Source organism: Pseudorasbora parva, chromosome 20, assembly GCF_024679245.1.
Source record: "Pseudorasbora parva isolate DD20220531a chromosome 20, ASM2467924v1, whole genome shotgun sequence".
Lineage (NCBI taxonomy): Eukaryota > Metazoa > Chordata > Actinopteri > Cypriniformes > Gobionidae > Pseudorasbora > Pseudorasbora parva.
Genome location: NC_090191.1, coordinates 21,584,974 through 21,729,152, shown reverse-complemented (window position 1 = coordinate 21,729,152; position 144,179 = coordinate 21,584,974). Strand labels below are relative to the sequence as shown.

At 41.1% G+C, this 144,179-nt stretch overlaps 2 protein-coding genes across 8 annotated transcripts; one reads left to right on the top strand and one right to left on the bottom strand.

The window, feature by feature from the left end:
• Positions 1-16,277: 16,277 nt before the first annotated feature.
• Positions 16,278-37,879, bottom strand: rbm17 (RNA binding motif protein 17). Of its 5 annotated transcripts, none has more exons than XM_067428143.1 (14): positions 37,768-37,879; positions 37,260-37,408; positions 36,418-36,534; positions 35,913-36,079; positions 35,660-35,725; positions 32,855-32,970; positions 32,639-32,689; positions 28,666-28,792; positions 28,203-28,354; positions 27,919-27,978; positions 25,450-25,526; positions 23,469-23,567; positions 23,302-23,374; positions 16,278-16,855 (listed from the first exon to the last, which is right to left on the bottom strand). In XM_067428143.1, the coding sequence occupies exons 1-14, from the start codon at positions 37,850-37,852 to the stop codon at positions 16,752-16,754; spliced, it is 1,443 nt and encodes a 480-aa protein (XP_067284244.1). In that variant the 5' UTR covers positions 37,853-37,879; the 3' UTR covers positions 16,278-16,751. The 5 variants fall into 5 exon arrangements, with proteins under 5 accessions (XP_067284244.1, XP_067284245.1, XP_067284247.1 ...); XM_067428144.1 differs by having other exon boundaries at positions 27,919-27,972; XM_067428146.1 differs by lacking the exon at positions 27,919-27,978.
• A 3,020-nt stretch (positions 37,880-40,899) lies between these two features.
• il15ra (interleukin 15 receptor subunit alpha) lies at positions 40,900-126,067 on the top strand. Of its 3 annotated transcripts, none has more exons than XM_067428187.1 (5): positions 40,900-41,315; positions 95,649-95,837; positions 98,629-98,649; positions 98,974-99,072; positions 125,600-126,067. In XM_067428187.1, the coding sequence occupies exons 1-5, from the start codon at positions 41,249-41,251 to the stop codon at positions 125,794-125,796; spliced, it is 573 nt and encodes a 190-aa protein (XP_067284288.1). In that variant the 5' UTR covers positions 40,900-41,248; the 3' UTR covers positions 125,797-126,067. The 3 variants fall into 3 exon arrangements, with proteins under 3 accessions (XP_067284288.1, XP_067284285.1, XP_067284284.1); XM_067428184.1 differs by lacking the exon at positions 125,600-126,067 and adding an exon at positions 99,159-100,473 and having other exon boundaries at positions 98,977-99,072; XM_067428183.1 differs by lacking the exon at positions 125,600-126,067 and adding an exon at positions 99,159-100,472 and having other exon boundaries at positions 40,901-41,315.
• The last annotated feature ends 18,112 nt before the right edge of the window (positions 126,068-144,179 follow it).

Below are 144,179 nucleotides of genomic sequence, written 5' to 3'. Positions count from 1 at the left end.
AGTAGGCTAGTTCGTTTGCATTGTTTCTTACGTGTGGCAGCGCATTAGCACTTACCGACGAATATTTCAGAAGACATTGTTTAAGCTTGTCGGGAAACAATGCTCTATTTAATCCATTCTCTTCTCTCAGAGAAATGCGACACCTGAAGAAAGTTAAACATATCACGTGAGAACATGGTTTTTCCTCAAGCCCCATGTCTCTTTTTCGTGATTCCATGTATCAGTTTCCCACTCTTTCAAGCCTTTGTTTTGTTTGGCTTTGGCTGCTGTGCTGACCCAGTTCTGGCTGCATGCAACCCAAATGTATTATTTTTTGTATTGCCTAATATTTACGGGGCACGGGACTAACTCTATATAGAACTTTTCCCCCGTGTTTGCTAAGCCAAGCAGATCAATTACTTATGTTATGGTGAGATAAAACGTCAAACGTAAGCATTTACGGATATGAATGATATCATGATATGAATAATATCTCATATGATGTCACTGGCATGATGAGAAACGTAGACCTACCAAACTCATGGCAATTTGTAACTGGTCAAAAAAAAAAATTCTCTCTCCCTCTCTCTTTAAAAATCATACATTGATTTTTATTTGTAGGTAACACTGCCTGCCAATTAATATATATATATATATATATATATATATATATATATATATATATATATATATATATATATATATATATATATATATATATAAATATATAATATATATATATACGACATCGCCACTGACTGAACAAAGCAGGCTTAAAACAAGACAAAAAAAAAAAAAAATTACATTGATGGATCCAGATAATATCTGGAGCTTTGTAGGTGGGCTCTTTTTTTTCTTTGGCCAATTAAGCAACCACTTAAACCACCCAGAACATAAATAGCTTAGCACAATAACCACCCTAGCAACCGTGTTGGGGAAAGTGTCTTTGTAATGCATTACACTATAGCGTTACTCCCTTAAAAAGTAACTAATTGTGTTAGTTACTTTTTAAGAAAAGTAATGATACATCATTTTTGCATTACCATTTCTCACCTGGGCTTGTTTGTTTTTGATAACAAAAGTGCAATTTTTGGGCAAATTTGAAGACCCCTTTTTACACCAAAATTAAAACAATAAGCTATGCTGAAGGAAATGCAAATTCAAACGTGTATTAAAGTAGCCTACATTAACCTTTCAGCTGTGCTGCCATTCTGGATAACAGAAGAACATGACACAGGAGGATTTTTTTTTTAACACTTACTTCATAAATAAAAACAAAAAATCTTAAGTCAGCGAGCAAGTAGGCCTACATTGGTCAATAAAGTGAGATTAAATGCATACACATTTATTTTATTTAACATTAATTTAACGGAGGTAGTATTCTGATTTTGCATTTGACTGGTTTCATTCATTTTGAGGAATACTGAATCTGGTTGGGTGCAAGTGAGTTTAGTAAATGCATGCTCACATTTGGTCTAGAACTACAATAACCATCATGTTTACACACAACAACTGCACGTACAAGTGAAAAAGTAACTTTTGGTAGGCTACTTATTTGATTTTTTTTTTAGATATTTTGTTTTTAAAAGTAATGCGTTAATTTACTAGTCACTTGAAAAAGAAATCTGATTAAGTAACTCAAGTTACCCCCCCCCACCACCACACACACACACACATTAGGTTTCTCAAGTTACCCCCCCCCCCCCCACCACACACACACACACACACACACACACACACACATTGTGTGGGGACATTTGGTCCCCACAATGTAATATAAACAAGTACACACACGTTCACACAAAAACTGTCTAAAAAAAACAACTACGTTTTATCCTCGGTAATGAGGACACGCAGTCAGACAGCTCCACGCAGGAGATTATATTACTGGAATTTGGGTTACTAGCTGCCATAGCATTATTCGCTTTTAATTCACTGCTAGAGCTGTCGTTCACAAAATAACACATTGCAGAACAACGTTTCATGTGAGATTTTGAAACTTAGACTTATAAAGAGTTTATTACAGAACGTACTCGGTTACTTTCGTAACCTCGGTTCCCTGAGAGAGAGGAACGAGTATTACGTATGGGAAAAACTCCTTTTCTCGAGAATGTGAAGCAAAACTTTTAATAAAGGTATCTATGTAAAGCGCAGTGAGCTGCACGGCCATAGCCCAGCGCGAGGAGCGCTCTGATTGGCCGGGCTGCGGCAACTGCAGGAACCTATGGTGAGGCGGCTGAGAGGAACGAACCAATGGGGGGCGTTCCAGAAGCCCGCCGAAAAAGGTGCTTATATTTGCATACAGGAGGCTATATAAGACCCTAATTCGCCATAGGTGTCAGGTTTTAAGATCGACTGAAGCGATACCTGAGAAGCATAAACACGGCACGGAACGTAATACTCGTTCCTCTCTCTCAGGGAACCGAGGTTACGAAAGTAACCGAGTACGTTCCCTTTCGAGAGAGGTTCCTCGTATTACGTATGGGAACACAATGTAAAGCGCCGTGTGTGCTGACTGACCCAGTATACCCAAAGCACATGTTATAAACCCCCGAGACACCGACAGAGGCGGCTTATAAGGGGAATGAAGAACCGGAAGAGTCGGTTCGTTTGAACAGCTGATCGGACATAGTCGGATCTTATGATGAATGAATAGTGCTTAAGGACTAATGTGTACAGGCCAAAATGTAAGGCAATCTGTTTGCCAGGGTCAAGATAGAGCCTAGATGGAGAGAAGCCCTGCTTGTAGAGCTGGAACCTCCAACTTGTAGAATCTGATAAAAGTGGACGGAGAGGCCCAGCCTGCCGCCGCACAGATATCTTCCAAAGAAATGTCACACGACCAAGCCCAAGATGAGGCCATGCCTCTAGAGGAGTGGGCTTAAATGCCTGTAGGACAGGTTAGGTCCTGGACCTATATGCTAGTGGGACTGCATCCACTATCCAGTGTGAGAGACTGTTTCATGACAGCACAAACTTTAGTGCGGCCACCGAAGCAATGAAGAGCTGATCCGACTGCCTGAAGGGGGCGGAGCGCTCTAGATACAATCTCAATGCTCTGACTGGGCAGAATATGTTTGCGTCTTATTCTCTCTAAGACGCGGGTTAAGCAGTGCAAAGACCTGCATACTGAAGGGGTTGATAGCACTTTCAGCATAAAACCATGCCTCGGTTTGAGCACAACCTTGAAGTTGCTGGACCCAAACTCAAGACAGGAAGGGCTCACCGAGAGTGCAGGTAAGCCACCCACTCGGTTAACCGAGGCCACAGCCAGCAGAAAAACGGTTTTGAGTGATATGTGCTTCAAGCTCGTGTTCTGAAGTGGTTAGGAGGGGGAACCCTTCACGGCCTCCAAAACCATGGCGAGGTCCCAAATAGGGACCGAGGTAGGGGCAAGGCGAGCTGAATCTCCTGGCCCCTTTAAGAAAACACACAATAAGATCACTTTTCCCTAGTGAATGTGCCGCGATAGGAGCGTGGCTAGCTGCTATGGCGGAGACACACACCCCGAGTATGGAGGGGGGACGACCCGCATCCATTAGCTCTTGGAGAAAGCGAGCGGTTCCGCCAGTTCGCATGAGTGTGCGTCGATGTTTCGCGTAGCACATTGGTTAGAAAACCACTGACCACTTCAAGCAGAGCTGCCAGATAGCAGGGGCTCTAGCTTCCGAAATAGTGTTCATAACTTGTCAGAGAGGTTCCCGGATACCGTTGATGGGCCATACGTGGAGGGCCCACAGCTCGGGATTGGGATGCCAGACCTTCCCTTTCATTGGCAGAATAGGCATGGGGCTGTGTCTGACAGCTGAAACAGTATGGAGAACCATGTGCGGTTCTTCCAAAGTGGGGCTATTAAAAAGCACCGGCTGCAGCTGGATCGCGATCGGAGGGAACATATAGAGGGAGTCTGGGCCAACATGGGCCAGGGCATCCCTGCGTTTGCAGAAAAAATATTGGGCAGCGTGTGCTGTGCAAGCTGAATTGTTTGCGGGTAAAGGGACCATCCCCCTGGGGACATGGGTCCTCTGGATAACATGTCCGGACCCTGATTCAGAATACCTGGCACGTAAGCCGCCCTTAGGGAGCTCAGATTGTGCTCTGCCCATAAAAGGAGATGCTTAGCCATGCAGTGAACAGAGTCTGATCTCGGCTGCCCTAGCGATTTTATGTACATTATCAAGACGTGGTGGTTCTTATGCCGTAAGTCTTGAGTCTATGACAATGACTGTACTGATAAGCCTGCCCCTCGAAGGCGAATCTCAAGAATGGCCTGTAGTGGGGGTGGGGGGTTATCGTAACGTGAAGTATGCGTTTTTCAGATCTATTGAGAAAACCCAATCCCCGGGGCGAATGTGCGCGAGGATTTGTTTCACCGTCAGCACCTTGAAACGAGCGTGTCATAAGTGCTTTGTTCAGATGCCTGGAAAATGGGCCTGAGACCGCCACCCATTTTCGGCATGAGGAATTAGCGACAGTAAAAACCTGACTCGCTAGCGTCGGGTGTACTGTTTTCGCCGCTCTCTCCTTTAACAGTCTCAATGCCTCAGCGAGAAGCACGTGACTGACACTGCTTCTTACAGAGGGCTCGACCACGGCTTGAATCGCGGGGTCTGCGAGCAAAACTGTAGCGAGAACCTCATTTTATATGTTCAACACCCAATATTATATACCAGGAATGGCCTGCCAGGCCTGGGCTCGTAAAGCCAGGGGTTGAATTAGATTCGGGGGCTGGCCGCTTAGTAATAGGGGCCTGTTAGCCGGGTTGCTTGTGCTGTAACACTGCTTGTAACACTGTGGGGATAGTGTTAGTTTTGGCGGTGCAGGCTTTGCAGTGGGCGCACGCCTCACATTTATATTGTGTGTGCGAGAGTGAACTTTGTGAAAAGTGCTTGGGTGCAGGAGTGCAGACTGTAAAGTGGGCACATTTCCTACATAGAAAGCTCTTTTGTGTGTAGTGTAAACAATGTGCAGTGGCGCACAACCTACGTAGAATACCCACGGTGCAAACCAGTGAGCAAATCCACAGGGGTAAACGCACACAGCATTAGTGTGCAGACGAGCGTGTTTAACACAGGCTAGTTGACTGCAATATTTCATCTCCAGTCACTTAACTTAAGGGAACTGGGAGAATGTAAGGAAGTGCGGGTGGTATGTGAGCCATTCCACAATGCCGTTATGCTCTAGTCTAGACTGAAAGCGCGCATGCAGACAAGCGTGTTTGACCACAGGCTAGTTGACTGCAATAAGGCTAGTTGACTTTATATGGTGTAATCCGGCCGCGGCGGGATTTATTTGTGATTTTGTGAGGCTGAATTAACAGTGCTTATGTAGGGGTGCACACTGTGTAGTGGACACTTTGTCTACAGTGTAAAAACCTTTCCAGCCGCCTGAATAAAGGGGACTGGAAGTGATAGAGTGAAAAAAGGGCTTAGCTTGGCAGCCATTTTCCGACGCCCTTATGCTCTGACAGTGAGCGCGTGCTATGACGTAAGCCGCGCTCTAGTCAGCAACGCGCTGTGGAAGGGGCGCGCGCTATCATGACAAGGCAGCCATTACAACTTCCTTGGCAGTAAGCGCGCGCTGCAGCGACATTGTTCTTGACATACCCAACAGCCCGAGCTCGCTCGTCTAACTTACTCTAGTATTCTCTGTCCGCAGCGCTTCAGCACGGCGGCGGTAGAATGAGCACGGCGAGAGCTTCGGCTCGAGTTTGTTTATTCACTCTATTATTCTCTGTCCGCGGCGATAGAGCGACAGGACGAGAGAATTGGAAGCGTGAGGAAAAACTCTGTCCGCGGCGCTTCTAGCACGGCGAGAGCTTCGGCTCGAGTTAGTTTATTCACTCTAGTATTCTCTGTCCGCGGCGATAGAGCGACAGGACGAGAGAATTGGAAGCGTGAGGTAAAACTCTGTCCGCGGCGCTTCTAGCACGGCGAGAGCTTCGGCTCGAGTTTGTTTATTCACTCTATTATTCTCTGTCCGCGGCGATAGAGCGACAGGACGAGAGAATTGGAAGCGTGAGGTAAAACTCTGTCCGCGGCGCTTCTAGCACGGCGAGAGCTTCAGCTCGAGTTTGTTTATTCACTCTAGTATTCTCTGTCCGCGGCGATAGAGCGACAGGACGAGAGAATTGGAAGCGTGAGGTAAAACTCTGTCCGCGGCGCTTCTAGCACGGCGAGAGCTTCGGCTCGAGTTTGTTTATTCACTCTAGTATTCTCTGTCCGCGGCGATAGAGCGACAGGACGAGAGAATTGGAAGCGTGAGGTAAAACTCTGTCCGCGGCGCTTCTAGCACGGCGAGAGCTTCAGCTCGAGTTTGTTTATTCACTCTATTATTCTCTGTCCGCGGCGATAGAGCGACAGGACGAGAGAATTGGAAGCGTGAGGTAAAACTCTGTCCGCGGCGCTTCTAGCACGGCGAGAGCTTCAGCTCGAGTTTGTTTATTCACTCTAGTATTCTCTGTCCGCGGCGATAGAGCGACAGGACGAGAGAATTGGAAGCGTGAGGTAAAACTCTGTCCGCGGCGCTTCTAGCACGGCGAGAGCTTCGGCTCGAGTTTGTTTATTCACTCTAGTATTCTCTGTCTGCGGCGATAGAGCGACAGGACGAGAGAATTGGAAGCGTGAGGTAAAACTCTGTCCGCGGCGCTTCTAGCACGGCGAGAGCTTCGGCTCGAGTTTGTTTATTCACTCTAGTATTCTCTGTCCGCGGCGATAGAGCGACAGGACGAGAGAATTGGAAGCGTGAGGTAAAACTCTGTCCGCGGCGCTTCTAGCACGGCGAGAGCTTCGGCTCGAGTTTGTTTATTCACTCTATTATTCTCTGTCCGCGGCGATAGAGCGACAGGACGAGAGAATTGGAAGCGTGAGGTAAAACTCTGTCCGCGGCGCTTCTAGCACGGCGAGAGCTTCGGCTCGAGTTTGTTTATTCACTCTAGTATTCTCTGTCCGCGGCGATAGAGCGACAGGACGAGAGAATTGGAAGCGTGAGGTAAAACTCTGTCCGCGGCGCTTCTAGCACGGCGAGAGCTTCGGCTCGAGTTCGCCTATTCACTCTAGTATTCTCTGTCCGCGGCTGTAGCGCGACGGAATGAGAGAAGAGTGGGAACAACTCTGTGGCAGCGGCGGAAGAAGAGCCGCGGCGGCGGCAGAGTGAAGAGAGCTTCGGCTTGAGTGTGCTCATGTCCTCTAACATTCTCTCTTTCCGCGGCGCTATTCAGCGCGACGGGACGAGAGCAGAGGGAGAGTGAGAAGAGCTCCGTCTTTCCGCGGCGCTTAACGACGCGGCGGAACGAGAGAGTCCTCGAGTAGAACAAGCCTGTAAGCTCTAGAAGTGGCGTTGCAGCGGCAACACAAACACATATAACACTCAACATAGACACAGTTTAAAGGATATATAACGCCGGATGGCGTAGCTGGAACGGCAGAGAAGGCGGAGAGGGAGTCCGTCGTCCTCAGCTGCAGGTTCCGCTGGTGCCTTTTCAACGGCGGTGCTTCTTCCGGAGACCAGCGAAGGTATCGCTGAAGGAGATAAAATCTGACACCTATGGCGAATTAGGGTCTTATATAGCCTCCTGTATGCAAATATAAGCACCTTTTTCGGCGGGCTTCTGGAACGCCCCCCATTGGTTCGTTCCTCTCAGCCGCCTCACCATAGGTTCCTGCAGTTGCCGCAGCCCGGCCAATCAGAGCGCTCCTCGCGCTGGGCTATGGCCGTGCAGCTCACTGCGCTTTACATAGATACCTTTATTAAAAGTTTTGCTTCACATTCTCGAGAAAAGGAGTTTTTCCCATACGTAATACGAGGAACCTCTCTCGAAAGGGAATCCTATTTGTTTAGATGCATGAAGCAGGCAACAAAAGTAAACAGGCACTTGAGTAAACAGTACATAAGTTTCTTGTTATCCACACAGTTACCGTGAAGTGTTGACCGACTTGCTACTAGCAAAAAAATAAAAGGGCAGAGAAAAGCAAGTGTGTGACGCATGGGGTACAGAAGTTGTCCCTTAAGTTGATTCACTTTTCACAAGGATAAGATTTCAAAACCAGGAATAGACCAGAGAGAACATGAAACACACACAGCAAAGTGTAAACAACCACAGCCATTTTAATGTTATAGACTACAGTAAGAAATGAATTAACCTCTTATTAAAAGCAAGAAACAGTTTCTTGCAGAGCCTATGAGATTATATTTTATAGGAAATGGAAATTAACTTATATGTATCATTTAATATTCACAAACACTTGTAATAATATAATTATTAATTAATAATTAGTTACATTTATATTGTGCTCTTCTGGGTACTCAATGTGTTTTGCATATTAGAAAATATATATATATATGTATGCATACTAATGAATGTAGTGTCCTTTAGGTATGTTTTTATGGATCTCCCCAGACGTTACTGTATGGTGATTAAAATAGAGTCATGCGTCATAAATTCATTTCAGAAGGTTAAGTTCAGGGAATCACTTCCCAGTTAACAGGGTTCAGACTGGTATCTTGATGTTCTGTTTACTGTAAACGTAACTAGAAATCCAAACCCTCTACTCTCACACAACACGTACAAGCAGCACCGCAATTCAAAAACAAACAGCAACTAATCAACACCTCCATAGATTAGTTAAGTAGTTCATGTAATGAACACAAGACTTAAAAAGTGAAATAAAAATGAGACGGGAGACATAATTAAGGGGACAGTTCACCAAATTTTTTTTTCCACGCGGCTGGCTGGAAATTTCAATTGTTTTCAATGGGAGTGTTGCGTTTTTAGAACACCTGGAGCGCGACAAGGCTCTGAGCGAGTATTGGACACTCTAGGGCTGAGTGTTGTGTTTTTTACTGGTCGCAGAGAGTTAAAGAACATTCAACTTTGAGTAAAACGCCGCACTTTTCACCCAGCTGTCCAATCAGAGTGGAGGAGGGGCGCGACAAATACAACACAGACCAACCGCCACATTCTGCTTGTACAGCGTCTGTCAAAAGATGAAAACAAGCAGCACAATAGCAGAACAAAATAGCCAGAGCAGATACTTTACAATGTATCTGGATTTTTATATAGAGTCAATACAGAAAAAAACTCTGTGAAATGATGTACCGTACTAGTAACACACCTGTGAATATTCCTTATCATAACACGCAAAGAGTCTAAACAGAAAAACACTGTGCAGCAAAAATGAGGCATTTTCAGCAGAGCGATAAGCGGACACATCGGTGAATACATGGAATTATTCGGGCTAAAGCTGCATAACTATTTCTTCTGTGGATTGCAAAAAACAGGCTTTGTCCATAGCATGAAAGTCAACAGGGTCTTAAAAAAGGCACAATAAACAAAACAAAAAACAAAACACTGAGACATAAGATAAACAAAACACAGACTTGAGACAAACAAAACACTGATACATGAGACAAAACAAAAGGCAAGAAACCAGAGCACTGAGACATGAGACAAACAAAACAAATGATGAAACAAAACAGAACCCTGAGGCATGAGACAAACTAAACACTGAGGTATGAGACAAAAACCAACAAAAGACAAGACAAAACAGCACAACGCAGACATGAGACAAATGAAACAAGATAAAACAAAACAGAGGCATGAGACAAACAAAACACTGAGGTATGAGAAACAAAACACTGAAACATGAGACAAACAAAACGAAAGACAAGACAAAACAGAGCATGAGGCAAGAGAAAAACAAAACACAGACACATGAGACAAACTAAACACGGAGGTATGAAACAAAAACCAACAAAAGACAAGACAAGACAAAACACAACACAGACATGAGACAAATGAAACAAGATAAAACAAAACAGAGGCATGAGACAAACAAAACACTGAGGTATGAGAAACAAAACACTGAAACATAAGACAAACAAAACGAAAGACAAGACAAAACAGAGCATGAGGCAAGAGAAAAACAAAACAGACACATGAGACAAACTAAACACGGAGGTATGAAACAAAAACCAACAAAAGACAAGACAAGACAAAACACAACACAGACATGAGACAAATGAAACAAGATAAAACAAAACAGAGGCATGAGACAAACAAAACACTGAGGTATGAGACAAACAAAACACTGAAACATGAGACAAACAAAACGAAAGACAAGACAAAACAGAACATGAGGCAAGAGAAAAACAAAACACAGACACATGAGACAAACTAAAAAAGATGAAACAAAACAGAACACTGAGGCATGAGACAAACAAAACACTGTGACAGGAGATAAACGAAACAAAAGAAGAAACAAAACACTGAGTCTTGAGACAAACAAAACAAAAGACGAAACAAAACAGAACACTTAGGTATAAGACAAACAAAACAAATGACAAAATAAAGAAGAACACTCAGGCATGAGACAAACGAAAACAAAACACAGGACAAAACAAAACACTGAGACATGAGACAAACGAAACAAAATAGAACACTGAGGCATGAGACAAACAAATTACAGACATGAGACAAACAGAACAAAATAGAACACTGAGGCATGAGACAAACAAATTAGACATGAGACAAACGAAACAAAAGACAAAACTGAATACTGAAGTGTGAGACAAAAAAAAGACAAAACAAGACACTGACGCATGTGACATACAAAGCACTGACAATCTAAACAAAACAGAAAACACTGAGACATGAGACAAATAAAACAAGACAACAAAACACTGAGACATGAGACAAATAAAACAAGACAACAAAACACTGAGACATGAGACAAGCGAAACAAAAGACGAAAAAAGATACTTAGACATGAGACAAACAAAACAATGAGACAAAATAAAAACAGAAAACACTGAGACGAGACAAAACAGAAAACACTGACATTAGACAAACATAACAAAAAAAAAAAACTTAGACATGAGACAAACAAAACACTGAGACATGGCAAAACAGAACACTGAGGCATGAGACAAACAAAACAAAAAAGAAAACACTTAGACATGAGACAAACAAAACCCTGACACGAGACAATAACAAAAACACAGAGAAACAAAACAGAAAGCACTAAGACATGAGACAAACAAAACACTGAGAAATAAGACAAACAAAACAATGCGACAAACAAAACAGAAAACACTGACAGAAACCAAACACAGAGAGAAACAAAACAGAAAACACTGAGAAATTAGACAAACAAAACACTGAGACAAGACAAAACAGAACACTGAGGCATGAGACAAACAAAAGATAAACAAAAACAGAAAACCCTGAGATAAACAAAAACAGAAAACCCTGAGATAAACAAAACAGAAAACACAGACATAAGGAAAAAAACACTGAGACAAAAAAAAAAAAAAAAAAAAGAGCAAAGCACTGAGACATGAGACAAACAAACAAAATGAGACAAACCAAACAGAAAACACTGACACAAACCAAACAGAGAAAAACCAAACAGAAAACAGAGACATGAGACAAAACAAAAGAAAAATAAAACAGAAATTTGTTTCAGAAAATATTTTCTTTAGTCTTTCATAGAAAAAAAGTTAGGAACAGCATGAGGATGAGCAGTGCCTTTAATTAAGCATTTAGCCTGGTAAAAAAACAAACAAAAAAATAAAAAAATATTTTAGGTGGGCAAACCTAAATACAATCCACCACATCTAAAATAGCATGTCATAAAACTCCATAAACCACAACTGTAAATACATCCACCTCTACGATTATTATTTCCCCACACATGTTCTGAATTAAGCAGTGTGGCAACCATCTCATTGGTTGCCAGTAATAAAGCGAGAAGCCTTTGTCTTTATGAAACCCACATATTACATGCGTTCCATCTCCCATTGTCTACAACAATATTCAAAGGCACCATGACTTTTACAGTTGTTTGTGATTTAATGATTAAAGGGCAATGATAGGAACTAAATATTTTATTTTAGAGCTTGGCTTAACTAGAAAAGTGAATATTCAATATGACAAAATTAGATTTAAAGGAAGTGTATAACATTGTGGCCAAAACTGGTACTGCAATCACTTTCAAATGACTGTAGAGCAGTGTATCCCTTCTCCCCCTCCCCCTGACTCGAGGTTGCCAGATAGGCTGCAGGATCAGCAGGAACGTTTGTAGCTGCAGCTGTGGTAACTAACTGCAACCTGGATGCCGAAACATTACTGATTTTGTGATTGGTCGATACGTGGACGGCGGAGCTTCAGGCCAAAACACAACATGACAACATCAACATCAGTCGAGGGCTGCAACAACAACTTTTAAAGCTACACCGTGTAACTTTTTTAGTTTATTATTAGCTAAAAACACTTAGTTCTTTCAAAAATATACAGTCTTGTTCAAAATAATAGCAGTACAATGTGACTAACCAGAATAATCAAGGTTTTTAGTATATTTTTTATTGCTACGTGGCAAACAAGTTACCAGTAGGTTCAGTAGATTCTCAGAAAACAAACAAGACCCAGCATTCATGATATGCACGCTCTTAAGGCTGTGCAATTGGGCAATTAGTTGAATAAGTTGAAAGGGGTGTGTTAAAAAAAATAGCAGTGTGGCATTCAATCACTGAGATCATCAATTTTGTGAAGAAACAGGTGTGAATCAGGTGGCCCCTATTTAAGGATGAAGCCAACACTTGTTGAACATGCATTTGAAAGCTGAGGAAAATGGGTCGTTCAAGACATTGTTCAGAAGAACAGCGCACTTTGATTAAAAAGTTGATTAGAGAGGGGAAAACCTATAAAGAGGTGCAAAAAATGATAGGCTGTTCAGCTAAAATGATCTCCAATGCCTTAAAATGGAGAGCAAAACCAGAGAGACGTGGAAGAAAACAGAAGACAACCATCAAAATGGATAGAAGAATAACCAGAATGGCAAAGGCTCAGCCAATGATCACCTCCAGGATGATCAAAGACAGTCTGGAGTTACCTGTAAGTACTGTGACAGTTAGAAGACGTCTGTGTGAAGCTAATCTATTTTCAAGAATCCCCCGCAAAGTCCCTCTGTTAAAAAAAAAGGCATGTGCAGAAGAGGTTACAATTTGCCAAAGAACACATCAACTGGCCTAAAGAGAAATGGAGGAACATTTTGTGGACTGATGAGAGTAAAATTGTTCTTTTTGGGTCCAAGGGCCACAGGCAGTTTGTGAGACGACCCCCAAACTCTGAATTCAAGCCACAGTACACAGTGAAGACAGTGAAGCATGGAGGTGCAAGCATCATGATATGGGCATGTTTCTCCTACTATGGTGTTGGGCCTATTTATCGCATACCAGGGATCATGGATCAGTTTGCATATTATGTTAAAATACTTGAAGAGGTCATGTTGCCCTATGCTGAAGAGGACATGCCCTTAAAACGGTTGTTTCAACAAGACAATGACCCAAAACACACTAGTAAACGGGCAAAGTCTTGGTTCCAAACCAACAAAATTAATGTTATGGAGTGGCCAGCCCAATCTCCAGACCTTAATCCAATTGAGAACTTGTGGGGTGATATCAAAAATGCTGTTTCTGAAGCAAAACCAAGAAATGTGAATGAATTGTGGAATGTTGTTAAAGAATCATGGAGTGGAATAACAGCTGAGAGGTGCCACAAGTTGGTTGACTCCATGCCACACAGATGTCAAGCAGTTTTAAAAAACTGTGGTCATACAACTAAATATTAGTTTAGTAATTCACAGGATTGCTAAATCCCAGAAAGAAAAAAAAAATGTTTTTACAAAATAGTTTTGAGTTTGTACAGTCAAAGGTAGACACTGCTATTTTTTTGAACACACCCCTTTCAACTAATTGCCCAATTGCACAGCCTTAAGAGCGTGCATATCATAAATGCTGGGTCTTGTTTGTTTTCTGACAATCTACTGAACCTACTGGTAACTTGTTTGCCACGTAGCAATAAAAAATATACTAAAAACCTTGATTATTCTGGTTAGTCACATTGTACTGCTATTATTTTGAACAAGACTGTATATGCTCATTAATGTATATTTACTTCTTTCAAATAATAAAGTACTCTCGTACGTTTATAATATGCCATTGAAAATACATACGGGTGAGGGGTTCGAATGCCGGTCGCCATGTTGCCCCTCAATCTTGAAAGTACATTAGCCAAAGAGGGACATACCCTTCCCTTTCGTGTACGCTTCGCCTTTCGCGTTTTAACACTCAATGGCACCGTGTCGAATGTGAAGAGGGGGATTGCCATGTTAATCTTGGACTAAATCGGCCACCGTAGGAGTTAAAATGAAATCAGAATTGAGAGGAAGAGAAACTAATATTCACTGGATGGTCATATACCTTTTCACCGCTAGATGGGGGGGAAATATCACACAGTGTAGCTTTAAATGACAATATCCTGGCCGGACTACTGTTGTCAGGGATGAGTATTTTAAATTAACATGCTTTCTTAATGTCTAGTGACATATCACAGCCATTTTATGTTTAATTGAAATACATTTCTTACATACAGTCCCTTTCAAGGATTTGTCAATTGCAAATGACAAAATGACTAATCCAAACTAAGCCATGACGCCATCTACAACTATCCAGAATACCTTTAGTATTTTACACAGCATAACGACTCAATCCCCAGTGCTTAACTTGTGACCTGAACAGCTCAACCCTGTTCTGACATGTCTCAGACTCTGCTCACATAAGAGTCATTTGATGAGGATCTGTTCTGTTTGCATGAATCCTCATGGAGTTCAGTCTATTCTTTACTTTATTCCCCAGCACTTCGTCTTGCGTAAGTGCGTTCTTCTCACCGAACCAGAACATCACACCATCACTGACCCAGTCTAACACATATCCGCACTCATTCCGCATGAACATCATGTACGTGGTTTTCTGAAAATACACATATTATAAGTTATGCACTTAGGCATTTGAAACATCCTACAGAGATGCTTTAGAAAAACTTGGCATGTACTGAAGTTACCTTTTATTGAGTAACACACAAAACCCAATTTCCACTAGGGTCAAGACACACATTAAGAAAAAGTATACTTGAAGTCTATCAATAGGGTGTGGATCATACAGAGTGAGGGCTCATGGGAGTCGCCATTATGTCACAACAGAAGAATGTAGGTTTCCTAGTTTCTAGATTCGCACAGGGACTCTTAGAGTGTCTGATTATGTAAATCATGAACCAGGGCTCATTCATTATTACCTTCATCATCACCCCATTCAACATCAGTATGCAATTGTTCTTTTCTTTAAAACCATGTAGTAACTACTAGAGAAGACAACTATTTGCATAAAAAGGGTTAGCTCACACACAAAAAATAATTTCTGTCTTCAAATTACTCTCTCTATGTCATTCCAAAGACCTTTGTTCATCTTTGGAACATAAATTCAGATATTTTTGACGAAATCCGAGAGCTCTCTGACCTCTTCCTTTGACAGTAGGCATGTGCCGATATACATTTTTCATGTTGCGATTAATTGCTGAAGCTTTTATCATGGTATACGATATCACAATATTGAAATAAGTTGCACAAAAAGTGTTGTCATAGCATAACAGCTTTAAGAATTTTTTTTGTAATAACAAAAATAACAATGTTTAAATACAATAATACAATGCACCAAAAATATATACAGCTCTGGAAAAAATTAAGAGAATTACTGAAAATCAGCACATGTCTAATAGACAGTAATTGAATTAACACGTTCAAAGCCCAGAAAGGTATTACAACATTGTTAAAATAGTCCACGTGACTCCAGTGGTTCACCCTTAATGTTATGAGGCAACAAGAATACTTTTGTGTGCAAAAAAGCTAACAAAAATAACGACTTTATTCAACAATTTCGGTTGATGTAGTGTAAAAAGTGCAGTGCTTCCTAGTTCTACAGCAGAACGACTCTTGCGTATGAATCGTGGTGTTCATGTGAACAACGCCGGCCTTCTGGAAGCACTACGCTGTTTACACTACATCATCAAGAGTCTGACACAGGCTAGAAGAAATTATTGAAATTTAAAATAATAGTTTGTTTTTTACGAACAAAAATATTCTCGTCGCTTCATAAAATACATAGAACCAATGTAGTCACATGGGCGATTTTAACAATGTCTTTACTACATTTCTGGGCCTTAAAAATCTTAATTAAAACTGCTGTCTATGGAGGGGTTAGAGAGCTCTTGGATTTCATCAAAAATATCTTAATTTGTGTTTCGAAGATAAACGAAGGTCTTTGGAATGACATGACGGCGAGTGTTTAAATGACAGCATTTAAATTTTGGGGTGAACTAACCCTTGAAGCCGTGTTTTGAAAGTCTAGAAGAGCAGAGACAGTAAAGTGACATTTTACCTTTAAAACAGAACCAAACCTGAAAGATATTCTCCCAAAAGCATTTTTTAATTCTGGGTTCTTCATCACATATTATTCACAAAGGACAAAAGGATATTTTTAACTGTGACGTGAGAGAGAGAGAGAGAGAGAGAGAGAGAGAGAGAGAGAGAGAGAGAGAGAGAGAGAGAGAGAGAGAGAGAGAGAGTGAGAGAGTGAGAGAGTGAGAGAGTGAGAGAGTGAGAGAGAGAGAGAGAGAGAGAGTGAGAGAGAGAGAGAGAGAGAGAGAGAGAGAGAGAGAGAGAGAGAGAGAGAGAGAGAGAGAGAGAGAGAGAGAGAGAGAGAGAGACTAGAAGCAATTAAAAAAAAAAGAGCAAATTAAATCCTCATTACAAAACGTATTGTGGGAAGGGGCACATAAGTTTATGTTTTACAAGGGTGTATAAAATTACTCATGCTATATACAGACATAACTTCTTCCTGGTGTTTACTCTTTCCTGGTTGTGCAGGTCTGGATCTCCCACTCACACCTGATCTCCCAGGTCTAAAACACGGAACTTATCCAAGTTATAAAAACAGGCCTTCACCACCCGACCTCCAAAGTACCGCCCATTCAGATCCACCACAGCTGAGGAGGGAGAAAAACAACAGCAGCGCACATAGTTATGTTGACATTCAAAAAGACCAAAAAAAGACATGAATAAAGACAAAGATAGTTATTAAAATGCATCAGGTCACACAAACAAATATATTAAATGATCACTCATATATTAAAATAATCATTAAATCTAAATATTTAATATATACAATTTCATATAATATATAATTAAATAATAGTACAATTCCTAACAAAGCTGAAATTATAAGGCCATGAGCACAAATTGCAATATTTGAAAGATAATTGTTTGTTAATAACATTTGTGACTTTAGGACAAGAAGTTCAGAGGCTGTGAATAGATTTAGCATTTGGATTAGAGTTTATAACTTCTGACCAGTTGATGGCACTGTCCTAAAACGTTACACAGATACTAAGGCCATAGTCTTGAAATAAGATATTGAGCTTGTTTCAATATAACAAAGCGTTGCCAGGATATTATTTAATTTCCTGTTGTATTTCCTGTCCTAGTCTCTGCAGTTAAATTTGTCATCATGTTACAGGCAAAAGTTCTCAATTTTGAATTAAAGGAAGAAAAATAAAAAGACAATAACGATATAAATGCTCCTCATCACTACTGTTTTCACAAAAAAATAAGCAGCTCTACTGATTTCAACATTGAAAACAGACGTTTCTTGTTTATTGCAAATCGTCATGTCGTAGACCGAATTCTGAAGGATCATGTGACACTGAAAGCTGGGGTAATGATGCTGAAAATTCAGCTTTGATCAAAGGAATAAATTACATATTACAAAATGAGGTTACTCTATTTTGAGGTGTCATTGTTACAGTGTAATTATATATCATATCATAAATAGTCAAATTAATTAACAAGATGTATTTAGTTGCAAGTTATTATGCTTAATTTACTGTTATTACTATGGGTAAGTACATGTAACATATGCAACAAGGACACTGTAAAATAAAGTGTTACTAAATATTATGACCCCCCCCCAAACAATATTACTTTTATTTGTACTATTTAATACTACTTTAATTCAAATATAATTCATATTGTTGATCAAATAAATGCAGCCTTGATGATGAGCATAGCTTTTTTCAAAAATATAAATAAGAGAGAACTCTGCACCTGGAAAACTTCACAATCATATAGTCAAATATACAGTTTATAAGAGCTGACGCAGACGCCCAACCACAAAAAGCTGAAAAGAGGAATCAGAAGACTTGCTTGGCTGCTAAATCTATAATTAAACAAATATTTGGTTTTCCCCATGTGATTTCATTAGACTGACGATGACGATAACCATTTTAGGAAGTGGGTTCTTGAAAATGATCTGGTCTATGATAAAATAGAATAAAAATAAATAAATAAAAAAATCGCCCTTATTCTTAAAAAAAAAACAAGGGGGACTCAACAGCCGGTTTAAACAAATACCACAAACAAAAGCCTCCCCAACAAATAGATATAAACTTATTTGTTTGCACTGCTGCGTTCTTAAAACTACAGCCCTACTCCGGGAAGTGAAACAGTTGTTCCTGCATGTGATGACAAGTGTTTTTTCAGGCTCTCTTTTCTTTCAGATACCCGATTGACAGTGGCCAAAAACAGTATTTTGGGACTTTGGGTGTATAATTTTAGCTGCTGAATTGCAAAAATGATGATTGTTTCAAGCAGGTTTAACCCCCCTGCAAACACTCCCTCGTCAAACAGGTCGTTTCAAACAAACACCAGTAGTACAATACTTTTAATCAGCAAGGACTTTAGTCAGTGAATACATGTATGATGTTACAAAAGAGTTCTATTTCAATAAAATGTTCTTTAGACATTTCTAATAAAGTTTCCCACAAAAATCTTAAGCAGAACAAGCAATTATTCTAAGGCACCAAATCAGCATATTAGAATGATTTCTGAAGGATCATGTGACACTATTATAACTGTATTACAGTATTTTTAATTAAATGAATGCAACCTTGGAGTAGCCTAGAAATCTAGACGCACCCTAGCGGCAGCAAATCTAATCTGCCCGCGAGTGTCGTCTAGCAACTCTCAATACACTTCTGAGCTGTAAACGCCAAACTCTGGTCGGGCCAATCACATCGTGTATAGCCGGTGGGCGGGGCTTAACATAATGACGGCAGAGTTGCGCTTGTGTGCTACTAGTAAACACAGAAACTGGCGAACGGCGGTCTTTCGAATCAGCTTTGACCGCGACTCTGGAAGACTTGGAGTTGAGCTTTTTTCTGAGATAAGAACAAAGAATGGCACTGAAGTCATTCTTAAGAAGGGAAGATGTGTTCTGAGATTTGCCGACCGGATACGGCGAAAGTTTAATCTTTCAACGAGCTCTGGTTGGTTGTAGCGCTATCCTATTGCATGCATGCCGTGCAGAGGGAGTTTGAAAGACAACCGTTTATCCCCCCCTCGGATTGAGTCCTATCAATGGTGATTTTCCAGACCAAACATCTTGATGTGGGTCTGGCTTGTCAGGCTAGCCTTGGAGAGCATAACATGCTTCTTTTTTTAAGAAAAAGAAAATAAATTCTGACCCACAAAAAAGTAATTGGACACTTATCAGTATTTGACAGAGGTGGGACAAAGTCATTGTTATGCAAGTCACAAGTAATTCTCAAGTCTTTGCCCTCGAGTCCCGAGTCAAGTCGAGTCAAAGATGAGGCAAGTCTCGAGTCGAGTCAGAAGTCAAAGCCAACAAGTCTCAAGTCGAGTCCAAAGTCCTACCATTTTAGTTTCGAGTCATTTCAAGTCATCTTACCACAGAAATAAAAATTATACAAATCATGTATGACTGTAAGATTTGTATTTATTTAAACCTCTTTTTATACAATGACATTAAGCAAATACAGTAAAAAAACAGAAAATGTAAATTTTCACAGAAAATGCTTGTATTTCAACAGCATATTGCACTAGAACAATGCACAGCAGCTTCAGTCCTGTATTGTATTTACCTCATATTGCAAAACAGTTCAACTTTCAAATAGATATGGGTCCTTTTAGCATAAACTTAGGGCCATTATGGGAATATTGTTTAGCTTATTTTTGGTTTTATTTGGTTTACTTTAATAATTTAATTTATTCAATTATTTTGTTTTGCCATACTTTTTATGCCAGCTTGCCATGGCCCCCCTAGCGTCCCCTCGTGGCACCCAGGGGTCCCTGTCCCCATTTTGAAAACCACTGCTATAAAGCATATGACTTCAGTTTCTGGAGGGAAAGGGCTCTCTTATGACTTTTGAAGCAGTGAAAATATTCTTAATATTGCATACACTGAAACTGAAATATTATCGTATACCGTAGTGTATAATAGACAATGAATATTAACACAACAACATTGATATGAGTAAAGAGTTCAAATACAACATGTGAGGCTATAAGGGATTTTCTGACATCTGTTTCATATTCTTCTCAGGTATGAAGAATACAGAGGGGTGGGGGGCCCAAAACGAGCCCAATATTATTATATTATTTATTATCATCAGTATAATTTATGATCAATAATTTATCAATAAATGAGCCTGCAACATATTAAACTGAAATCTCGTGGAGTTTAAAAAGCAAATAGAGATGGGATTTTACAAAATTCTTCAAGTTGCAATAAAGGCTGTAAACAGAAGAGGTTTGGAGATTGAAAAAGAGAAAAAGGGACGTGAGGGAATATGGTAACTCCAGTCGGAGTTATTGCACACATATAAGGAGCAGTGGTGAACATGCACACTATAGACCATAAAAAGGATAAGCCCTGCATGTCAATGTGCAATCTGCTCTAAATAGTATTGAAAATTACAAATGTCACATAGCTACTATTTAGGATTATTATGCACTTTTTTTACAGTCTATGATTGGGAGTTAGTGCCCAGGAAAACACTGAGAGCGCTGCAATATAGAGACATGTTTATAATAATATACATTCGAACCATACCTACTGTTATTATTAGTAGCCTATACTTTTTTTTATTATTTATTTTTATTTTTATAATAGCCAAATAATAATAGTCATAATAAATAGCCTACATTATAAAAAATATTTTTAAGATTAAATTAGGTGGCTCACCTCCCTGTTTCCTCTCCATCTCTGTACATCTCTGCTGGTTGAAAAAAAAAAATGTATTCGTCTATTTACGTCTACGAACTATCATTACATTTATAACATCACATCACATGCCTGCACGTTGAACGCGATTTTTCTTCAATGAAGGGAAGGAGGCGAGATGTATGAGGACGAATGACTACAGCACTTGTATCGTTGCACTATGGCTATTAGCTGTGAGAAGACAGTGTCAGGCAATGTATTTGGACAAAACAGCGACCATAAATGTAAAGAAACGAAGTTGCTTGTCATATTTTCCTAACAAGCAACCACATTTTTTTCAAATAAGCCCAAAAAACCGCTACCCCGCAATTCGAGATTTTTTACGGCGACTTGCCAAAAAGAGAAGCCCAAAGTCACGTGTTACACGCGGACTTGGTAGCTATGGATACTGTCGAATCAAACCAACTTGGGACTACGGTGATTGGATGTCGTGACTCGTGCTGGCAGCGCGCGTGCTCTCTGCATGCATACAGGTGCAGCTTTTTTTCTCTGAGAGCAGCGCGGTCGTGTGAAAGAAAAATGGCCAAAAAGTAGCAAGTCTTCTCGAGTCATAAGGCTCAAGTCCAAGTGAAGTCACGAGTCATTGATGTTAAAGTCCAAGTCGAGTTGCAAGTCTTTGTACATTTTGTCGAGTCGAGTCCAAAGTCATCAAATTCATGACTCGAGTCTGACTCGAGTCCAAGTCACAAAAACAACAACAAAAAAAACATGTAACTAACTAACAAAAAAACACAACAATGACTTTGGATGTAGTGTAAGCGTTTTGAACTGTTACACTTTCTTCATAAGTGTAATACGGAAGGTGTATTTTTGGATCCATTTCACTGCCATTACAAAGCTTGGATTAGGACTTTTTAAAATATAACTTCAAATGTATTCATCTGAAAAAAGAATTTCATATTCACCTAGGATGACTTGAGAGTGCGTAAATTTCATTTTAGGTTAACTATCCCTTTAAGTGTGGGCTGGCTAAAGTGTTCAAATATTTTTTTGGGCTGCTGTATAGTAAATGTGATTTATTTGTATTTTTTTCAAATGGTGCAGATTAGCCCTGTAGTTATTTAAGTATATTTTACTTTATTTGTATCCCAAAGGAAATCAAAGTGTGTCATTGTTATTTTCAGTCCTCTATGAATGGTTTCAGATGCTTGATGAAGTTACCTGCTTTATTCATTTTCACAAGTGCATTTTCCTTGTTCTTTTTCAAGAATAATAATTAGGACAATCAACATACATACACAGAATTTGGAAGCATTACTATTTTTAATGTTTTTAAAAAGAAGTCTCTTATGCTAATCAAGCCTGCATTTATTTATTCAAAAATTCAGAGAAAAAAAAAACTATATTAATATACTTTCAAATATAATTATTTCTGTGATGCAAAGCTGAATTGTCATCAGACATTACTCCAGTGTCACATGATCCTTCAGAAATAATTTAAAATGCTGATTTATTATCAAGGTTTGAAATAGTTATACTTTTTCAGAATTTTATGATGAATAAAAAGTTAAAAAGAACAGCATTTATTCAAAATATAAATCGTATAAAAGTGTTTACTGTAACTTTTTATGAATTTAACACATCGCTGCTGAATAAAACTGTATAAAATATTTATTTAAAAAAAGAAAGAAAATAAATGGCTGACCCCAACATTTTGAACAGTAGTGTATATGGTTACAAAAGATTTCCATTTTAAATAAATGATGTTCTTTTTCCTGAATCCTGAAAAAGTCACAGGTTATACAAATCACAGGTTATTAAAAAAAAAAAGCCAATTTTCCAACATTGATAATAACTCAGCATTTTAGAATGGTAAATAAGGATTCAGAAAATTCCGCTTTTGTTTCACATTTTCAGTTTTGCAACACATATTTTAAAAGTATATTAAAATAGAAAACCATTATTATAGAGTGTAGTAATATTTCACAATATTACACAATTCTTTCTGTATTTTAATCAAATAAATGCAAGCTTGTTGAGCTCAAGTTTGTTTTCAAAAACTTTCCAAACCTTTGACCGGAACGGTGGACATGTATGTGTACATATACTCTGTAAATAATATATGAATATACAAATCAAGTTATTCATTTAAAACTGTCCTTGTTGAGAATAAAAATGCTTTGAAGAATGAGTTAATATCCAGCTTGTTAATATTTCGGTCAGTGTTTGAAAGTGAGTGAGTGAAAACTGGTTTGGTCTGTTATCCCTTGAGGAAGTGATGTAACAAGCCGAGTGATGTAACACCTAAGGGATGGCCCTCACACACTTACCTGCTTTATTAAGAAAGATCTGGGGCGCTTGAAATAAAGACCACCGACACACAAACTTCAAGTTTGTCCTTTAATCACTCACCTTTAATGGCCGATTCGACCCGTTCGAACTCCAGGAAAATGCGAACGGCCTCGTCGTCAGTCACACCCGAGATCTGAAAACAAAAGCGAGAGATGACATCTGCAGCTTACATACTCAAGCAGGTAAACTTTCAGCGGCATTCGAGATGTGCTCGACACAACCCTCACCTCAAAGATGACACACTTGGTGACCTTCCCATATTTCTCACACTCTTCTTTAGTCTCGGCTTCCAGGTCTTCGTCCACCTCTCCCCTTCCAACCATGTTCTACACACAGTTTTTATGTGCAGATTAATTTCAAAAAATAGTTTTGGCTAAAAAGGGGCAGAAATGTACTAGATCTGTAGGGCTGTCAAACGGTTTTCAAAAATAGTTTTGGCTAAAAAGGGGCAGAATGTACTAGGACTGTAGGGCTGTCAAACTGTTTTCAATTTTTTTTTTGCATAATATATGTTTGTGCATTCTGTATAGTTATTATGTATATTTACACACACACAAACATTTAAGAAATCTTTGTGTATATATGTATATACTGTGTGTATATAATAAATAAATTCATGCATGAGCGTGTGTTTATATATACATAATAATTATTAGGGATGCAACAATACAGTTAGTCCTACGGTTCAATGCATACCTCGGTTTTTAACCACGGTTTTTCAGTTAGTTTTTTTTGCTATTCTATTCTTAGGTGACAGGAACAGAAAGATGTTAAGGAGAAAAAGGTTTTATTGTAATACTCTTTCTTTATTTTACTTAAAAGACTTGAAAAACCTTACTTAAACTTAACAAAAAAAAAACGTACACATTCCTAGTGTATTGTATAATATAAAATTAATATATATAAAGATTTACAGTGGCAGCTCAGAGATGAACAGTAGCATTTAAGTATGCAATTGAATGAATAAATGTAGGCTAAAATATATTGTTTAAAAGCTACTGTATTATTACTTTATTCAAAAGCAGTGAGCGATTTTATTAATTTAATTTTAGAGGTGATCTGTCCCTTTAAGGACAACTGTTCACAATCACTCATACAGACAAACGCGATATTACTTTCACTTTAGACATAACAGACTGTGTTTATATAAGTTAACCATGTGTGTATTTGACAGTATTAGTGCAGTAAGACTACTTAGTCCAGTAATCACGTGTGTTTGACAGGCACGGGCGCTCAGCGCATGTAAAACGCAAATTAAATGTTTAACCGGCAAGGCCCTAACTTTAGTGCATATGATCAAATATTTGCTTATATCAACGCATAGACTCACAGGCTCAAACATAGCCGAAATAAATTGAGAAATATTTAAAATGGAGATAAATATAAATAAATAATTAAATAAATGCAAAACCGGAAAAAAAAAGAAAAAAAAATTCACAAGCGCGTATTGAACCGTGAATGCCGTACCGAACGGTTCAATATTATATTGAGAATTGTGGCATCCCTAATAATTATACACACCACACACACACATTATGCAAACACAAATTTGTATTTTGGATGTGATTAATCTGCATTAAAAGGATAGTTCACCCAAAAATGAGTTGCTCGTATAATGCATGTCAAAGGGGTCTAATTTCTAAGCAACAGTTGGAGTAAAAATCTTCACTTGTGTTCAACTGAAGAAACTAACACACCTATATCTTGGATGCCCTGGGGGTAAGCAGATAAACATTTTGGGGATTGGCTTGTTGAGTAAATAAGTTATTTAACATAAATGGGGAAAAAAGATGCTGCCAAGATGGCATTTTTGTTTTTTTTATTTTATATATTTTTAGATGTATTTTTTGCCGGGACTGTGTCATATGTCGGAGCTGCTATATTCCATGATTTTTACCACAATGTAAGAAAACATTGCATGAATCCATCACAAAAAAAAGGAATTTCATCCAAAGGTGTGAACAATTTTAAAAGATAATTACAAATACTTACACTTTATTCAATAATGAAGGGTCTCAAAGAATAAATATTATTGTTTTAAATTATTATATTAAAATTATTATTCTTATTAGACTATTGTGTTATTAGCTTAGTAACATGCAAATGGAACACTCGATTGGCATTCTAGTATCCCAAGAGTCTCAATGTGCTTTCCAAAACAGACATTTATGAAGCTCTATTTATTTTAGTATGGTTGAGACAGCTTACCCGCAGCAACACCACCTTAGTTGGACATTTGAGAATCTCTGTAAGAGGGTTGGCCTCATTTTTCTTTGATGCATCCGCTGAAAAACAAATATCATATTTCAATTTACATTTCAAATATCAAAACATACAGCTTCAAATAATAGAAAAGTGAGCTTCTTTTTATTTGGATAACAGTAATATAATGAATGCCAATGAATCAAATTAAAACTATTTGCTTGTATTATCACTCGTGTTTCTTTAAGGCATTTCTCGTGTATTAAAAAGTATTACTAAATATATACACTGTACTATAATATATACTGTTCAAAAGTTTGGTGTTGTGAAAACTATTTTTTGTAATAAAAAAAAAAGAAAGAAAAGAAAAAAATATAATAAAAAAAAAGAATGGTTATGCTCACCAAGCCTGCTGCATGCATTTATTTAAAAATACAGTAAAAAATTGTAATATTGTGCAAAATTACAATTTAAAGTAACTGTTTTCTATTTGAATATATTTGAAAATGTAATATATTCCTGTGATGATAAAACTCAGTTGCCAGTCTTTATTGTCACATGATCCTTCAGAAATCAATCTGATATGACGATTTGATGCGCACAAAACTTTTATTATTAATATCATCATCTTACGGAAGCCCTGAAAGGCTAAGGATAAAAAATAAATTCTGTCTTGTTACCCCGTGATCACAACTTTATTAAAATATTTTCTTGTGATCTTGAGATAAAAGTTATCGTGATCAAAAATTAATATTTTCTAAGTTACACAACTGTGCCAACAGGTGGTAGTATAGAACCAACTAACTGATGGGGTGCGGTATAGCCTATTCACCTGTTATATTGGTACATATTGAACGTGTTGAAGACCTTTCATGATTGCCATAATTTGCGCAGTACTGTGTGCATTAAGCAATTAATTGAACTAATGTTAAATGGTTAAATGTGATCAGTTTGCTATAATAGCAATAGCGTTCACTATGATACAAAACTTTTGTGCATCTTTAAGATGCCATTTTAATCAGCAGCCTATATAACTTAGTTTGCCACAATAAACTGTGTGTCACTCAATGTATATAGCCTATTGATAAGAAATATAATTTATAGCCTATATAGAGGTGTAGCAGCCTATATTTTAATTCAGTGACACTGTGTAACAAACTATTGGGACCCACTTTATATTAGGTGGCCTTAACAACTATGTAATTAATCATTTGATACAACGCACTTGTGTACATACACGTTTTTACATTGTATATACATTTTAAAAAATACCTGAATGTAATGTAATTACGTCTGTATTTAATTTCTGTAGTTACATTTGTAATTACACAATAGGCACTTCCCTTACACCTGACCCTACCCTTAAACTGACCCATATCACCACACCTGTCCCTAACTCTACCCGTATCCCACCTCAGTATCAGCAAAAGTGTGTTGCAATACAATTTAAACACAGTAGGTACATTGTACTTATTATTTGATGTAAGCACAAAGTACTTAATGCCACCTAATATAAAGTGGGACCAACTGTTGTATTTTGTACATTTGGTTGTAGCAAACCACACACATATACATTAACGCTCTTCTCAAACAGCAACCCAAGATTGTATTATATCAGCTGGATTAAATGTTTGTTTGTTATTAGAAATCTGGAGTATTGCACCTCTATGGAATAGCAAGGCTAGAAGGAACGCACATGATACCAGTCACAGCCTGTCCTACAGGAAAGTAGGATACTAGAATAAAATAAAACATACATAGAACAGTTACAGAATAATCTGCCGTCCTTCTGAAGGCTCACCCCCTGCGCTTTTGCTTTTCACGGTTTATCCGTCGATCAGATGCGTGAAAGTTGTGTTTGTTGCTATAGTAACAGTAGACGTTGAGTGCAGTGGAGTATTTCAGAATGAAACAATCATGAGAAAAAAGGTTGTGATCACGAGAAAACAACTATTGATTTCTTGAGATCACAAGAAAATTAAGTCGTGATCAAAATAATATTATCCATGGCTGTTCAGGGCTTCCGTATCATATTTTTCTTATCATAATAACAATTCTCCTTCTTCTTCTTCTTCTTATTATTATCTTATTATAAACATGTTATACGGTTTCTAATTTATTTTTAACTTTCTAGTACTCCATTAATGAATACATTTCAAAAGAACAGCATTTATTTGAAATGGAAATCTTATAACATTATAAAAGACTGTCACATTTAATAATAATTTAAATGCATTCTTGATGAAAACAGCAATAATTTCTTTTTAAAAAATGTTTCACTGACCCCAAACCTTTAAACAGTACTGTATACGCATGTAAATATAATTGTTTATGTAATGTTATACTGGTGCATATAAATGAGAATGATATGCATATAAATATGATTCTTCTTTTGTGTTCATGTAGTGTAAAGCAGTGAGGGAAACAAGCAATGATTGATATGGAAAAAAAACAGGAAATAAAAGAAAATCAAACCTGAATTAGAGCCATGTGGATCAGCCACATTCTGACTGGCTGCTGATGCTGATGCTGATGCTGAAACACACACACACACACACACACACACACACACACAAATGTGAACGAACCGAATGATACACTCACACAGTGGGTACATGGTTGCGCAAATGACAAAACATGGAATTGAAAACAAACATGATAATCGAAATAACAAGGAACATAAAAAAAAGAACCTTTGTTTTGATTTGCGACGTGAGCTTGTACATGGTTACTATGTGTTTGTGTATGCATGATCTCACTCTTTTCTGTTGAGTCTCCAATAATAATCTTTCCCCCACGCTTGCTGGTTTTTTCCACTGAGAGTGCTGTGCTCAAGCCCTGCTCGTGTTTCCCCAGGCCCTGTCCTTCCCGAAATCCATACTTCTGCATTATTTTGTGAGCCACAGTACCACTGAAAAACACAGAAACGGACAATGACCTTTCAATTATTTAAAATAAGTTATTTGGAAATCTAAATGCATTGTTAAACCTTCATTTATATTAAATATTGCAAGATTTATTCATTATTTTGTTAAATCAAAACATTTTACAGTTTTAAAATAATATTTTTTGTGGATCTACATTTTCTGGAAATCTAAATTCTGTGTAAATTAAGAAACAAAATGTTGTTGTCCAAACAGTGGCCAGTAACAACATTCCCTATATCTATAAATCATAATGACTGTTTCTGAATGTAGTTGTGTCACTTGTAAGGGCTCTCACCCCATGTTGGCAAGGAATGTATTAGTTGGTCCAGGAGGAGATCGTGGTCTGTCTGAGTCATCAAAAGTGGGAGGTGGGATTGCAGCTTTCGACCTCTGGCGACCATCTTCGTCATATGAATATGATACTGTCACGACAAAAAACACAGTTTTTTTACTTACTCCCATTTGCCATAACTCAATTTGATACTAAAGCTACAATCTATCAAAACCGTACAGTGACGAGCCATAACATTATGCTGTCAGACCTCCACGTGCTGCCAAAACAGCGCTGATGTACCGAGTTAAGGACTCCACAAGACCCCTGAAGGTATGCTGTGGTATCTGACAACAAGATGTCAGACCAGCTGCAGGAGTCAGATTTCATTTATCACGAGTGGGGATCTGACAATATACGGCGGAAGATTCAGTTTCAAAACTAAATGTGAAAGCGCCCATTTAAGCGAGCTTGTCATTGTACTGTTGTTATGTTTTTCATTAAGAAGAGTATTGATATTAATATTAAATACACCATTCAAGCAATTTGCTCCCAAATTGGTACTCATTCTAAAGTGAAAGTAATCTGTGCGGGAATTCATAACAATGGGCATTATGAATGCAGCCTCCATTCTTCGTGAAAGATAAAGATAGAAATGCACACAAGAAAAACAAACCTTGCAAAAATTATATATACGATCCGCCTAATCCTGGCCAAATCACAGAGATGCTGATTCGCACGGGACTAATATTATCACAGAACCTCGGTGTTCTGCGAAATATGGTAGGTAATTTGCGGGGAAATTTTACTTTATAAAAATTTGCACGGGATTAAGAAATTTGAATGGGATTAAGATCACAGACATTCTCTGCAATTATTACAAATTACCAGAGGTCCCCAGATAATATTAGTCCCGTGTGAATAGGGCTTTAGTAACTACTAGCTAATTTTTAACAAACTCTGTACTTTTTTCGGTCGCACCATTTGCTCTTAAGGCAGAACTTAGCTAGTAGGTCGTAAGCTCTCTGTAAAGTTATGTGTAATAATAATAATAATGTGTTCGATTTATATATCGCTTTTCAAGGCACTCAAAGCACTTTACATTGAAGGGGGGAATCTCCTCAACCACCACCAATGTGCAGCATCCACCTGGATGATGCGACGGCAGCCATATTGCGCCAGAACGCTCACCACACATCAACTGTTATGTGAAATATGCATTATGTGTAGTCGCATAATATGACGTTTATCCTCAATGATCCAATAGCAGCCTTCAAATACGTGAGCAGAAGTTGTGTTTAAATGCCCTGAATTTCAGTTTATCCTTCATTATTATTACTTATTTTGCTTCACGTAACCAACGGTAAAAATACGTTTCCATTAAATACGATACTTAACTATAAATAACTTAAGTGTTTTACATATAAATAACATTCAGAAGCTTTCAGTATATGAAATGACTAATAAGGATCAATAAATAAATAATGAAAAGAAATTACATTTATTGATTATGACTGATTTTATTTGACATCATGACAAAACGGAGTGTTGTGATGGGAGAGATGCTGCAGGTTTTTTGTTTGCACTGGTTCATGTTAAAGAGCCGCTAACAAAGTAATCTATTCACATAACATTTTCTCTCCTAAAATATAAGTGTAAATATCAGCATTACCATTTACGTGTAAAGAATTAATGTTTGTCATGTAAAACAAGAGCTTATTATTTAGAGCTTATTATGCAGTTCAGTCTTTCTACTATTATTCCAAACAATACTCTTGATCGGAGGCATCTGTAAATATTTTGTTTATATGTAGATTTATGCTTCAACTAAGTTTAATGGTGCAACGCAAAAATATTTAGTAGTGCACAAGTTGTAACTTAGTGCCCATTTACATCAAAACCGGGCCAAGTACAGCCTACGGAAGTTTTTATTATTTGGATAGGGTTATCTGAATGGAAGATGGCTTTGTTACGGTTAACGGTAGCAGACAATGCAAAAACGAAGCGTACTCAAGAAAGGGGCATTGAGTGCCGTCAGTACGCCTACAGGAGAACGTCCCTGGAACGGTGTGTGAGTCCAGTAGGCATCGCAAACCTGCGCTCTCTCTTCCATCTTTGATAAGAGGACCCCCGGACTTAGAGTTTAGAAATTAGTGAATCAGGCAGTGAGGGAATAAAATATAAAATAGAAGTTAAACAAAATGAAAATAGATCCAGGAGTTCTTTGCCAGGGATGCATCTGGAACGATTAAAATAAAAATTGTGACCCGAACTGGCATAGACCAGCAATGTGTGACGTTTTTTGTGTCCTTTGTGTCAAAGTGTCCTTTGCAGTTTTATCACGCCACAGCTGTGTTGGTTAAAGATCGCCCCCTCCTTCTCTTGCTGTTTCGGGTGAGTGTGAACTTTTGACTAAAATATGACAAATTGAGTGACACAATCAGTAACTTGATCACTCCTGATAAAGATAGAGACGAAAGAGAGCAAACGCTGTAAACAGCTCTGATGCATCTGCCCTCTTCAGGGAACTCAAGAACGCACAGTAATCTTTGATAACATTATCAAGATATTTTAATCCAATCCGCAAATTTTTTTGAAGAACCAAATTAGCCAGAAATTAGAATCTAAGATTTGGGATCTGTCAAATTAAGTGTGGTACGAAGAACGGACCACTGTACTGCAAACGTCAACACACACAAAAAATTGTTTCATCATGCAGTTATAACATTTAACTTTAATGTGCCATTTCTATTTTCTATTTTATTTAAACACACACACATATATATATATATATATATATATATATATATATATATATATATATATATATATATATATATATATATATATTTTTTTTTTTTTTTAAACAGTTAGTTAAGAAGTCAAATTAAGCACAATGTAGGTTTTTTTTACAATGCTGTTTACTGCCCCAAAAAACCTAATTAAAATCTCTCCCAAAACAGTTAAATTCTTTATAATAATATATATTACAGTATATAAATTTTAGCATTTACACTGAGATTGTTTTTATTGGCAATAGGCAGCATTTAACCAAAGTTAAAGTTGTTTATAGCTTATGAATTTCCAATATTTTCTATATCAGGGTTTGTTTTTTTAATGGCAAGGATCTCTAGAAATCCCCTTGTGAGATTAATTCTTTATTAGGCTTACAATATAATGTAATTATAACCGTCTATGATATAATATACAAACTAATTGAAGTATTTAAACTGCTCTCCCCTTTTTGTAAGTCGCTTTGGATAAAAGCATCTGCTAAATGATTAAATGTAAATGTAAATATAGTATATTATATCACTTTACATGCTTCAATTTATTAAAAAAACAAACAAAAAAACCCCACTGATTTAAATAGATCAAATAGCTATGTGAACTCTTTTTTTTACTTGTGAACTCTTTTATAGTTATCTATTACATCTCTGAAACCCAAACCACACACAATTTTCTTTAAACATATGTGTGTTACTGGTGTTTTGAGTTTGCTAGCTACACTTGTGGTTGGTGTAAATTCAGTGGTTCGGTGGGTGTAACTGTAAATTTTTGTTTTGTTACCATGCTGTGCCCATCATCCGTTATTTCCACCACTAATTCAAGCCACTCTTCTTTAAAACACGATGACGTTTTATTTCACATCGAGCTATTTGGAGCGCAAACATGACTCACTGCCACTTACCCACAACATCATTCTATTTCTATAAAACCTGTCAACCGCATTCACCGGATCTAACACTATAGCAGTTGAACAGAGCGCTGCAATTATTTCCCTTTTAAAGTACAATCAACTGGATTTCTCCCCTCATTTTGCATCTGCATGGCATTTTATTCTTTCTGGCCACGGCATCAAAAGAGCGCAGATGTGAGCACGCACAGCTTAGAGGGAACATTACCCATAATGTTTAGGCTCATCAGTGTATATTGATTTTGAATGCGGAAAAACAGGAAAATGAAGGTTCTTAAAAGGTCTATGGGATTTACTTACTGTCTCGCTCCATTAGTGATGTCGGAGGGGCGATGGCAGCTCCACCCATATCTGTATGCCATATGAACAACATCTTATAACCACACAGATGATTATATCAAGGGCCCTTGTTTAAACATGGTATTAACATATTGGCTAATCTAATCACAACTGTCAATATATGACAAAAAACAATATACAAGAAAATGATGAAGAAATGTTTCAAAGGGAACTCACTCCTCTTCCTCTTTTCTCTCTCATAGTCCTCCTCCTCATCCGATTCGCCTTCGGGATTGGGGAAACGTGAAAATCCGCTTGGAGCTCCCCCTCCTTCGTGCCTCTCTTTACGCTTCCTAACAGACAGGGGCAAAACGGTCACAACACAATGAACCATAAAACAAAGACGGCTGCAGATCAGGCATATGTTTAAGGCTGTGTTCAGACAGGCTGCAAAAATCGGATTTTATGGAATAAAAACAAACATATTCTGGATCGATTCGCGAAACTGATTGGAATTATGTGCGTTTTAATCATCTTTCTAATTCTGTAGGAATTGGGAAGAAACAGACGACATTACTGCATTGCAAAATTAAAATAAACAGAATATTATTAAGCATTGGAGTGGACAGTAATATAGTTACCATTATAGTTAACTTTAATGTTCTTGGTGTAAACAAGCCTTAAGTGGATGTTAAAGTATTAGTTCACTCCAGAATTAGAATTTCCTGACAATTTACTCACCCTCATGTCATCGGATGACATGAGGTTGAGTAAATTACCAGGAAATTCTAATTCTAAAGTGAACTATTACTCGTCTTTGGTACACAACCTTAATTTTATCCGATGACATGAGGGTGAGTTAATTATCAGGAAGTTCTAATTTTGGAGTGAACTAATCATTTAAATGGTTAGTTCACCCAAAAATTTAAATTCTGTCATTAATAACTCACCTTCACGTCGTTCGACACCAGAAAGACCTCCGTTCATCTTCGGAACACAAATGGTTTTTGTTGAAAACCGATGGCTCAGAAAGACTCTATTGGCCACAATGACAAGTCCCATAAAAGGAACTAGACGTCGCTATGAAGCCCATCTCACCAAAGTGATTCTACAATAATTTTATGAAGCGAATAGAATAGTTTTTGTGCCCCAAAAAAACAATGACTTATAGTGACGGCCTATTTCAAAACACAGCTTTCTGAACCCTCGGAACTTAATGAATCAGCGTATCGATTCATGATTTGGATAGCGTGTCAAACCAAAAAAACGCTGAAATCACGTGACTTTGATAATCCGAGCCATTGATTTGATATACTGATTCTTAAGGGTTCCAAGCTTTACTAAGCGGTGTTTTGAAATCCGTCATAGCTATATAAGTCGCTATTCAATTGTTGTTTTTTTGCACAAAAACTATTCTCGTCACTTTATAAAATGCTTGTAGAACCACTGTAGTGAGTCGGGCTTTGTAACGTCTTTAGTGGCTTTCATGGGTCTTGAGAGAGGAAATGACATTGTGACCAGTGGAAGCCTTTCTGAGCCATCGGATTTCAACAAAAATATCTTAATTTGTGTTCCGAAGATGAACAAATGTCTTACGGGTGTAGAACGACATGAGGGTGAGTAATTAATGACAGAATTTTCATTTTTGGGTAAACTAATCCTTTAAGTATCGTAGATGCAAGAGCTGCATGACATACTGAAATTATCAGAACATCGCAAATGTACATATCACGATTTGATTTTAATACAATGATTTTAATACAAAAGAATCTGAAAAGTCTACGTTTTAGGTTGTCGCAGACAGCAGAGAATAGACGGGACACATGACTAATACATAAGTCTGACATGCTTAATGTTATTCGCCACAAAAAGCAGGGAAAGCCGCCTGTCAGGCCAGTTTCACACCGCATTCGTTAACAGACCGTATATTTTTTCTGCGCCCATGTTAACAGATTACAGCATTCACACCGCACGCAGAGGCAGAAACTGTAGTGCCTCGATCGTTTCGGTGCAGAGTCAATTTTTGCCACGCTGCTCATGGTGAAAAAGCCACAGTGGATATTTCTTGATCAAAATTGATTGAAATAATAGCATTTCACAATGAAATCACGTAGTGAAGCGTTCCGTTTGTTTCACAATCACCACATTACATCCTGCGCTGTGAAAAAATGTTCATAAAAAATAAATAAAAAATACACGAAAACACATCCCTGCCAGAGGGTTTTTCCCAAACGTCAGACCCTTTTAAATGTTTACATCTAGAGGCATCTTAACTTTAATGTTACTTTTATCATGTAAACCACCTATATACAGCAGGTTATCTGTATATTTGTTTGGGACAGAGGGTAACACGGTCACATTTGCAGCAGATACATGCTGCCCATCATAAATCAAAGCATGAGAATGATACATTTTGTCTGTATTTGTCATGCACACGCCACGGTTCATCTGCGCACGACAATCGCTGGCAGTGTGAAAGCACATCAGTGTCAGCGCAATCCCGATTTCAGTTCTCTTTCACAGCTTACATGGCCAAACACACACAAAATTGTTTCAAAATGCCATCTCGGTGAGTATTCACGTAAACACAATCAGTTATGTCGTAAGTAGGGTTTGCTAAGTTTACAGAAACCTTCCTTGATTTTTGTGAAAATGTTCAGGATTTTTGGAAACTTTCTGGAAAAGTACTGGAATTTTTTTCATCCCCTTTGCAAGCTTAGTCGTAAGTGAAGTAATAATTGAGAAAGAAAGCCTGCATGTAACAATATATTGGATCCATACAGCTCTTAAAGTGACAGCAGCCTAATAAACTTATTTCTGTCTGTGTGCTTAATGTTAAACAAACAACAACAGACAAAGAGAAAATCAATCACTGCTCCTGACGGAATATATTTTGTAGCTTTAATAAAAATGGGGGTATATTTAATTTAAATAGTGAAGCAGTGTTTTATTTTTACATTTGATTATTCAATTTAATTAAATAAATCTAATGTAGGCCTACCTGAAACCCCTGGTTTACACTGACGTTAAAGTGACACTTACTTTTTATGTAATGCTACAGTAAAACACTGTTGTAGACTTTCAGAGGTTGTAGAGATGCTTTCCTCTCTTAAAAAAAATAGAATGTAAAACATGTATTTTGGTTATATCATTTTCAGTTTCTAAATATATTTGAACATAATTCAAATGTATTCAACACACAAATCACCATTGCATCGTGTCGTATAAGAATATCTCATCATTTATCGCATATGGCATTTTTCTTCAATATCGTGCAGCCCTAGTTAATGCATACTTCTCTCTCTCCTCAATCTCCTTCTGCCGCTCCTGTTCTCTCTGTCTTTGTCGCTCCTCTCTGTGTCTCTTCACCACTTTCTCATAGTCGTTGGGAAACATGGGGTCATACTCATCAGCCAATGGAATCAGCACATCTCCGGATGAAAACCCACCTGACACAGTGTCCTAAAATGGACACACACATACAAAGAAAATGAAACTTAATATTCTAAGAAGGCAACTTAGTTTAACAAACCACTTTGTTTGAAAAGATATAGCACACTAAAGACAGAACAATCTGAAGGTCTAGTCTGAGTTTGGTGGATGAACAGACATGTGTCTCCCTTTTCTACTTGTGATCTGATTGACCAAAATGCACCAGGTGTTAACATGGCCATTGATACATAATCACAAATTTGTTGGCCACTAACTCAAACACACCTAGCCTGGAGCTTTAAAAATAAAATTCCCTAAATCGTGCTGCCTTAGATGCCAATAATCAGACACTAATACATGTTGTCGACCTTCATCCCTGCAGCGATGTGTGGAGGCGTGTCAGAGATCTGTCTGTCGTCCGCGGCATTTCCTCTCTTCAGATCGATTACTGGAGCTAGAACATTTGACTGTCTCGTCCTTTGAGTCTGCAAAATAAGTCAGGTTTATTTGTCAGTCACAATTTCGACTTTCCACATCAAGAATTCATTTCCAACTTTCCCAATATTTGTGTACAAATATAACTCTCTCTCTCTCTCTCTCTCTCTCTCTCTCTCTCACACACACACACACACACACACACACACAAAGTAGTCTCTTAATCTCACCAAGGCAGCATTTATTTGATAAAAAATACAGCAAAAACAGTATTATTGTGAAATATTTTTGCAATTTAAATATCTTTTTCTATTTTAATATATTTTAAAATGCAATTTATTTCTGTAATAATAAAAATTTGTTAAATTTATATAGTGCTTTTCTAAGCACTTTACATATAGAAGGTGGAATCTCCTCAACCACCACCAATGTGCAGCACCTTTCTGTGATTCATAGCTGAATTTTCAGTATTATTACTCCAGCCTAAGAGTCACATGAGCCTTCTGAATTAATTTTAATATGCCGATTTGCTGCTCAAGAAACATTAAATATTATCAAAGTTTATTAATGAATAGAAAGTTCAAAAGAACTAAAGCTTTTGCAACATTATACATGTCTATACTTTCACTTGATCAATTTAATGCATCCTTATTAAATAAATGTATTAATTAATCATAACTGTAAAATTCCCTAATATTTTCAGATTTTACATGACACTGGGAACATTGAAACTTACACTCTCCAGTTATTAATATAAGATTGTGGCATTTCCCACCTTTGCTTGTGTCAATGCTGCTTTCTTCACTTTCAGCTGAGACTGAAGCAGTTTAAAGTTCTTAGACCATCCTTCTGTTTTAGTGTCGCTCGTCGCGACCCCCAAATCATCATATAAAGACATTTTTACCTCCTTCCCAAGCAAAAACACTGAAATACACAAACATGAAACAGGATTATAAATATAACGTTAACGTTAAACGTGTTCCAAACATCAGTGTGCTACGAAACAAAAGCTAAAGTATCACACCAGTTGTCAGTGAGACGTGTATCTGCATTTTAAACATAAAACTAAATTAACCTGCAGCTAGAACTTACGTTACAAAAATATGATAAAATATGGTTATTGCAGTGAAGTATTAACGTATTTATACATTTAGCATTATTCCAGAGACTTCCAGACGGCTTGTAATGCTTATTTTACTATAAAAATATATTAAACGATTATTGTCTGAACTTAAACTACTCATGCATTTTAACTGGTCAAATATCTGAATCTGGATACACACCTTTTACGAAAATAAACCCTCTACTCGGTCCGCACTGTCGGTTAGCATAACATGCTAGAAGAATAATGTCGCGGACCAATGACATCACCTACGCCAAACGCACTTGCGTCACGAAGCCAGTTGGATTTGTATATAATTGTATATATTTTTTTCTTTTATATGCAAAGATTGAACAATTATGCACACATTTAAATAAAACTAGAACAAGAAAAAAGTCTGTTCTGGATAAATAAAAAATACATAAAAGTGGTCAGGTAATAAGAGAACAATCGGGTATAACATATAAAATAAAATATCTGCAGAGCTCACAAAACTTTCAAAAAGAAAACTCAAAATACAGTCAGTGTAAACAAACGTTTTGGGTGCTCACGTGACCGCGGTGAATATTTGGTCTTATTTAAAGGAAGTGCTATGTAAGATTGTACCCCCCCCCCCCCCCCCCGATCCAATATAAGCTGAGTAGGCCTGCCTATATACGAAAGTAAATAACACTGCTTCTTTTTTTTTTTTTTTTTGTCTAAACAGATTAGCACTTAGTGCTATAACAAAAGTTATAGCCATAGATATCCATAATGGATATCTATGGTTATAGCTACAGCAATTTAATAATCTCATTGCGTAACAAAGCACACTTTGGTTGACGTGTCCACGTTTGCCGTAAGTTTTATATTTATTGGGTGTCATATTTGAGTGTGCCACGTATATACCTTTATAGGTGCATTTCATTGGTTGGTTGTTTTTTGCTAGATTCATATGTTGAGCTTAAAATATCAGATGACTTGCTCTGGAACCGCATCACAATTATGACAACGTTCACTGGATAATTTTAATTTTTAAATTTTAAACTAAGATTAGGTATCCTTAAAGGGATAGCTCACCCAAAATGAAAATTCTGTCATTTACTCACCCTCAAGTTGCTACAAACCTTTATACATTTCTTTGTTCTGCTGAACACAAAAGAATATAACAGGAAGGATGTCTGTAACCAAGCAGATCTCTGCTGAGATCTGGGCAGGTCTTCCCAGCACATGGTAGATGCAGAAGGGCTGAAGCACATGAGCAAAGCTGAGGCTGAAGAACATATAATGAAAGCTATGAATTGCAGATTATCCATGCACACAACCTGCTGTGCATTGGATGAGGATTTGATTAGAACCATTACCCACACAAATAAAAAGGGTTACACTATTCAAAGTCATCTAATAACATCTGCAACATCATATGAGTTTTTGTAAAGGCAGATGCTATGAAATGCCAAGTCTGCCAAAAATTTTTTTTTAAAGAAATAAATATACAAAGAAATAAAAAGAAAAAATATAGGAAAAGAAATATAGGAAAGCAAAAAACTTAAATAAAAAAATAAATCATTATTTATACATGTATTTATATATGTATGGTATATGTATTTACATATGTATATGACGCAAGGTGTCACCGTGGCCTCAACGCTTCGCTCGATTACTATGGTAAACCACGCCCTTCTCATTACCCTATGGACAAAGAAATGTAAAAATACAAAAATGTAAAATGTTTAAAATTGCCTTTTTATGTTTTTTTATACTGTTGTCTGAGGTCAACTTATGACATTTGTGTGGTTTTTACATTCAAAAACATCATAACTAATAAGTAATAGGCTATTTTCTACCCTGATTTTGAGGCTCTCTCCTGAACGCTGGGATTTGATGGGGGGTGCTGCCCTGTAGACTTGGAAGTAAATGCCCCCGGCTAGGATTGGATAAGATTTGCATATCCTCCCCTGTTAGTTCACGTGAGGGAGGGATTGTTGTGAAAGTGGCAACCGGAATAATTCTCTGACAGGGCTCACAAAACTTCTTTAATAAAACAAACAAAATGATTTATCTCTCATCCACCCGCAATTGATTGGAATATTATTTGTTTTATTTCTTGGCCTGCCGATTGGTGGATATAAGTGTGAACCGCACTTGCCCATTCAAATCAGAGTCAAGAGAGTGAACAATGCAGATCAAGAAAGCAATGTTATTTCACCATTTGAGATTCACCGGCCTGCCGGCAGGCGTATCCCGAGTCTGATCCCAAATCGCAGTGAACCAACAAATAAAGGATTCTCCAGCCTGTGACAGCATGCTAAAGTATGTTCTTTCAGACATGTACACGTAATCAAAACAATCTGTAACAATGCAATGCTATCACATATTTAAAAAAAAACATGTTTTACTCACACAAGTGTGTTGCACCATTCCCGTCGAATCCAACAGAAGCAGCTAAGTGTACATATTTATCTGTTGAGACGGCATTACCCAGTTCTTTTGCGTCATTGATTATTATATATTTGAAAGCTCTCGTTTTCCTGGCCTGGTGTCAATAAAAGCTTTTCTTTTACTAACAAGGAAGTTTTCAGCTCCGAAACTTACAGGAGATTCTTATATCACGATGAACTTTTATACATCAAAGGCTCAAGGTAAAGTTGATTTCTCAATTCATCACACCTTTAAATAAATAAATGTAGAAATGAAAAAATAAATACATAAATAAAAGAATAAATTAATAAATGTAAAAAATGTATATTGTATATATTTATTTATATATATATATATATATATATATATATATATATATATATATATATATATATATATATATATATATATATATATATATATATATATATCCCAAAAAATGCTGGGTTAAAAACAACCCAAGTTGGGTTGGAAATGGACAAACCCAGAAATTGGATTGTTTGAACCCAGTGAATGGAACCATTCAAACAACCCAATTTCTGGGTTTGCCCATTTCCAACCCAACTTGGGTTGTTTTTAACCCAGCATTTTTTAGAGTGTATACAGACATGCTCAAATTTGTTGGTACCGTAATTTGTTGGATATATATACATTTTGCAAGACTTTGGCATTCCACCGCTTTGTCATTAATTTTTAAATAAACTTAGGAAATAAGTGGACTAATTATGGAATAATGACGACATCGACATGGTGACATACACAGCCTTAAATTATTTGCCCCCTACACCTTGGAGATTGGCTCTCTCACTTGCATCTATAGTGAAGCTACTGCCATAGTGAATTGTGATTGGTCCTTTCTTTCTAATTATATGTCTATTTCACAATCGGAATATATAAAATACGTGCCCTGAGCGTCTTGACAGCTTCTTGAAAACTTTGTGCAGGCGTTCGTTTACAGTACACATAGCCTATAAGAGCAAAACATAGCTATAGGCTATAATTGCCCTTAACCGTGTTCCTACTCTTCAATTTAAGTGCAAGTGCCTTCACTTCTATTTCCTGAAGAAACTGCAAAAAGAGCCTATCTTTCTCGCAGCTCGCACGGACGCGCGTCAAAGTGAAAGTGAAAGATGATTGTGTGGATGACGTTTCCACTCAAACACACAAATGTCGCACCACTGTGCTCGGTGGTGTGATTTCATACACATTCGTGTGGATTTACCCCTACGGCGTTCCTTCTGAATTCACCGGGACAAGTGGACATGCATATGCTTGGTATATTGATTTTCATGACGGCCGCTTATCAGCATAATCTTGCCAGAGGAAGCGGTAAGTTTTGACTAACGTCAAGGAAAAATGCACATTTATATGTTTGGCAAAACTGAACATGTTATTGCATATTATTGCACATGTGGAGGTTTGTAAATGGGGACTCTACTACTAATAAATTGTATCGCTTGGCTGAAAATGAATCGCTCGTACATCACATGGCCTTTAAGAAAAGAAAAAAAAAACGAAACCACGTCTTGGAAAAAGAAACTAGAGAAGAAACTTTAACTGGAATATTATTGAAAACTTATTCTCGTGACAGTCTCCTATAGCCTAATGGCTATAATAATTATATTATATAGGCCTATAGGCATATGCATAGCCTACTATATTACAAATTGCTTGTTTATTTATTTATTTATTTATTTATTATTTTTAAATAGCTTACTGTAATTTTTCCATACTGGAAAAAATCGACAGGGTAAATCCGTGATGAAAAGTAAGACTGCTGAGTTTGATCTAAACCTGTCAGCAATGATTTCCAGTACTGTAATGTGCTCATTATAATGAAACAAATGTATTAATTGATCTAAAAACGTGGTACAGTTTTGCTAAGGGTTTTAGGTCTCCAAGGGTTATATGCCTGATACAGTAGTTTTTAATACATGATAAATAAATTATAAAAACAATTGTAAATAATAAAATTGTAAAAAATTGAAATATTCTTTTAGAACCTGTATGCTATAATTGTTTATGTTGAACATAAAATGATCATTTTGAAGAGTCCTCCCATCATAACACTTTACAATAAGGTTTCATTAGTTTAACTACTTTAGATAATTTCAGCTCATGTTAATTTAGGCTTCTAATATATTATTAAAATCAAATCTTGTATCTGTTAACGTTAGTTAATTTCCTACAAACAAATAATGAAAAGCTGGATTTTTATTAACTAATATTAACAAAGATTAAAGCTACACTATGTGACTTTTCCATCCACTAGAGGTTGCCTATTCAAAACAAAGGTGTGGTTTGATGACGTCAGGTTTGAGCGCAGAATCTTGGCATGTGTGGTTTTCACGTCACAGCCAGTGGAAAAGAATCGGGATAGGACTCTGAAATCATGTTCATGGATGTGATTATTAAAGGTCTCATTCTTTGCGTGTTTTCGAAGCTTTAATTATGTTTACAGTGTGCAATATAACATGAGTTCATGTTTCGCGTGTGAAAAAACAGTATTTTTCACACAATTTACTTATCTGTACAGTGCTGTTTTCTCTGTCCTAAAAACAGCCTGATGTTTCCCTTGTTCTATGAAGTCCCTCCTTCAGAAATATGTAACGAGTTCTGATTAGGCCAGCGCTTCCCGTGTTGTGATTGGACAGCAGCTTAGCGCACTTTGCCCGGAAAGGTCCGCCTCTTAGGCCGGGGACACACTGCAAGCGCGCCGTGAGTGTCTCGGCTGCGTGGCGTGTCCGTTTTTATTTCGGCTCCCATGTTAACCGGTTAGAGCTTGCATACTGCCTGCGTCACACGCGCGGCTCGCGTGCATGCTTCAAATAGAAGAGACGCCTATTTTTCACGGGACACACGAGTGTGTTGGAAGCGTTTCTAGACAAAATAGCATAGGAAAAGATGTTTATATTCCATTTTGACATGAATACATATTAATAAATGACATTTTCATGTTTAAAAGTCTGTGGGTTAACATAAATTAGGGCTAATTGTAATAATAAAAAACAACATAATTATCGATTTTGAAATATTAAACATGTCAATACAGAAGGAAATATTGTGTAGCCTATTTTGCCGTCAATACCATAAATATGTATGGCCAATAGGCTACTGCCGACGTTGTCTTTGCTGTATCAATAGGCAATATATTTATATTTAACATGAAGTATAGGGCTTAATAACAGCAGCAGCGCAGCGTCAGACACACTTCTGGTGTGCAAAGACAGAGAAAACGCCACGCAGCAGAAATGCCACGCTTGCAGTGTGTCTCCTGCCTTACCATAATGGGGAGATGCAAGCGCTGAATGCGCGCTCTTCTCCACGTGGGAGAGCAACAAGACCACGCCCCCTTTTTTGCGTGTTCTTGTGGGCGGAGGGTTGGTCAACAAATGGTTCTAGTGACGTCATTACAGCAGGAAAAGTGCAGGGGTGTAGTCCAAACCGGCTGTTCGCTGTAGGCTTTGAAAGGGAACTTCTGTTAAATAAAATATCTTGCTTGGCATTGAACTTTGAGCTTTATAATTGTACATGTATTATTTATGCTCTAACAGCAACATTACACACTAACTAAAGTTTGAAAGATGGGATCGCGAAAAACGGGACTTTTAACGTTACTGTAGTTTGAAGCAAGTATCAGGACTTTTATTATGACGGGACACAGTTGCCGATGCCATTTCCGCTTTTCTGGTCATGAGCATGAGGTAAAGCAGCTCTGTTTATCATATTAGATACATTTAAATGTGTTTAAAATGATGTTATGACATTACTCTGTGCGTTCGCTCAGCGGCTGCTGTGGCACTTGTTCTCACACTGCTAAGAGTAAAGCGCGTCTGCCAAATAAAACAGGAAACCGAGGGTAGCGCAGATATGACGGAATTGACAAGTGACTCCCTCAGACATCCCGGTTCCTTGGTTAAAATAGCAATTTTCTCACAATTTACAAGTAGTTGGAAACATTTAAGATATTGTAAGAACTCAACTGAACAAAATATATAACACTGGCCTGGTGGTTTTTGGATATATTACTGCAAAAATACTGCAACTTAATAAAAATAGTTCACCTTTAATATATACTGTAACAAATGTATTGTTCGTTGTTTTGGAATACATTAACTAATGTTAGTTATCGTTAGCCAACTATGGTCGCAAGTTCCATTGTTATCAACATAATTCAACCAGTCTGTGTTTCCCGACACCATCGTTCAAACAAACTTTTACAAACAGCAACGTAAACTTGTGTGATTGCAGCGATAGATCACGAGCTGTGGTTAGAAGCATAGTTTCTTGTTTGCATGTAATGTGGACTTAATAAATACTTATCTTGAGCAAAATAAACAAGCTGCCATTTAGTACAATCTATATCTTTTATTTCGAAAACATAAAAATCTAATTTATGTCTTTTAAATTTGCACAGTTTTTGAAGAGTGCGCATGTGCGGACGTGTAAAAACGAGCCTATGATTGAATCTATGATTGAAAGAAAAATAAGTGAGAATAATAAGAATTATTCCTCATGGTGACATGTCCATTATTTATAGCAAAAAATCTAGTATGAATTCGACTCAAAATTATTAATTCAAAGCAGTTATTACTCCACCACCTGTGTAAAATCATTAACCAACGTGGTTGAACGACAGATTTGCGACAATACGGTTTTGGGAAACAGTCGCGACTAGCTAATTGACTTCTTCAACTATATGCATCGTACTATGGTGGTTAAGCAGTGAGTTACGTCGTTGTACGACAAACACACCCCAGGTAAGTCAGTTGAGAACAAGTTCTTATTTACAATGATAACCAATGATGATTATAGAATTACAAGTAACACGACAATAAACAATAAAATCGAAAACAAACAAATAGCTGAAAACAAGTACAGCGATCTTGTACTATTGACCCAATTGAAAGGAGGAGAGTGAAATAAACAAACTAAGCTTTAAAGTCTGCGACACAAATGAGATCTGATTGTAAAGTGTTAGTGGCCATATCCGTCAACCTCCAAAAAGCACCATAAATTAGGGTGACCACCCGGTTATTACACTGTTGCAGGACAGTAAATGTGATTTTGTGGTACAATGTGGGACACGTGTGTGAGAGAGTGCCATCCTGTTGGATGATAAGGTTTTATAAGCTTTGTTAATTGTGACTGGCTCGGTGGCGGGCACTTAATTTGCTCAGGTTTGAGTGGTAATTTACTCTACTGGACTTATTCGGACTACTAAATACAATGAAATAACTAGTTAGTTTTCTCAACTAGTTTGTTTATTAAAAAACAACAAATGTGTTTTTGCCGGATTCACTGCATCTTGAACTTGTGTGTTTTTGTTGACCTAGCTGGTGTAGTGACTTTTGATGAGGTCCACATGATTCCTTTGCTTTATGATACGCTAATGACACGCAGTTGTTATCAGCAGGAAAAACCCTCTTTAAGAATGCGTTGTTTGTTTGGTTCTTTTTCTGCTCTAGCCACAACATAAATCACATTTTAAGTATCATATTTCTTATTGTGGTATTGCAATTACATGGAAGAAATTAATGAATACAGGCAAAATCCGGGTCACTGCGTTGGGCAGGGTGTGGGACGAAGCTCAGGACAGGTGGTCACCTGAATATAAGGAAAACATTGGTCTCTGAGTCTCGATTTCTGTTGCAACATTCAAATGGTTGGGTCAGGATTTGGTGTTAACAACATGAAAGAATGGATCCATCCTGCTTTGTATCAACGGTTCAGGCTGGTGGTGGTGTAATGGAGTGGTTTTTTTTTTTGCACTCTTAGTACCAATTGATCATTGTTTAAACACCACAGCCTACACGAGTGTTGTTGCTGACCATGTCCTTCCCTTTATGATCACAGTGTATAATCTTCTGATGGCTACTTCCAGCAGGATAATGCACTGTGTCAGAATGAGTTCACCGTCCTCAAATGGCCTCCACAGTCACCAGATCTTAATCCAGTAGAGCATCTGTGGGATGTGGTGGAGTTGCACAAAGAATTAAGGCAGTTCTGAAGGCAAAAATGTGTGATTAATGTTTTTGCAATTTTTTTTTTTATCTAGTGGTTTAACCTATACTGTGGTTATGGTTATGATGATATCTAGTGGTTCTAAATTTTTTCAATTTGTTGAGTTCACACTTACAAAAAATTCACAAGAATAAATGCAGGGCTTGACATTAAGCATGTTCATATGCTTGTCCTTCGGACAAGTAAATCGTTCATTCACTTGTCCAAGTAAAAAATTTGCTCGTCCGGAAAAAAGTTCGATATTTTTTTAAAGGGTTACTTCAGCGATTAGCATATTGCTTTGTATCAGTAGAAACCGTGGAGTATATTCAAATTATTGTGCTTTCCTCCCTCATATCTCCCTGAGACAAGAGATTTATGCATTTTATTTCTGGAAAAATTCCTCCTATGATGCAAATTGATGATTTTTGCATCATAGGAGGAATGTTTGCCCAAAGGCTAAAGACTACAGCCAGTAGAGGGAGCCATTTCCGCATGTTTTGAATCCGCGCATGGGGGATGGGAGATTACACTCAGCTGGCAGGTAGAGCTCAGCTGGCAGCTACAGGCACTCATTTAAACGGAGCTATGGTGTGCAATGTAAGTCTTTTAACTTCTCAAATTAATTTCTATGAAAGTTAAGCTTGTAAAGGCATGAACTGAAACGCGCCAGACTGAACTCGCGTTGTGAATGTATGCCGCGAGTGTAGTCGCGATTACCTCAGCTCTCATCACTCGTTCAGTTAGTGCTCAGTGCTGTGATACTCCCGCGGTGACTCACTCATTATATTGAACAGACACGTTCAGTTTTTAATTGTAGTGTCTTCTATAACTCAGTCACTGTAATCAAGTTGGTGGCTTTGGGAATGGCCTCACAGGGCAGTGAAGCATTCTGGGAATTGTAGTCTTTCATCCCCTGTAACAGATTCACAGAGGCAGGATTCAAAAGCAAGTAATTAGTTTATTTGACGGATAGTGTCACAGAAGTCAAAACTCAGAACACTGAAGAAGTCCGGATAAGACAGAGCAGTGAGAGAGGCTCTGTTGGCGACACGAGCAGGCTGTGAGCAGCTGTGACTCGGGAGGTCGGTACAGGTAATCCGGGAAGGGATCCAGCGTTTCACGGAAGGGGGAAACGACAACCAACACGGAGACACAAGGGGAAACATCCAACAACGCTCTGACAAAGACAAGAGAGAAACAGAGAGACTAAATAGGGTGAAGGTGATGAGTTGCAGCTGGTGCAGGTGATCAGCCACAGGTGTGTGATGAGCCAATCCCAGGCTCCGCCCTCACCTACATTCAACACGCACCCAAGAGTGAGACAGGGAATCCATGAACCGTGACAGTACCCCTCCCCCTAGGAGCGTCCCCTGACGCTCCCAGCCGACCTTACCTGTTGATTGTAATCATCAATAAGGGAGTGATCCAGAATGTCCCTAGCAGGAACCCAACTTCTCTCCTCCGGACCGTAACCTTCCCAGTCCACCAAGTACTGGAAACCGCGTCCCCTCCGTCTAGAATCCAGAATGCGATTAACCGAATATGTTGGTTCCCCATCTACGAGTCGCGGCGGTGGGGGAACCGGGACTGGAGGATTAAGGTGGGAGTGAAAAACAGGCTTGATTTTGGATACATGGAAGGCGGGATGAATCCTCCTGTACGCCGGAGGGAGTTTGAGGCGGACTGTCACCGGACTAATGATCTTGGTGACAGTGAACGGGCCGATAAATTTGGGAGCAAGTTTATTAGATACGGAGCGGAGAGGAATGTTCTTGGTTGAAAGCCACACTTTTTGACCCACGACGTAAACGGGAGGCTTAGACCGGTGGCGATCGGCTTTAGCCTTGGTGCGCGCTCCCACCTGGAGCAGAGTCTCACGGGCTCTGGTCCATGTGCGATGACACCTCTGGATAAAGGCGTGAACAGAGGGGACCGCGACCTCGGAATCCAGACTAGGAAAAATAGGTGGCTGGTAACCTACACTACACTCAAATGGCGAAAGGCCCGTAGATGACACTGGTAACGAGTTATGAGCGTACTCAACCATAGAGAGTTGTTGGCTCCAGGATGAAGGATTCTTGGATACCAAACATCGCAACACTCTTTCCAGATCCTGATTGGCTCTCTCAGTCTGACCGTTGCTTTGGGGGTGATAACCCGAAGACAGACTAACCGTGGCTCCTAGTAATTTACAAAACTCCTGCCAAAATTTGGACACGAATTGGGAACCTCTGTCGGAGACCACGTCCATCGGGAGGCCATGTAACCAAAAGACGTGGTCTACTACAGATACCGCTGTCTCCTTGGCTGAGGGTAATTTGTGCAAGGGAATGAAATGTGCTGCCTTCGAGAATCGGTCCACGACGGTCAAAACGACCGTCTTGCCCTGGGAGGGCGGGAGGGCGGTAACAAAATCTAGAGCGATGTGGGACCAGGGTCTCGAAGGAACAGACAACGGCTGAAGTAACCCATGAGGAGGTTGGTTAGATGTCTTACCAACCGCACAGACCGAGCAAGCCAAAACAAAACTGTGAATGTCGCGAGCCATAAGTGGCCACCAAAATCGTTGCTTTATTAAACTGCTAGTGCGGTTTACCCCTGGATGACAAGCAATGTTGGAGCAGTGACCCCATTTGAGGACCTCGGATCTTAACCCCTCCGGAACGAACAAACGACTCGGTGGGCCGCCGGGCGGGGGCGTTACCCCTTCTAAGGCCACTTTGACCTTCGATTCGATCTCCCATGTGAGTGTAGAGATAACTATCTTCTCTGGCAAAATACACTCGGGAGTAACCGGGCGTTCGGAAGCATCAAAAATACGAGATAAAGAGTCGGGTTTGATGTTTTTAGACCCGGGGCGGTACGAGAGAACAAAGTCAAAACGTCAGAAAAAAAGTGCCCACCGAGCCTGCCTGGAGTTGAGTCTTTTAGCAGATCTAATATATTCAAGGTTCTTATGATCCGTCCATACAATAAAAGGTACCCCCGACCCTTCAAGCCAATGACGCCACTCCTCCAACGCTAACTTGACGGCCAACAACTCTCTGTTACCAATGTCATAATTGCGTTCGGCAGGAGAAAGACGATGGGACAAAAACGCGCACGGGTGCATCTTGTCATCTGAGGGAGAGCGCTGTGAAAGAACCGCTCCTACCCCCACCTCTGACGCGTCGACCTCTACCACGAACTGACGTGTTGAATCAGGGGCGACTAAGATGGGAGCCGAAACAAAGCGGCTTTTAAGTTTGGCGAATACAGCCTCGGCTGTATCGGACCACCTGAACGTCGTTTGGGGAGAGGTCAAGGCAGTCAGAGGTGCGGCTAGTTGGCTGAAATTGCGAATAAAACGCTGATAGAAATTGGCGAACCCCAGAAACCTCTGTAGGGCCTTACGGGAATCTGGACTTGGCCAATCCATCACAGCCTTAACCTTGTCGGGATCCATGCGCATTCCCTCCGATGACACGATGTACCCTAAAAAAGGAACAGACTGTGCATGAAAAGCGCATTTCTCCGCCTTGACAAAAAGCCCATTCTCTAGCAACCTCTGAAGCACTCGTCTGACGTGTCGAACATGTTCCTGGAGAGACGAAGAAAAAATCAAAATGTCATCCAGGTAGACATATATGAATTGGTCGACCATGTCTCTCAACACATCATTGACGAGTGCCTGGAAAACCGCTGGGGAGTTGGAAAGGCCGAAAGGCATGACCAAATATTCAAAATGCCCCCTGGGGGTGTTAAATGCGGTTTTCCATTCATCCCCCTCCCTGATGCGAACCAAATGATAAGCGTTACGTAAGTCCAACTTCGTGAAGACGGATGCTCCCTGTAACCTCTCGAAAGCTGAAGACATCAACGGCAAAGGATAGGTATTCTTTACCGTGATGTTATTCAGCCCTCGGTAATCAATGCAAGGTCGTAGAGAACCATCCTTCTTCCCCACGAAGAAGAACCCCGCCCCCGCTGGAGAAGAGGAAGGGCGGATGAATTTGGAGGCTAGAGAATCAGAAATATATTTCTCCATGGCCTCCCTCTCTGGAATAGAAAGAGAGTATAGTTTGCCCTTAGGCGGAGACATACCTGGGAGTAAATCTATAGCACAGTCATAGGGACGATGCGGAGGAAGAGAAGCAGCTCGGGACTTACTGAACACTTCCTTCAGGTCGAGGTACTCCGGAGGCACGTTAGACAGATTCACCGTCTCACTCTGAAAAACAGAACGAGACACATACGAACAAGCAGACACCAAACATTTATCACTCCACGCAGACACAGAGTTTTGTCCCCAGTCAACCCTTGGATTGTGTAACTCCAGCCAAGGGTGACCGAGGACAATGGGAGCCAAAGGGGAGTCCAGGATGAAAAATGAAATGCGTTCAGTGTGGTTGCCGGAAGTGATCAGTGTGAGTGGTTCAGTGGTGAATGAAATGTCAGGGAGAACTTGTCCGTTAAGTGCGTTGACAGAAATGGTGTTCTTGAGTGCAATGGTGGTTATGTTGAGTTTATGAACCAGGGCAGAGTCAATGAAGTTACTTTCCGCTCCCGAGTCGAGAAGGGCAAGGCTGGAATAATCCTGAGCTGCCCACAGCAATCTCACCGGGAGGAGAGTGGAGGATGAGGTCTTTTCCACGGAGATCCCGCCCGACAGTAGCCTTCTTTTTACCGCCGGGCGTGGTCTTTTACCGGGCAGGAGTCTAGCAGGTGTCCGTTCCCGCCGCAGTACAGGCAAAGACCACGGGATCTCCGTCTCGCCTTCTCCTCCCGGGAGAGCCGAGCTCGACCCACCTGCATGGGCTCCGGGTCGAAGGTGTGGCTGACCGCATCCGTAGTGCTGGCCTGAGGGCATTCGACGCTCCCAAGCTGAGGCTCCATCCTGGACCTCAGCCGACTCAGACGAGCATCCACCCTCAACGCAATATCGATGAGACCGTCAATCTTCTCCGGAAGGTCGATGGTAAAGATCTCCTTCTGGATGCGGTCAGCCAGCCCATGCAGGAACATGTCCCACTGTGCCTCCTCGTTCCACTTGCACTCGGCGGCCAGGGTGCGGAACTCGATGGAATAATCCGAGACCGAGCGGTTACCTTGACGGAGCTCTGCGAGTTGACGTGCCGCTTCTCTTCCGGTCACCGCTCGGTCAAACACCCTTCTCATCTCCGCCGCCAGCGTCTGGAACGAGGAGCAGCAAGGATGTTGATTCTCCCACACTGCCGTTCCCCAAAGTGCGGCTCGTCCGGAGAGCAGGGTGAGGACGAATGCCACCTTGGATCTCTCCGTGTTGAAAGTCTGCGGTTGAAGAGCGAAAAACAAGGAACACTTGGTAAGGAAGGCTCTGCAAAAATTGCTCTCACCGGCATAACTCTCGGGGGTAGGCAGACGTGGTTCCGGTTGCCGCGATGCGGATGGTGTGTGGGGAATCGGCGGTGGGTCGGGCACAGTGGGACCGACGAGTTGTTGCATCTGTTGGGTCAGCTCGGCCACCCGTGCCACCAAGGTGTGTACTGCCTTTCCTGTGGCAGTTAAGTTCGCCTCCTGCTGGTCCAGTCTCTCGTTGCTGCTGGTCAGTAGGGCGTTGATACTCGCTGAATCCATGGTTGGTCAGAGCGTTCTGTAACGGATTCACAGAGGCAGGATTCAAAAGCAAGTAATTAGTTTATTTGACGGATAGTGCCACAGAAGTCAAAACTCAGAACACTGAAGAAGTCCGGATAAGACAGAGCAGTGAGAGAGGCTCTGTTGGCGACACGGGCAGGCTGTGAGCAGCTGTGACTCGGGAGGTCGGTACAGGTAATCCGGGAAGGGATCCAGCGTTTCACGGAAGGGGGAAACGACAACCAACACGGAGACACAAGGGGAAACATCCAACAACGCTCTGACAAAGACAAGAGAGAAACAGAGAGACTAAATAGGGTGAAGGTGATGAGTTGCAGCTGGTGCAGGTGATCAGCCACAGGTGTGTGATGAGCCAATCCCAGGCTCCGCCCTCACCTACATTCAACACGCACCCAAGAGTGAGACAGGGAATCCATGAACCGTGACATCCCCATGTGACAAAAATACATTTTCTGTCTTTTCTCAGTCTAGAAGACACCAAATTCAAAAATAATTTCACATTTCTACTGCATTGATGACCCAGTTTAAATACAGATTCATCTTCCCAGCACTGAAGTACCCCTTTAATTTTGTGTGTGTGTGTTGTAACTATAATTTATTCTGAAGCAATATTCTCACCAGCGTTTAATCCGCTTTGACAAATTTTAATCTGCATATTTGTGAATACATTTAAAAAAAAAAATCTTATTGAATCATTTCAAATTTGTGATATTTTTACCTTTTATAAAGGGCATTTCCCCCCTAATCTTATTAAATATAGGCTATGCTTCAGGTTTCATTTTATATTGTTAAATTTGATCAATACATTCAATTCAATTAAAAGACTATAAGGGCTGTTAACAATAAAATTAAATAATTTACACTGAAAAACTGCATTAAATAATGTTTTGAGATTTGTAGTTTTGAATAGACAAAAAATAAATGTTGAAAGTATGTTTAAACATGAAACTAAACCGCCAGTAGGTGGCAGCAGGTGGCCGTCTTAATGAGTCAGTTGTTCATTCAAACGATTCATTCAAACACTGAATCGTTCAGTAAGTTACGGTTCTGCTGTGTGTGAACGATTTTCGCTGCTGAAATGGAACAAAAGCACTCAATATTGCATCTAAAATGTAAGTGACCTAGTGAATGTTAATCTCAGTGAATGTTAATTAATTGTTTATGAAACTGTCATATAAAAGCAGTGCCTTTTTTAGTCGTGACACTATTCAGGAAACAGCTTAAACGCTCTAGTGTTGTTTCTCCTCGACAGGCTGCACAAGCGTCAACAGCGCGACCGTGTTATCATCAGTTCATTATATATTATCCACCACTATCGATCGCCACTTACACTAAATTAATGCACAATCATTCTTGCATTTTAGTGATTCGCTAGTTATTATTTGTTTTAATCAGGCTCTTGTCCGTCAGGCAAGTAAAAATTCTTTTTCACTTGTCCCTTCAAAAAATCCACTTGTCCCAGACAAGCAGACAAGCGTTAAAAGACAACTCCGGTGAGAAATGAACTTAGGGGTAATTAACAGATGGTTACAGAGTAGATCGTTCTCTGGGATGCGTTTTCATGAAAATCAAATGTAAAGAGTTTTATCTTTAAAAACAGATTAGCTTATAACACTAGTCTATGGGGCACAGAGTAGTGAAATTAAATCGCTAGTTAATACCACTAACAAGGCTAAAAATAGCCTCACACTAACACAGTAGCATAATGAGGGTCCCAACATGCAAACCGAAGCATTGAGAACTTTGTAAGTGGACAAACAGTTTAATAAGAAGACACTTTATAAACATAGTGCAGTACGCATTCACGGACAGGCACCATCTTGGAAAAGAGTCTCAACTCATCGAGCCACGAGCGCTGTTCTAAGTGATGAACTGTGACTTGGAATCTCATATGGTTCATTGTTTCTGGAAGAAAACACTGAACGCGACAGAGAAAATAAATAAATAAAAATAAAAATGTCCATGTTATTACATTTCACAAACGTAATTCCTATCGTCCAGCTCACTTAGAACAGCGCTCGTATATCGATTCATCGAGACTGTTTTTCGAGATGGTGCCTGTCCATGAACGTGTAAGGCACTATGTTAATAACTTATCTTCTTATTAAACTGTTTGTACTCTTACAAAGTTCTCAATGCTTCGGTTTGCATGTAGGGACCCTCATTATGCTACCGTGTTAGTGTGAGGCTATTTTGAGCCTTGTTAGTGGTATTAACTATCGATTTAATTTTACCACCCTGTGTCTACCCTGTGCCCCATAGACAAGCGCTATAAGCTAATCTGTTTTTAGAGATAAAACTCTTTACATTCGATTTTCAAGAAAACGCATCCCAGAGAACGATCTACTCGGTAACCATCTGTTAATTACCCCTAGGTTCATTTCTCACCGGAGTTGTCCTTTACAGTTTTTCTCGATTGCTTAAACACTATAACCAGGCTTTTGAACTAAAATTTCAAAACCATAACGCCATTTATCAAAAAGCACACCCATTTCACTAAACTATAAACACTATTCCCTGTTTTGACACATGAGTCAGATTTGTTGAACTGTCACTGCAAAACTCTACACACAAATCCCTTAATTTCTCATTGCCTAGACCATGTGGTCATTTAGAAAGCACTAGCATTCAATATTGTTCACTCAAGTCAGCATAGTTTCAGCTCAATTAGCACACAATTACCCAGGTGAAAACACTAAAAGTCAAAATTTAACACACATCAATCAGAACTTTCAAGATACATAAAATTGCCAGAGTCAGTTCATTTGAGCTTTGGAACAATGGATCCACAAAGAAATGAAGGAAGAGTTCAAGGAGGGAGAGGAAGAGGACGTGGGTGGTGAAGGAGGAGGAAGAGGACTTTGTGAAGGAGGAGGGAGAGGAAGAGGACGTGGTGAAGGAGGAGGGAGAGGAAGAGGACGTGGTGAAGAAGGAGGAAGAGGACATGGTGAAGGAGGAGGGAGAGGAAGAGGACGTGGTGAAGGAGGAGGAAGAGGACATGGTGAAGGAGGAGGGAGAGGAAGAGGATGTGGTGAAGGAGGAGGAGGAGTAGGAGGAGGAGGAGGAGGAGGAGGAGGAAGACAAGCAGCCTCGGATGAAATTAGAGCCAGTTTAGTTGATTATACGAGAGAAGTGCCAATCATATGCATATTCCACATTTTATACTGTAAGTGTGGGGACATGCACTGGTCTTGATCTTGACTCGGTCTCGGCCCTTCAAAGTCTTGGTCTTGGTCTTGGTCTCGGCCCTTCAAAGTCTTGGTCTTGGTCTCGGTTTAGGTGGTCTTGACTACAACACTAGGTGAAAGTGTATGATCGAGAACCTTATATGCTTGTTCACCTCGTCCAAGCCATGTGTCAGTAGATGCGTGCCAGGGGTGGTTCAGGCATGCAAGAGGATTTTACCCCCGCTGCCAGGCTAGGGCTAATATAGCCTGTGATGTGGATGAGATTCTCTGGCCTGACCCAGACCAAAGACGGGAGGCTGAGGCGGAATACATTTTTTATTTTATTTTTGTACCGTGTAGTATGAATGAATGAATAAAAATGTGCCAATGTATCCATTGGTTGTGTCTTTTGTTCATCATGTGAAAAGGTTTGTGAGGAGGGGAACCACAAGTAACATAACTTACCAGTTTTGGAAATGTTGTTTTGAATTTATTGCACCAGTGTGTTAGACTATGTTGTAGTGTGTGTGATTTTGAGGGCTTGTGTGTCCTGTCCGAGGGCAAAGTTTGGTTTTTCAGCAAGAGTGAATGGTTTTGAGTTTAGAGCATCATTTTGACCTGAAAATAGGTTGTTTGGGAAACTGGGTGAGACGTTATGGATTTGTGTTTATAGTTTTGAGAATATGAGGCATAGTTTCAAGAAATGTGTTTAAGCAATCGAGAAAAACTGTAATGTCGAGCCCTGAAATGGTATGCATATTTGGTGTGCAGTCCAAGGAGACTGCTCTGAGCTTGGTATTTGACCCTACACTGTTAAAACCAGGTTTTTTATGAGTAAAATACTGGCAACACTGTGGCCAGCTAGTTACTGTAAAGAATCTGTTACAGAGACTAACCGGCAACAGTGTTGCCAGTATAGTACTGTGTCTATACCAATACAGTGACTAACCAGCAACAGTGTTGCTAGTTTTATACCATAAATAAGGCATTACAGTTGATAACTGGCAGCAGTGGTTTCAGGTAATTAATGTACAGTAATAACATACTGCATATACATTTAAATAATTTGCAGTTATTGCAATACTCATTGTTGTACTCTTAAACTTATGAAGCATTCTCTTATTACTTCCTTTAAAATAAAAAAAATAGAAAGACTGGTAACACTTTACAATATGGATGCACTAATATGCATTAATTCATGCTTAAAGCTGCAGTCCGTAACTTTTTTGGGTTAAAAATGATCCAAAATAATTTTTTGGCCAAGTACATAACCAGCCACCGTTCAAAACTATCTGCTAACCGTAGCTCGATTTACAGCAGTAAGCTTGTGATAATATTTTTAATTCCAGTGGTACTGGTGGATTTCCCCGGGAAATTCAAGCATATGTTTGCGTCATTACGTCACATCTGTACACATAAAGAAGGAGTCCCGGTTAGCAGGCTATCGCATGTGAGGATGTGTGAAGTGGACATAGCCTTTTCTTACACCACTTTGATATAATTAAACCTATCAATTTGATGGCGGATCCAAAAAGGTTCAAACGACAGTCACCAGTGACAAGTGGAGATTCATCCGTTGTAAAGTGAAGAAATGAAGAAGAGTAAAGAAAAAGAGACTTCACCTGGGCGATGCGAAAACAAGGATAATTAAAGGTGGCGTGAACTCCGTGTTTTGAAGGGTTTTTTCAGCTTTTTTTTCTGCTGAACAGGTAAGACATTTCAATGGTTGAATTAGGCTATGTAACAGTAGCACACCTGTTCGCTTAATTCATGCAGTTAAGGAGTTTTCTTTGTTGTGCCTTTGAAAATTGTGTTTATTATGTACCCTTAAAGCTCATCAAGATCCTGTCTTTACAGTGTTTTGCAAACTCAAAGAAACAAATAATTTAAGGAGATGGCTGAAATCTAGTTGATTAAAGCATGCAATGGAAGGGCAAAGAGGCTAGTTAGGTCTTGACAGTAGTCTGAAGTTGCTCACCTGGTTCAGTAAGTAAACGAAAGATAAACAGGGTCTGGACTTTTCAGACTTTTCCAAACCAGTCTTTCACACTTCTGCAGAGCTGCAATGAAGCATGCCAAGCAATCCAGCATGGAAACACTGTCGTCTCCCCTTTTCCTCACAACTTTTCTGCTTTCTCAGCAGGAGAAATTGAAATGCTAAACCACCATGATTAATCAACCGCTTTTAGCTGGAGACACCATAAGCTGCTTGGCCAAGAGAGACACAAAAGCCCCTTTCACACTGCGATTCTGGCAAATACACGGATAATGGGACCCGGCATTTGTTCCCGGGCCGCTAGATTTGGTCCATTCACACTGCCAGCGAAATACCGTAATATGAGCGCTTTCACACACAACCCGTAACGGTCCCGGGTCGAGTTGACACGTGACATCCTGATGTGACGTATAATAGTGAGCGATCTCAGCTTCAGCGCGGATAGTAAGGAGCTCCGTGGTCTCGGGTTGTGTCCAGTTTGCGCACATTTCTGCTTGTTTAATTTTAGTTTCTTTTGTATACGAACACAAGAAATTTTGTATGCGTTTAAAACACCGACTAGCTCTTCTGGCACTGCAGGGTTGTATTATTGAAGAAACAAGCTCTAGGAGTCGCACGATAACTACGTACACGTTGCGGCATTAGTTTCGGCATTTGTTCACACAGCGCTCGTCCCGGGTCGAATACCGCAATATTACTAGGTCCCCGACCCGGGTCGAATTCAGTAATCAATCCCGGGATGTGGTTGCTTTCACACAGAAGGCGACCCGGCAATGTTTCCGGGAATATTGCGGGTCCGACGTGCAGTGTGAAAGGGGCTAAACAGACAGCAAGGGGCCTGGATGCTGTCAGGGCCTGAAAGAAATATGCTAATAAAACAAGAACTGTTGGTGAGAAGCTATTCAATCAATGATTTCCACTGACTTGAAAAAAAAGAGGAACAGACAAGCAACTATGTAAACCTAAATACTCATGATGGTACATGGAAACTTCAGTTCTGAATTATTCAGGTGCCAGTTACACCAGTATTATGTTTGCTACTACAATTGCCCTATTATGATGATGCTGCACAACTCCAACATTTGTGCTCTGCTTGGTTGCATTTCAGATAAAATCTTTAAACAAAGAGGCCTTAGGTCATAGCTGCGGAATCTTTAAAGGATCATCTTAAGCAGAAGTGATAGTGAAAAACAAGATCATTAGCCTCGCGAGGATAATGGATCAATCTGCTGTGGACTATTTGAGTGGACACCAGCAGATCCATCTTAGCATTTTCAGGGGGCATTACACAAATTCAAAATGTCGTATTTGCCTCTTTGAAGGACACTCCAGAGAAGGGAACGCCACTTAAAGGGTCATTAAAAGTGAGCAATTAAATCAATTCGTGAAGATCCCATTAGTCCGTTAGCAAAGTGTACAAAGATAGGGACTGGGATTTTGACAGGTTTGGGGGTGATTAAAGAAGCGAGGATTCAATTGCAGGAGAATTAAGCTTTTATTAATAAAAAAAATAAAACAGAAACAAACAGAAACAACCCAGAGGGAGAAAACCAGACTTGACTTGGACTTAATGAGCAGGGGAACACGAAGCACAAACAACAAGTAACAAACGTAGACGATCCAAGACAGGACTGCAAATAAATAGGGGATCAAACAAAAGAGGGTTACAAGGGAATATAGGTATTTCGTCTGACCACTTTCAGACTCATTTCTAACCTGCATGCATCTCGCGGTGATCACCGGTGATCGGTTCTGCGCAGATTTTGCTCATCTCAAACGAGCCAAATCACATGAGGCTTGAGGTTTGTTCGACACCGCCTGCGGCTGGATCTAACCGATTGGCAAGAGCCATGTGCAGGTGTGGAGGAGCTGCAAACGGAGATGAGAAGTCGGAAACTTTATGCAAATGTGTTAGCATAGTTCGCTAGTTACATTAGGATTCGAATTCCTGACAACTCGTTTTGTCAGTTCAGAGTCGATTCTTTCTTTTGGAAGACAAAGGCTAAATCCAAAATCGTCCCTTATACCCCCAACTAGGGCATTATTTTAGGGGACAGCCATAGTGGACATTTATCAAGTGCACTTATTCAATCCCACATTGTACCGCAATAATGTACAGCCCATGTAGGCTACACTCAACACAACAGCTGTCTGAATTCGCTCACTCGTTTTCATTCACTCCTTCAAGTGAGCTGTTTTAGTGGACTAACGTATAGGGAATAGTAAATGAGGGTATAGGGGGCGATTCCGGATTCAGCCAATAACTTTATTTATCTTTAATTTTCAACGTTATAACTTTGCAGACCGTTTACATTCACAGACAGCTATATTAGACATCTTTGAAAAAACACTTTCAATTGAATCATACGGAGATCATGTATCATTCAGACAGAGATGAATTCTCATGGTAGGTTAATTCACAACACAAGAACAAAATGAGCACCGGGTGAATGAATACCTAATCAATTGCAAAAATATTTTATCCAGTGAAGATTTTCATTGTCATCACATACACATTTAAAGACAATTTTCTGACCAAATATCACAACATCAAATCATTCTTTTGAGTCGGTTCTTTTCCAGGAATTGTTTAAGTGCACTGAATCATGTTGAGTAGCTTGGTTTCTAGTTCTGTAAACGCGGCACTTTAGGAAACACAAAACAAAAAAAAGTGCAGGATGTAGTGGATATTTACTTCAGCAGAAACTACATGCATGCTGTCGTTTGTCAGCGATACAGATGATTTTCATAAGCGTGTATAACAGAGGCCTGCTGGTAGTAGTTGCTGTGCGAGTAAACCTCACTCCTCTGACCTCAAGAGACGCTCTAGCGACCGACGCTAGAGGTGGCAGCCTTTAGCCTCCTTGTTAGAGCGTCCGACTCTCAAGCCGGTGGACCTGGGTTCGAATCCCGGTCCAAACAGAAGGGGTTACAATGGTGCCGTGACCCGGATGGGAGTGAGGTTTAGGGGGGTGAGTGTAACAGAGGCCAGCTGGTAGTAGTTGCTGTGAGTAAACCTCACTCCACTGACCTCAAGAGACGCTCTAGCGACTGACGCTAGAGGTTGCAGCCTTTAGCCTCCTTGTTAGAGCTTCTGACTCTCATGCTGGTGGACCCGGGATTGAATCCCGGTCCGAACAGAAGGGGTTACATTGGTGCCGTGACCCGGATGGGAGTGAGGTTTAGGGGGGTGAGTGTAACAGAGGCCAGCTGGTAGTAGTTGCTGTGCGAGTAAACCTCACTCCTCTGACCTCAAGAGACGCTTTAGCGACCGACGCTAGAGGTTGCAGCCTTTAGCCTCCTTGTTAGAGCGTCCGACTCTCATGCCGGTGGGCCCGGGTTCGAATCCCGGTCTGAACAGAAGGGGTTACACGTGCATCATTTGACTCTGTATGCAGGTAATGGCCAAAAGTTAATCAAAACAAAAATAGTTTAACTAAACACAGAACATGTAACAGTTACCATGTTCTTCCATCTGATACCATCACTTTACTTGAGTAATGAAAAGGCTAGGAATGCATATGTAAATATGATATTTTTTTATGAGACACACTATTTTTGGTTTTAAATATCATTAGGCCTATACTTATTTTGGTGTGTGTGTTACTTCAGTTTATGTATAATGTATCCTACTTAATTCATGTTCTTTTTTCTGTTTATGGCTTATTTATGAATTCCAGCATGCACTTTGTATATCTTTCTAGAATTGTTTTTAAAGTAGATTTCATTCCTTAGTCACAAATAAGGTCAGTTTTCTTGTCAGTTTACATGATTTATTTATTTTTATTAATTTACAATAATTGTAGTTTACCCTCAATTGCTTATAAAAGACAATAAGTGGAAACATATTTTGAAATACTTTTTAACCATAAAAAGTCACCTGAATCTGCTAATTATAAAAGCTAGACAGAGAGATTTTCTGATCCTTGAGGAGGTCAAGAGGTCAGATGTCACCATTCTGTCACACATTGCACCTCAGTAATAAGTGTACAGCCGATGTACACTCAACAGCTGTCTGAATTTGCTCACTTGTTTTCTTTCATTCCAGTGAGCATGAATATTGCAATGTAATTGCAAATAAATCATTTAATTTAACCTCACTGAAAAAAAATGACTTTGTGGAATGGTAAAAATCTATTACATTAATTCATGTAATTATTACATTGTAAAATCAAGATTAAGTTGGAATGTGTTTTTTTTTTTACAAAAAGATCCCATTTGTTCAGTGGTGGCAGAGACGGTCATTTTGGGATGTTGCTTTTATGTGGCTGACTTATTCTCAATAAGTTTTGACTTTTAACTCAACGTGAGTTTTAATCACAATAATGGTAGCTAAAAAAACATAAGCTGTTATTGAGAATTAATAGAGTATTTTTATGTCACCATTATGGTGATTAGTGTTTTCTTTAGTTGGGCAGTTGATGACTTCTTAATATAAGCGTTTCTCTCACTGCTGTATCTGTATCTGTATCTGCTATGGCAAAAAAAGCAGAGAAAACACGATCAGACGCTTTTAGCTGCTTGATGATCAGAATATGATCATTGTGTAGTGGTTTAATTCACCAATCTTATAACTGAGCAATATACTATTAACCTTGTTTTATTCTAGAAAAAATCCAGCACGGTTTTAACCAGAAAATTTGAATACGTTTTATAACAGACTGTACACTAAGCACTCCTGCAAGCTTTTCTCACACACAGAGATCAAGATTCAGCCTAAGAATCTCAACAATGGTGACATGCTTAATGCCACAATGCCAGAGGTGGACAGTAACTAAGTACATTTACTTGAGTACTGTACATAAGTACACTTTTTGAGTATCTGTACTTTACTGGAGTATTATTTTTTCTGGAAACTTATGAATTTTACTTCACTACATTTGAAAGACAAATATCGTACTTTTTACTCCACTACATTTCTATCAAGGTCAAAAGTCGTTTCTGTTGCAGCTCTGAAAGTCGGTGGATGATTTTTTCCTTCTTTAAAAGTTTTTTGTTGTTGTTGTTGCAGACAGTCTATCAGGAATAACTCTTATAGTCATATACATTTTCCCAACTTTTTTGAACGCTGATCTGTTCATAGCAAAATGGAAGAAGACGGTTCTTAGGCACAAGTGTGTGCACCCATAGCCATACTTTGAAAGTATGTTTCAGTTTTTTTTTTTTTAAATCACGATTAGTTTAGTTGGCATAGACGTGGTGCATGTCTTATAAAGTATTAAAAATATAAAAGTCTGGGAGAAAGAGAATGGTAAAGTTGGGAGAATATCAGATGTGTATCAGTGTATTGGATCCGTGCATTCGGACTTAAAGTAAAAGCAGCTTTGTACAGAGCTTTGTAACTTATATACAAGTATTTAAATTAGTTTAAGTTAGTCGTATGGTAGTATGTCAGATGGAGCATCACTGACTACACTGTAAAAAATTGTGTCGTAAAATAACGGTAATCTACTGGCAGCTGTGGTTGCCAGCAATGTACTGTTAATTTACAGCCCTCTACTGTTTATATACAGCTCTTCTTTTTTTTACAGTATTTTACCGTAATAATACCATGAAAGGTAACTTTTCATTTGGAAAACTGATCGCTTCAAACAGTTCTCATTTTAAAACTAGTATCTATGGGTGTTTGTATCGTAAAACTTCATTTGAGTCCTTTCACATGTGTAAGGTGTAGTAGTGAAAGAATTTAGAAACATGACTTTAACTTCACTTTTTGCGGTTCATTGTGAGCAATAGCACACACGTATGTGATAAATTACTCAACAAACAGCTCATAACTGCATCAGCAAACACAGTCACTGCCGTTAAAGAAAGCATCAGGCAGCATATCATCAATGTTTCTCTGCTCATCCTGGACTGAAGCACAGGCTCTACTCTTCAGCACAACGGTAACCCACAAAACTAATGAATTCAACTGAAAGATCTCTTCTATATCATCTTGTGCAACAACACATAAACACAGGTCATTTTAATATTTACTCTCCTTATCAGTTACTGACTTTGCACAACTTTTTTCTAATAACTTTCACTAATATTTCAGTGAAAATATCTTGATTCATCTGATAAATTTGACTGTTACGTTTTACAGTATATTACTGTTTTTCCTTGATTTAACGGTAATCTACTGGCAGCTCTGGTTGCCAGTAAAGTGCCGTTTTTTTACAGAACTTTTCCGTAAATTCATTTACAGTTTCTTACTGTTAATTTATGGTTCCCTCTGTGGGTTTTTTCATCTAACCCCTTTAACCCTTTTAACCCCACAGCAAAATCTTCAGTTTTAAATCAACACTGAGGAGTGTACACACTACAGAGTGTTAGAGTAATTGAAACATTGATGAAGTTCATGAGATAATTAAGAGATTAATTAAGTGATAACTGAGAACACCTGTTAACAAGAATCACTGAAGGACAGAGAAACACAAGAACTACAACTGACTTCAGCCACAGCTTTAGATGAAATCAACTGAAGATAAAAGAAGACATTAAATCTCTGAAGATCTCATCAGAGGATTAAACAACTCCACAAACAGCATTACCAGCTTCACACATTACTAACCAGACTGACTTTATTTCTGTCAGACGACTACAGAAGCTCTTATTGAGAATTATCAGATCTTTAGGTGTTGATGTTTAATAGAAAATATTTGGTCACCATTATCGTGATCAGTGTTTGCTTCAGTTGGGCTCTTGGCCCTTGACTTTGTAATGATAGTCTTTCTTTGTCTGCTATAACTGTGTGTTTCTTAAACACATTTAGTGTAGCAAAAAAGCCAAGACAAAAACATGGTCAGAAGTTATTGACTATGCTTTGCTATATTTGTAATAGGATGTTTAGCTTGTTAATCTTGTCCAGTGTTTCTTCCCTAAACAATCCCATTCTTTTAAAAACAAATACATTTATTCTTATTTCATGTTATTAAACTGGGACCCTTCTGAAATGATCAACCACTGATTAGGAATTAGTTATAATTTATGAAGTCATGAGTTCAAAATTAGTTTGCTCTCTGCTGTCATTTAGACTCACATAGAGATGAAGAATCAGCACATGAATCTCAACAATGGTGACAATCAATAAAAAAAAACCCGAACAGATCAGCTCTGAACATCACAAAACACTACTTAAAGTCAACACAACAACAGCACCAAAAATAAAGGCAAATAATAAGAATTAAAGAAAATTACCAGGCTATTCAGCAGTAATAATTTATTCGTGCCGCAAAGCATGCTGGGAGTTTTGAGTGTCACCATGGTTGAGATTCATACGCCGATTCTTGATGTCTGTGTGAGTCAGATTGATTCAGATGTTTTGACCACAAGCTGTTTCCATGCTCTTCAAATTATCTGGTTGTTGCAACGATGTTATAAAATTGTAGGGTTCAAGTTTTGCAAAAAAATAAGCATCAACTACATGTTTATAGATAAGACTAGTAAATTATTAGTGAATTAAACTATTATTAAATAGTCAACATAACCAACTCATGGTTTTTTCTCAGCTTTGCTTGCTAAAACACATGTATTGAAAACACACCGTTACAGCAGCGAGAGAAAAACTGATGTTATTGTGTCAATGTTCAAGAGCCCAACTAAAGCAAACACTGATCACCATAATGGTAACGTCAGAAGAAACAATAAAACATCATCTGATAATTCTCAATAAGAGCTTCTGTAGTCGTCTGACAGAAATAAAGTCAGTCTGGTTAGTAATGTGTGAAGCTGGTAATGCTGTTTGTGGAGTTGTTTAATCCTCTGATGAGATCTTCACAGATTTAATGTCTTCTTTTATCTTCAGTTGATGAAATCATGTTTCTCTTTCCTTCAGTGATAACAGCAGGTGTTCATCAGTGTCTGAATTCACTCTCTTCTTTCTTCTCTCTCTGTCGAGTGGTCTATATCAGTGAACTAGTGAAGGGAATAGTGAATAAGGGGATAGGGAGTGATTTTGAACACAGCCTCTGAGTGTCGACTTTAAGCGAGTTAATTTACAGTATATTACTGTTGGCTATTTTCTCGAAAATGACAAATATTACCCAGAATGCATTGTTTTTTACAGTATATTACTGTTTTAATGGAAAACAGCATTTTACTGTCAAAATGTGGCCGTTTTTTTTACAGCATTTTTTTACAGTGTAGCTTAAACCATGATGACAGAGTGCATTTATACAACAATAATAAAATAATGCATTGGCATAAAAAAGGAAATTTACTTTTATACTTAAGTACTTTTGAAAACAAATACTTCTGTACTTTTACTTGAGTAAAAATCTGTTTTCACTTGTAACGAAGTAATATTTGACCAGTAGTACTTTTACTTTTACTCAAGTAATAGAGTTATGTACTTTGTCCACCTCTGTGCCTTTTTCGTTCTGCTCTGTGCATTATGGTAACATCAGTTATTTTGTGCTTGCTATGAGAGGGAGCTTCACCTCTACTCCACATTAATGTGTGGGTATATGACGATTAGAAATTAGACTGCACAGCAATGGAAACTGTACTACAGGTAGCCCTAATACACATTAAATGTAGTCACGCAATCCTGATAACATTAACAGATTGAAAAAGTATAATTTGCAGTTTGACGTGATATGATAAACGATCGTTAGATTAATCATCGCGATGTATTGCAATGCTTTTTTCTCCTTAGTTGTTCAGAACAAAAGAGGATGAGCTACTTACTTGTTCAGATGACATTTTTATGTCGGTCATACTTTCAAACAGTAAAGTCTGTGATTGTGAATGACAGTATCCACACCGGGTGACTGACAGCGCTTCTCCTGACAGCTGCATTTGATTCCTCTGCGCTGTGCCGACCGGGGCACTACCATAGACAGTAAAAGAAATGGACACAGCGACCCTATAGACTTCAACGGCCAAAAATGAAGTCAATAAGAAGCACTCACTTAATGATGGCTGAGCGAACTGTGCAGGCTCAGACTGAGCTTGAGGACCGTGATGTGACGTAAGCAACCTGTCTGACAGCTGTAAGTCTTCTAGTAGTTGTGGAAAGTGAAATCGGAATCACGTTGTTTAAATGTTTTGTCCCATTGCTTTTGGCTCACTATCGGTTTCTCCCCATTCTTCTCCCTTGACTTTATCAGACTTTATGTCTCCATGTCCCTCCGACTATCTCAGTAAAAGATTGCCTGTGACCGTCTCCTCCTGTCTAAACGGTAATTTCTCTACTGTGCGACAGAGTCGCGTTGGTTATGACGCAATCGTTAGCCTATTTTTACAAAAACAGCTTCTACGGGGCGATAGTGTAAGATACAAGGTAATTGCACCTTTTATACATTGTCGTGTTTCTTTAGAAATAAACAATGGACAAATGGAGTCTTTAAACGCCTCAGATGTAAAGTTATTCACTGTCAAAGTGACGCAAAAATGAATGGGAGTCAATGAGCAGGTGATGGCTTGGTTAGCAATGGACGCCGCTATGGGTGATTCGCTTTCCGAGTACTAGATTACCCCCTTGGGCACTACTCAAGTAGACTTGATAATTCCACGAATAACTGCAATTGCAGTTTTCGAACAGAGATGGCGACAAAGAGGAAAAACTACGGACTGCAGCTTTAATTAATGCACAGATAACCATGAGTTAATGTATTACTAATGGTGAACTAACCCATTTATTAATGATTACTGCATCAGTAACTAATGAAGATTCTACATGATTAATAGATCAAGTAATCATTAAATTCTTATTAGTTAAATATTTAAAAAGGTATTAATTCCTTAATAACATATTATATTAACTAATAATGTAAATGAATGTGTTAATTACCACAAGGGGTCAAAGCCATGCATTTCAACTTCCAGTTATCTGCTTTAATTAATCATTAGCTAATGAGTTATAAAGCTATCATTATGGTATGTGTTGGGGCACATGACTATTTAAAGTAAAGGTACACTGAAAAAAATGACTTTGTGGTATGGTAAAATCTATTACATTAATTCATGTAATTATTACATTGTAGATTCAAAGAACACAGGATAGGATGTTACTATCCTTTGTGCAAGCATTTCCAAGAGTTTATGAACAGAGAGCCTAAAGAATTTTGGGAACGCATCATCAGTAGTGTACCTTTGGTTCCTAGGGTGTTTTGGCCTTTCACACTATACACCCTCCCCAGAGGCGGCCAGCAACAGGGTGATCAATCCTACGCTTGCGTCCCATACCCAATTAGTCATAGGAGTTGCCTTGTTGTTGATAGCCAACATCCCATGGGACTATGCATGGCAGGGGCGTCCTCCTCCCTGAGTCAAGCATTCTTGACCGCATACTGACCGCATACCTCCTGACCCTCTCACTTCCCAGCTGGAGTCTTTCCTATTCATCCAGAGCCACTGACTGCTGCATTCTGCCACCTCCGATACAGCTGAACGTGAGTTTTAAACACAATAACGGTAGCTAAAGCTACATAAGTTCTTATTGAATATTAATCAAGTTTTTTTATGTCACCATTATGGCGATTAGTGTTTTCTTTAGTGAGGCAGTTTGGCGACTTTTTAATGTTAGTGTTTCTCTCACTTCTGTGACTGAGTTTGCTAGGGCAAGAAAAGCAGAGAAAACACGATCAGATGCTTTTGGCCGCTTGATGATAAGAATATGATCATTGTGTAGTGGCTTAATTCACCAATCTTATAACTGAGAATGAGCAATATACTATTAACCTTGTTTTATTCTAGAAAAGATCCAGCACAGTTTTAACCAGAAAAGTTGAATACATTTTATAACAGACTGCACACTAAGCACTTTGAACTCCTGCAAGCTTTTCTCACACACAGATATCAAGATTCAGCATAAGAATCTCAACAGTGGTGACATGCTTCATGCCACAATGCATTCTGGGTGCATCATGCAAAACTCAGAAATATCAGCAATGTTTACTTGTGTTTTGTAATTGGATGCAATGGTACTCTGAGTGAAAGTTACAATCTATAGACGAGTATTATGTTTGCTGAGAATTTGCTCAGAATTGGTCCTGAACAAAGAGCACTGTTAGATCTAGAAGTGAGGAGGTGGGAGTGTGGATGGAGAAAATTTCTACCCACTGAATTTAAAATAACCAACCTCATTTATAATTTACTAGATTGCATAAGAATTTTTAATGCAGCAGCAGATAATATCACGGTTGAATCATGTTCAAGAGTTACAGAGTCGTCAGTGCAGCCTTTGTTTGGAATTTAGAGATAGCATTATAAGAAATGCAAAGGATGTGGCAAGCGAGTGATGAGATTTTGGATCTGTTACAGGAAGTTGCATCATCACAAATGACATCTGCTCCTTCAGTTCACATTCAAAACAGTCAACATTTAATCACAAAACGTACTCTCTCTCTCTCTCTCTCTCTCTCTCTCTCTCTCTCTCTCTCTCTGTGAAACACAAATGGTACAACACTTTTTCATACAATGAAACTACACTGTTAAACCTTACCACGTTTTTTATGAGTAAAATACTGACAACATTGTGCAGCAGTGGATTCAGTCAATTACTGTACAGTAATAGCATACTGCATATACATTTAAATAATTTATAATGCAGTACAAATTGTGGTACTCTTAAAGGACAACTCCGGTGAGAAATCAACCTAGGTATAATTAACAGATGGTTACAGAGTAGATTGTTCTCTGCGAAGCTTTTTCATGGAAATCGAATGTAAAGAGTTTTATCTCTAAAAACAGATTAGCTTATAACGCTTGTCTATGGGGCACAGGGTATTGAAATTAAATCGCTACAAACTGTTTAATAAGAAGATACTTTATAAAGACTGTGACGCGTTCACGGACAGGCGCCATTTTGGTAAACAGTCGCAACTCGTCGAGCCACGAGCGCTCTGCTAAGTGATGTGTGACTTGGAATCTAATATGGTCAGTTGTTTCCAGAAGAAAACACTGAACGCAACAGAGAAAATAAATAAATAAAAATACCCATGTTATTACATTTCACAAACTTAATTCCTATCGACCAGCTCACTTAGAACAGCGCTCGTGGATCGATTCGTCGAGACTGTTTTCCAAGATGGCGCCTGTCCGTAAACGCGTAATGCACTGTCTTTATAAAGTATCTCCCTATTAAACTGTTTGTACACTTACAAAGTTCTCAATGCTTCAGTTTGCATGTAGTTACTGTGAGGCTAATTTGAGCCTTGTTAGTGGTATTAACTAGCGATTTAATTTTACCACCCTGTGTCTACCCTGCGCCCCATAGACAATCCCTATAAGCCAATCTGTTTTTAGAGATAAAACTCTTTAGGTTCGATTTTCATGAAAACGCATCCAAGAGAACAATCTACTCGTAACCATCTGTTAATTACCCGTAGGTTCATTTCTCACCAGAGTTGTCCTTTAAACTTATGAAGCATTCTTTCATTACTTAATTTATTTTTTAATAGAAAGAACTTTTAAATCTTTACAAAAATTGACTTTATTACTTAGGTGTTTATATATTGCCCAACATAACAGAATTACAAAAAACAAATGAAAAAATAAATAATAATAGGCAAGGCAAGGCAAGGCTATTTATATAGCACATTTCATACACAATGGCAATTCAAAGTGCTTCACATAGAAAGGAATTAAAATAGGGATAAAAATGCATAAGAAAAAGAATACAATATAAAGAGAAATAAAAATAATAAAATGATGATAACCAAAGAAAAGAACAGGTAAACTAAAACAGTTATAAAAAGAATTTAAAAAAAGATGCATAGATAAGGTGCAGTCAGTCGGACGTACAGTGCTCAGAGCTCATTCAGTAAATGCACAGCTAAACAGATGTGTTTTGAGTCTGGATTTGAATGTGGCTACTGTTGGAGCACATCTTATCTGTTCAGGAAGCTGGTTCCAACTACGGCTGGCATAATAGCTAAAGGCAGACTCTCCTTGCTTTGAGTGAACTCTTGGTATTTCTAACTGATTTGATCCTGCTGATCTGAGTGATCAGTTGGGTTTGTATTTAATCAGCATATCTGCTATGTATTGAGGTCCTAGGTCATTGAGAGATTTATAAACAAGTAGTAGTACTTTAAAATCGATCCTAAATGTAACTGGAAGCCAGTGTAAAGACCTGAGGACTGGTGTGATATGGTCATATTTTCTGGTTCTGCTCAGAATCCTGGCAGCAGCGTTCTGTATGAGCTGCAGCTGTCTAATGGTCTTTTTGGGAAGGCAGATGAGAAGGCCATTACAATAGTCCACCCTACTGGTGATGAAAGCATGAACAAGTTTCTCTAAGTCTTGCCTGGAAACAAAGCATCTAATTCTTGCAATATTTTTCAGATGATAGTATGCTGATTTAGTTATTGCTTTTACATGACTACTGAAACTCAGGTCTGACTCCAAAATCACTCCAAGATTCCTGACTTGATTTTTTGTTATCAGGCCTTTAGCCTCAAGATATGCGTTCACCTTTAGAATTTCATCTTTGTTTCCAAATGTAGTGATTTCAGTTTTGTCTTTGTTTAACTGAAGATAGTTTTGGCACATCCAGTTGTTAACTTCATCAATGCATTTGCACAGGGAGTCAATGGGGCTGTAGTCATTAGGTGACAGTGCTAAGTAGAGCTGGGTGTCGTCAGCATAGCTGTGGTAAGCAATATTGTTATTTTTCATTATTTGGCTCAGTGGCAGTATATACAGGTTAAACAGGAGTGGTGCAAGAATTGACCCTTGTGGGACTCTGCATGTCATGGACGTCCACTCAGACTTATGGTCTCCTATACTCACATAATAACCTCTCCCTTCTAAGTATGATCTGAACCATCTGAGGACCATCCCAGAAAGCCTGACCCAGTTTTCCAGCCGTTCTAGAAGTATGCTGTGGTCAACAGTGTCGAATGCAGCACTGAGGTCGAGTAGAACCAGAATTGATGTTTTGCCATTATCAGTATTTAAGCGAATATCATTTATAATCTTTATGAGCGCTGTCTCTGTGCTGTGATGCGGTTGGAAACCAGATTGAAAATTGTCAAAGAATCCGTTTGAGTTTAAGAATTTGTTTAGTAGATTGAAAACAACTTTTTCAATGATTTTGCCTATGAAGGGGAGATTTGAGATTGGTCTGTAGTTGCTCAGTATGGAGTTATCCAGATTTCTCTTTTTCAGAAGAGGCTTAACTATTGCAGTTTTAAGGGCGGTTGGAAAAGTCCCATAGAGAAGTAAGGAGTTCACCACTTCTAGGATATCTGCTTCCAAACAGTTAAACACACTTTTGAAAAAAGAAGTGGGGAGTGTGTCAAGGGCGCAGGTTGATGTTTTAAAGGGGGTGTGAAACACTCAGTTTCAGTCAATCTCATGTCAATCTTGAGTACCTATAGAGTAGTATTGCATCCTTCATATCTCCGAAAAGTCTTTAGTTTTATTACATTTATAAAAGAAATATGGGCTGTACCGAGTCTTTCCGGAAAAAAACGAGCGCCTGGAGGCGTATCGTGTGGGCGGAGCTAAAGAATGACGATCGCGAACAAAGCGGTGACGTCCTCAAGCGTGGAGAAACCCATGGCTATCTCAGCTAATAGATATGATCCAGAATCTAATTCGGAGGCTGAAATCAATTGAACAGGAGAAACGGCAACAGCAGGACGCCTGTCTCTGTGGTATGTACTGTATTTACTCTTTGCACGTCAGACTAGTGTACATAGAACAACACAATAGAGTCCGTTAGCGCATTTGAATGACGAAGCACGCGATCGTGTCGTTTACTGATGTTTACTCACGCGACAAGCCAACAGACATTTGAAGCAGTTTTAACGTTACTCACCGGCTGCTACCAAAGCAGGACCGAACCTTTATCGCTGGGACCGCGCCGTCAAAAACACACTTCTTTGGTATGATTTGGTGAAGTCCTGTGACAGCAGTGACCGTGGAGATCCGCGATGTTTGAAGCTTCCCGTCATTTCTGCGTTCAAATCGGTTCAAATGCAGCGCTGCCTTCTCGGAATGCTGTGCTGAAGCGTCGAAGTCGCTCGACGTCACCCATAGGAATAAAGTGGAGCGCGGTGCCTGGATCGACTGGATCTGCAGCTGAGAGACTGTTTACGGCGTGCATTTCCTCTCTCTTGCTCTAGTAACGCGCGCACGCGCGCACCCTACCGGGAGAAGAGCACGTACGGCCCATACAAGGACCTTCCGATCTATTAACGTCAAGTCGAGCCATACTCGTAAAAAACTCGCCGAAACTTGTGAGAAACCGGAAGGAGTATTTTTAACACAGAAATACTCCATCAAATGTCCAACATTAGTTTTTGAAACTTTGTCTATGTTTAGGATGGGAATCCAAGTCTTTAACAGTGTAAAAAGCTTAGTATGCATGAAACAGCATTTCACCCCCCCTTTAAGATGCTGTACTGTGTCTTCTAAAATTTTACCGTCAATTGTTTCGAAATCGGACATAGTAATTTTCTGAGGTTTTGGTCTGATCTGTCTGACCCCAGAGCAACTCAAGGATGTGCTGATTGCCTTTCTGATATTTTTGATTTTCACTGAGAAGAAGGAAGCAAACTCGCTGCATTTGCTGTCTGAGAGCAATTCTCTGGGAATGTGACTCGGGGGGTTTGTTAGTCTGTCTACAGTAGCAAAAAGAGTGCGTGGGTTGTTTATGTGTTTGTTTATAATATTTGAGAAGAAGATCTGTCTAACTTTGCCTAGTTCAACATTGAAAGCATGAAGGCTGTCTTTATAGATGTTATAATGGACTACAAGTTTTGTCTTCCGCCACATGCGTTCAGATTTTCTGCATTGTCTTTTCATTATTTGAACTGCTGTTGAGTTTCTCCATGGTGCCTTTTGATTGCCACTCTTTTTCCTGACTTTCAGAGGAGCAATATCATCAATTACACTCTTAACTTTTGAGTTAAAGGAGTCAAGGAGAAAATCAACAGAGTCTGCAGATATACTTGTTTTTAGAGATAAAGCCTTCCTAAACAGCACATTAGTGTTCTCATTTAAGCATCTCTTTTTGACAGAGACAGAATCAATGGTAGGAGAGATTGATATATCAAAGAAAATACAGAAATGATCAGACAGTGCCACGTCCTTAATAACAATCGATGAAATGTTTAGACCCTTACTGATAAGTAAATCTAGAGTGTGTCCACGATTGTGTGTGGGTCCATTTACATGCTGTGTAAAATCAAAAGTGTTAAGAACCATCATGAGCTCTTTTGTTGTACTGGATTCAATATTGTCTATGTGAATGTTAAAATCCCCAGCAATAGCAAAACAGTCAAACTCTGAGGAAATTATTGATAACAGTTCTGTAAATTCCTCAATAAAGGCTGGAGAATACTTTGGAGGCCTGTAAACAATGATAAGCAGGATGCGTGGAGCACATTTTAACACAATACCTAGATATTCTAGAGACAAATATTCACCAAATGACACTTGATTACATTGAAAGACATCTTTAAAAAGAGCAGCAACACCCCCACCTCTCCTAACTGCTCTGCAAACACTCATAAAAGTAAAGTTAGGAGGGGCTGCTTCATTGAGGACTGTTGCACTACAGTTTTCTTCTAAACACGTTTCATTTAGAAGCAAAAAATCTAGGTTGTTTGTGGTTATTAAGTCGCTAACTAGAAGTCTTAGTTTGACAAGTGACAGGCAGCAGATTATATTGGTTTGTTAAACGGCCTGACAAGGCCTTAGACTTTCTTTCATGTAACAGAACAGAGATAGAGAAAGAGACAGGCACACTGGGTTCCCACTTGCTTTGTAAACATTTGATAAAGTTACTGTTATCATAGCGGGGACCCAAAACACATCACTGAGAGCTGGAATCAGATGTTTTTGGTTCACCTACAACAGATGGAGGAGGGTGTGGGTCCTGGCGTTGTGACCAAAGAAATCTCAGGAGGAGGGGGAGCTGGGCCCACAGGCTTTGGTGGTTGTGGGGCTCAACGCTTTTTGGTTGATATCTGGGGGCTCGCAGCAATTGAGTGTGATAGTCTAGTTCCAAAAAAAATCAGTTCCTCCATTTTCTCTGAGAAGCCCAGATGTGGGGATGCTGGAGAGAGGAATGACATGTCCGGTGAGAGGGGCTGTTGCTCTGGTGTTATCGGAACCTGAAGTATGTTGTCCTGGCTTTGCTGTGCATTTTCAAGAAAGTCATCTTTGGGTGCTGAATCTTGGAGCAGTTCTAATCCATCACAGTCAGTCTGTGGTGAGCTCTGTGGGCAGGGCTCAGCTGGGAGTGTGTCCATGAGCAATTGTTGTGGCTGCGTGGTGTTATCATTGTCCTTTTGGGATGTGTAAACCGAATGTCCATTCAGGAGCTGAAATGAAGTCCTGTGGTCATCCATACTCTGTATCAGGTTGAGTGGGTTAAAACACACAGCTGAAGGATGATGAAGAGAAAAATAAATATTGTCCTTTAGCACTCTTGCACCAAGTTTGTTTGGATGGAGGCCATTTGATGTAAACAGTTGTCTCTGACTCCAGAAGAGATTGAAGTTATCAATGAAGTTCACTCCATTCATGTTACAGGTTTTTTGCAGCCATGTATTAAGCCCAAGCAACCTTGAGAACCTATTTGTTCCTCTTGCTGGCAGTGGTCCACTGATGAACGGCTGAACTTTCAGTTTTCTAAGTGTTTCAAAAAGTTCATTGAAGTCCGACTTCATGAGTTCTGACTGCTCTCTCTGAATATCATTCTTCCCCACATGAATGATTAGTTGATTTGCAGTCTTATGTTTCATCAGAATGTTCTCAATTTCCCTGTTTACATCAGAAATGGTTGCTTATGGAAGGCAGCATGTAGTTGTATCTCTGCGAATGTTTCTGACTGTAGAGTCACCCACTATCAGAGTCCTTGGCTCGGCTGTGCTCTGAGCTGAGCGACACTGTGTGCTCGACCTGAGCGCCTGTTAGCATTAGTGTTAGCTGTGGGCTGATGCAATCTGTGTTCGATCATATTCATCACGTTTGGGGATTCCTCACCCACATTCATTAATACTTCAAATCTGTTTTCGAGATGTATCAATGGTGGTCGGAAACTAGTGTTTGCAATCCTTGTGTCTGGGGTAGAGCATGCAACGGCAGCAATATATAAAGCTCGTGACAATCTGATGTCTCGAGTGCGTTTGGGTCTTGCCCCCTGTTTGTGCCATCGATTAGTGTGTTGATCAGTTTCTTGTTTCTCTATCTGTTGAGTAGCACTAAATTTATGGGACTCACCGGCTGTGTGCAGAGGACATTCGTGATGAAGCTCTGCTGTGTGATTCGTCCGGTTTGGTGGTTCCGCAAATAACTTTGTTTCAAGAACTGCAATTCTTTGTAACAGTCTGTGGCAGTTTGTGCAGCAAGAAGATTCCTTAGCTAGAAGAGGCATTTTCTTATCCTTTCGATAGTAGGCAGCTGTGTTTTCCCTTCCGGAATGAAAGCTGATGGTAGTGAGAGGCTGGTCAGATGAAATATTCCACTTTTTTGTAGTAATCCAGTCAACAGAGTTTCAAGTTTTATCATTAAAGTTAAGCTTTGTTGTTTGAGCACTGTGTTGATTTGCTGAAGTTAAAATTATGAGATAAAATATAGAAGCGATAGAGCAAAGCGCGGAGCAGTAAGCAAGAGCGTCCGAACAGTAGCGAAGCAGGAAATGCAATTTAATAATAATATCAACAAATATAATATTAAAACACACAAACACACAAATGTCAAATCCCCCCCCCCCCCCCCCCCCAAAAAAAAAAAAAAAAAAACTTGGATACAACACCCAAATCTACATCTCAGCCAGTAATGACCCTCAGGTTTTTTATGTTAAAGGGATCCCATGGTGTTGAGACTTGTATGGCTTAATATAACATAAATGATGTCTCTTACTGAATTATGTAGTAGAAAACCCATGAAAGATCTACGTTATTTTAAAAATCGATTTTATATTTGGACCATGGGCGGCGCCATTTTGTTTGCGTTCTAGGTTGATGACGTAGAGTGGTTGAACTCCTCAATCAGCTGGCATTACCCGTAACTATTTTTACCACAACGCAACTCGAAAATTGTTTCAGAGTTAAACAAAACAAATGAATTGCTTTGTAATTGTACTTAAAACACACTCAAACATACATGTGCACACAAACTCACCTACACAAGTCACAAACAGATCGGCGGGCGCGCACACACACACCTGACTGCTCTGTCTCAATCGCATGCATCATCACCAAAACATCCTGCCTCTCTTCCTCACGTTACTTTATCCCATCGTCCTACCTAGATATTTCCCTCTGCTGGTCACATTAGGCATTATAGTTAATCTACTATCAACAGTCTATCTGGGGAACAGGATGTGTTGAACAGGATATACACAGGGAATAGATTGAGGGTTATGTATGCGCGCGCAGTGCGTGCGTGTGTGTGTGTGTGTTCGCGCCGATCTGTTGGGTTGTGTGTGTGTTCGCGCCGATCTGTTGGGTTGTGTGTGTGTTCGCGCCGATCTGTTGGTGTGTGTGTGTGTTGCTGTGTTCGCGCCGATCTGTTGGGGTGTGTGTGAGTCTGTGTGAGAGAGAGAGTTTGTGTGCACATGTATGTTTGAGTGCGTGAAGTCGGACAGCTGTTTGTAAATCGGCTGTACACTCGTTATTGCGGTGGAACGTGAGACTGAATGACTGCACTCGAACATGTCCACTATGGTGTCGGACAACACTACAAATGTCCGTCCCTTCAAATAATGCCCTATTTAAGGGTATAGGGTCGATTTCAGATTCAGCCCCTGTCGTGGAGACTGAGCAGCCCAACATCTCGATTGAGACAGAGCCTGTCGTGTGCGCGCCCGCCGATCTGTTTGTGACTTGTGTAGGTGAGTTTGTGTGCACATGTATGTTTGAGTGTGTTTTAAGTATAATTACAAAGGAATTCATTGGTTTTGTTTAACTCTGAAACAATTTTCGAGTTGCGTTGTGGTAAAAATAGCTACGGGTAATGCCAGCTGATTGAGGAGTTCAACCACTCTACGTCATCAACCTAGAACGCAAACAAAATGGCGCCGCCCATGGTCCAAATATAAAATCGATTTTTAAAATAACGTAGATCTTTCATGGGTTTTCTACTACATAATTCAGTAAGAGACATCATTTATGTTATATTAAGCCATACAAGTCTCAACACCATGGGATCCCTTTAACATTAGTTAAATGACCTTATATCCTTACAAGTAAAACATTTACAAAAATGCTTTCAGTTAGTTGCATGTTTTCCACTCAAATTCAGTGAGCCACTACAAAAAAATGTATGTACATGTGGATTTATGTTTTGAATCTTTCTTCACAGATGACAGTTTTATAGCTGGTTCCAGCTTTGGAAGCACACTTTGTCCCCTCAGGATTAATCCTCACTAAAAACCTGTTGAGGGAATCTGACAACAGCTATTTTAGAAATGGAGTAACAAATTAAACAGTTCAGAAATTAAACAATATACTACAAAATAATATAGAAATAAAAATAAAATGCACAACTGTGGCAAACTCATATTACATTATTGCACATATACTTTCAATGAGTTCTAATGTGGCACTGGCTGACTCTTGGTATTCCATGCTAAAAACATAGAAGATGCTGAAAAACACAGAGTGCTACAGAGAAATCTAACTGCTCATCAATGCATTCACTTGCCACTCAATGTTGATCATCCACTTAGATGAATTTAGAAGTCTCCTGAAATATGAGCTCACCATAAAAAAAATTCATTCATTATCGGCATTTACCATATGTTTCATACTTACCAAGCATGATGAGCCTTGGTGTGACTAGTAGATGTAGATAATTTTCCACTGACATTCGGGTTGAAGTTTTCTTCAAAATTTGCTCTATGTTGGTGTTGGGTTGTTGTTTTGTATAAAAAAGTTAGTTGGCGAAAAAGCGAATGTTTGCATCTGCACATTGTGGCAAAGCCTGACTAACTAAGAAAAACGAAAGCAACGATAAAACAAGTTGAGTTCAATCGCTGATAAATGCAGTTACTCCAGGAAAAATGGTTCTACACAAAGGGATATTAGGCTACTAGGTGAGGAGTTGTGAGGAGAGGCTAAAAACTTGCTAATCAGGAAGCTATTTCAAACCATGCATATAAACAATCTAACTTTACATGATGTATTTTAAAAACACAAATATTTGAATTATTAACTTACTTGTAATTGTGCGATTCATTTTCAGTCTGAAAACATACAAATCTACTATTGGAGTTCTCAACACAGCACGTAGCACTAGCACATTCAGCCCTTGGGTCCGTTCTTCGTACCTCGCTTAATACTTCTGAGATGATTTGACAGATCCCAGATCCTCTAATTGTGATAACAGATCTCTGGCTAATTTGGTTAATTTTCTTTTAATTAATTATTTTTTGAACACAGTACCATACAGTATCATACCAGTTAAAATACATAACCTAAATTGTACTCCTTTATAGTGGAATATGTGGTGCTGTTGGTCCTTTTGTGACTTTGTAGATATGAGTAAACATGATTCTTTTGTGCTCCATTAAAAAAAAAATTGCAAGGGTGAAAAAGTCAAAACATAAAATATATGTTCACTCTAGACATGTAAAGCATAATGCATATCTTTATTTGGTACCTTGCTGGTAATGGGTTGCACTCCTTTTTTCCTTCATGGCATGGATTCAAAAAGTTTCTGGAAACATTCCTCAGAGATTTTAGTCCATAATGGCCTTATAGTGTCACGCAGTTGCTGCGGATATGTCAGCTGCACATCCATAATGTGAACCTCCTGTTCCACCCTATCCCAAATTTGTATTAAAAGCAGATGTGCAAATAAATATGGTTGAGCAGAAATACAACAGGTTATCTAAAAACTAGAACTGTTATGTACCAAAACAGTACAAACACTCCTCTTTAACTTAATTGACAGTGTGTTCAGAGTTTCAGTGTGCTAGTTTCAAACAATAATTTTGTTCAAATTTTTCATGATCTGTAATCTAATCCCTTTTCACTAGTGATGTGACAGCTGGCTTAACTAAACATTTTAAACCAAAACATGCATTTTCACAAACATTTCCATAAATAGCATTGCCTAAAATGAGCATTCCCCTCCAGTTCACAGTTTCTTTACAAGGCATATTGCAGGTTAGAGACTCTAGTGAGTCAATGTATAGAAAAAATAATGTAGGAACTAGATTTTTTATTTACTTTATAATTTATTTATTACTTTCAAATACTTATAAATTCGCTAATACGGCTTCTGGAGTCATTTTTGTGAGAAAAATTTACTTCTGCATCTAAAAATGGCAAAACCGGAAGTGACATAACGGGAGGGAGTGCAGTGAATTTCAACGATAGGAAACCAATGGATCAAAATGACAGTTCGGACCTGAGGAAATTATAAATGTTTATTAATATGGCTGACCACAGTCATACAATTATGACACACAATTAGTGACAGAGGAGACAAATTTACTTTTTGTGCAGTGTTAATTTCGTTGACGAAGACTATGACGAAAAATATTCGTCAACTAATCTTTTTCACGGACGAAAACTAAATAAAAACTAAATAAAAAGTCAGATATGATGACGAAGAACGTAACGAAATATAACTGACACTTTAGTCAACGAATAAAAATGAGACGAAAATATATGGGAGGGACGAATGGAGAAGAGATCCAATCATAAGTACTCTTTTTGTGGGCCGTGTTGGGTAGAAATCCATTTAGAGCGAATCATTGAGGGTAGGTTGATCTATGCAGAAGCAGCCGAGCCATTTAAAAAAGCCGCGGCAAATGCAAGCGCAAGAGCTAAACAAACGCAGCAGCAGTTACACAGAAAAGACAGAACAGAAATGTCAGAGGCAGGACGAAAACGAAGAATTGACATCTGGTCACATTTCACAATGACAACAAGGACAACCATACACCTGTAAACCTTGTGGAGCAAAAATCGCTGGGAAAAACACAACCAACTTGAAGCAACATTTACAGACGACTCATCCAGAAATACATGCCAAAGCACGCACGCCAAGTTTATTTTATCAGATAAACCACCGTGTTTCTGTTAGCTGCTAAACTTGGAATAAAATAGAAGCTAAAGAAAACGTACTCGGTTACTTTCGTAACCTTGGTTCCCTGAGAGAGAGGAACGAGTATTACGTATGGGAAAAACTCCTTTTCTCGAGAATGTGAAGCAAAACTTTTAATAAAGGTATCTATGTAAAGCGCAGTGAGCTGCACGGCCATAGCCCAGCGCGAGGAGCGCTCTGATTGGCCGGGCCGCGGCAACTGCAGGAACCTATGGTGAGGCGGCTGAGAGGAACGAACCAATGGGGGGCGTTCCAGAAGCCCGCCGAAAAAGGTGCTTATATTTGCATACAGGAGGCTATATAAGACCCTAATTCGCCATAGGTGTCAGGTTTTAAGATCGACTGAAGCGATACCTGAGAAGCATAAACACGGCACGGAACGTAATACTCGTTCCTCTCTCTCAGGGAACCGAGGTTACGAAAGTAACCGAGTACGTTCCCTTTCGAGAGAGGTTCCTCGTATTACGTATGGGAACACAATGTAAAGCGCCGTGTGTGCTGACTGACCCAGTATACCCAAAGCACATGTTATAAACCCCCGAGACACCGACAGAGGCGGCTTATAAGGGGAATGAAGAACCGGAAGAGTCGGTTCGTTTGAACAGCTGATCGGACATAGTCGGATCTTATGATGAATGAATAGTGCTTAAGGACTAATGTGTACAGGCCAAAACGTAAGGCAATCTGTTTGCCAGGGTCAAGATAGAGCCTAGATGGAGAGAAGCCCTGCTTGTAGAGCTGGAACCTCCAACTTGTAGAATCTGATAAAAGTGGACGGAGAGGCCCAGCCTGCCGCCGCACAGATATCTTCCAAAGAAATGTCACACGACCAAGCCCAAGATGAGGCCATGCCTCTAGAGGAGTGGGCTTAAATGCCTGTAGGACAGGTTAGGTCCTAGACCTATATGCTAGTGGGACTGCATCCACTATCCAGTGTGAGAGACTGTTTCATGACAGCACAAACTTTAGTGCGGCCACCGAAGCAATGAAGAGCTGATCCGACTGCCTGAAGGGGGCGGAGCGCTCTAGATACAATCTCAATGCTCTGACTGGGCAGAATAGGTTTGCGTCTTATTCTCTCTGAGACGCGGGTTAAGCAGTGAAAAGACCTGCATACTGAAGGGGTTGATAGCACTTTCAGCATAAAACCATGCCTCGGTTTGAGCACAACCTTGAAGTTGCTGGACCCAAACTCAAGACAGGAAGGGCTCACGGAGAGTGCAGGTAAGCCACCCACTCGGTTAACCGAGGCCACAGCCAGCAGAAAAACGGTTTTGAGTGATATGTGCTTCAAGCTCGTGTTCTGAAGTGGTTAGGAGGGGGAACCCTTCACGGCCTCCAAAACCATGGCGAGGTCCCAAATAGGGACCGAGGTAGGGGCAAGGCGGGCTGAATCTCCTGGCCCCTTTAAGAAAACACACAATAAGATCACTTTTCCCTAGTGAATGTGCCGCGATCGGAGCGTGGCTAGCTGCTATGGCGGAGACACACACCCCGAGTATGGAGGGGGGACGACCCGCATCCATTAGCTCTTGGAGAAAGCGAGCAGTTCCGCCAGTTCGCATGAGTGTGCGTCGATGTTTCGCGTAGCACATTGGTTAGAAAACCACTGACCACTTCAAAGCAGAGCTGCCAGATAGCAGGGGCTCTAGCTTCCGAAATAGTGTTCATAACTTGTCAAGAGAGGTTCCCGGATACCGTTGATGGGCCATACGTGGAGGGCCCACAGCTCGGGATTGGGATGCCAGACCTTCCCTTTCATTGGCAGAATAGGCCATGGGGCTGTGTCTGACAGCTGAAACAGTTTGGAGAACCATGTGCGGTTCTTCCAAAGTGGGGCTATTAAAAAGCACAGGCTTGCAGCTGGATCGCGATCGGAGGGAACATATAGAGGGAGTCTGGGCCAACATGGGCCAGGGCATCCCTGCGTTTGCAGAAAAAATATTGGGCAGCGTGTGCTGTGCGAGCTGACTCGTTTGCGGGTAAAGGGACCATCCCCCTGGGGACATGGGTCCTCTGGATAACATGTCCGGACCCTGATTCAGAATACCTGGCACGTAAGCCGCCCTTAGGGAGCTCAGATTGTGCTCTGCCCATAAAAGGAGATGCTTAGTCATGCAGTGAAGAGAGTCTAATCTCGGCTGCCCTAGCGATTTTATGTACATTATCAAGACGTGGTGGTTCTTATGCCGTAAGACGCTCGTTGAGTCTTGAGTCTATGACAATGACTGTACTGATAAGCCTGCCCCTCGAAGGCGAATCTCAAGAATGGCCTGTAGAGGGGGTTATCGTAACGTGAAGTATGCGTTTTTCAGATCTATTGAGAAAACCCAATCCCCGGGGCGAATGTGCGCGGGGATTTGTTTCACCGTCAGCACCTTGAAACGAGCGTGTCATAAGTGCTTTGTTCAGATGCCTGGAAAATGGGCCTGAGACCGCCACCCATTTTCGGCATGAGGAATTAGCGACAGTAAAAACCTGACTCGCTAGCGTCGGGTGTACTGTTTCCGCCGCTCTCTCCTTTAACAGTCTCAATGCCTCAGCGAGAAGCACGTGACTGACACTGCTTCTTACAGAGGGCTCGACCACGGCTTGAATCGCGGGGTCTGCGAGCAAAACTGTAGCGAGAACCTCGTTTTATATGTTCAACACCCAATATTATATACCAGGAATGGCCTGCCAGGCCTGGGCTCGTAAAGCCAGGGGTTGAATTAGATTCGGGGGCTGGCCGCTTAGTAATAGGGGCCTGTTAGCCGGGTTGCTTGTGCTGTAACACTGCTTGTAACACTGTGGGGATAGTGTTAGTTTTGGCGGTGCAGGCTTTGCAGTGGGCGCGCGCCTCACATTTATATTGTGTGTGCGAGAGTGAACTTTGTGAAAAGTGCTTGGGTGCAGGAGTGCAGACTGTAAAGTGGGCACATTTCCTACATAGAAAGCTCTTTTGTGTGTAGTGTAAACAATGTGCAGTGGCGCACAACCTACGTAGAATACCCACGGTGCAAACCAGTGAGCAAATCCACAGGGGTAAACGCACACAGCATTAGTGTGCAGACGGGCGTGTTTAACACAGGCTAGTTGACTGCAATATTTCATCTCCAGTCACTTAACTTAAGGGAACTGGGAGAATGTAAGGAAGTGCGGGTGGTATGTGAGCCATTCCACAATGCCGTTATGCTCTAGTCTAGACTGAAAGCACGCATGCAGACAAGCGTGTTTGACCACAGGCTAGGCTAGTTGACTTTATATGGTGTAATCCGGCTGCGGCGGGATTTATTTGTGATTTTGTGAGGCTGAATTAACAGTGCTTATGTAGGGGTGCACACTGTGTAGTGGACACTTTGTCTACAGTGTAAAAACCTTTCCAGCCGCCTGAATAAAGGGGACTGGAAGTGATAGAGTGAAAAAAGGGCTTAGCTTGGCAGCCATTTTCCGACGCCCTTATGCTCTGACAGTGAGCGCGTGCTATGACGTAAGCCGCGCTCTAGTCAGCAACGCGCTGTGGAAGGGGCGCGTGCTATCATGACAAGGCAGCCATTACAACTTCCTTGGCAGTAAGCGCGCGCTGCAGCGACATTGTTCTTGACATACCCAACAGCCCGAGCTCGCTCGTCTAACTTACTCTAGTATTCTCTGTCCACAGCGCTTCAGCACGGCGGCGGTAGAATGAGCACGGCGAGAGCTTCGGCTCGAGTTTGTTTATTCACTCTAGTATTCTCTGTCTGCGGCGACAGCGCGACTGAACGAGAATTGGAAGCGTGAGGAAAAACTCTGTCCGCGGCGCTTCTAGCACGGCGAGAGCTTCGGCTCGAGTTAGTTTATTCACTCTAGTATTCTCTGTCCGCGGCGATATCGCGACTGAACTAGAGAAGAGGAAGCGTGAGTTAAAACTCTGTCCGCGGCGCTTCTAGCACGGCGAGAGCTTCGGCTCGAGTTTGTTTATTCACTCTAGTATTCTCTGTCCGCGGCGATAGAGCGACAGAACGAGAATTGGAAGCGTGAGGAAAAACTCTGTCCGCGGCGCTTCTAGCACGGCGAGAGCTTCGGCTCGAGTTAGTTTATTCACTCTAGTATTCTCTGTCCGCGGCGATATCGCGACTGAACTAGAGAAGAGGAAGAGCGAGGAAAAACTCTGTCTGTCCGCGGCGCTTCTTCAGCACGGCGAGAGCTTCGGCTCGAGTTAGTTTATTCACTCTAGTATTCTCTGTCCGCGGCGATATCGCGACTGAACTAGAGAAGAGGAAGACTGAGGAAAAACTCCGTCTGTCCGCGGCGCCTCCTCAGCGCGACGGTATAGTGACGAGAGCTTAGGCTCGAGTTCGCCTATTCACTCTAGTATTCTCTGTCCGCGGCTGTAGCGCGACGGAATGAGAGAAGAGTGAGAACAACTCTGTGGCAGCGGCGGAAGAAGAGCCGCGGCGGCGGCAGAGTGAAGAGAGCTTCGGCTTGAGTGTGCTCATGTCCTCTAACATTCTCTCTTTCCGCGGCGCTATTCAGCGCGACGGGACGAGAGCAGAGGGAGAGTGAGAAGAGCTCCGTCTTTCCGCGGCGCTTAACGACGCGGCGGAACGAGAGAGTCCTCGAGTAGAACAAGCCTGTAAGCTCTAGAAGTGGCGTTGCAGCGGCAACACACACACAAACACATATAACACTCAACATAGACACAGTTTAAAGGATATATAACGCCGGATGGCGTAGCTGGAACGGCAGAGAAGGCGGAGAGGGAGTCCGTCGTCCTCAGCTGCAGGTTCCGCTGGTGCCTTTTCAACGGCGGTGCTTCTTCCGGAGACCAGCGAAGGTATCGCTGAAGGAGATAAAATCTGACACCTATGGCGAATTAGGGTCTTATATAGCCTCCTGTATGCAAATATAAGCACCTTTTTTGGCGGGCTTCTGGAACGCCCCCCATTGGTTCGTTCCTCTCAGCCGCCTCACCATAGGTTCCTGCAGTTGCCGCGGCCCGGCCAATCAGAGCGCTCCTCGCGCTGGGCTATGGCCGTGCAGCTCACTGCGCTTTACATAGATACCTTTATTAAAAGTTTTGCTTCACATTCTCGAGAAGTTTTTCCCATACGTAATACGAGGAACCTCTCTCGAAAGGGAACCACGTCTGATCTGTATTGATTAGACCAGCGTTTCCCAACCGGGGTGCCGTCTGACGTGAGCGGGGGTGCCGTGTAAAATGCACTTGCACCTTGGTTCATCTCACATCTGATGATGACGCATCTTTGATATGGGTTGTAACTTGAAAATAATGCTTTATGTATGTTTCTGTCGATGGATACACGTGCTGGCTCCTCAGTGATAGGCTACACTACAACAGCGATAATAAAAGAAAAACTGGCAAAACGGTTTCTCTTTGTATACTGTGTTCAATGCATGCGAGTGCTACCGTTTGTTCAGTCATTTCGCCGTCCTCACCCGGGTATATTTGCCAGAAGACGCGAATGAGAGCACGCATGCGCTGTGTGAAGATCTGTCATCCGAGAACGCGCACGCGTCCCACAGCGTGCAAATATTCAGTTATCTTTCAAGTCTTGTGCTTGAACGGACAAACTCATACAAAAAGTATGTCAACATGTCCATCATGTTAAGTATCCAAGCAGACATAGTCTGAATATGCCTTAAGTGATCTTTATACAGTCGAGAAAGACGATGCATACCCCTGTCTTAAAGGGGCAGCAACCTTTAATGTCAAAGAAAATATGAGGACTCACTGCTCTTGATTGAACAGCTTGTGTAAGTTTAATAAGAATTAATCTTTCATTTAAACAGTTAAATATGTAGTTATTTTACATTTGATTATTTATTCTATTTCTCTACCTAAAACTAACGTTAGACCTACCTGAAAAACAGGAAATACATTGTTCATTTTATCAGTATCTTTGCTCAATAGAATTAATTTGTGCTACTGCTTGTATTTAAGTTATTTGTTCTTATTTTCTTTATTTTTAATAGTCCTTTATTCTGTGAACATAGCAAATACCGAACCGTACTGAAACCGTGAACCTAAAACGTTATACAAACCGACCCGTGAGACTAAGACTAAAACTCTTATGATATTTAGTCGACTAAAACTAGACTAAGACTAAAAGATTTCAGATGACTAAAATGGGTCTAAAACTAAATGGTGTGTTATTCAAAAGACTAAGACTAAGACTAAGACTAAATCTGAATTTGCTGTCAAAATTAACACTGTTTTTGTGTGAGGAGAAACAGTAGAGAACAGGGCAGGTTTCTCGGTGAGAGACCAGTGTTAGCTAATGATATATACACGCTAGCTAACGATATAAACACTGCTCAGATTACAGTACTGTACAGATTATCATCATGTATCAGGCAATAGCAAAGTTGGGGACCTTGCTTAATACATCTGAGATGATTTGACAGATCCCAGATATTTTATTTGTGATAACTTTTTTGATTTGTGATCTCTGGCTAATTTGGTTCTTTAAACAAATTTGCTGTTTTGATTAAAATATCTGGATTCATTTGTCTGAGATACTGCGCATTCTTGTGTTCACTGAAGATGGCAGATGCATAGATACTCAAAACCACAATAAGTAAAGCAGTCATTGGTGTCGAGAACATACATCTTCTTTTTGGTAATGACATCATATAAATAAAAAAAGCCACCTGGCAAAAAACTTGACAAATAAAAAATAAAAAATTTCTGGATCTTTATATGGAACCCAAACCAACATAAAAGTTACGTCTCCGAGCACGTCATTAACTGATGCTTGGAAGACCGCAGGGAAGTTAAACAGCCTGAAGGGCATGACCAAAAATTCAAAATGCCCTCTGGGTCTTTTTAAAGCGCAGTCATCGTCCCTCTTGCCTATGCGGACCCAAGGATTTGCATTGCGTAAATCCAGTTTTGTGAATATCGATGCTCCCTGCAACCTCTCGAAGGCTGAAGACATTAATGGCAAAGGATATGTATTCTTTACCGTGATGTAGTTCAACCCACGGTAATCAATACAAGGTCGCAGGGACCCAGTTTGAGGTGCCGCCCCTTTTGCTGTTGACTCTGCTACCACCATGTCCGAACATTTGTGTTTAAATGTGTTTATTTTATTTATTCATCTAGTTTTTAATTTCTGTTTTTGATTTCGGATGACATGATTATGGTTTCACTTAACAATCGTACCTTTGTTTGCCTTCTGTGGCTGTGGACATTGATTGTTTGGAAAGCCGCACAATCATTCCAGGTAATGAGAGAGCCAGGCTTGCCATTACGTACAGCCGAAAGCTTCTTCAGCTGCGGGTTTCTGCACCAAGTCTAATGGATCCTGATGCCGATATTTCAGAGATTAAGTCCAGGGCCAAAGGAAGGAAGAGAGGCAGCAGATGAGGTGTCCGCGTCAGAAATTGTCAGCGGGGAAATAAACTTGTTCTACCTTCGGCTATTATGGAGAATGTCCGCTCCCTTGTCAACAAGGGGGACGAGTTGACAGCTTGTTTGAAGTTCGAACGCATGTTCCGGCAGTCTAGCGTAATCTGTTTCTCTGAGACGTGGCTTTCGAACAGGATACCTGATTCTCATGTGGATATTGAAGGTTTTACTCTTCATTGGCATCAAACAGCCAACTACTTCAAGAACTGTGGTCAGAGGATGCTTGTGAATCATTAAGGGGGTGCTTTGAATGTACAGAGTGGAATGTGTTTTTTGATGATGATAGGGATCTTGACAGTATCTCTGGCAAAGTGATGTGTTATATTGATTGTTGTATTGAGTCTTTAATTCCTGGTAAACAAAAATTCTCCCCAATAATAATCCGTGGGTTACCAGAGAAGTTACATCTGCTGTTAACAAGAAGAAAGCTGCTTTTTATAGTAGTGATAAAGAAAGGTGCTCAAAGAGAGCTTACGTTTATTATCAGACAGGGAAAACAAAAATATAAGGAAAGGGCTGAAGGAAATATGTCATGTACCAACACAAAAAGGCTATGGAATGGTATGAAGTCTATTATTGGTTATGGAACCAGTAATCCCTGTTTATGTCAATTGTGTATTCAGGTTAATGATGCCAACGCTTTTTTGCAAGGTTTGATGAATTCGATTTTTCTTCTCTACACGAGAATGTTCTTTCCGATCTTGGACAGAGCAGCTCTGAGGATTGTAGCCCAGCCATCAATCCCAACAGTAAAGAGGTTCGTCAACAGTTAAGGTGTATTAAATCTAATAAGGCACCACGACCTGATGCTGTCTATCCATGCACCCTTAAAACATGTGCTTACCAGTTATGCTCTGTTCTTTATTCATTGTTTTCTTTGTCTCTGTCTTCTGCTAAGATCCCAGTTATGTGGAAAACATCTTGCCTTGTTCATATTCTTAAAAAAGCTAAGATATCCAACAACCTTGCTAATCTGAGGCCTATTGCCTTGACCTTGCACATTATGAAGTGTTTTAAATGGATTGTCCTGGATCACCTGACTAGGCAGGTGTCTGTTTTTCAGGACCCTTTGCAATTTGCAAGGCTGTTGGGGTAGAGATGCTTTACTTTTTTGTGGTCCAAAATATTTAGAGTCATCTTGAAACTACTGACAGCTCTGTTAGGATCATGTTTTTTGATTTTTCAAGTGCTTTTAACACTATACAGCCACATATTCTAACCAACAAACTAATTGATTTTAAATTGCAAAATACAACTATCACCTGGATATTAGATTACCTCTTATCATGACCACAGTTTGTAAGGATTGGTAATAATCTTTCTCATACCATTTTAACTAATACTGGTAGGGTTAACAAGTTGAGGAAGAGGGCTGGTTTGATTATTGGTCTTAGTCCAGACTTACTGGAGGTCACTGTAGAGAAGAAGATAAGGTCAAAACTAAAAATAGTTTTGCTTTTTGAATGCCATCCACTCCACAATATCTTTACATTTCTTAGAAGCTCGTTCAGTGAATGATTGGCAATGCCTCAGTGCTCTAGTGAACGAGAAGGTCTTTTGTCCCTGCAGCTGTTAGATATTCGGGGGGCTCGTGTTGACTGATGCCGGTGACTGGGCTGGGGGGAACAGACGGTGGGCTGGTCGCAGTGGGGTGATGTTAGCTGTTTGATCTCAGTCGTGAGCTCTGACACCTGCTTCATGATTGCCTGCACTCAGAATTTGGCGTAAACAGAATGAGAGCATGGATCTATCATGCCTTGTTACCGCTGTGCAAGATGGTGGGGGTGGTGTAATGGTGTGGGGGGATGTTGTCTTGGCACACTTTAGGCTCCTTAGTGCCAATTGGGCATCTGGCATAAATGCCACGGCCTACCTGAGCATTGTTTCTCACCATGTTCATCTCTTTATGACCACCATGTACCCATCCTCTGATACTGGCTACTTCCAGAAGGAGAATGCACCATGTCTCAAAGCTTGAATCAATTTAAATAGGTTTCTTGAACATGACAATGAGTTCACTGCTAAAATGGCCCCCAGAGTTACCAGATCTCAACCCAATAGAGCATCTTTGAGATGTGGTGGAACGGGAGCGTCGTGCCCTGGATGTGCATCCCATAAATCTCCATCAACTGCAATATGCTATCCTATCAATATGGACCAACATTCCTAAAGAATGCTTTCAGCACCTTGTTGAATCAATGCCATGTAGAATTAAGGCAGTTCTGGGGGTCAATCACAGTATTAGTATGGTGTTCCTAATAATTCTTTAGGTGAGTGTAAGTCCATCGGAGGCAAGTGTGCAGAATCTAATTGCAGTCTTTATTAACTCCAAAATGTGAGCAGAAATCCCATAAACATACTTAACTCATTAACAAAACTCTTAACCATGAACAAACTAAACAATGACTTGACCATACCAAAACACGTATACAGAGGGTTACCATAGTCTGGATGCCAGCCGAATTTAGCTCCGCCTACAAAATTTGAGATTGGGTAAGTCGGTCTGGACTTGATCCATTGACGAGTAATTACACCCAAACAGAAACTGTTCGGACCAATCAAATTTTCAGGACGGGCTTTATACGATGATTGACAGATAATAATAATAATAAAATAATAATACATTTTATTTATAATGCACTTTATATTAAACAAAATCTCAAAGTGCTACAGAATTAAAAAAAAAATCAACAACAATAAATAAATAAGTAAATGAATAAAATAAAATAAATAAAACTGAAAAAATAAAAAATAAATAAAGAAGTAACAAGTCAATTAAAAGCTCTGCTAAAAAGGTGGGTTTTAAGACCACGCTTAAAACTATCCATAGTCTGTGGAGTCCGCAGGTGGTCAGGGAGAGCATTCCACAGACTGGGGGCTGCAGAGCAGAAGGCCCAATCTCCCATAGTACGGAGATTGGTCGAGGGAGTTTTAAGACGAAACAGAGAAACAGAGCGGAGGTTAGGAGTGGCTGTTTGTGTGGTGAGGAGTTCCTTGAGATAGGAGGGAGCATCACCATGGATGCACTGGTGCGTAAGGAGAGAGATCTTGTACTCGATCCTGAACAACACAGGAAGCTCTCGAGCACCCCCTTTGAGGTTGATATGCTCCCTTGATGCACACTTCTGCCAAGCCTCCAGTGGTGCGGGTTACGCAGCGGACTTCTTTCCGGCAGTCAAAGCGGCATTATGTTGTGAAAGTGCGGACTCAGAGGAAGAAAGGTTTAGGGTGCCATTTGGGACAGGGTCATTAACTCAGAACATGAAACATGAACAAACCCCAAACACATCGTGACAAATCCCCTCCTCTAGGGGTGGCTCCTGACGGCCAACAAAACTCTTGGACCCACTTTATATTAGGTGTAGTTAAATTTAAATGAATCATTTGATACAATGCACTTATGTAGTAGTAGTAGTACTTTATTGTTCAGCCTAAGCTGAAAATTGATCTTTGGTCTCGCCACACAATCACAGAACAATTTACAGTACACAACATACAATAAATACATCTAACAATACAATACATCTACAATGACAAAATTAAAATATTCACATTTCTTACCTCTTATTCAAAAGACTTATTGCGTTTGGTACGAACGTTTGTTTATATATTGCTCTAATTGCTTTTGGCACTCTATAGCGACGACGTGATGGTAGTAATTCAAAAACATGATTCAAGGGGTGTGTTGTGTCTCTTGTTATAATCAAAGCTTTTCTCTGAACAGCAGTTTGGTATAACTGAGCGACAGATTTTTGCTTTAATCCTATAATTTTTCCAGCTACTCTTGTAACTCTGTCTAATTTAACTTTATTTACCAGAGTAACTCGTCCGAACCACACTGTAATGTTATACCCTAAAACACTCTCAATTAGACCTGTATAAACTCTTTGCAGCACAGCTGTACTCACACAAAAATCTTTCAATTTCCTTAGCAAGAATAACCTTTGATTTGCTTTCTTACAAATAAGAGCCACATTATCAGAGAAGTTCATTTTACAATCAATCATGATTCCTAAATATTTAAAAGTCTTCACAATTTCAACAGTTTGATCACATAGCAGTATTTCTGTTAAAGGCTCCGGATGATTTAAAATCAGCTCTTTTGTTTTATGTACATTTATCAATAAGGAACTTTCTTCACACCATTTTTCTAATTTCAAAACATGTTCCTCGTACTCAAAATGTACACAGTCTTTCCATAAAAGTGCCACAAGTGCCATATCATCTGCGTATTTATATAATTTATAATTCTCATGCTGCACTCTTATACCATTTGTATAGACCGAAAATAAAAGAGGTGACAGGACGCATCCTTGGGGTGCCCCCGTATTTAAAAATATAATATCTGATTCGAACCCTCGAGCACAAACTCGCTGTGGTCGATTTGTTAAAAAATTCTTTATCCAATGAACTATTCCTCCATTTACACCTAGGATCAAGAGACGTTCCAATAGCAGATGTATCTGCATGGTATTAAAGGCAGACGTGTAATCAATAAAAAGAACACGCACGTAAGCCTTTGCTTTTTGTAAATGGCTTGTAATTGTATCGACCATAGTGAGCGTTGCATCCTCTGTTCCTCTTTGTGCTTTATATGCAAATTGCAGTACGTCTAATTGTTCTGATATGTCTTGTTTAATATAATCACTAACTACTCTTTCCATGCATTTAGCAAGTATTGATGTTAACGCCACTGGACGAAAGTCATCTAGATTCTTTGCTTTTACTTTTTTCGGAAGAGGTCTTATCAATGATAACTTCCATAGATTCGGTACTATCTGTAAGTTTAATAAAAACTGAAATAATTTTGTTAGGGGGTCAGTTAGTTCATTTGCACATATCTTTAAAACTCTGCCCTTAAGGCCATCTGGACCCGGTGCTTTATTGGGTTTAATACTTTTAAGTGACCTTCTGATTTGGTCCCCTGTCAACCAAATTGGTGGCGCCACTGGGATATTATTACTTATTTGTTCAATCTTATTCCAGTTATCGGCTACATCATATCTTCCATAAAACAAATTCAAATCGTTAACCCATTTAAAACCATCCGTCCCTATAATGATATCATTATTTACATTTCTTGAGTCACGCCCCATCATCTTATTCAAGCCTTGCCAAGCACTCCTTGCGTCTTGATTCGCTAACTGATCCTCTATCTTATGTTTAAAATCAATCTTTGCTTTCTGTATCATAGCTCTCAGTTCCTTCCTTATAATTTTAAATCCATCATGATTATTTTCCCGAAATGCCCAATTCTTTTCATTGAGGAGTTTTTTTTAAATCTTTAGAGAGCCATGGCTTATTATTTGAGAAGATTTTAACCATCTTAGTATCAATAACTGTTTCTTCACAAAATTGAATATTATTGTGTACATACATGTTTTTTTACATTATACTTACATTTAAAAAAAGGTGGAGGGCATATGGAGGGGTGGGGTGTCATAGATTGCCGGTAAAAATTGTGTCCCGGTGGGGGGTGTCGCAGATTGCCGGTAAGAATCGCGTTCCGTACAAGATTCTGTTCCGGCCAGGATTGCATTTGTGGGGGCACCACAGCATGACCGAAAAGGTACTTTCACTTTCAAAGGGGCAGGGGCTCAAGACGAAACTAGAGGATATATCGCATTTAGGCTAAAAACAGGCTCAGCACTTATAGCGGTTTGGAAAGAAACTGCATCTTGGAAATATAACGATTTGGAACCAAAGATTGATGGAGCAGAAAATAGGTTCAGTCCACAGCAAAATGGCATGAATAAACGTTTATCACGTTTTGGAAAAGAGCTCTTCAAGTCTAGGAGGGTGGTCTTGGGGGCAGGATGGCAGGCGATGCCCGTGCAGGGGGACAGGACATGAACCCTAGCATGGCAGAGATGGGCCTGGGAGCGTAGGTGGACCTGGGCTGTGGAGCAGTTCAAGTAGCCATGGAGGCTCAGGCAGTTCATGGGACCATGGCAGTGCAGACAGTTCAGTAGGCCACAGACACAGCCTTAGTGGCCTTCTCACGGTACCCTCTGCCCCTTCCAAAATTTTCTTGGGCGTAGCTATTGAGTCATGGTCTGGAGCGGTCTCTGGACACTGATCAGGGGCTTGAGCCCTCTCTGGACGCTGGTCATGGGCTGGAGCCCTCTCAGGATGCTGGTCAGGGGCTGGATTCCTCTCTAGGCTCTGGTCAGGGGCTGGATTCCTCTCTAGGCTCTGGTCATGGACTGGAGCCCTCTCTGGACGCTGGTCACAGGCTGGAGCCCTCTCTGGACTCTGGTCACAGGCTGAAGCCCTCTTTAGACTCTGATCATGGGCTGGAGCCCTCTTTGGATACTGGTCAGGGGCTGGAGCCCTCTCTAGACTCTGGTCATGGGCTGGAGCCCTCTCTGGATGCTGGTCAGGGGCTGGATTCCTCTCTAGGCTCTGGTCATGGACTGGGGTCCTCTTTGGATGCTGGTCAGTGGCTGGAGCCCTTTTTTGGATGCTAGTCACGGGCTGGAGCCCTCTCTGGATGCTGGTCAGGGGCTGGAGCCTTCTTTGGATTCTGGTCAGGGGCTGGAGCCCTCTCTGGATGCTGGTCAGGGCTGGAGGCAAGCTTTGATTAACCCAAGTGCAGCTTTATTTACAAGATCCAAAACCATAAAGACTTGACACACAAACAGACTTGACTATGAACATACTTGACCATGACCAGAATTGATTCGACTATGAAATATTATTTAACACTTTCCATAGGCCTTTTATATAATTTTTTATTATTGTTTAATATTTTATTATAATAAGCTTTCTTACTTGTCAATTTATTGTTATATCGTTTGTTCTTGTATAGTTTCCATAGTTTCAGTCTTATCATACACATTTTTCCAGTTGTATGTAATTCAATTCTAAATGTATGCGCAGCAGAAATTAACATTCATCAGACCAGGCAATGTTTTCCAATCTTCAATTGTCCAGGTTTGTTGAGCATTGGCTAATTGTAGCCTCAGTTTTCTGTTCATAGCTGACAGGATTGGCACCCAGTATGTCTTCTGCTGATGTAGCCCTGTATCTGCTTCAAGTTTCAACGTGTTGTGTGTTCACAGATGCTCTTCTGCAGGCCTCAGTTTTAACAAGTCATTATTTAAGTTACCTTTTCCTTTCTATCAGCTCAAACCAGACTGGCCATTTTCCTCTGACCCCTAGCATCAAAAAGGCATTTTCACCCACAGACTGTAACTGGATATTTTCTTTTTCAGACCATTCTCTTTAAACCCTAGAAGATAGCTGTGCTTGAAAATCCTACCAGTTTCTGAATACCCCCTTACAACACCAACAATCATGCCATGTTCAAGTCCAAGTCACTTATTAAATGATCTCTCTTTCCCATTCTGAGGCCCAGTTTGAGCCGAAGAATGCATTTCTAAGAGTGGTGTTTCACAGTGGTTCAAGATTGCGAAAATACCATTGCAGAAATGTTCCCCCACATTTTTCCTTTTGAATAGTGGTTCTGTTGTCATAATGTTTCGGCTTGTTTCTAATCTGGTGAGATAAGCACTATTTTGAGGTGATTGTGGTTTGGGGCTTTGTATATGTTGGAAGATAAATGATTATAAATAGTGTGTTTAACTATTTCCTCATTCCATTAGAGGGGGAGCACCATACCCTTCCAAACTGTAACTTTATAATCTCCTTTTTGACAGCTATGTGCACTGTCTTGTCCAAAAATGTACTGAAGATTTTCTTTTGCACCACAAATGTGCTCTAGGGTTTTTGTACCAATTCTTTTGTTTTATAATGACTAACATTCCTCTGATCCATACGCTGTTTTCACACTCCATGTTGGTTTATTATGATTTTAAACGGACGTTTTAAACCATTTTCAATATTTTTTTATTTCAATAATAATCTATAGGTCATGTATTGTAACCATCAAGTAAAAGGTCAAAACATAGTTTCCATATAAACAGGAAGAGCTTAAATGCGAATGGACCACTAAATGGACCACGTTTTTCTTTTTTGAAATGTACTCATGTTTGTTTCCCTGGTGTGCACCAGCTATGCAAGTTGTTGTGTATTACAGAATGTCATTAATTATGTAAACCCTTTCATTTTTATTAAAGTCATGTTTTGAACACACTTTCCATATAGGCTCAAAGTCCAGTTTTGGTCTTTGTTTCCATTTGTCAATTTACCATTCTTTTCCATTTTTGTATCACTACAACATGAAGGATTATAAATACTGCAGAGTATGTAACAATACTTTTGTTCTCTGTTCCAAGCTCTAAACTCTTTGTTAAAATGAAAAAAAAAAGGAAGTGGGGAAAAAAGAGAAACTATGTAATTAAAATCACTGTTCTTTTCAGTTAACAGATGGATTGTGCGTCTTGATTTGAGCACGTTACAGAGAAGAAATTATGATGTCAATGCAAATATGATGAATTGGATCGATCAACTCTTTGAGTTTCTTTGTTTGCATGTGTAATCATTTTTGTAATATTTTTCTTATTTTATCTCAGGTTTCTGTGAACCCCCGACTCAGGCACCCAACACAGTTCCTGTTAATGAGAAACATCCCGTTAATGCGACAGTTCGCATTAAATGTGCAGAGGGCTTCGTGAGGAAAGCAGGAACATCCAGCCTGATCCGCTGCAAACAAAAAAATGGCATCTTATCCTGGCATAATGACCTTCCCCTCCGGTGCATACGTAAGAGTCTTACTTGTTGCTGAGAGATGTCTGGGGCTATTGATAATCTAGTTGTCTATCTAGATACTTGATAGATTCCTGAGAACAATTTTTGTCTTCGTTATTTAAGTAAGTGAATAATTAAAGCCACTGAATTATCCGTACCCAACATAGACTAAACAGTTCTGCAAAATCTCACTGCCAAAAATCTGCAGAGTGGCTCTGACTTTCGACAACTAGTTTTGACTCCCCAGATTGAGAATCTGTGCAAAAATGTATACAAAATTCCACTTTAGGTTTGGGCTCTTTTGCCAGTAAGAAGTGGCGGCTGGTGGGTTTTACAATAGAGGCTTGAGGATATGTTTAAATGTTTTATTTTATATTTGTTTTTTGCTTAACTGCTTTAAATGGGTTTAGCTTTAGAGAGGAAATGACACATATACAGCAAAATAATCACTCACATAGCATAAAATTGCAACCAAAATCCATTCCTCTGTCCCGTTAAATGTCTTAAAATAGCATGTTTGGATTTTAGTGCAGCTGATACCTGATCCCTTAGGGATGGAGTCTTCCTTCAGTTTTAATATGTAGCTGCTGTTCGAATGGTAGTTTAGAAAATTTGTTGGTGATCAAATATTAAATATATCTTCTCTCCATAATTAAGGTATTTGGTGCATTTTCACCAGTACCTGTCACACAAAATCATTCCAAGTTCAGTTGGAAGTTCGAACCAGAACTTGCCAGAAAGTTTGCTTCGGCTGATAAAGACCTTTGTACTACCATTGGTCCGTGCTCATTACATCAGTGGATGTGCGCGGAGCTCCGCCTTATTTCACATGGAAAATATTTTATAGTTCTTTTTCCATACAAGTCTGTGGAAGTCAGACATCCGTGAATGAAAACATGAACACTGGAGAGCTGCTTTATAGAATATAAAACAAAGTTGTACTTCTGATGAAACGAAACACTGAGACTGTTTTACATGTTTAATATGAAAAAGCTGCTAGATATTAAGCAATATATTGTATAAAGTGCTATAATATAAACTCTTTGCCGTATTTATTTGATACAGTGGCTAAATTAACAAAAAATAAAGCATTTGATATTTCCAAACAGCACAGCAATAATGATTTTATGAACTTCTTTACTTGCAAGATTGATTATATTAGAGAGAAAATTAAAACTATGTAACCATCTCCTACAGTATCGCATCAGATATGATAATTAATTTGTTGCTGTGGAAGAATTGTCTAAACTCGTTAAATCGTCTAAATCAACAACATGCCGACTAAGCTACTAAAAGAGATGCTGCCAGAGGTCGTAGATCCTCTTCTTAATATCATTACATCTTTTTCATAAAAGTACTAGGATACGTACCAAATACCTTTAAGGTGGCTATGATTTTTTTTTTGTTTAAAAGGCAACTTGATCCTACAGAATTAGTAAATTACAAGCCGATCTCGAATCTACCCTTTCTGTCAAAGACACTAAAAAAGGCTGTATCCTCACAACTATGCTCCATTTTAGAAAGGAAAGGCATCTACAAGGATTACCAAAGGATTTCCACTTTTTTAACTGTATATTTTTTGGTTGAAAATGTTGTTGTGTAAGTAAAATAAAGTAAATAACTAAATAACTACAAAGTAAATAACTAGGCTAATTATTATTTTATTTTTTATTTTTTTACAACGGATCAATCAATCATTCAATGACTTTAGCTGGACAATGACTTTTTTCCTAGAGCTGATGTACAGCCAAAATGTCTCGTTTACATATCTAACCCTCGTTCCCTGAAGGAGGAAACGGAAACGTACATCAATTCATCTGTCCGTTTCGACGTTGAACTTTTTATGAAAAAAACTTTTTATGAACGTTTATGAACTTTTTGACTGAAAGGGAAAGCCTCGGTTACGTATGTAACCCTCGATTCCCATAGCAGTGAACTGAGACGTATGTTGGAACTGACCCGACGAATTGACGTACATTGAACGTCACTGACTGAAAGGGAACTATTTCTATATAATTAATTTCCTGAATTTTCATTTTCAAGCTGCTTTGAAACAATCCATATCATAAAAACGCTATATAAATAAAGGTGACTTGACTGACTATTAGCGTGCCAGATATAATTTTGGTTTTATTCAATTATAAAAAACATGCTTGATACACGAGAATGAACGTCATTGGTTCTATCTGCTTACCTGATGTGTGTGTTGATGAATGGTGAATAAAAGCCTAAGTTAAATCTGTTCATCATATAAAGCAATCGTGTCTCTTCATGATGGACTAAACCATTCATTAATAGTGATTCAGTTTTCGATCTCTTTATGAACTTTTTGAAGCGTCAAAGTGACTGTTGCATTGAATGTAAATGGAGGGATAAAAATCTCTCAGATTTCTATCTTACGGCCTGGAACAACACGAGGGTGAGTAAATGATGACAGAATTAAAAATGTTGGGTCAACTTGAGCTAGGCTAATTGACATTGCACTGACCAATGCCGTCAGTCACGAGATTACAGTATTTCACTTCTCAAGACAATCTAATATTCAATCAGCGAAAACAATTGTTGTCAATTGTCGTTGGTTGCTGTCTGTTAGTGCAGTGTGAACTGGCCTTTAAAACCCACTCCAAACAAAAAACAACAATAACGAAAATAATTTCATAACAATGCCTTGTTAACCACTCACAACACCTTTAGGAAACATCACATTTACTTTTCGTGATTCTAAAATGTAGGATTTGGTTTAGTTTTACATCCTAACAGAATGCAGGTGATCAATGTAGTGATTTTATTATGCCTTTTTTGCAGGTGATCCCAAAAAGCAACATAGTAAGTACAGTCATTTCTATTTCCCCCCTGTCTTGCTGTGTCTGTTGTTGAAATGAAAAATGTATTAATTGTAAATTTAAATAAATAAATTGTAATTTATGCGCCATTTACCATATGGATTACCACTGGTCCCACGGAGCCAGTTACAGTGTCTGAATTACAAGCACTGTTTACACGTTTTAGGAGAATAGTTTACTTATAGTTGTCTCTGGATAGAAAGTTGTTTTTTTAAATAAAAAAAATTGTACACATTACTTTTAAAACCTATGACTTTACCAATATTACCTCAAGATTAAAGTGTCCTGTATTATTTATTTGCTTCAGCAGAGAGCCAAACGCCTACTCAACATTTCACATCATCCACCACAGAAAGAACAGAAATAAAGAACACCACAATTCTTGGCACAAGCATGCCAACCACAGGTATATATATATGTCATATTATGCTTGTATGTCTTGATATTGTTTGGGTAGGCCCACATTTACGTTGATTGCATACCACACTCCAGCAACAGGGCATATCATTGACATTTTGACAACAACAAATGAAGTTTTCACAACCAAAACAAGAAGAACTACCAGCCAGCCAACTTTGATGAGCACAACAAAGGAAGCAGAGCCTTTTACAACAACCAATGAAATTACTTCAACAAATTCACCATCCAGCAGCTTCAAAAGCAGAGCTTATATGACAACAACATCGTCACATACTCCGTCAAGCCCTTTGACTACAATAACAGGTGAAGCCGTTCACTGAGATGGGTTAAAATGCATGGGGCTAACTTTAAAGGAATAGTTCACAAAGAAATGACATACTTTTATTATTTACTCACCCTTGTGTTGTTCCAAACCAGTATGACTTTGTTACTTAGAAAAATATAAGTTTAGCAGAATGTTCACGCTGCTATTTTCCATACAGTGAAAAATCCGTTTTGTGAAACTCTTTATTAGCTCATGCACACATTCAAACTTCCTACAGCAAGAGCAGAGCAGTGGTTTTTCGCCTGATTGGTAAATCACATGGACGTAGCAATTTGTGGTTTATAGTCATCATAAGCTGCTGAGACGAATAAGATTGCTGAGACGAATGCGCGCCATCAGACAGAGAGAGCAAGACTGATATTTACTGAACACAGAACGAACCTGGCAAAACACTTTTAAAAATGCCGGTTGAAATAAAAGTCTGCATGAGCTTAACCAATCAGCATGTTCAGCGCCCAAGTCCCGCCTTTGAAAGTTCCTGAACTTTGAAAAAGTACTACTTCGCGAGCAGGGCTGTTTGGAGGGGGAAATATTTACCTGGAACTTCATTTAGACCCTGGTTCCTGCAGACGAAACACACAGAGTACTACCTCAAAGTCTCTAGTTCCAGGGGAAAGTTCCTGTGGTGTAAAGACGGCTATGGCTAAACTGCTGATCAGACAAGGAGCGATTTTTAATTGGTGCTAACAAAATATTGCGGCAAGGTGTTCATGAAGGAGAGTCTTAGGGTGCTTTCACACCTACCTTGTTTGGTCCGGATTTTCGGACTTTTCAGTTTGGTACAAACCAAAATTACAGGTGTGAAACCTCCCTCGGACCATGGTCCGGACCAAACAGACGAAATTTGGTCCGACGAAAAGAGGTAGTCTCGGTCCGGACCAAACTGAACAAAGGTTCGGTTCATTTCTTGTGTGAAAGCATTTTCTGTATAGTTCGGACTTTCAGACCATTTACAGGAAGTTCTGGTGTAGGATTAGTGAAAAAACACAGATTAAACTCACAGCACACGTGAGCAGCAGTGATCGCGCAGCATTTTAAACAGAACCGCTTGTGTAGTCATGTCAGCTCGCGTGAACGGCGTGCTCTGCTTGTGAATATATATATATATATATATATATATATATATATATATATATATATATATATATATATATATATATATATATATATATATATATATATATATATATATATATATATATATATATATATATAGGCCTATATTTCTAATGTCTGTGAGACAAGTAACGTTATGCTGAGTTTCAGTTTAGTTATGAGACCGCTCCAGTTCATGTGCAACGCAAATGATCACTCCGTCACGGGATGTCTGCTATATTATTTATTTAAGCTTATTTATTAAATTCAGGCAAATGATGAAACATTAATTTAAATTAAGATACAAAATACAAAGCTTTCTACAAAACAAATCTTAATGAAGTGGTCAAAATTATTTCTGACTCGATGTCTTTGACATATATTGCACATCTGTGCACGTTTCATAATCAATATAGCCTAGATGAAATGTAAAAATAACATTATAATATTTAAACATAACTATATGTTTGGCTAAAAAGCCTATCTTCTAGGAGCTCCTCCTTTCCTGTCTGCGCCGATAAAATGTTTGCATAACGAGGACGTTCATTTGGTGGATTTGCCTCGAGTATAGTTGGTGCTGCAGATAGTAGTGCCATAATATTAACAGTATTGCCAACGATATGCGTCTGTTCATTCATTCCTGTCAAAGTTAGCCTCTGAATTGACAACACACTGACGTCAGACGCACGTCCGCTAACAAACCAATCAATGTTAAGATGCAGCCCACATAGATGATGATGACAGGACGCCAGTGCGTCATGTAAAGTTCTTTGGTGCGCTGATATAACTGCAATGTGAAAGAAATCCAAAAAGAACCAAATGTCCAAACACAAACTTTGGTTCGGACCTTGGTGCGGCCTTTCAGGTGTGAAAACACCCTTAAAAACCTTCCAAAATGCTAAGACACTTGACAACTAAACACAATTTGCTGCAGGCAAAGCCACTCAAGTTTTTTTCAGCGAAAACTACATGGTCAAAAATCACTGCTATAGAAAGACGCTACGATGAATGAGAGGGCTCTTCATGCCTCGTTCATCATATCTCATTGGATTGCCAAAACTGGGAAGTCACATAATTTAGGTGAGACTTTTTTCATACCCTGCACTAAAGAGACAGGATGTGGGAATATGTGGGAATTTGCTCCAATGGCGCACGGGCAATGACTGGTAAAAACAGCGGATTGGCGACTAAAGTACAGACTGTTAATCCCTTTGTAGTTTGGACGCATTGCATGATACACAGATACCACCCTTGTGGCTAAGATAATGGCAGCCGATATGAAAGTGAGCGATGAAGCTGTCCACACAAACAATGCGATAAAAACTAACGCAACAAACACGTGACTTTCATAGTGAAGTGCGTGATGATTTCAGTCCCCCCCCAAAACCCTGCGATGATCTGAACAACCCCTATAACTGGAACAGAGTAAGGAACATTACTCATTGAACGGACTCTGGAGTGGAGGTCATGATAGTAAGGTCAGTGGAGGGCTTGGACGCAGTCTCTGGGAAAGCTGGAGTGCTTAAACGTTTTCAGGATGAGAATGGAGGATCATGGGCAAAGTCCTAACCGGTTAGCCAGAGGACATAGTTGATCTAATCAACCAAGGATACACTGCATTTATTGGAAGAAAGAAACCGATATAATTCGTCATCAAGTCCCTCCCAAAAACAAGCCTTGAGCATCCGAGTACTCCTGTGCTGTGTTCGAATTCAACCCCTTAACCCTCATTCACTATTCCCTTCAAGGGGTATCTTAAACTAATGGAAACTAGCATGTATAAACGCAATTAAACAATTTAATAATCAATTAAAAAGGAATTTATACCTGTATATTACGCTTAAGCCACATTGGATCAGGGGTTTGGAAAAGCTGTGTGGTGACATTTTGTGGTCAGACGCTGGGATTTAGTCGACGTGTGACTCTCACAGTGGATTATGGCTATTCTAGCTTTTTGAGTGTACATTAGTTGTATATTCACTATTGTAGTGCAATGTGGGATTGAATGAGTGCACTCAATAATGTCCACTATGGTCTCGGAGACCACTACAGATGGCTGTCCCCTCAAATTTCTGACACCAGATGGTAACACTGCAAGAACCCCTCCACATATTGCTCCAGAGGCCTACCAGTTTGACTGAGGGAGAAGAGGAGATGATCTTCTGCCAGTCTCTTAAGCTTTGCCTGTTTTCCAGTTGAGTCCTTGTTATGGTCTTGCATTCTGTCACGGTGGGTGGCTGTAGAGAAGTGCATGACGAGGACGATAATCCTCGATGATAACAACAACAACAGCTATTTAATCCAAGAATGAAAACAATAAACAGGAGAATAACTCTTCTGGTGTAAACGCAACTATGAACACACTGACTTCAGACATTTAACAATGCCTCCCTGTTTGTTCCTATGGTTACTGATTGAGTTAGTTCTATTCAGGTGTGTAGTTAATTTACCCTCTCTTGTTTGCTTTATTTAAGCCATGTGTGTATTTCAGTTCATGGTCAATAATACAGCATATTTAGTTGGTTGTTCTGTTCAAGAGATTGTGTTTTGTAAAGAATTAAGTTAATTTCTAAACAAAGACTGCTGCCCTAAGATCCTGTTTAATCTCAATCAGCACAGTGACACAAGCTCCTACCATTAAAGTAATCCAAATGCAAACTTGCACACTATATTGTAAATCTCCCAAAGCCATACGAGCAGACATCATTTCAAGTTGTTATTCATTAGAAATCTTCTCCTCTGCTATACACTGTAAAAAAGTCTCCAATTGAAATTTTTCTAGTGACTGATCACATCAAAAAATTTCATTTAGCCAGATTGAATGCCTGTGAATTAAATTGCATCAATTCACAGAAATTAAATTTGGCCAACTGAAAAATTTCGATTTGATCAGTCACTAGAACATTTTCAATTGGAGACATTCATTTTTTATTACAGTGTAGCTGTTTAATGTCATTTACATATTAGCATATTAAAACATAGAAATTGAGGACACATTTGACATAATTCGTTCTAGCATGTAATTCATCATCACACTTCAATTTTGGAGCTCTTCTAGGGTGGCTGGGAGGTATAAACTTGTGGGAACGTGATTCTATATCATGGCCAACAGATATTAATTTGTAGGAAGATCATAACTCATGGAAGCAAGATGAGTCATCCCCACAATATAATTTTGTTGAGGTGACGACATTATGTTGTGGCAACGCTATATATATTTTTCTTCTGGCCACAACATTACATGTTGAAAGAACGACACTGTATAAAAAAAAAATATATATGTATATGTTTCCAATTGAAAATTTTCTAGTGACTGATCTCATCTAAATTTTTCAGTTTGCCAAACTCAATTTCTGTGAATTGATGCAATTTAATTCACAGAAATTCTATTCGGCCAACTGAAAAATTTAGATGAGATCAGTCACTAGAAAATTTTCAATTGGAAACATATACATATATATATATTTTTTATACAGTGTCGTTCTTTCAACATGTAATGTTGTGGCCAGAAGAAAAATATATATAGCGTTGCCACAACATAATGTCGTCACCTCAACAAAATTATATTGTGGGGATGACTCATCTTGCTTCCATGAGTTATGATCTTCCTACAAATTAAGATCATTTTCAATTGGAGACCTGATTCTTTTTTTTCTTTTTCTTTTTTTTTACAGTGCATCTATTTCTCGCAGTCACAAGTTAAATGCATTAACAACCATTTTTATCCATCCCATCTCACAGCCTTTTAAATCTATTCACTGGTTATGTCTTTATTTATTATTATTAGGATATTATTATTATTATTGCTATTATTATTTATAATTATCATGTACATACATATAAACACAAATAATAAAACAGATTAAGCCTACATATCAGTGGATTGATTTAAAAGATGAAATAAATACACTGTAAAAAAAAAAAAAAAAATCTCCAATTGAAAATTTTCCAGTGACTGATCACATCTACATTTTTCAGTTGGCCAAATTGAAATTCTGTGAATTGCTGCAATTTAATTCACAGAAATTCAATTCGGCTAACGGAAAAATTTAAATGTGACGGTCACTTCTTTTTTTTTACAGTGTATATATTGTAGCCTAAATATTCTTTTAACATAATAGCCTATTAATAATAACTGAAAACTGATGCTATTAATAAAAATGGACGCACATTTATCGTCACACACAGTGGTTAATATAATATTTTTTTTAATTCTGCGCTTTTTCTTAAGAATAAATATTATAGAAATATTAATATAAATAGATGTTATCTCAACATATGAAGCCGTTCCTTCAACATAGGATCTCGAGGCAATGACTTCACATTGCGAGACCACGGCATGTAGTTACCTCGACAAAATGATCTTGGGGCCACGACTTATTATCATGTTCATATGAGAAAGTATGACTTTCCCACAAATTAATATCTCATGGCCACAACATATGATCACGTTCCCACAAGTTTCCACGTCGTGGCCACGACAAAACCGAGTGAACCAAAAATGTCCCCTACCTGTCACCGCATTCTACAGTTTTTGGCCATGCCCTTATGATTTTCCATTAAAAAACACATTCTTTTTAATTTTAAATGAAAGAAAGGCATTTGGGTTTGGAATAGCACAAGTGCGAGGAACTGATGACAGAATGTTTAGTTTTGAACAAACTAACCCATTATTTCTTTAATTTAGGTGACATGGGAGCCTCGTCTGACTATTACAAATGTGAGTGCCATTTATTACTGTTCATTTCCTGAAATAAATATTTAAAAATATATCTTTCCACTTTGTAATTGTATTTTTCTTTCTTTCTTTCTTTCTTTCTTTCTTTCTTTCTTTCTTTCTTTCTTTCTTTCTTTCTTTCTTTCTTTGATAAACTTTTAGCAGCAGTAGGTCGAGTTTCAAGCATAATAATTATCATCTGCCTGGGGGTAGCAGTAGGCCTATTCATTTTGTGGTGGAAGAGGTATGTTTTATAAATCTATTGTGGAATGAAGTTTAATTGTAGGCTTTTCGCAGCTTCTTACTTAATAGTTTCACCCTCCAACCCACAGGTTGAGACGTCGAGAAACAAACAGGATCACACTATATTATACCAACCCAGATGAGATGACCTACATACCTGTGCCAGACGGTGCATCTGCAGACTGTTCAGTTGAACCAAACAACACAGCCAACAATCCCACAACAACAGACTCTGGCAATGACACAAATCAACCACAAACAGGCTCCGTCCATGTCGAAGACACCAGCGACAAGCTTCTCCCACAAACAGACTCCTGTTAAAGGCTTCACCCTTAGCAGTCTATCAAATACCATCTCAAATGCACACATTTGATAAACCTCCCATTATTGTACTTTACCTCACTCTTCTCCTTTAATGTTATAATAAAACGAATAAAGTTTTTTATATTGTTTTTAAATCATGGTCTGTGTATTGATCAGTGACAAAATCACAGAGATGGCTATTTGAAGTGCACTATGTATATTTTTATAGCGTTAGCTCGTCAATTTAAGAAAGAAAAAAAGATGTTGATTAGATTGTTTGTAGACAACAGATGCTTTCTAGGTGAAGGAATCTTTAAAGGGATAGTTCACCCAAAAATGAAAATGTGATGTTTATCTGCTTACCCCCAGGGCATCCAAGATGTAGGTGTTTTTGTTTCTTCAGTTGAACACAAATGAAGATTTTTAACTCCAACCGTTGATCATATAATGAATGTTAATGGGGTGCTTTTCTATAAGATGGGGTGTTTTTTCACTATAAGAGTGCAAAACCAAACACTATTTATATCTTTTTGTCCTCATATACAACACTATGTACAAAAACCACGACCGCGCCATCATTTCCTGCAAGTAAGGTCAAATGTACAAGATACGGCATATCTCAATGGGATACAAGCGGTGGAATTGATCTCTTGCGCGTATCTCTACGTGTAATTTGACCTCACCCACAGGCAGTGATGGCGAGGGGACGGCTGATGTACATGTTTTATTGGAAGTAAAGAATTATATAAATACAGTTTGGGTTTCTCACACAAACCGATCATTCTGTTTCTTAAGACATTAATGTATTGTCACAAGCCGCTGTGTTTAATATGGATTTGTATGTCTGTGTTTTTTACTCTCATAGAAATACACCCCATTGACATGCATTATACGAGCAATGGTTGAAGTTAAAAATCCTCATTTGTGTTCAACAGTGATTTGTACTTGAGACTCGGTCTCGAGACCATATTTTAATGGTCTCTGTCTTGTCATGGACTCGTGTGCATTTGGACATATAAGGACTTATTTCCGAGTCTACTTGAGTCCCATTCAAAATATTCATGATTATTACTCTATGTTAATATTTTTTTAATTGATGTTTGACACATCCAATGATGTGTGATTTTCTTAAGCACAACTGCGCATGACTAACGCAAAGGTAGCAGGACTCAGGTCAGGAAGGATATGTGGAGCAAGCCTCTAGCTCTTAACTATGTGTGAAAATGTCTTCTACATCACAGCCACAAAGAGTTCATATGTAGTAAGACTCTTAAAAAAGACTTTTAAAAAAATAGTGTGTTGCACCATTCCTTTCGGATCCAAATCCAGCATCGACTGGAGATTTGTTTACCAATGATTCCGCAGTAAACTGAAATGAATATGTCTTCCCCATGTGAGCTAGTACTTCATTAAAAATAAAGTTCAACCCCTCATTCCTAATATTAGGATCAGAAGGAAGCTTATGCTGCGACTGTGTTCTTCCACAACCAGGAATAGCACAATATCTCAATCTTCCTCAGCATGCTTATTGTTGTTGACCAGCTAGCACGAGCCGATGAGCTGTATGAGTCGGTGGGCGGGGCAACTGGATTAGATGTGATGTAGAGGTGTGTGTTTCGTCGCGCACTGACGTCAGTATAAAGCACAGGACTAACAGGGAAGTTTTCCGCTCTGAAACTTAGAGTTTATTCTTATATTACCATGACCTTTCATATATTTTACCATAGCATCTTGCAGTTGATGGAGATTTGTGGGATGCACATCCAGGGCACGAAGCTCCCGTTCCACCACATCCCAAAGATGCTCTATTTGGTTGACATCTGGTGACTGTGGGGGCCATTTTAGTACAGTGAACTCATTGTCATGTTCAAGAAACCAATTTGAAAGGATTTGAGCTTTGTGACATGGTGCATTATCCTGCTGGAGGTAGCCATCAGAGGATGGGTACATGGTGGTCATAAAGGGATGGACATGGTCAGAAACAATGCTCAGGTAGGCCGTGGCATTTAAACAATGCCCAATTGGCACTAAGGGGTCTAAAGTGTGCCAAGAAACATCCCCCACACCATTACACCACCACTAGCAGCCTGCACAGTGAAAACAAATGCAAGTGGTGTTTTCATTCTGTTTATGCCGAATTCTGACTCTACCATCTGAATATCTCAACAGAAATAAAGATTCATCAGATCAAGCAACATTTTTCCAGTCTTCAACTGTCCAATTTTGATGAGCTTGTGCAAATTGTAGCCTCTTTTTCCTATTTGTGTTGGAGATGGTACCCAGTGGGTTCTTCTGCTGTTGTAGCCCACCCGCCTCAAGGTTGTGTGTTGGAATAATAATAATTTGTTACATTTATATAGCACTTTTCTAGGCACTCAAAGAGCTTTACATAGAAGGGGGAATCTCCTCAACCACCACCAATGTGCAGCACCCATCTGGATGATGCGACGGCAGCCATATTGCGCCAGAACGCTCACCACACACCAGCTTATGGTGGAGAGGAGACCGAGTGATGAAGCCAATCAGGATAGGGGGAAGATTAGGAGGCATTGATGGACAGGGGCAAATGGGGAAATTTGGCCAGGATGCCGGGGTTACACCCCTACACTTTATCGAAGGACATCCATGGGATTTTTAACGACCACAGAGAGTTGGGACCTCAGGTTTAACGTCTCATCCAAAAGACGGTGCTCTTTGACAGTACAGTGCCCCAATCACTATACTGGGGTGTTAGGACCCACACAGACCACAGGGTGAGCACCCCCTGCTGGCCTCACTAACACCTCTACCAGTAGCTACCTGGTTTTCCCAGTCGGTCTCCGATCCAGGTACTGGCCAGGCTCAGCCCTGCTTAGCTTCAGTGGTAAACCAGTATTGGGCCAGATGTTGTGACTTCACAAATGCTTTGCTGCATACCTCGGTTGTAACAAGTGGTTATTTCAGTCAAAGTTGCTCTTTTATCAGCTTGAATCAGTCGGCCCATTCTCCTCCGACCTCTAGCATCAACAAGGCATTTTTGCCCACAGGACTGCTGCATACTGGATGTTTTTCCCTTTTCACACCATTCTTTGTAAACCCAAGAAATGGTTGTGCGTGAAAATCCCAGTAACTGAGCAGATTGTGAAATACTCAGACCGGCCCGTCTGGCACCAACAACCATGCCACGCTCAAAATTGCTTAAATCACCTTTCTTTCACATTCTGACATAAAGTTTGGAGTTCAGATTATCTTGACCAGGACCACACCCCTAAATGCATTGAAGAAACTGCCATGTGATTGGTTGATTAGATAATTACATTAATGAGAAATTGAACAGGTGTTCCCTAATAAACCTTCTAGGTGAGTGCATATGAAACCTTTTAAAAATTTTACCAATTGCATTCATCGCATATTGTATATATATATATATATATATATATATATATATATATATATATATATATATATATATATATATATACATACATACTTTCCCATATATTATAGGGTTATGTATGTTTAATACATATTTTGACACATATGCTCATAAAGAAAAAAAAACATGCACATATATGCATGGAACCTATTAGAAGTTGTAACGATTCCATTTTGCAACAAATTCCACTGATTGTAAGTTTGAAGCTGAACCCAAGTGCAGTTTATTCCAAAACAAAACATAAATAGATGCAAAATAAACTAAAACTTGACTTGAAAGCACTCACCACAAAGGTTGTCCCCTAGCAACTCAAGCAAACTTTCTGCTATCTCTGCTCAAACCACTAATGTCAAGGCAACTGACCCAGTGTACTGTTTTGGGGGTGCTTTCAATTCAATTTGTTAAAGTAAGCAGGATGGTTTGCATATTTTTATTAAGCTCATTTTGTAGTTTATCTTGTGGCAATAAACTGCCTCTCATCAAACATATATGTAAGGGACTTGGCAATTTTGTTCAAGGTACAAGGTTTGTCACTCTGAACCCCTATTTGCGATTCATTAAAATCTGCCTAAGCTGTAGTCAGAATATAAAGCATGTCTGTTCTCTCCTCTCCCTCAGATGCAGTGTCACTCAAAAGTTATAGTGGTGAACAGTGCACAGTCTGGGATCTCATTCTGAAATGCAAATCACATTTAAGTCATAGTCAAATTTATTTATGTAGCACATCACACAATACATACAATTTATAGCTTTAAAACTTTACAGGTTAAGAGTGAATGCATATGCTGATGACTGCCTAGTTACATATTGTGCTGTAATGCATAAATGTTAACCAAATGCAGTACAGCTATGTAAAATGTCAACAATCCTGCTCTGCCCTTACAAAGTTCCTATTTCCCTCAAGCCATATAACAGATTTTATCAACTGTTTCCCCTGTGTCTTTGGATTTTCGTTTCTCTTTCTCTCTCTCTCTCTCTCTCTCTCTCTCTCTCTCTCTCTCTCTCTCTCTCTCTCTCTCTCTCTCTCTCTCTCTCTCTCTCTCTCTCTCTCTCTCTCTCTCTCTCTCTCTCTCACACACACACACACACACACACACACACACACACACACACACACACACTAAATATATAATATTCTGATTGGATTGTGTTGGTAATAGGCACTTAACATTACCAAACGCTAAAAGTAAGTTTTGTGCATCTAACAAGTGCTTTCGAACATCTTTCTGATCTGAATAGTAACTTAAGTTATGTGGAAAAGACCTGAGTTGAGGGAGATACATAGCTTAGCTAGCTACAATTTCAGTACAGTACTATCAAAGATCCTTGCTCCTTCTCAATAATCTGGATTTAAGGACAAAATACAACCAATAGTACGATAGCAATGTTAAATCTTCTTTGTGAAAAGTAATCCCCCGAGCCCTACCTGCGATGGTCCGCTGATTAGAACAGGAAAATTCTGCACAGTCCTTTGGCATCTTAACTGCTGCTATATGCAACGAGACAAGGAGTACGACCGGTTCAAAATGGCCGCCGCAAATCTCGGCGCCCAGCAGCCAATATAGGGCGTCTATCTATATGATGTCTATGCGTGCAATGAGTAGGATACATTTGTGGATCCACGCCGTGCATGCATTCATTAACTTTGTGAGTCGATCCTATATGGTCTCAAAATCCAAATGAATCAAATAGGATCGACTCACAAGTCAATGAATGCATGCACAGCACCGTTTCCACAAATGCACATTTAACTCGTTGCACGCACAGATCTTAATACTAAAATCATCACATTAAATAGATTAACACCTCACAACAAACGACACACAACAACAACAAAAAAGTTGCGTCCAACGAAATCGGACGCAATTCACAGTGCCAATCTTAAGAAAAAAGATGAATACAAATATGATGCGGTTTGGTGAAAAACTAACTGAAACTCAATGTATTAAGATTATCCTAGCCGTTGGTTGTGTACAAGGGCGTACACGTGACTATTGCAGTACATTGCAATACATTGCAGTTCACTCTGACTAGCTCAGGAGAAGCACACAAGTTGTAAAACATAAAGATGAATAAAAACACTTAAAATTGAGATGACTTTTATAAAAATATTTTTGTTACCTCTAAAAAAAACACGGTCGTTGTCCGTGAGCAGGATGAATCTTTACCTAAGTGATAAAATGAGAATCTTTACCTAAGTGATAAAACTTGCACTCCAAACACGATGCTCAACGATTCTAGCTCAATCTGAGCACAGTTCGCTTCTGCTTTACTCAGACTCCTAGAAGCAAACGCGATCGGCCTCTCTTGTCCATTTGGCATGGTGTGGGACATAACAGCTCCCACACCATATGGTGAAGCGTCGCAGGCCAGCTAAATGGGAAGAGCAGGATCAAAGTAAGTGAGAGCATTGTACCTTACAAGTGTCTCCTTTGCTTTTCTGATGGCATTGCTTCCCATGGCATTCAGAGGTCCACTTCCAATTATTCTCACGACACAGCAACTTGGGTAGAGGTTTCAGCAGCATAGTGATGTTTGGAATAAAATGGCCATAATAATTTAGTAAACCTAGGAAAGACCGCAGCTGGCCTACTTTTTTGGGGCTCTGGAGCATCCACAATGGCCTTTACCTTGGATGGGGATGTACTCGACTGAAAACTGGAAAAATTCACATATATACTTGCGCACTCAATCCGTATTCTTTCAGTCTCTCAGGGGTCGCATCCAGGTGTTGAGTGACTCTTCATCTGCACCAGTTACTAGAATGTCATCTAAGTAACATACCACTCCTGGAAGGCCAACCAGAATCTGATCCATTGCTCGCTAAAAAATGAATGGGGCTGAAGTGATTCCAAATGGTAAGCGTTTGTACCTAAATAGGCCCTTGTGAGTGTTAATGGTGAGAGGTTCTCTGGACTGTTCCTCAACATCTGAAAGTACGCTTGTTTGAGGTGGATTTTGCTGAATTTTTGCCCTCCTGTCAGCCCAGGAAAAAGGTCATTAATGTGAGGCAAGGGGTATTGTTCTGCTGACAACACTGGATTTACAGTGACTTTAAAGTCCAGAAAGATCCTTATGCCTCCATCTTTCTTTAAAAACTGGAACAATGGATGTTGCCCACTTACTCACACTGAATGGTTTCGGCACACCATCCTTCACGAGGTTAGCTAAACTTGCCTCTACTTTGGGTTTTAGCACATATGGAAGGGGCCTTTAAGAATTTTGGCTGGCTTCCCGGCTCTAAAGTCAATTTCACTTTAATTCCTTAAATGCTATCAAACTCCTGTTTGAAAACATTGCTGTGTTTTCAGAGAATACCTTCCAGGTCAAGTATTTTCGGTGTAATCATATGCATGGCTGACCAGTCCACCTTGAGTTGTTTCAGCCAAGAACGTCCCATCAACGAGGGGTAATCACCCAAAACCACATACAATGGCAGTTTTTTTTGTTTTTGTTTAGTTCCCTTTCGGGGAACTCGAGCTGCGTCGAAACGCTGTGAGAACGCCTCTGCGTTAATGCGTCGTGAAGCGCCTGTAGAACCATTCCATCGGAAAAAAGATCGATCGTCGGCGTGATGACGTCATCGACCGGAAGCTATAAAACGTCCGTGAAAACAAACAGGAACTAGCTTCTGAGCCTTCAGCAAGCGATCTGTGTGAACCTGTCTGTCTATTTGGTGTTTTTGTCTGTCTATTATCAGAGATTTTCCACCCTTTTTGTTAAATATTCCATATATTAACAGAAAAAAAGAGAAAATAAAATAGATAGAAATGGCGAGTGAGAGCAGCAATTTCAGAAAGTGTGTTCCTCCCTGCCCACGCTACATCACGGGCGGGGACACACATCTTCTCTGTGTTGCATGCTTGGGAGCGCAGCATGCCCAGGCAGCCCTCGAGGGGGCTGCTTGTGAGCACTGTGAGCGTTTACCATTAAGAACGCTGCGCTCCCGCCGGGCACTCTTCGAGGAGGGTGCCTCGGCTTGTGTTCCCCGCGGCTCTGGTCCCGCTTCCGCCGAGGCGGAGCGAAGGCTGCAGTCGTGGGGATCACAATTGGATGTTGCAGAGGGGTTAGAGACGGGCGCTGCCTTATCTCTGCCCTCACCTGCTCCATCCAGCGGCTCTTCTCGGGGCATGGAAGCACGCATGGCGGTTTCTTCCCCCCCGAGAGAGTCGCCGGTACTTCATCTGTCCAGCTCTGAGGAGGTGGACGTTGAAAGTATCGACACTGAAGATTCGCCACTTCAGTCCCCTGCTAGTGAAGAGCTAGTTGAGGTTTTGACGCGAGCAGTGGCCAGATTAAACATCGACTGGCCCACTGAAAGATCTGAGGCAGGAAGAAAACGTCATAGCAAGCTAGACGAACGCTTCCTGCCATCTCGCGCCTCAGAACCTCAGCGACGGGGCCTGCCGTTCTTCCACGACTTGCACACTGAGGTGGCAAGATCGTGGAGGAGACCGGCATCATATCGTGTCTTCAGCCCGCAGACTTCGGTCTATAGCAACATCAGCGGGCTGAGACAGTACGGTTATGGGGCGATGCCAAAGGTTGAAGAGACGCTTGCGAGCCATCTCTCACCTTCGTCGGCATCGTCCCTTAAGGCCCCGACTTTACCCACCAGACCATTGAAAACAACGTCGGCGTTGGTGGGTAAAGCGTACTCGGCAGCGGGTCAAGCGGCTGCATGCCTGCACACGATGGCTATCGTGCAGGCATACCAGGCTGACCTGCTGAGGGATCTGGACGGTAGTGATGCTGTGGGGGGAGATATTGTAGCTGAGTTAAGATCTTCAGCCGATCTAGCTCTCTGGGCCACCAAGGAGACGGCCAGATGTGTTGGCCGCTCCATGGCAGCATTGGTGGCTACGGAGAGGCACCTATGGTTGAACCCCACAGATATCAAGGAGAGGGAGAAAGCCTTTCTACTTGATGCGCCGCTTTCTCCTGGAGGCCTCTTCGGTGACGCAGTCCATACTGTCACAGAGAGGTTCCAGGAGTCGAAAAAGCAAGCTGCGGCGCTCAAGCAGTTCCTCCCTCTCCGAGTCCAGGTCCCTGGGGCTGCTGCTGATACCACCAAGCAGCCCAAACCGAGTACGAGCTCTTCACACAGGGCTTCACAGAAGCAGAGCGTCGCTGCCCGAGCTCCCCCTCAGCGTGGGGACGAGGGGCGGCGCTCTCAGACGAGGCCTTCGAGGGGCAGGGCTGATCTGCGGACAGTCCTGATCGCCAAGAAGGCCTCGTCGAAGCGTTCCTGACGCCAGAAGCGTCAGGACGCTGAGGGTGGTTCCCCCCGTAGGGAAACGGTGTTTACCCCTGCTAACGGTACCCGTTTCCCTACGGCACCCTCGGGGGGCCGCGCTGCCAACCCCGCCGCAATGCCGGGGCGCAGTCGGTCTCCGCGGGCCACCTGAGGGTGGTCCGCACCCCCTTCGGGGGGCCCCCGAGCAGTCAAGTCAGTCGTTCCCTGCCGGTCCGCCGCTTCAGGGCACTGTGCTTGTTGCTCAAAATACACCAGAGGCCAGCCTCGAGAGGCTGGTTCCCTTAGTAGATTTTCTAGACGAGTGGAAACGTCTATCAAACATATCTCGTTGGGTCCTGCAGATAATAGAAAGGGGGTACGCTATTCAATTCAGAAGTCGGCCACCTCCTTTCTGCGGTGTCCTACCTACAGAGGTGGGCCCGGAGCAGGCTCTGGTAATGGCACAGGAAGTAGAGACACTCCTGCAAAAAGGGGCTATAGAGAGGGTTCCCCCTCCCAGCAGGGAGTCTGGCTTTTACAGCCGTTACTTCATCGTGCCCAAGAAGGATGGGGGCTTACGCCCGATATTAGATCTGCGGCTATTGAATCGCTCGGTGGCCAAGCTAAAATTCAAGATGCTTACACTCAGACAGATTGTAGCGCAGGTCAAATCGGAGGATTGGTTTGTCACCATAGACCTCAAAGATGCGTATTTTCATGTCTCCATCCTTCCACATCACAGGAAGTTCCTGAGGTTTGCCTTCGGGGGAGAGGCATACCAATATCGTGTACTTCCCTTCGGTCTAGCACTGTCACCCCGCACGTTCACCAAGTGTGTGGATGCAGCTCTGGCGCCACTGCGTCTACAGGGCATCCGCATACTGAACTATATCGACGACTGGCTGATTCTAGCGAATACAGAGCAGATGGCGGTTCAGCATCGAGATGCTGTTCTCGCCCACATGTCGAAGCTGGGGTTGAGGCTGAACGCCAAGAAGAGTGTGCTTTCTCCGGCTCAGAGAACCACTTTTCTAGGTGTGAACTGGGACTCGGTAATTATGCGGGCGCAATTATCGCCAACACGCATAGCATCGATCCTGGCAGCCGCCAAAGAACAGAAGCTAGGCCGAGCCGTCACTGTGAAACAGTTCCAGAAACTGTTAGGTCTCATGGCAGCAGCGTCCAACGTGATACCTTTTGGCCTACTGTACATGAGGCCACTGCAGTGGTGGCTCAAAACAAAGGGGTTCTCCCCGAGGGGAAATCCGCTCCGCACGATCAAAGTCACGCGGCGATGCCTACGTGCTCTGGTCATGTGGAAAAACCCTGGGTTTCTATCCCAGGGTCCCGTGTTGGGGGCTCATGTTCGTCGCGTAACGCTAACGACAGACGCCTCTCTCACGGGCTGGGGGGCGACCATGAGTAGTCGCTCGTCCCAGGGTCTATGGCAGGAACATCAGCGGCACTGGCACATAAATCGGCTAGAGATGCTCGCAGTGTTTCTTGCATTGAAACAGTTCCTGCCCGACCTCAGGGGCCACCATGTACTAGTCAGAACAGACAACACGTCCGTGGTGGCCTATATAAACCACCAGGGGGGTCTGAAGTCTCGTCCGTTGGACAAATTGGCACATCGGATCCTCCTGTGGACCCAAGGGAAATTGCTGTCAATCAGGGCAGTGTATATCCCGGGGGCCCTGAATCAGGAAGCAGACAGCCTGTCGAGACAGGGGCCGAGGCCCGGGGAATGGAGACTCCACCCAGAGGTGGTGGAGCTCCTCTGGAAGGTTTATGGGAAAGCAGAGATAGACCTGTTCGCTTCGGCGGAGAATTCTCACTGCCCGCAGTGGTTTTCTCTGACCCATCCGGCCCCTCTGGGTACAGGAGTGCCATGGTACAGGAGTGGCCGAGGCTGCCTCTGTACGCCTTCCCCCCGATTGTCCTGCTTCCAGGAGTTCTGGAGAGGGTACGCCGGGACGGGGCCCAGGTACTTCTAGTGGCTCCGAACTGGCCGACCCGAGTATGGTTTTCGGACCTGATATCTCTCCTGGAAGGCTCTCCGATGGAGATTCCGACCAGGAGGGATCTACTCTCTCAGGCGGGCGGGAGATTCCTGCACCCACGCCCAGAGATGTGGAAACTGTGGGCCTGGCCTCTGAGGGGGCTAGGCTCATAGAGGAAGGTCTCTCGGCCGAGGTCGTAGAGACCATCCTACACTCCAGAGCTCCGTCCACAAGGAAGCTGTACGCTTTGAAATGGAGACTTTTCTCAGCATGGTGCAGAGAACGCCAGTGGGACCCAGTTAACTGCCCGGTTGGTACAGTGCTGGAGTTCCTGCAGGAGAGGTTCTCGGCAGGGTTGACCCCCTCCACACTTAAGGTGTACGTGGCGGCCTTGGGTGCCTTCCACGTCCCTTGCAGTGGAGTGTCTTTGGGAAGACACCCTCTAATTACACGCTTCCTTCGTGGCACATTAAGGTTGAGGCCAGTTATGCACTCGAGGGTCCCGGCATGGGACTTGGCCATTGTTCTGAGGGGCTTGTCCGGACCTCCGTTCGAACCTCTGGAGGAGGTTTCGGATAAGTTCCTCACCCTAAAAACCATCTTCCTTTTGGCCATTTCATCTCTTAAAAGGATAGGAGATATTCAGTCCCTGTCAGTAGGGCCCTCATGTCTAGAGTTTGCGCCAGGGATGGTGAAAGCATTTCTACATCCCAGGCCGGGTTATGTCCCCAAGGTTCCTACGAGCCCACGGGGCCCCATCACTCTACAAGCCTTCTGTCCTCCTCCATTTATGACGTCAGACCAGGAAAGGTTAAATCTGCTGTGTCCTGTGAGGGCACTGGATACTTATGTCCACAGAGCTGCCCTGTGGAGAAAATCCGAACAATTGTTTGTTTGCTTTGGACCCCCTAAGAAGGGGGCCCCAGTATCCAAGCAGAGGATGAGCAAGTGGGTGGTCGAGGCCATCTCACTTGCTTATGAAGCTACCGGGCAGCCATCTCCACTGGCTGTCCGGGCGCACTCAACCAGGGGTATGGCTGCTTCTAAAGCACTTTTGTCGGGGGCTTCCCTCCATGATATCTGCAACGCGGCCGGTTGGTCGTCTCCTTCTACCTTCGTCAGGTTCTACGAACTAGACCTGGCATCTACAGTAGGGGCACAGGTACTCTCGTAACCGTGTGCGCTTCGGCTTCACACATACGAGACACTTGGTCCTATGGCGATGTGGGTATAAGCGTTCTCACAGCGTTTCGACGCAGCTCGAGTTCCCCGAAAGGGAACGTCTCAGGTTACGTATGTAACCCTAGTTCCCTGAGGGAACGAGACGCTGCGTCGCTCTGCCATACTCCCGGCGTGTCCGTGATCACTTACTTCAGGCTTTATCAGAAGTTAGTTCCTGTTTGTTTTCACGGACGCTTTATAGCTTCCGGTCGATGACGTCATCACGCCGACGATCGATCTTTTTTCCGATGGAATGGTTCTACAGGCGCTTCACGACGCATTAACGCAGAGGCGTTCTCACAGCGTTTCGACGCAGCGTCTCGTTCCCTCAGGGAACTAGGCTTACATACGTAACCTGAGACGTTCAATTGACTTACTTCAGTCCTTTCATGGTCACTGCTTCACCAGTGTAAGTTTTAAGGTCCACATCAGGTGATTTGAGTGGCAGGTAGCTCAGTATTTCCCTGTACACCACCTCCAGCACCAACGACACAGCAGCACCAGTGTCAACCTCCATTTTCACTGGCTGTCTTTCCAGCTGCACAGTGACCTTATAAACTTTAGTTCCCCCTGTGACAGGGAGCACATGCAAAGGAAATTCCTCATCAGATGTGACAGTAACCTCTTGTTTTCTGCCCGACTGTAAATATGCACTTATTTTGCTTTCTTCTGTATACTGGTTTCTGCTGTGTTTTTTCTTTTCTGTTTTATTCCTATATGCACAGTCAATGTGTCTCTCTGTATCTTTAAACCAGCATCAACAGGTGAGTGTCTAATCTTACCACAATTGAAACATGGGTCTTTATTGTCAGTTTGTATTTCAGTGTCCATCTTATACATTTTACTGTTTGAGCTCAGTTGCTGGGCTTGCTTAGCAGCCAATTCCATAGACACACCCAGCACAATGGCTCTTTGTAGTATCAGGTTGCTCTCAGTTAACAGCTTTTTCTGTATGCCCTCACAGTGGAGTCTGCATACTAATCTGTCCCGAAGTGTCATTAAGCACATCACCAAATTCACAGAGTTTCGGCTAATTTTTTTTATCACTGCCACAAATATTGTCACTGTTTCCCCTTCTAGCTGATTTCGACGGTGAAACCGAAATCACTCTGCGATTACTAAGGGTTTAGGAGAGAAATGCTCCTTGAGAGTGCGCTCTTTTTGCTCACGTTTTCTCAGGTTTTTTTCTTTTTCGCCACGATCACGGCGGCCGCGGCACCTGGGGGTAAGGACAGAGAGGCGAGAGAAATGGAGACGGGAGCACGGAGCTACAGAACGAGAGAGGAGAGAGAGGGAAAAAGAAAGAAAGAAAAAAAAATCTGGTCCGGTTCCCCGACATACTGCCGCTTGGTCCTCACCAGCCGAGAGGCTCTTCCTCGCGGTGCTATGCGATGGTGCTGGACCCCCGGTGGACGGCCCGATCCTCCTCCGCCCCCAGGCGGCCGGCGGTGGCTCCTCCGATTGAGGGCAGTCGGCAGCGAGCTCCGCGTTCCCTGCTCCTCCCCGTTATGGCGGACGGCAGCAGGCTCCGGCCCACGGCGAACGCCGGCAACTCCTCCGCTCCCTCCAGGATGGCCGCCACCCCACCTCAACCCAGGGGCAAGGCAGCGAGCTCTCTGTCCCACCGGTCTTCACTCGCTCCAGCACCACCGCCTCGGGCAGCCAATTGCGGTCTTTCCTCATCCGCGCTGCCCGAACTCCTCAGCACCGCGATCCCCCTCAGTAGCGAGGGCTCTCCGACAGTGCGTCCCTCCTTCCTCCCGGGCTTCGGCACCAATGTAATAAAGTTCGTAAAGTGGAAGGAAGGAGGTGGGAACCGGCGAACGTTTAACAACTTTGTGGCAAGGGGGGTGTGGTTCAGCGAGGTCTGCAGCGGGAGAGAGAGCCGCAGGACGAGCGGTAAGTGAGTGGGTTGGACGCAGATTGATAACACCTGTCTCTTATTCCAGTAATGGGTGTGGAGAGAGCTTAAAACGCTGGCAGAATCGGAAGCATGGGAGAGAGAGACGGACTGCTGACGTTCCCCCCACTGAGACATTGAGCTTGCCAGAACCCGGAAGTGGAACGACCCGGAAGCGAAACCAAAACTGAGCATAGGAAAAGACACACGCTGAAGTGTGCACGTTGTTGATTTTGAGTGATTAAATAAAAGAGACGTCAGCAGTCCAAGCCCTTGTCCTCTTCCTTCCTTACCTACGAACTCTTTACAAACTTTTATTTCAAAATAAACAAAACGAAATTAAACCGCGGGCAGCCCCACACGGACGACTGCCCAGACACACATAACAAAACTCAACATAAAGTCCAGGCCTGGTCCTCTCTCGTCTTCCGCTGCCTTGGCTCCTCCTTTTATGCTCCCATCACTTGGCCGCGAGACGAGACACGCAGCTGGCACTCACTCGTCTACCACTCATCACCGGCCCCCTCTCGTGGTCCCTTGCCCTGCTGCTTGCCCCACCACAGTACTTAAATCTTTCTTTGTAAGAGCTCCACTGCTCACTACTTTCATCAAAGGGACCAATGTTGCCAAAACTGCTGCCATTGTGCCGTTGTCTGTCGTTTCAAATAATCCAATCACTTATCTGAATCGTTTTCTTTCTTCCCCCTCTTCAGTCAACAGGTGAATTAGCAGCAGGCTTGTATTATTTCTCATTTCCAGTAATCTCGCCGTCAAGCTGCTTAATTTCCGCATTTATACCACACACGCGGATTAACGAGATCCTCGTCGCCATTTTATTGTTTTTTTTTAGAGAATATAACGGCGTTTGCAGGCAAATATGACACACACAAAAGCTTAGTGTGACAGCTATGTTTACTCTCATCACACATGAACGAAACATATCCGGAAACACATGTACAAAGTGCATTATGGGAAATTTAGTCACATAACAGCATTGACACAATATACAACACACCTGATGGGAAAAGGGTAGAAAAACGAACTTCGTTCTTGTTCTTGCCACCTAGAGAAAACAAACAAATTTCTTTGTTCTTGCAGAGTATGTTCCAAGCTTTACTGAGAAGAAGTGAAAAGGAACGATCCATATCGTGGTTATTGAGTGTTACGCCATCGAGCGTTTATTATTTATCATTTTGAACATACTGACTAAAGAGAGGAAGTCCCAGTCACGCCGACCCCTGTCTTCTTCCTTCCTACCATATAGGAACCTCATCACAATACCCTTTTACCATTTTAACCCAACACTTTGTTTTGTAATATTGTATGCTATGCTATGTTTGTTACGTGTTATTTAATAAATAATAAAAATAAATAAAAAAATGGCAATAATAAAAAAAATGCATTGATTGTTAAAGCTTTTAGCTTAGTAACAAGCAAGTTAGCTGAAAAGCTGAAGCTCTAGTGTTTTATAGCTTAAAAATAAATAATAATAAAATAAAAAAAGTTAATGTGACTGTTTCTGTTAAGTGCAAGTGTGCAAGGAGACATGTCCCAGGCAGTGTTCAAGCCTTAACAGACCAAAGAAAACTCCAGCTCATCACAGAGTTTTATGCTAGGTAGGCTAACTTAAGCAATTTGTGACCATATCATGTCAACAGTATGCAATGCATTACAATGTAGGCCCATGAAATAACCAGTGAATTGAATACTACTGTACACCTTCAATTCACTAAGACTGCACATGTGCCTGATCACTGTAAATGTTAAAATTTGTGAGATGGATGAAGGATGATCGGCATCAAGTAGGCCACCAAGTGCATTAAAGACTACAGCGCTTTGGTGCCCTAAAAGGCACACATATGGCTTATTAATTCTCCTAACCAAAGCCCACTCACGTTCTAAAAGGGGTCATATAATGCCATTTTTGTACAATATGATTATTTAGTGTCTAAATTAAAACTTTGTAATATACTTTAATTAAAAATTCTTTTTAATATTCGAATAAATCACTCATTTAACCTGGTGAAAAACAGCTCTGTTTTCAGCAAGCCGTTTCTGTGCATTTGCCTTTTATGCTAATGAGCTTTGCTCACCCTGCCCCTCTGTTCTGTGGGGGCTTTGAGTGTGAAGCGTTGCTTAGACAACAGGAGAAAGTTTGACAACTGGAGTCTCTCAGGACACATCTGTGCTAGTTCATCTGTATCAATTCAATATATCAGATATATCAACATCAAAATGACTGCTGCATTCATTATTACACCCAAGAACAGAACACCACAATCGCTTAGACGGCATTCTGCTCCAGTGTATCCACAATGGCGGACGACAGCTTGAGCTCGCTCAGGGCGGGTCTGAGCTGAAACGCTGCTGTCAATCAACTCGTGGGAGGGGTGTCCGATCGTGTGACGTCACACATCGAACGGCTTGATTTCAGACAGGTGAAAACATATAAGGAGATTTGAAAAAAACACTTGATGAATTTTATCATTATAGGATGGTTGTGTACAGTCACTACCAACACACATTGCTGTATAATCAACTTGTAAAAGTGCATGTACCATTATATGACCCCTTTAATGACCTTAACTTGACAGCGCTACACGATGGCTAGCCTGCTACACTATGGTAAATTATTAAAGGGGTACATCAGCACTGGAAAGATGAATCTGTATTTAACCTGGGTCATTAATGTAGTAGAAATGTGAAATTATTTTTGAATTTGGTGCCTTCTAGACTGAGAAAAGACAGAAAATGGATTTTTGTCTCATGGAGATGAAAGACTACAATTCCCAGAATGCTTCGCTGCCCTGTGAGGCCAATTCCAAAGCCACCACTACTGGATTACTGTGACTGAGTTAGAGAACAGACACTACAATTAAATAATGAACGTGTCTGTTCAATATAACGATCGAGTCGCCGTGTAAGTCTCACAGTACTAACGCTGCAGCAGTCAGATTACATTTAATGTCATAAATGAGCTGATAAGCTCTCGTGATGAGAGCTGAGGTAATCGTGAGCACATTCGCGGCATACATTCACAACGCTCGTTCAGTCTGGCGCGTTTTCAGTTCATGCCTTTGGAAGCTTAACTTTCATAAAAATTAATTTGAGAAGTAAAAACACATTGCTTTGCATCCGTTTAAATGAATGCCTGCAGCTGCGAGCTGAGAGTGTGAGCTCTCAGAAATCTGAAAAGGTTTTTCAAGAAAAGTTAGGCAGTCAGTATGAGGGAACAGAGCAGGTAGCTAAAGTCAGGTCTACATTAGAGGACTTCAGAGGAAAACATAAGAACAGGTAAGTAAAAAAACTAAAAAAAAACTTCAGCTCTGGAAAGATTAATGTGTATTAAAAATGGGTCATTTATGTAGTAGAAATGTGAAATTATTTTTGCATTTGGAGCCCAGACTGAGAAGAGCCAGAAAAAAATTCTTTGATTTATGGGGATGAAAGACGACCTCTCAGAATGCACTTGCTTCACTGCCCTAGGAGGCCACTACAACTGGTAAGAGAATGCAGTTTAAACAAGTTTAGGCTACTTGTGACTCTCCATGACGAGTCTGCCCCAGATATTGAGAATGCCCAAAATGTCCAGGATTTGGCTTTTGCTTTCTACAGGTCCAATTCATTATGGTTACTAGTGAGCAGGACGAGACTGAGGGCCGTGGTTGAATGGTCGATCACTTGTTTAGCGAAAAAGATTCTCAGATTGTCTCAGAATAGTTTTTTTTTTGTTGTTGTTGTTGTTGTTGTACGAAGCAGGGACAGGGGAGCAGAAAAGAGAGATGATGAGTTTGAGGGAGATAGTAAGACGCTAAAAAATCTATAAATAAAGCCTGTAGTAAACTGGACGATAGTTTTACGTTTTGTGATCCATACAATGTACACTGCAGTGCACACACTAGCCTTAGTTAGTTATTAAAAACCAAATGTAAAGTGTTCATCTAGGTGTCAGCTATGGTGCACACCTTTAACATTTTTGATATTTTTTAAAATAAACTGTCAAATCATGTGTAAATATTATGGTTTTCTCTTAGAATATTTATGCTCTTAATTTTAGTTGTCTTCATAAAATGACTGATTTCTTAATATGTTGTACTTGTAAATTCTTGAAAAATATTTAATTAGTCATTTTTATTATAGTGCAATGTAGAAGAATGCAAATCTGCAAGAAAGTTCTTCCCAGTTGTATTATTTCCACATACAGTTGTATGCCTGGTATGCCATAAACATGCTCAGAATGTAAATTTATATTTAAATACACACATACAGAGGTGGACAGTAACTAAGTACATTTACATGAGTACTGTACTTAAGTACACTTTTTGAGTATCTGTACTTTACTGGAGTATTATTTTTTCTGGAAACTTAAGACTTTTACTTCACTACATTTGAAAGACAAATATCGTACTTTTTACTCCACTACATTTCTATCAAGGTCGAAAGTCGTTTCTGTTGCAGCTCTGAAAGTCAGTGGATGATTTTTTCCTTCTTTAAAAGGTTTTTTGTTGTTGTTGTTGCAGACAGTCTATCAGGAATCACACTTATAGTCATATACATTTCCTCAACTTTTTTTGAACACTGATCAGTTCATAGCAAAATGGAAGAAGACGGTTCGTAGGCACAAGTGTGTGCACCCATAGCCATACTTTGAAAGTATGTTTCAGTTTTTAAAAAAAATCAAGATTAGTTTAGTTGGCATACACGTGGTGCATGTCTTATAAAATATTAAAAATATAAAAGTCTGGGAGAAAGAGAATGGTAAAGTTGGGAGAATATCAGATGTGTATCAGTGTATTGGATCCGTGCATTCGGCCTTAAAGTGACAGCAGCTTTTTAAAGAGCTTTGTAACTTATATACAAGTATTTAAATTAGTTTAAGTTAGTCGTATGCTAGTATGTCAGATGGAGCATCACTGACTAGCTTAAACCATGATGACATTGTGCATTTATACAACAATAATAAAATAATGCATTGGCATAAAAAAGGAAATTTACTTTTATACTTAAGTACTTTTGAAAACAAAAACTTCTGTACTTTTACTTCAGTAAAAATCTGTTTTTACAACTTTCACTTGTAACGGAGCAATATTTGACCAGTAGTACTTTTACTTTTACTCAAGTAATAGAGTTGTGTACTTTGTCCACCTCTGCGCGCACACACACACACACACACACACACACACACACACACACACACACACACACACACACACACACACACACACACACACACACACACACACACAATATTATAACTATTATCATCATTACTATTATAGAGTGTAAGAGTCGCTTTAAATTTGAGGTTCAAGTCAAAAAAGTAGAGACTTCTTTGCTCAATTTGCACACTGAATATGGGTTTAAGCTCTGAATTTTGAACTTTTAAAGTGCACCAAATGAATGAATTTAACATTAAAATGCACAAAATTTTCCTTCAGGGGGTCATGCCCCCGACCCCCCCTAGAGGGACCATTCACGGTTTCAGTAACTGGCTTGATGAGAAATACTGAGTATATAGAAGATACTTAGATCAATATTTTTTTTTAAATGGGCCTATTAATATCTCTACACGTTTACATCCCCCAGTACTTGTTGCAGTGTACAAATAATGGGTTAAGCAAAAGAAAACGTGTATAGTGCATTGTGTGGCGCACTTCTTGCTTTCAAAACAAAATCTAATAATGAGGGGCCTGTGCCCCAGTAGAGCTTTATGACTAGCAATGCCCCTGAGCAGAACCTCAGTTTTGGGCAGCCAATAAGTGACACTTGTGCGAAATGTGACACCCTGTTCTAAAAATGAACAGCTGCTACAACAGATGGAGAAATGTTGAAGATTGCAGCCGAGAGTGAGCTTCACCACTGGACAGCTCTGGTGAAAGTGTCCATCTGGCTTCCTAATCACATTCATGAGGTTGAAAGTGACAAGTAAAAAAAAAAAAAAAAAAAAAAAAAAAAAAATCAAAGAACTAAACTAAAACTAAACTGGTTTTCTGAGATTAATCGTGTTGGGGATATGTGAATCTTTATTCCATTTCTTGTTGAAACATGATTTCAGCTGCTGATCCATGGTGTGTCCACACAAGAGGGAGCCACAGCCTCTACGAGGGATGGAAGCACTGGCTGATCACCCAACAGAGGAGGAATCAACCACCTCCAGCTCCCTTGTTCTCCACCACATATCCTCGTGCTTACAAGCACCCTCTGCCCACCAAGGCTAGCCTACATGCCAGCGGAGGCCCAAGCATTATATGAGACATTAGAATGTGAAGAGTAGCCTGGTATGTGTAGGCCATCTGCAGGGTAAGGTGGGGTATATTATGTAAAATTAATCATAAAAGTAGTTGTAGCTTATCTTGTATGCCTTATGTTGTATAATAGGAATATATATATTATAATATATGTAAAGCGCTTTGAGTGCCTAGAAAAGCGCTATATAAATGTAATGAAAAATACATTAAATGTAATGAAATGTATGAAATTAAAATGCATTATAAAAGTTAAAGGATCAAAAAATGAAGACGTATATGATAAACATGGAATGATGATGTATGTCTGTATTGTAAATATTTTTTTGTTTACCATTAATACTGTTGATTATTGTTTGTATCTATGTATTGTTTATTGTTATTATGTACGGTTTATTGTTTGTACTGATGTTTATTTTCTGTACTATAAGTAGGCCTATGTATTGTTCATTGTTCGTACCGTATTGCCCGTGTTTTTGTTCTGTGATTTACATTGGCAACATATAAAAGAAATTGAAAGACAGAAATGCTTAGTATTTTCTTTAAGGTTCTGTTACTGTATTAAAACTAAAATAAAGGAATCATATCTCCAGTGGTTTAAAGTGGTATGATGAATTGGACTTATACTGTTATTCCACATTAACTGGACATGTAGTGTTCTTCCACAATCCAGAAATGTAAATTACATTAAGTAAATTACAGTAAATTACTTTTTTACTGTTTAACTTTTTATTTTTAAGATGAATATATAAACCTTATCACATTAGAATTGGGAAGCTTTTTTTTGTCTAAGTAAAAAAAAAAGTAATATAATATTCAGAGTCCAATTTTTTTTGTTGAAAATATGGACTTATTTAGTTCTTCGTCTCAAGAACTCATGTGATCGTACGCTCCAGGGACCACCCTAGAATGTGCTTGTACATGTCAAAGGGTTAACAAACTGGTTTGCAGAGCCAAACAGCATTGTCATTTATTTCCTTGCTACAAGGTACAATATTTACAATACAAATTATTACAGGGAAAAACACATAGATGGAAAATAAATCGTACTTACAGGTTATGGCCCACAAACAACTTCTGTTTTTAAAGTTGGAATTGCTCCATCTTTCAGGAGAAACCGTTGTGCGAATCCTGCATTGAACTTGCGATTGTCACGATTGCACAGCCTTCACCCTTTGACTCGGCCACTCCCACTCATCCCCAATCACCGGAACACCAAACACCTGTACACAATCACCAGCACCGTTCTTAAACCTCCTCATCCCTCATCTTCTTCATCGTCGTCATCTTCACCATCCACGTCCATCGTCTGAATGTCACCACCTATTCTAAGTATCACCTGTGTCCACACATATGTTAATAAACTTTGCACTAACCCCGTCACCAGCTCGGTCTTCTGTTCCCTCCTTTGAGAAGTCTTAGGTCAACAAGCCGCTGTTAACCCTCTGCCTGTCCCACCACCAGTCACCCCGGAGATGACCACGCCTGAGCCCCCCGCAGACACAAAGCCTGCGATGACAGCACCCACTGAAGCCCCGTTGCCGAAGTTCCAAAGTGAGTCTGTCCAGAGGTGTGAGCCGGCAACAGCCATCCATGAGGGCATTCTGGTGGAACTGGAAAATGAAGAGGAGTGGCATATTGACTGGAGCTCCAAAGTATTGCTTCCCACCCTGACCCACCCTGATCCTTATGGACCATCTTCTGTAATCTGTTCTCCGTCAGTGGCCAGCGAATCTACCAGTCATCCAGTCCTGCCTCAGCTGTCGACGTGTTGCCCTTCATCTTCTTCTTCTGGATCGCCTGTCTATAAAGCCCAAGCCAACCAAGAGGATCGATGGGCGCTGCCTCCAGCCTCGGATCTTCTCGCGTAACCTGGGCACGAAGACCTACGAGATACACCATGGCGCCTCCCACCCTCGGAACCACCAGAATGCCTCACCCCTGCGGCGTCACCGGGTTCCCTTATCCCTCCAGCTCCCCCTTGGACAGTTGGCACCTCACTTCCGCCTCGGACTTGCTGGGGTCTTCGGTAACACCGGTTCTGCCTGGGACCTCGGCAGTTCTGGCGTCCCCTCGGGGGCTCGTTTCCACGGCTCCGCCCGGGTCTTCTGTGCCAGCAGCACCACTCGGGTCCATCAGCTCTCCGTCTGCGCTTGTGGATTCCCCTACAATGGTGGCATCTTCGTCGGTCAGGCCACGGAGGTCGTCAACCACACCCCCTTCACGGCTCCTCCCTCCGTCGACACGACCGTGGGCTCCCTGGATCATCTTCTTCTGTTCACTCTTGTCTGCACTCCCTCCTTGGAAGCCCTGCCCACCTGCATGTCTGTCTGCCGGTCCACCTGTCGTCTGCCTCCTCCTTTTCCTCCTCGTCAACCCTCCTCCTCGTCAACCCTCCTCCTCGTCCTCGTCCGCTTCCCAAACCTCCTCCATCTCCTCGCGAGCACCTTACGGCGCGAGGACGCGCCTACTGGGAGGGGGCGCATTGTCACGATTGCACAGCCTTCACCCTTTGACTCGGCCACTCCCACTCATCCCCAATCACCGGAACACCAAACACCTGTACACAATCACCAGCACCCTTCTTAAACCTCCTCATCCCTTCACTCGGGGTCTGGTCTCGCACCGATCTACCCACGACTACCTGTCCTTCCAAGAAGCCCTCATTGTCCTTCCTCTTCTTCTCCATCATCATCGTCTCCTTCATCGTCATCATCTTCACCATCCACGTCCATCGCCTGAGTTTTACCACCTATTCTAAGTATCACCTGTGTCTGCACCTCTGTTAATAAACTTTGCACTAACTTATCCATATGTGTCCTAGTCTGTGTCTGACAGCGATGGTTGTGAGCTTTTGTCCATGAAATGTGCAGCACAGAGAGCGAGATTTAAATTTGAACCATTCCCTAGGAAGGCTGAACAAAGTGGACCTGCAATCAGGATGAAAATAACAGCGTTTCGTCAGCATTGCACAACCGACGGCACTCCAGCCTACTATTCCACAGCAATAAAAAATGGCCTCGTCCCCCTTATTTAAAATTAATTAATAGGAGGGGTTTATGTAAATATTGGAGCTGGTGATATCAGCAACTCTGGAGGAAAAGGCTGTAGTTCCCTACTGGTCGGTTGCTGTAGTCCTTAGAAATTGATTTCTTTTAAAGCAAATATCTCCCTTTGCTTTCAACTTTGAACGTTGTAACTTTACAGAAACAGCAACATTACACACTAGCTAAAGTTAGACAAATGAAATCGTGTTTTACCACCCCTTTAAGTAAAAAAACTAAAGGTTAAGTTGCTTTAACTTATTTTATTTTAAAAAATAAGTAAACTGCCTGTTAACATTAAATAAAGTGAGCAAACAGCTAGAATCATTTTTTTAGAATCAGTTTTCACTGACCCAAATTTTGACATCGATACCATGTGGAAAAATGGCCATGTAGATCTCATAATAAGGCAGCAGGCAGAGACTTGACACTGGTATATGAAAAACATTATTCTTCATATATCAACATATATCAATCCATTTATAAATGTTTATTTTTGATATAATATACTTATAGGTCATATAGTCGTATAAATTTACTCCATTAAGACATTTAATTCACCTCTGCCCTGCAGATACACTTTCTTTTTTTCTTGTTTTTAGCCACATCTCTAAAAGTTGATAAACTAAGGAGCGAGTGAGACCGGGGACGTGATTGCGTATCTCATACTGATCTTTTTTTTTTATCTTAGTCTGCAATTTCTTGTATCCTCCCTCATATGAAATGTGTTTACATAAACTCTTACTTGGAATTAAAGTGCAATTAGTATTATAAGGTCTAGCTCTAGACATGATAAAAATGCTATTTGGCTCTTTCTGCTTCAAGGGTGTTCAAACCACAACGCTTATTTGGCTCTTTTTGCTTCAAGGGTGTTCAAACCACAACGCTTATCTACTCTTGTATGTCATACCTAGAAGATCAAGGTTGTTTTCAAAGTGATCAACGCTTTCCTTATCTGATCTGACCGTGTAAGTTTTTGAAAAATTCCCGCATTGCAACTCTTTCTCTCAATTGCTCTTGCATTCCCCTCCTTTGCTCCGTTTCCTGTATTATTTGACTTTCTTTTTTTTTTTACTATATTTTGTTACAGATTGGTTTGTAACTTATTTACTTACTGTCAAAAGCAGATTATTACTTACAAATTAATTACATTTTTTATATTGTTTTATTGTTTATCTATAAATAAAATAATTTGTATCCATCACTTTTTCATCTGACTGGATAACACTCTCTCAGCTGTTTATGTTCACTTGAAACATAACTGACTTTGTTGTGAATACTCGCCAAGACAGCATTTTGTCAGTGTGGCGAGGTGGATGAGCGAGAGACATGGGAGGAACGAGTGAGATCGGGGACGGGATTGCGAAACAGCATCACCTGAGAGGCACCAATGTAACTCAGTTTGTAGAAAAGGACGCTGGAACCAGCGCACAGTCAACAACTTGCCAAATTTACCAAGCAAATAAACAAAAAGAAAGTAACACAGGCAGCCCCTCACGGACGACTGCCCACACACAAAACATAACATAAATCTAGGCCTGGACCTCTCTCGTCCTTGACTGGTTTCGCTTGTCCTTATATGCCTCTGAGCTCCCTCAAGAGAGGACTCGAGACTGGTGTGCCTCGCAGGTGATGCTAATTCAACATTCACGTCCCCGGTCTCGCTCGCTCCTCCCATGTCTCTTGCTCTTCCACCTCACCACAGTCAGTATTAAGTGTGTATTTGCCTGTTTAATTGAAATAAACAGCAGAAAATGCTCAATTTAGTACTGAGAGGTGGCTTTATATGCATGCGCTTTGGGCGTGTAAGCACAAAATCTGGGAATTAGTAAAATTATGAGCAATACATTGCAATCCCATGCCAAAATTCAAGCCATATAACACCAATAATATTCATTAAATGAGGGGGTTTATTTTTTATATAAAATATTTTTGACAACTCTACATTGCGTTTATTTCAGTTGACTTTTTATAAGACTACAATTAAAATATTTATATATATATAATTCAACCTGCCAAAGTGCATAGTAGGAGTTCATTAATATCAAGCCCTGATGCCACCATATTCAGACAAATGGACTACTGTAATTCTCTTTACTATGTAATAATAAAGGACAAAATGGATAACTTAACTTTTCTTGTTTCTGGCACAGCATAGAGACAGCGCTCATACAAGATAATAAACTATATTTGCTTAAATACAGATACAGGCCAGGCAAAACATCAATTTTAGTACTGCTTGACCTCAGTTATGCATTCACACTGTTGGCCACAACATACTAGGCCTACTCGACAGGCTGGAAAACTGGGTCAGGCTTTCTAGAATTCTTAGAAGTGAGAGGTTATTATGCGAGCAGATGTGGGAACTACTGGGGTCAGTTCACCCTTGAATTTTGAACATTTGTAAAATTGAATTTTGACAATCTAGTTAAATAACTGATGACAGATTGGTCATGATCCTGGCCTTATCCTTCTCCCCCCATTAAAGTTTTCATTAAAGGACATCTTCACTCGCCTCCTCGCTCTTGGGTGCTCTTTCTCACCCCTGACAAAGACAAAGCAGAATCCCACTAAAAGAGATCAATCTAAATTTTAATTAATTATTTGACTTAGGTACAGGCATATTAATATTTCATTGCCCATATTTTAACTGAAGACACATCTTAATATCAAAACTAATGCAAATGATTTCACTCAACTAACTTACTATACACTGTAAAAAAAAAATGTCTCCAACTGAAAAATTTTCAGTGACTGATCACATCAAATTTTTTCAATTGGCCAAATGGAATTTCTGTGAATTGATGCAATTGAAAAATTTAGATGTGGTCAGTCACTTTATAGTGTATGTCTGAAATGTACATCTAATTCATGGAAAACTGAATAATAATATAAATCAATATTAAATCAATAAAATCAATTATCGATAATGAAAATAATCGAGAGTTCAAGTCCATTTGAAGAGTAAGTGCCTTGTAAGAACTGATATTTCCTACAGGAACTGCAAAAAGAGATGGTTATTTTTAAGGTGTCAGTATAGGCTATTACATTGTGCATTCTTTTTTTCTTTTTTTTCTCGAGTGTCATGTGCAAGTGTAACCCCTACTGCTCGGACCGGGACTCGAACCCGGGTCCGCCGGCATGAGAGTCGGACGCTCTAACAAGGAGGCTAAAGGCTACAACCTCTAACATCAGTCGCTAGAGCGTCTCTTGAGGTCAGAGGAGTGAGGTTTACTCACACAGCAACTACTACTAGCTGGCCTCTGTTACACTCACCCCCCTAAACCTCACTCCCATCCGGGTCACGGCACCAATGTAACCCCTACTGCTCGGACCGGGACTCGAACCCGGGTCCGCCGGCATGAGAGTCGGACGCTCTAACAAGGAGGCTAAAGGCTACAACCTCTAGCGTCAGTCGCTAGAGCATCTCTTGAGGTCAGAGGAGTGAGGTTTACTCACACAGCAACTACTACTAGCTGGCCTCTGTTACACAAGGCTCTAGATCCCCCTAGGTCCCCAGACTCAGTCCTGGAGGGCCGATGTCCTGCAGAGTTTAGCTCCAACCCCAGTCAAACACACCTGAATCAGCTAATCAATGTCTTACTGCGTCCTATAAAGGTGTGTTTTATTAGGGTTGGAGCTAAACTCTGCAGGACATCGGCCCTCCAGGAAAGAGTTTGGGGACCCCTGCTCTAGATGCTTGATAGATTCCTACGAACATTTTTTTTTTTGTCTTGGTTGTTTTAATAAATTAATCATTAAAGCCACTGAACAAACCCATACGGAAATGTAATCCACATCTCAATCCCAGGTGTGCAGGATCACAAAGAAATTCCAGAAATTCCATAAATTGACATCGAATATTCTCGTGGGGTCGTAAGGTATTTTCATAATTTACAGGGGCTAGTGTGTGATTTTATTGCCGTCCGAATCCAGAATGTTAGTGTTTTTCTCCCAACACCCTCGTAAAAATCTCCAAACGAATCACCTACTGTTTTTTGACAAACACCAAGGTCATGTGGTGATTTAATTGCCATCTGAATCCACATCTCTGAGTTTTCAAGAAAAGCTTCAAAATTAACTGTTTATATCCTTTTTGACCACTGCGGAGCACCGTATCGTTGGGTTTCACTGTAATTTGGATTCATTTTAAAGATCTAGCCTACACTTTTATTATTGAAATGCTGGAAAGTATTTAAAAGAATAATCTTTCATCACCGCTCAATAGAGAAAAACAAAACAAAACAAAGCATTGTGAATATCAAAGTTCAACACTGAAAGTAAACCAATAAACAGTAAATCAAACTCAAACCCAAAATACTAAAGTGATACATAAATAAACAAAACAAAACAAAAAACAGCAAGAAATATATATACAAGGTGTACCAAACAATTACAAAATGCCATAGAGGGAAAATGATATACAGTCTGCAATGCAAGTCTCTTATCTGAGTGTTGTAGAAGTCCCAGTCCCAGCAGGCAATGAAGATATGCAATCCTAAATCCCAGATAAGGCATAATCCAACACAGGTAAGAACGTCCCTGGTTACGACTGTAACCTTAGTTCCCTGAGAACAGGGAACGAGACGCTGCGTCAGCTGACGCTATGGGGAACGCCTCCAGCGTGACCGGTGTCTGAAACGTTTATCCAATCACATCAGTCCTACTGACCGGCGACAGCCTCTGACGTCATAGACGTGCGACCAGGAAGTATAAAAGGGCGCCTTGCAAACACAACCGCATTCAATTCGTCTGAAGGGACTGTTCGCAGGCAGGCCCCGAGGCATGGCAAAAGTGACGCAGCGTCTCGTTCCCTGTTCTCAGGGAACTAAGGTTACAGTCGTAACCAGGGACGTTCCCTTTCGAAAGGGAACTCGAGCTGCGTCAGCTGACGCTATGGGGAACGATATACCCACGCCGCCATGCCGAGGGGAGTGCATGCCTACTAGCAGTGACAACTGTCAGGACGAGCAAATTCAACTGAAATGCCTGAACCACTCCCCCTCTGGTCACATTAGGCTGTCAGTGACAGCATTCCCTACGGTCATAGCCCGAGCTGTGGCCTTGGGGCACCTTCATGTACCCTACCCCGGCCCCTCAAAGGCCTGGAACCAACCTGTTCAACAGAAGGGGTTCTTTTAAGGGAATGTGGCTAGGGGACCCGAGGGCGCCCCAGCCAGTCACTATTCGGGAAGAACTTCACCGAATGCCACCAGGGAGGCTTGACCTGGCGTCACTATGCGGGACGCTTCCGTCTGCTAGCCCAGTCTGTTAACAACAGAGCCTCTGGAAACTCGCCTCTGGAGAGGCATCAAGCTGAGGGACTGCGAACCGGCAGTGTCCGCCTCAGGCCGGAACTCAGAGACGGGCTATCCTGGAGAACAGCGCTCAGCGTAGTGCTTTCCCACCCTTGCTAGCGAGGGGAGTCAGCTGCTCGATCCTGGGATCTACCGAGCACATACATTACAGGGGTGCTCAGGAGGCCTGAGAAGGCCTACAGGCTGATCTCACAGGGAGGCCCCGAGGGGCCTACGACCAACTGACCAGGCCCAGGCGGCCGTAAGCTCACAGACAACCCTCCTAAGAGGGGAGCTCTTAAGCCTGCCTGGTAGGTACCATGCTGTAGGCAACCTATGCAGGTCCCTGTCCTGTAAGGACCGCATAGCAGCAGTGTAAACTCGTCGTGCTAGAGTATGCACCTGCCATCAGGTGCTGCCGGCTAGGACCGAAGCCTGACGGCAGGAACCACTAGCTGTCAGCTTGAGTTCCAGTTCTGTGTCTCCTTCCAAGGAACCCGTTCCCCCAGGGAGGCCCCGCAGGGCCTACTACCTGCCAGGCTACTCGTAGCCGGCACTTCGGCCGGGGAACGACCTCAGGGCGGCCTGGTGAGGCCTGCTACCTGATAGCAGATCATGCTAACCGCCCCGGCTAGCAACCATGCTCCCTGCTCACCTTCCGGGAGGCCTAGCGAGGCCTAACCCCTGTCACCCAGAGGCCGAGGCCCTGGGCCACCCCCTCAGGGGAAGCCCGATGAGGCCCGCTGCAACCCAGCAGGCCCTCCGGGAGGCCTGGTGAGGCCTGCTACCTGCCATCTGGTGACTGGAGCCCGGGAACTGTTATCCAGCGCTGGTTCCCTGGAGTACCCCCTCAGGGGAAGCCAGATGAGGCCTGCTGCATCCCAGCAGGCCCTCAGGGAGGCCCCGCGAGGCCTACTACCTATCATCCAGGGACTGAAGCCCAGGAACGACCCCTTGGGGGAAGCCAGACGAGGCTTACTGTTACCACAGCAGGCCCTCAGGGAGGCCTGGTGAGGCCTACTACCTGCCGTCTCACACCTGAAGCACGGGAATACCCTCTCAAGGGAGGCCCGGCAAGGCCTGCTGCACCCCAGCAGGCCCTCAGGGAGGCCTAGGGAGGCCTACTAACTGGGCTTGTAGCCATGCCAGCGATGAATACTCGCTGGCAGGTCGGATGAATGCTGGCCGCTCCATGTCGGGCTAACCATGGCTGTCTGCTTGGCTGACGAAGCCTGTTGATGAGACAATACTGTTTGTGACAACAAAAGGGAGATTTTTTTAATTTTTTTTTATTTTACCATCCCGCACACGGGCCCCGATGTCGTCACTCCAACTAGAAGGCCCGTCGAGGCCTCCTGTTCAGAGTCTACTGCCTGGACTGTCCGGGCTGGCTGCTCCCAGCTCACAGCTGGCTTCATTCGGAGGCTCACGGGGTCCTCCCTGCGAAGCCCAGTCCTCCGGCAGAACCTACAACACAGACCTAATTGCATCGCCAGAGCGGTGTACTCAACACATTGCTCTTACAACCCCTTTAAGTAAGGGGAGTTCATTCCTTACCACACCAGCCCCGGGGAGACCGCTGCTATTTCCAGCAACCCGCAGTTTCCTCCAAGGCGTCGCCATGGTGATGCTTGGCTTCCCAGGGGAGCATCCAACGCTGGGCCCTCAAGAGGCACACAGGTTGTGCGTGTCGCTCACCCCGAGCCCTACGAAAGGTGGAGCAAAAAACACAGGGCAAAATTATTGCAATATGCGAATAATGGTTACCACAGTCCCACATCCCTTGGATGGGGTAAAAGTATTTGGCCCAGGTGACCCACAAACCTTACTTACCGCCTTACAGGCTAGGTTGCCAATCTATAATGCTCTCACCTTTTCCCATCTGTATTACCGCACCCCCGAGCGCAGACCCGGGGGCGGGCCCTGGCCAGGCGACTCTCACATGAGAGGAGGCTGAATAGGGGTTTTTATCATCCTGTAAAAACACAGCCTAAGCTAGCTGCCTGTATACCAGTCTCTGCTAAGGCTGCCACCCTAGCAACTTAACGTCCCAAGCCCATATCTCGAGGGTTGGGTACACATATGCTTCGTTCGTGTGTTAGCCTACTCACCCTCGCGCTTACTTACGTCCGCAGGGGTTAATGCTACAACACTTGCCCTCCGGTGGCCCGGAGCTTTTAGCCGAACCGCTAGGGACACCCACACTCGCTTAGTTTCCCTCTTGAAACATATTTCCGCGAAAATGAGCGGTAACCACTCTCAACGCACTGAGAGAACACACCAAGTAACATGTTTACTTTACTGGCTTAACGTGACGGCTACTCTCCACTAGCGAGGCTAGCTCTCACCAGCCGTCTCACGGCTTCCTTAAATAGATCGTTCCGGCCACCAAACGGGGACACCGTACAACACACCCTCGGCGGGGAGCACACAGCATTTTAAGAACATAAAACGTCCCTCATACTGAGGGCTTACCCGCTGTCCACCGGCGCGTGATGACATCCGTGCACAGGCATATACTCACAGCATCCATTGCGCGGACACACCGCCCGAGGGTTGTTTTCCGATGAGGCGTCCAACGCTGAATCTTCCTCCTCATGCTCACTCAGGGAAGCGGTCGAGTTTACTCAGACGACTCCTTTCCCACAAGGAAAACGCCACTTTTCCGCTTCTAGTGCTTATGATAACTTCTCTATAAGCTCATAAACGAAAGCACCCCAAACCTGACGGGGGCGCCTGCTCACCAGACCAGACGGGCCGTCAGAGTCTCACGTCCGCTCATCATTGGCCCCGCCCGGCCTGATGTCAAGCGCCAAGGAAAAGGGTGGAAGGAAGGGCTCACCTACTACCTCCGCTTCGCCCTCGTAGGCGGAGTTTCCCCCCGCCTACGCTGGTTCCGGTCTTCGGCACCGGCACCCTTCCTCCAGTTCCGGGTGTCCCGCCTCTTTTGCGCCCTACTCCGCCATGGAGGGGGCGCCCGAGAGGCCACGCTCGCTCGTTGGTCTTGTCTCCGGTCCTCAGACCGTGACGAACCAGGGACACCCGCCTGCCTGGGCGCGGCCCCGGACCTCAGTGGGATGCAGGTCTTAAAAGCCGCTGAGCGCGCCTTCGCCTCTCTAAACCTTCCCAACACCGCCTCGACGGAGGTGCCGAAGAGCTCAGAGGGCGAAACCGGGGCATCGAGGAGAAAGGACCTCTCTTTCCCCCCGATGTCCGCAAGGTTCAGCCACAGATGTCTCTCCGTGGCCACCATAGCCGCCATCGACCGTCCGATGGCGACTGCTGTTTGCTTGGTGGCCCGGAGAGCTAAATCCGTGGTGCGGCGGAGCTCAGCCATCGCCTCAGGGGGTAGGCCACCCTGGCGTTCCCCCTGATCGAGGTCCCTCAGCAGGTCGGCTTGGTAAGCCTGCAACACCGCCATGGTGTGCAGCGCCGCCGCCGCCTGACCTGCTGACGTGTACGCCCTGCCGTTTAACCGTGAGGTCGTTCTCAACGGCTTAGACGGCAGGGTGGGAGTTCTCAATGTCGATGCCCGGCCGGATGCGAGATAGTTCGCAAACGTCTCATCAACCGGCGGCATCGACCCGTACCCCGCCTCGGCCACTCCCTCCACATCAGCGAAATTCGCCCGCTGATGGCGGAATAAGCGAGCCGAGAACGGGGTTCTCCATGCCCCCGCGATCTGCTCGTGGAGATCGGGGAGGAATGGAAGGCTCCCAAGAGCCGGGGGGTTATGGCCGGAGAGAAACCGATCGTCCAGGCGATTTGGACGAGCGGCTTCTCCCCTAGCGCGCCGCCACGGCAACTGTAGCCGCCCGGCGGCCCGCTCCATAACCTCCAACAGCTCCCCGTACACGGGGCAGGATGGCTGGGAGGGTTCGGCCTCGGCCGCTTCACCACCCTCCACTTCCATCCCTTGCTGATGTGGGAGCTCCTCGGCCGACGATAAGGAGGAGTTATCACCCAACTCCTCCTCCGGCGGCCGCCCCTCGTGATCTGGCCCTTCGCCGAGCACAACCTCCGTCTCTAGACGGCGGGCCAGATCCAGCTGGGAGCCCCAAGACATAAGTCGCCGCTCAGCCTCGGCCGAAGCGGGACCACTCCCAGCCGCTGGACCCCCTTCCCTCGAGAAGAGGGCCAGACGAGAGCGGAGCGTCTTCAGTGACAGACGCTCACAGTTCGCACAGGAGGCACTTTCCTCAAGAACCTCCCGTGCGTGCTCCTCACCCAGGCAGAACACGCAGAGTGTGTGTGTGTCCTCAGGTGTGAGGAACCTGGGACACGGGTCTGCACACTTTCTGAAGCCGTGCTTCGACTTGTGCGTACGCTTCGAAATGATGCTTTTTTTTTTTTTTTGAATCAGACAAACAGTCCCTGAAGACGAATTGGATGCGGTTGTGTTTGCAAGGCGCCCTTTTATACTTCTTGGTCGCACGTCTATGACGTCAGAGGCTGTCGCCGGTCAGTAGGACTGATGTGATTGGATAAACGTTTCAGACACCGGTCACGCTGGAGGCGTTCCCCATAGCGTCAGCTGACGCAGCTCGAGTTCCCTTTCGAAAGGGAACTAGGTATCAGCGCATTCAAGCCCCATAACAGAGTCCTCTGTGAGTTTCTCTGCAAACTTCCAAACTATGAATTAACATTTTTATGAGTACATAAAAATGTGCATTTGAATAAGATTGTAAAGCATTAGAATGTACAATTCACTTAACTCTCAAACATAGTGCGATTCCAGGCATTTTTACCTATACTCCATTGCCATGCATGCCTCTCCTATGCTATTTGCAACCTTCTTCTTTTATTTTTTTCCGGCAGGCTATACGCTAATCAGCTAGCTCCTTAAAGAGCTGCCTTCTCTTGCTGCTGTATTTACTGCATGACAACATGACATGGTTTACTGTTTCAGGATTTCCACACTCACAAAGCCCACTAGGATGTTTTCCTATTCAAAGCTGCAAGACAGCAATGTCCAAGTCTCATTCTGGCTAGAACAACTTCATCCCTGCGACTAGCGTTTACGAAACCACCATTATTTACAACTGATGGTTGACAAGAATAATAGTATCTGCCTCTCCTTTCTCCCTCCCATTCCTTTTGCCACTCCTTAATAAGAAATTCTTTGCAGACACTGTAGGCTTCCTACTTTGCCAGTGGCCGAACAAGATCTATATGCTCTCGTCACAGCGATTCTTTGGCCAAAGTATCCGCCTCTTCATTTCCCATCACCCCAGCATGCCCTGGGACCCAAACAAACAAAACATTAGATTCCATATCCTCAATTTGTGGAGACAACATAGCATTTCAAAAACAAAATCCGGACGAGCTTCTGATCCTCTATAGCTAAGGGCCGATAAAGCAGCCGCAGAATCTGAACAAATTATAAATGTTGCTGATGGATGTTCTTGAATCCACTGTAGTGCCCAGAACATTGCAAGCAACTCTGCTGAGAACACAGAGAGTTTGTTTGACACACGTACGCTTTGCCTAACATGGGGCTCACCCACATACATGCCAAAACCTACTTTTTCACCCTCCTTCGACCCATCGATGTAAATATGGATTGGATCACTCTGACCACTCATATAAATCTTAAATCTCTCCCTTGCCACTTCTTTTTCTAAACCCAGCCACTCCATGTTTACTTCTGGGTCAGCTAGAGTCCATAATGGCATAGGGGGCCACACCAGCCCAATCACCCCTTCATTTCGAAAGTCCCATGGCTTCTACCACATTCACTGTATGGGTGAAAAAAAGAAGCTTTCTCTGTTTTTTTTCGCAAACTCCCAGCACTCATCCAGCAGACATTTTGATGCCAAGTGCCCTTGGAATCCTGCCACCCTAGCCCAATAATGGACCCCTAATTTGTCCCGTCTAAGTTTTAGAGGAGACTCACTCATTTCAACCAGTAACGCAGGTATAGAGGTTATTCTAAGAGCGCCACAACAGATTCTTAGGGCTTTTGATTGTACCCCATCCAGCCTTTTTAACATAGATTTAGATGCAGCCACAAAGACCACACTTCCATAATCCACTTGCAACCTTAAAACCACTTCCTCCCTTTGTTGCCCTCTAGTCTAGACAGGATGAAAAATTTCACCCTTGTACCGATTAACTGTTACATGCTACACAGAAGAAAACAGTTGACGGCTGATGATGAGCACAAGCCACGTGCTAAACAAATACACAACACATGGACAAAAGAGTGTATACTGCCAGTGTTTTCCACACATAGACTAATTTGTGGCGGTGCTCCACAAAGTCAACACTAGCCGCAACATGTTGCGTTTCATAATATTTTATTTAAAGCCATTAAAAACACGCACGCAGCATATTTGTTCAGCTGCATTTCCTTTCCCGCCTCTCCCTCCATCTCTCGGACGTCTCTCTTACACACACTCACTCTCTCTCTCGCTCTCTCTCGCACTCACTCACACACACTCTTACAGCTTCACTATACAGGTATTTGCAGCATTTTTTGGTAAACAGTACAGCATAGTGAGCATTGATTATTACATCAACCACATTTACAGTATCATTTTATTATGATGATCGATGGAGATGCAACATTGTTAACATTAATGTTATGCTCTTCTTGTATTAAGCCCTGATATATTCTTAATATCATAGTCAAATGTGACTGTACAGCTTAACTATTTTTCAATTAAATAAATTCTATATTTTAGTTTAGTAATATTTATTGAATATTTCGAGATACTTTTGAGATGTTTTAGTACTAAATACTATTAATTATTGTCCATTAATGACCACTTAAAATATATTTCTTCTAATATGTATATTATTTATATTACAATTAGTGTAATAATTAAGGTAAAATATAGAATTCCAATGCTAAGAGGCACATTAGAGTCATTTTGTGGCTGGAAAAATAATTTTCATTTGTAATTTCATTACCCACTAAGTGCCTGTATGGCTAGGTAACTTTTTAACCTTCATAATATATTTTTAAGACTCTTGTGATGATAAATCGACTTACAATAGGAAGAATGGCACATCTGCCATAGCTTGATGGGATCTGTATCGTTTTTAATCGTACTTTTAAACTTGGGGTTTCGGGTAGTAACCCGAGAACAAAAAGAACTACAAAATTCGACTGCTTTACGGCATATACGTCATTTCCACCAACACCCACACTTCCTTAAATTCGGACGTGCAAGCCCAACTTTATAATATAGTCATGTCCGAAGCAGCACAGACACATAAGAAAGAAAAGGTTTTGTTGGAGGAAAGCAATAAGAGGAAACGAAAAAGTGATCGGATTAAAGGCAGGACGAGGATCAACATTGGACCAGCGTTTGCTCGTCGGCGTGAGCTGAAGGAGGCGTGTGCCCGACCGATGCTGTCATGCTTGTTATGGGGATACTTCATTGAATTGAAGTATCATATAGATTCTGTAAAACAGTAACCAATAGACTACTATAATGACACTGGCTTGTAAACGTGAGCATCGTGATTATTTGGCGTTTGAAAAAAATAAAACCCATGAAATTATATTCATATGACATGCTGAAACATATGCCACTGACTGTACCTGGGATGAAGACATTTCACACGCGACGCCAGAAGAACACCTGCATGGGAACTCCTGCAGTGTTCAGGGGAACTGTTAGGGCTGCACCAACCCGCGGGGCCGCTTTTATGAAGTCATTTGGCCCGCCCCGCACCACTGTATATATTTTTACAACCCGCCCCGCACCCCCGACCATTAAATAGACATACAGCGTCCACGGGATATGAGACGACCTGCGCATCACTAGTTCAGGGCTATCAGGGTTGTCATGTCAACAAATGCACGCGCGATGGCATCCTCTGTTGAGAGATGACAGAGCTTACGACAGTAGTTGAGGACATTATTTTTTCCCAACTGTAGGGGGACCTCGAGAGCAAAAGTTACCAAGTGCTGCTTTAATAAATAATAGTCTAGTTGCTTCTTATTAATCAATGCTTAATAGAGTAAACGGTGTCAAACTGGATTGGTTGTCTCCTTGAGAAGAGCTCTGGACACACAATACAGTAATGACTCAAAATGAACAGACTGACACCTATTGATGCCTTGAACTATAGTTTCTTTAATGTTCCAAATGTCCCTTGGAAATATGTAACCCTGTACTATTATTGTTAATTGTGATGATGTACTCATGTTACCCCTTCACCTTCCAAAAAAAAATAAAAATAAAAAACAATAATAATATTCTAGTTGCTCAATGTATTGCAGATCATAACAGCTTACTTATTTGCAGTGTTGGGAACTATTCTATAAAAAAGTAATTTGTTATATTTACTCACTACTTGTTCCAAAAAGTAACTGAGTTAGTAACTGAATTACTCTATAATAAAAGTAACTCGTTACCAGGGAAAGTAACTATTTGCGTTACTTAAAAAAAAAAAAAAGAGTTGCTATAAGTCATAGATTTTTTTTTTTAAACAGTTTTCACAAGTCAGTTGAAATGAGTAGAACAGACAAGTGTTTATAACTTTTTTTAAATGTTCAAATATGTAAAATGACTTGGGTGCCCCCAATATTAAATGTTAAGTTAATAAAATGGACACTAAATAGAATAAATGATTATTATGAAACATTGTACACTAATCTACACTATTTTAACGTTGCTGTGTGACAATGTGAGAGACACCTATCAAATTCAATACTGTAACTATCAGTAATAGTGGAACAATAAAACAAAATATAAGCTATTAAAAATAAAAAATATATTAGCCAAACTTACATAGCCTCATAGAAATGGACAAAGCTATCCCATTGACTCCAATGGCGGAAAATGAAGCCAATCAGAGGCACTCACTTCCTGATGGCTGAGCAAACTGCACAGGCTCAGACTGAGCTTGAGGACGTAGATGTGACGTGAGCCTCCTGTCTGACAGTTGTAGGTCTTTTAGTAGTTGTGGAAAGTGAAATCTGAATCACATTGTTTAAATATTTTCTCCCGTTGCTTTTGGCTCACTATCGGCTTCTCCCCATTCTTCTCCCTTGACTTTATCAGACTTTATGTCTCCACATCCCCCCGACTGCCTCATAGACAGTAAAAGATTGTTTCTGAGCGTCCCCTCCTGTCTATACAGTAATTTCTCAACTGTGGGACAGAGTCGCGTTGGTTATGATGCAATCGTTAGCCTATTTTTACAAAAACAGCTTCTACGGGGCGATAGTGTAAGATACAAGGTAATGGACCCTTTTATGCATTGTCGTGTTTCTTTATAAATAAACAATGGACAAATGGAGTCTTTAAATGCCTCAGATGTAAAGTTATTTACTGTCAAAGTGACTCAAAAATGAATGGGAGTCAATGGGATGCTAACAGCAGGTGATGGCTGGGTTAGCAATGGCAGCCCCTATGGGTGGAACGCGAGTGCTAGCTAAATACCCCCATATGCATAGATTTGCATAGCCCCTTGCATAGCCTAGACTCTTTCTAGACTCTTTGTAGTGCACATTCAAATTCTAAAACTGTCACACAACTGGTAGACATACTGTAGCCTGCTTAAAGTATTTTCTTCCTCACAAAAGTAAACAGTTTAACAAGAAGTGCTCTCGAGTTTTTTATGGCGGGCTTCGCGGGTATCGCAATGATTGCCCGGAAAGAATCCGACTCAACTGCCGACAACGGCAGCATGTCCTCAACTAGCCTATCTAGATATTTCGTTAAATGCTGTCTGGGTGAGTTTGCAGTGGAGAAAAACCTAGTTTTGGTTGCTTTAATGTCATGTCTCAGTCTACTCTTTTGGTAGTGGAGCTCACTCACGTTGCCTTTTGCATTCACCGACGTGGAGAGAGACTTCCTGGGTATAAGCTGCACGTTACATAAACATTCTTACCTCTCACCTCAGCGAGGGAAAAGTAGCGCTTTTACTTCCAGTTTGCGAAAGCTACCTTTGAAGTCATTGGACATGATGTCGCTCTGACTCCTGATCGCTGGTCGCATGCCCGTGTGCGTGTCACTCACTCACTCACTCACTCACTCACTCACTCACTCACTCACTCACTCACTCACTCACTCACTCACTCACTCTCA

What these genes read in the sequence shown, in the direction of transcription:
- il15ra (XM_067428183.1), top strand. Translation starts at nt 41,249, where the DNA reads ATGCATATGCTTGGTATATTGATTTTCATGACGGCCGCTTATCAGCAT. An exon ending in TAATCTTGCCAGAGGAAGCG is followed by an intron (nt 41,316 to 95,648) that starts GTAAGTTTTGAC and finishes ATTTTATCTCAG; the next exon opens with GTTTCTGTGAACCCCCGACT. An exon ending in TGATCCCAAAAAGCAACATA is followed by an intron (nt 98,650 to 98,973) that starts GTAAGTACAGTC and finishes TATTTGCTTCAG; the next exon opens with CAGAGAGCCAAACGCCTACT.
- rbm17 (XM_067428143.1), bottom strand. Translation starts at nt 37,852, where the DNA reads ATGTCATTGGTCCGCGACATTATTCTTCTAGCATGTTATGCTAACCGA. An exon ending in ACTGTAGCATTACATAAAAA is followed by an intron (nt 32,971 to 35,659) that starts GTAAGTGTCACT and finishes CCTGTCTGTTAG; the next exon opens with GAAGCGTAAAGAGAGGCACG. An exon ending in TCCACATGGCTCTAATTCAG is followed by an intron (nt 25,527 to 27,918) that starts GTTTGATTTTCT and finishes TTTGTTTTTCAG; the next exon opens with CGGATGCATCAAAGAAAAAT.